Raw genomic sequence first — 144,179 nt, forward strand, 5'->3', positions numbered from 1 at the left:
TTTTTGTATTGTTTTTAGAAACAGCGTCTGAATTGTTACAGCCTCACTAAATTGCTGAGGCTGGCTTTGGACTCGAGATCCTCCTGCCTCAGCCCCCAGAGCAACTGGGATTACAGGTTTGTGTCACTGCGCCTGGCAGCTTCCTGCTTCTCAGGTTTTTGCCGGGAAATGGCTTCTCAATTTGGAAATCAGGGGAAATTGGGGAAGAAGGTCCCATTATGTATGTTTTAGTGACAACTAGCTTTTCTATTTCAAGAATATAAACATCTCAGGATTTGAATGGATATAAGGATATTTCTATCTACCTACCCACATTCCACATTCCCCTTTGCTACCTATAAATCACATAAATTCACCCTTCATAACTCTCTGGCTGCAGAAATAGAACCCCCAGTGGGGTCTAGGCTCAAGATTATTTGTGTACCAGAAACCAAGAATGAAGCACTCTAGTCAGGTTTCTTGAAATCTGAGCCCCAGGTAAATCAGAGAGGAGGGAGACATCTTTAGTATGGATGTGTAGGAGCAGTGAGGGACCTTTGTCAGCCTAAGAACAGAATAAAGGCAGAGGATGCTTGGGGGAAAGGAGAGGGAATTCCACTAAGACTAAGAATTCTTCAAAGGTACAGATTATGTCTTTTGTTTTTTAAATTTTCAGCATCTAGTACAGTTACTTGCATGCATATATTAAATACTTAATAAATGTAGTATTCCAATGTAAAATTCTAAAAAAAACTTATAAGCACTTGAAAAGAAATATCCTTTTGTTAATAGGAATCTTTTAAAATAATTCAGGCTACAAGAATGAAGTGAAAAATGCAGTATAGTGGTCCCATGGGGGAACAACTATGATTAAGAGATAGGAATACTGGTAATAGTGCTACAGAGTTCTAGATTTCAGCTCTAATTCTACCACTAACTAGCTCTATGCCTGTGAATGTCACTTGACTATTCTGAGCACCAGTTGCCTCACTGCAAAGAATAGTGGGTGGGAGGTTTCTCAAATGGTTTTATTCATATAAGTTTATTGTTTTATGCACATAATAAAATACTCAATATTTACTTAGTTTCTGTCAACCAAGATCCCTGTGTATCATCTCATTGAATTCTCCACAGTGTTGTGAAACACATATTTTTAGGTTAGTTTTACTGATGAAACCAAAGCTCTGTTTAAGGGAGGGATTTGTAGTACTGCTAAGTGAGTCTTTTGACTCAAATCTGGTTCTCAAAATCTGGTCCTCTTTCTAAATTGTAATTACCTGTGTGTAAATAATGCTTCCCAAGTGCTTGAAAACTCACTTGTTCCCTTAAGTCCTTAAACATCTCTCTTTCAATTGTATTTGATTGTTAATTTACTCAGCAAACTCCTTTCCAAATTTCAAGCCAGCTGAAGTTGACTTATTAGGAATTTCACATTCTTGAAGTCTTAATTAATGAGGCTTGCTTTTATTCTTCTGCAATGATCCTTGGTTTTTAGTGAAGGAAATACATATGCCCTACTGGAAGCTTATGAAGATTATGAGGGATTGTCCTTTTTAGCTTAGCTAGAAATGGAATGCGTTGTTAATCGAGCTTTCTCTATTTCAGCTAACAATAGAAAGTGCACCTGGCTTTGCTTTAATGCAGATTCATATACATTAGTGCAGATAAGTCATTATGAAGAAAGAAAGCTGCATATATACCCATTTAGAACATTTTGTCTTCTTTTTATAGAAAAGTGATTTACTACATCCAGTGACAAAATATCAAATCTACTACTGGACATTTTATCACCTGGCAAATTATATTCCCTTATCACTTTGCCCCCTTGGAAATGAGTCTTCAAATGTACCCTTTTTCCCCAGGGCATGACACACTGGCTACGTTTTCATAATTTGTAACAAAGTATGAAGGGACTTTGGCAGATATTACTGAACCTGTCAGATATAACTGCTTGTAAATTCAATTAGTTGGGGGGGTGGAAAACAGCTCTAGAGTATATATCAAAATTCAATTAGTCAGCAAATTGGGGTTGTTAGCCTACTCTTTGGGGTAATCTATCAAAAGGGAAAGGGCACTTGACACCTACGATCAACTAATTAAATGCATTAGGTCCTGATGGGATAGTTTTTAATATTCACAACCCCTTCAGTTCTATGTGGCCAGAAAACCTAGTGTGAAAGAGTTCCAGCAGTAGCCATTATATAAATAAGTGTATAGAATGACTAATTAAGGTACCAGTAAAAGGTGTTTCTTTGCCCTCTTCTTATGATTGATTAAAAGAGTGTGGCTCTAAATGTTGGATACATTTAATAACCTCTTTAGAAGTTGCTGGGATGATCATTTATTCTACACTAAATGTTTTTTGTTTTTATTAGTGCAGTATGATTATATATAATAGTAGGGTTCATTGTGACATATTCACATATGCACATAAAGTAATTTGCTCAAAGATATGAGTACTTTTTCATTATTAATAACTTTCCTATGTTCATATATGAATACACCACCAGTACAACCACAAGAATGGGACCCTAATTAAAATAAGTTTTACTTCATGTATGTATGCTATGTCAAAATACACTCTCCTATAATGTATATCTAAAAAGAACAAATAAAGTTAAAAAAATCTTATTAATCACAAATGAATCTACTTATATTTTTAACTGATTATATTGCCGATTATTAAGAATGGGTTTCTAGTATGATAATGATATTTCTTAAAGTTTTGAATGCTATTTAAAGGAACTATTATAATGGGAAATGACTAAATCAGGAACTGCAAACATTGATGAGGGTGTTCTTTCAAAGTAAATATGTTATTCCTTTGACTCATGACTAACTAGATTTGTCACAGACTTAATTTAACTGTTTCAAGGCTGCATTTTGTTTTATCTGGATTCCATTCTATAGTAGGGCAAATACTACCATTCTTGTTTTGATTTTTTCTCATCACCTGCTACCCTCCTCACTATGAATTCCATCAGGGAAGGACCACTGATGTCCTACCACAAGAACATCCTAAAAATCCAGTAACACCTCATAGCGAGCAGAAGGCCCATGGCATTTGGAAGTTGGGTCTGTGGTAGGGAATCAGAACACAGTATTTGTTTCAGCATCTAATTTGGGAGCTATGTATAGGTCCAGTACAGTCAAGATGCCCTGTGTCTATGTCGTTGGCAGTTCATTCAGGCCTCTAGATTACCCTTAATGAACTCTAAAGGTACTGCCTTTTCCGGAACCTTTCTCATATAACCGTAATGCAATCAGTGGTTTCTCTTATAGCAGGTTTCATTACCTAGTGTCTATGAACTTAGTTTGGAACAATTCCATCTTCATTTTCACTATCTTTTATGTGTTGTTATTCATGTCATCACACAATTATTTTTAACTTTCTTTGTCATTTTTCTATTTAGTTGTCCTTGGGTAACCTTAATCTTATAGTTCTTCTATACTTGGGACTGATTCACCTTATTTTTATCTCTTCGTGCCTTGTTTTTTTATCTCTTTATGTTTATACAGACAATTGAGCCACCTCCCTCCTTATTATTTGTGCTAGGGCCCTTTGTTTGATGGGCACTGCTCTCCAGCATCTATCTCTATAGTGGAGAGGCCTTTGTATCTGTCAAACGCCATAACTCACAAGGGAGAAAATAAATCAAGAGGGACATAGAAATAAAAACCTGTTTTACTTATCTGATTTTTGATTAGAACACGTAGCATCAAAGTTTGATCTGTGGGTGGTATATATATTTGCTAGATATTTCAGCAATTTTTCCCTGTATAACATAAGCTATTGGGCTGTAGAGTGACTGAGAGGTAGAGTGATATAGGAAGCAAGAAAAATGCTGTAGAACACAAAAAATAAGGAGTTGTTATCACCTAAGCAGGGGATTGGGGAGCATTAACCTTCAAGTTATAATCAGTTTCAATTATCCACTCTGTAGATTGTCTGCGGCAGGTTTTCAAACTCAAGTTAGTTTCTCTTTGGCTTCTAGCGCACTCCTGGGCTGTCTTCCCAATTGGTATATGCTTGGGGAATAGAAACTAATTTTAATACTAGTCTGCCAAATTTAATTGAGGAGGAATACCTGCTACTTAAAACTTTTAAAAATTAAAAGATCACTAATTGGTTTGGATAATCTGCCCGTTCAATTTAAATATATGCAGTGAACCTAAATGTTATAGGGAAGATTTATACAGCATAGTGATCAAGAGTACATCTCTGGGACTGGGGTTAGTGGTAGAGTACTTGCCTAGCATGCAAGAGGCACTGGGTTTGATTTCTCAGCACCACATATAAATAAATAAATAAATAAATAAATAAATAAATAAATAAATAAATAAAATGTCCATCAACAACTTACACACACACACACACACACACACACACACACAGACACACACACATCTCCATAGCGATAGATTTAATTTAAACCCCAGCTACATTACATTCTGGCTGTATGATCATAGGCAAGTTACCTGTTTATCTAAACCATGCTATCACAGCTCAGAAAGTAAAGTTTTCCATGGTGGGTTGCTGTTGCTGTCTCATTTATTTCAGTAAATACACACACATATGAATACAGATATACACAAGTGTATATATACATGTGTACCCATATGACTTAAAGCTACTTACATTAAGTTGTACTTTACCTTTATAGGACCCACACTAATGTTATTTTCTTTGCATATATGTATGTGTGTATATGTATGGAGGTTGTGAAGAAGCAGTTTGGTAGCATTTAATAAGGGGAAACCCATCTCTAAGGTACATTATGAAATCTAAGAAATACAGTCAAACAAAACCTATATATAGATCTACCAATATAAAAAAAGGTAAAATCACTACTGAATATTTGTATAAGAAAATAACAGTGCTCACTTTGGCAGCACATATACTAAAATTGGAACAATACAGAGATGATTAGCATGGCAAGGATGACACTCAAATTCAAGAAGCATTCCATATTTTTAACACCAAAGAAACAGATAATCCAGTCAATAAATGGACTAAGGAACTGAACAGACACTTCACAGAAGAAGATATACAATTGATCAAAACATATATGAAAAAAATGTTCAAATCTCTAGTAATTAGAGAAATGCAAATCAAAAGTACTCTAAGATATCATCTCAGTCTAGTCAGAATGATAATGTTTGAGAATACAAGCAAAAATCAATGTTGGTGAGGATGTGGGGAAAAAGGTTCACAGTTCACTCATACATTGCTGGTGGGACTGCAGATTAGTGCAATCCCTCTGAAAAACAGTACAGTGATCTCTTAGAAAACCTGGAATGGAACCACCATTTGACCCAGCTATCCCACTCCTTGGTCTGTAGCCAAAGGACTTAAAATCAGCATATTACAGTGATGCAGCCACATCAATGTTTATGGAAGCTGAAATATTGTGAAATAGCTAAGCTATGGAACAAACCTAGATGCTCTTCAATAGATGAATGGATCAAGAAACTGTGGCATATATACACAATTGAATATTACTCAGCCTTGAAGGTGAATAAAATTATATCATTTGCAGGTAAACAGAGTTGGAGAATATCATGGTAAGTGAAATAAGCCAATCCCCAAAACCCAAAGGCAGAATGTTTTCTCTGATAAGTGGATGCTGATTCTTAATGTGGTGGGGGGGATGAATGGAGGAACTTTGGATTGGGTAGAGGGGAGTAAGGGGAGGAAAGGGGGCAGGGGAGTGGAAAAGATGGTGGAATGAGATTGACATTATTACCCTGGGTACTTGTAAGATGGCACAAATGGTAGGACTCTACATCAGGTACAACCAAAGAAATGAATAAGTTGTGCTCCATTCGTGTACAATGAATTGAAATGCATTCTGCTGTCGTGTATAATGAATTAGAACAAATAAAAATAAAATAACAGAATTATGGAAAAAGTAAAATCAGTTCTAAGAATTCATCTCTGTGATGAGGAATGTGATAGAGGATAGTGTTCTGAGAAAAACAAAATGGAAATAACAGGAAATGGATAGGCAAGACAGACGGGCACTGACCTGGCCTATAAGGAGAAAAAGTTTTTTTTTTTTAACCTGAGTATTCTGCATTCTATATTTAGAAGAAATTTATGAGGTAAAGAAAGAGATGCCAGTGGTAGGGGGAGATTAAATGTGAGTATGTTTGTATTCAAATTAATCTCCAGAATAAACATAGTCATAGAATCTCTGGAATCCAAATTTATACTCTAGTATTGTGCAAAATATTTTCTGAGAAATGGAGGAAACCTACCAGATCCATCAGAAGGACCTGTTGGATTGGTGGATAAATAAGGGAGACCTTGCCAGCTTTTAATATCTAGTAGGCTTATTTACGAGACAAACCTGTGACATGACTGTTTTCATACCACAAAAATAGCTTGAATTTTGAAGAAGATTGTTTTTGAAGTTATAAATGATCACCTGCTGAAATGCTGGCTCATAAGACTAGATAGTGTGATCACAAATGAAGGGAGAAAGTTCCTCTTTTCTCCCTGAGTTGTCATTAACTGTTTGACTGTCATCAGTGGTATTATAAGTCTGCCTTTTCCCGAGCCTGCCATTTTTATGAAGTGAGAGTCAGTTTATTTGGGGTTTACTGAATAGATTGATAGGGTTGAGGGGCAAAGGCTTACCACAGAGAATAAATTGATGATTGATGTGTTTTTGCCTCCAAGCCTAGAAAAGGGACAAAATGGAGAGAAAAGAGTGAAGAATTAAGACTTGGATTTAAATGAAAGTTTATATGCCTCTTCAAATGATTCATTTTGGCTGGCTGCCATGTCTATAGGGACAAAATGGGAAAATGACGTGTGTGTGTGTGTGTGTGTGTGTGTGTGTGTGTGTATGTGTGTGTCCCTTTTAAGTTCTGTGCATGTTCTCCCTCCTTAAATAAATGTGCAGTCAAATTAAGGGAGAAAATATTACCATATAGACTCTACAAATAGGTGGTTGGAAGTAGATCAATATATTTTAAATCCATTCTCACTGAATGAATATTTAAAATACCAGTAATTTATTATATCATTAAGAGAATTAAGGTCATGTCATTCCCACGCTGGTATTATACACAACAAGATGTATAATTTATTCACAAAATTTTAGCTGACTAGGCTATGTAGTAGCACCTGATCCATAGGTATCTACAAATTCCTTTGACAACTGCTTCTGTATTCCATTGGGAATAGGCAAGGAGAGGTAGATACTGACTAAAACAAAGTGTTTGGTGAGGTTCTTGGTTCAAGAAATTTTATCGGGAGGAATATTTTTATTCAGGTTCATGGACAAAAGCTTCAGAACAGTTTGCTAATGGCAAATTAGGTATGTTTGGGTCAGTTCCTTAGTTTTCAACATTGGCGCTATAGAACACAAATGTCCTACTTTGCTACAGAATTAACCCTGGTGTTACTATTAGAAAGAAAATTATTGCTTGAATGAACCCAGGGAAATTTTAAATTAATTACAGAAGAAGGTTGGGAAATATGTCACCAATGTCCTCTTACCTTTCTGTTTAGGATGGTTCTAACCTGGTCTGGGTAAAGAATCATGTAGTGGGTGACCCTCCAAGGCAAAATCCATTTCAGTGATTCCATTACCTAACTTTCCTGATACTTCTCCACTTGTTTCTCCACACTCAAAATGAGGGAAATACAAAGCAATTAAAGGAATTTGTAATAAGCTTGCCTAAAAGGTGCTTGCAAATACAAAGGATACAAAGCTCAAAGTACATTACTTGTAAATGTTTAAACTGTAATCCTTCCCACATTACTCTTGATTATTAACCCTCAAAATTCAGAATTGGCAATTAATTTTGGAAACTCAGTGACTCTTGTATTTCTGTATTCATAAATATGCAACCAGAAGCAAAATGGAGTTTGTTATAATTAAAAATTTTTAAAAATCCATTCTTCCATATAGCATTATACCTTTTTATATGTATGGATATGCAGAGGTAGATGTGTAATAAATTATTTCAGTTGAGGTGTATTCATCAAGGTAGGTGAAACAATGCTGCAGTAACAAACAGTATTCACATTTTAGTGCTTTAACCCCAAAAGAAGTTGATTTAGCAGTCCTATAAACTACATCTATAAGTCTAGGTTCCTTTTTATGGTGCCTGTTTCCATACATTGCCTTAGTGATTCAGATTGCATTGACCTGGTAGTTTTAGCCTTGTATCTGGAATGACACATGTTCACTTACCCTCACAGACTATTAGTCAAAACTTACTACCTGACCCTGCCCAACATTATGGGGAGCAGAGAGGAGATGAGAAAGAGTCTTCCATGTTTCCAAAGGAGAATGCCATATAGGTGAAATAACTAGAAATGTATAAATAAGTTGTAGTAAGTAGGTCTGCGTAATAAAATTTTGACTTTGTTCATAGTATTGACCAATGGATTTGTACAAAAGAGGAAGGGTGGCCTATTCTTTATACAGGTTTTAAATGGAATTAAGCTGAGTTAGCTGGGGGTTTAAGGAAGCAGTACATTTGCTCAATCAATGAACACTCACTAAGTACCTGTGGTTTAGGCAGCCTTAATAGTTTTTAAAAGTATGTGCTGCAGGATTCTTTTAAGTCAAGAGTCAGAAAATATTTTCTGTGAAAGAAAGATAGTAAATACTTTTAGTTTTTAGACTGTATACTTAAGTCTGCTATTACAGTGTGAAAGCAGCCATTGACAATAAATGAATGAATAGATATGGCTATGTTTCAACAAAAATTTTTTTTATATATATATTTATTTTTTTTAATTGTATACAAATGGGATACATGTTGTTTCTCTATTTGTACATAGAGTCAAGGCATACCATTTGTGTAATCATACGTTTACATAGGGCAATGATGTTTATTTTTTTTTCCCTTCCCCCCCACCCCTCCCACCCCTCTTTTCCCTCTAAACAGTCCTTCTTTCCTTCATTCTTACCGCTCTCCTTATCCCTAACGCTAAACCTAACCCTAAACCTAATGCTAACCCCTCCCACCCCCCATTATATGTCCTCATCCGCTTATCAGCGAGATCATTCGTCCTTTAGTTTTTTGAGATTGGCTTATCTCACTTAGCATGATATTCTCCAATTTCGTCCATTTGCCTACAAATGCCATAATTTTATCATTCTTCATTGCGGAGTAATATTCCATTGTATAAATGTGCCACAGTTTCTTTATCCATTCATCAACTGAAGGGTATCTAGGTTGGTTCCACAATCTGGCTATGGTGAATTGAGCAGCAATGAACATTGATGTGGCTGTATCTCTGTAGTATGCTGATTTTAAGTCCTTTGGGTATAGGCCAAGGAGTGGGATAGCTGGGTCAAATGGTGTTTCCATTCCAAGCTTTCTGAGGAATCTCCACACTGCTTTCCAGAGTGGCTGCACTAATTTGCAACCCCACCAGCAATGTATGAGTGTTCCTTTTTCACCACATCCTCGCCAACACCTATTGTTGCTTGTATTCTTGATAATCACCATTCTAATTGGGGTGAGGTGAAATCTTAGGGTAGTTTTGATTTGCATTTCCCTTATTACTAGGGATGTTGAACATTTCTTCATATATCTGTTGATTACTTGTACATCTTCTTCTGTGAAGTGTCTGTTCATTTCCTTAGACCATTTGTCGATTGGATTATTTGTATTCTTCATGTAGAGTTTTTTGAGTTCTTTATAGATTCTGGAGATTAGTGCTCTATCTGAGGTATGGTTGGCAAAGATATTCTCCCACTCCGTAGGCTCTCTCTTCACATTTCTGATAGTTTCCTTTGCTGAGAGAAAGCTTTTTAGTTTGAATCTATCCCAGTTGTTGATTCTTGCTTTTATTTCTTGTGCTATGGGAGTCCTGTTAAGGAAGTCTGATCCTAAGCCAACAAGTTGAAGATTTGTACCTACTTTTTCTTCTATAAGATGCAGGGTCTCTGGTCTGATTCCGAGGTCCTTGATCCATTTTGAGTTGAGTTTTGTGTAGGGTGAGAGATAGGGGTTTAATTTCATTCTATTGCATATGGTTTTCCAGTTTTCCCAGCACCATTTGTTGAAGAGGCTATCTTTCCTCCATTGCATATTTTTGGAACCTTTGTCCAGTATGAGAAAATTGTATTTATTTGGGTTTGTGTCCATGTCCTCTATTCTGTACCATTGATCTACCTGTCTATTTTGGTACCAATACCATGCCGTTTTTGTTACTATTGCTTTGTAGTAGAGTTGAAGATCTGGTATTGCAATACCCCCTGCTTCGCTCTTGCTACTGAGGATTGCTTTAGCTATTCTAGGTTTTTATTCTTCCAGATGAATTTCATAATTGCTTGCTCTATTTCTGCAAGGTACATCATTGGGATTTTAATTGGAATTGCATTGAATCTGTATAGCACTTTAGGTAGTATAGCCATTTTGACAATATTAATTCTGCCTATCCAGGAACATGGGAGATCTTTCCATTTTCTAAGGTTTTCTTTAATTTCTTTCTTTAGTGTTCTGTAGTTCTTATTGTACAGGTCTTTCACCTCTTTTGTGAGATTGATTCCCAAGTATTTCTTTTTTTTGAGCCTATTGTGAATGGGGTAGTTTTCCTAATTTCTCTTTCTGAAGATTCATCACTTATGTATAAAAATGCATTGGATTTATGAGCATTGATCTTGTAACCTGCTACTTTACTGAATTCACTTATGAGTTCTAAAAGTTTTCTGGTGGAATTTCCAGGTTCCTCTAAATATAAAATCATGTCATCAGCAAACAGGGATAGTTTGAGTTCTTCTTTTCCTATTCGTATCCCTTTAATTTCTTTGGTTTGTCTGATTGCTCTGGCTAGAGTCTCAAGGACGATGTTGAATAGAAGCGGTGAAAGAGGGCATCCCTGCCTTGTTCCAGTTTTTAGGGGGAACGCTTTCAGTTTTTCACCATTTAGAATGATATTAGCCATGGGCTTAGCGTAGATTGCCTTTATAATGTTAAGGAATGTTCCCACTACCCCAATTTTTTCTAGTGTTTTGAGCATGAAGGGATGCTGTATTTTATCGAATGCTTTTTCTGCATCTATTGAAATAATCATGTGATTCTTAACTTTAAGTCTGTTGATACGGTGAATGACATTTATTGATTTCCGAATGTTGAACCAACCTTGCATCCCTGGGATAAAACCCACTTGATCGTGGTGCACTATCTTTTTAATATATATTTGTATGCGATTTGCTAAAATTTTGTTGAGAATTTTTGCGTCGATGTTCATTAAGGATATTGGTCTGAAATTTTCTTTCCTCGATGTGTCTCTGTCTGGTTTAGGTATCAGGGTGATATTGGCTTCATAGAACGAGTTTGGGAGGGTTCCCTCCTCTTCTATTTCATGGAATAGTTTGAGGAATATTGGAATGAGCTCTTCTTTAAAGGTTTTGTAGAACTCGGCTGAGAACCCATCTGGTCCTGGACTTTTCTTTGTTGGTAGGCTTTTGATGACCTCTTCTATTTCATTGCTTGAAATTGGTTTATTTAAGTTGTGTATGTCCTCCTCGTTCAGTTTAGGTAATTCATATGTCTCTAGAAATTTGTTGATGTCTTCGAGGTTTTCTGTTTTGTTGGAGTATAGATTTTCGAAATAGCTTCTAATTATGTTTTGTATTTCACTCGTGTCTGTTGTGATATTTCCTTGTTCATTCCGAATTTTAGTAATTTGAGTTTTCTCCCTCTTTCTCTTTGTTAGTGTGGCTAAGGGTTTATCAATTTTGTTTATTTTTTCAAAGAACCAACTATTTATTTTGTTAATTTTTCCAATTGTTTCTTTTGTTTCAATTTCGTTGATTTCGGCTCTGATTTTAACTATTTCCTGTCTTCTACTACTTTTGGTATTGGTCTGCTCTTCTTTTTCTAGCGCTTTGAGCTGTAGTGTTAAGTCGTTTATTTGTTGATTTCTACTTCTTTTTTTGAATGCACCCCATGAAATAAATCTTCCTCTAAGTATTGCTTTCATAGTGTCCCAGAGATTTTGATATGATGTGTCTTTGTTCTCATTTACTTCTAAGAATTTTTTTATTTCCCTCCTGATGTCTTCTGTTATCCATTCATCATATAATAGTGTATTATTTAATCTCCAGGTATTGGAGAAGTTTCTGTTTTTTATTCTGTCATTTATTTCTAATTTCAATCCATTATGATCTGATAGAGTACAAGGTAGTATCTCTATCTTCTTGTATTTGCTAACAGTAGCTTTGTGGCATAAAATATGGTCTATTTTAGAGAAGGATCCATGTGCTGCTGAGAAGAAAGTGTAATCGTTCTTTGTTGGATGGTATATTCTATATATGTCCGTTAAGTCTAAATTGTTGATTGTGTTGTTGAGATCTATAGTTTCTTTATTCAATTTTTGTTTGGACGATCTATCCAGTGGTGAGAGAGGTGTGTTAAAATCGCCTAGTATTATTGTGTTGTGGTCTATTTGATTTCTGGAATTGAGAAGTATTTGTTTGACGTACGTGGATGAGCCAATGTTTGGGGCATAGATATTTATGATTGTTAAGTCTTGCTGATTTATGCTTCCCTTAAGCAGCATGTAATGTCCTTCTTTATCCCTTCTGACTAGTTTTGGTTTGAAGTCCACATTATCTGAAATGAGGATGGATACTCCAGCTTTTTTGCTGCGTCCTTGTGCATGGTATGTTTTTCCCCATCCTTTCACCTTTAGTCTATGGGGGTGTCTTTCTATGAGATGAGCCTCTTGCAGGCAGCATATTGTTGGATTTTTCTTTTTAATCCAATCTGCCAGTCTGTGTCTTTTGATTGATGAATTCAGGCCATTGACATTCAGGGTTATTATTGTGATATGATTTGTATTCCCAGTCAATTGACTCATATTTGTTTTTGACATGATTTGGTTTCTCCTTTATTTGGCTATTCCTTTAGGCTAGCGCCTCCTGTTGCTGATTTGCATCGTTGTTTTTCATCTCTTCCTCATGGAATATTTTGCTGAGAATGTTCTGTAATGCTGGCTTTCTTTTTGTAAATTCCTTTAGCTTTTGTTTATCATGGAAGGATCTTATTTCATCGTCAAATTTGAAGGTAAGTTTTGTTGGGTATAAGATTCTTGGTTGGCATCCATTTTCTTTCAGGGCTTGGTATATGTTGTTCCAGGCCCTTCTAGCTTTTAGGGTCTGGATTGAAAAATCTGCTGATATTCTTATTGGTTTCCCTCTGAATGTAATTTGATTCTTTTCTCTCGCGGCCTTTAAAATTCTGTCTTTATTTTGTATGTTAGGTATTTTCATAATAATGTGCCTTGGTGTGGGTCTGTTGTAATTTTGTATGTTTGGAGTTCTATAAGCCTCTTTTACTTGGTTTTCCATTTCATTCTTCAGATTTGGGAAATTTTCTGTTATTATTTCATTGAATAGATTGTTCATTCCTTTGGTTTGTTTCTCTAAGCCTTCCTCAATCCCAATAATTCTTAAATTGGCCTTTTCATGATATCCCATAATTCTTGTAGGTTCTGTTCATGATTTCTTACCATCTTTTCTGTTTGGCCAACTTTGCTTTCAAGATTAAATAATTTGTCTTCAATGTCTGAGGTTCTGTCTTCCAGGTGTTCTATCCTATTGGTTATGCTTTCTATGGAGTTTATAACTTGGTTTATTGTTTCCTTCATTTCAAGTATTTCAGTTTGTTTTTTTTTTCAGTATCTCTAACTCTTTATTGAAATGATCTCTTGCTTCCCGTATTTGCTCTTTTAACTGTTGATTGGTGTGATCATTTAATGCCTGCATTTGCTCTTTCATCTCCTCCTTCAATGCCTGCATTTGTTCTTTCATCTCCTCATTAGCTTCCCTGATCGTTTTAATTATGTACTTTCTGAACTCCCTTTCTGACATTTCTTCTGCTGTGCTGTCATTGGGTTTTATTGATGTAGTATCTAGGTTTGCTTGGGACATTTTCTTCCCTTGTTTTCTCATATTGATCAGCTGTCAGTGGGACCCTGAGATATTGCAGTTTCCGCTATTGGCTTATAGTGTCCCGGTAGATTTCCAGTGTATCACCTCCCAGCCTTCAGTAGCCTGATGTCTTGGAGGAATCTGATAAAGCAGCGCATCCGAAGAAAACTGCCCCTAGCCCCCTACTGGTTCCACGGTTTGGAACTGGTTCTGTGCGGAAATGCTCTCACTGTGGGCCTGCACCGTGCAGCTGGCTGTGTGGGAGGAGCCCACTGCCGGAGTGTGGAAGGCTACCTTGGGAAGACTCTAGCTGCCCTGCCCGGCTCCGATAAGCCACCTTTATCTGGGCCTGCCACCCAGGCCGAGCTTTACCCAGTGGGCAGACTCACCTGTGGCTCTATTTCAGTCCGAGTCTCTCAGTGCCTCCCCTTCTTAACTCCTGGGTTCTGGAGCGACTGGGGGTGCAGTCTCCCTCTAGGCCGCCATCTTGGATCGCCCCGTGAAGAGAGCCTGCAGCCGGAGTGGGCAGAGCCGCCTGAAGAGGTCTCTGGCTGCCCTGCCCTGATCCCAGAGGCTGCTTGCAGATCGAAGCTCTCCGTTGGTTCGGGGACTTGTGGCTGGTTCTATGTAGAAAACCTCTCACTGGGCGGTCTGGTCTGAGAAGCTAGACTTGAAAGGCACCTCCCACCGCAGGGGTCCAGGCTACTTGGGGAGGTCTCTGGCTGGCCTATCCTGGTCCCTGAAGCTGCCTGTGTGCCGGAGTACGTTGCGCTGCAGTGGCTCCGGGACTCGGAGCTTGTTCTGGTCAGAAAGGCTCTCACTAGCGGGCCAGTTCCGTTCCGAGAACCTGGAGAAGCTGGCTGTGTGGGCGGGGCCCACCGCCGGAGTGCGCAGGGCTGCCTGTGGATGACTCTAGCTGCCCTGCCCGGCTCCGATAAGCCACCTCTATCTGGGCCAGCCACCCGGGCTGAGCTTTACCCAGTGGGCAGACTCACCTGTGGCTCTATTTCAGTCCGAGTCTCTCAGTGCCTCCCCTTCTTAACTCCTGGGTTCTGGCGCGACTGGGGGTGCAGTCTCCCTCTAGGCCGCCATCTTTCAACAAAATTTTATTTACAAAGGTTGGTGGACCATAATTTCCAACTTCATTAAATATTGAGACTCCTTTGTGAATAAGAAAGTGCAAAGACACTTTATTTAATCAAGTGTTGAGTAAGGACAAAGGCATTTGAAAACTCATTGATGGTCCATTAGAAAAAATATCATGTTACCACATTAACATAATTTTTGTTTTATGTACTAGTTAAGAATGTTTAATTTAAAAAAGGAACAAAAGCTGCTTTGAAATAGTAAGTCCATGGAAAAATAGTTTTTTATTGTATTTTATTTTTGTGGTGTTGGGAATTAAACCCAGGGCTTTGCACTTGCCAGGTGATTACTATTGAGCTACGTGCCCAGCCCTAAAAATGTTTAATTTATTTATCATTTTTCACAAGTTATTTATATTTTGTTTCAAGTTATATGTGAACCTGTCAGGATGGTTTTTGTCACAAGGAATAGAAGAAGTTCAAACTGGGTTTTGCATTTTAATTTTTTGATTCATTTAATGCAAAATTTCAAACGTAGTCTTGATATGTTGTTTCATCAGAGGTCATTCCTATTTTTCTTTCACTCTCTTAATTCTACCTTTTTGGTTATATTAGCTTTGTTTTCTGACTGGCCTACTCTCATGGTCACATGAGGGCTGCTAGCATGAATCAGGGTTACTTGCTTTCATATTCTCTTACCAGAATGGGAATGGATATTCTCTCCTTTAGTCATTGGATAAAACCAATGTCTGTTTCATCTACCTATAACCTATAATTTAAAGTGATCCAACATGGACTAAAATCTTGGAACTTTTCAGTCTGAACAAATAAAGATTGAATGAATGTCATTAAAGCCTGTAAATAAGCAGATGTTACCCACAAACACATTCACTAATCTCTAGCATATTAGAACCAAAGGACACACATTTAAACTCAAAATAATTATAAGGCAAATGAAAATACATGTGCCTTCATAAGATGAGAAATCAGTTCCTAGAAATCACGAGTACCTCCAGGAATTACTACTATTTGAGTAATACTTTCAAAAATCAAATTTATATTCGATTATGACTTATTCTTCCACAGTAAATGATGAGGAGAAATGAAGAAAATATTTTCTAGACATCCCTAAACTTGGCATTTATTAGCAATGAGAAAGATTTTGCTGTACATTTTATCATGTACCAAAACTTTTGCTTTCTTCTAAAAATCTACTTTATGTGCCTGCTATATCTGTTTATACCTAGTTTTCAAGCAGTTCAATTGTAGAACACTCCCACCCCTACTGCCTGATAGACGGGGGAGAATTTAAAAGCATGTATATAAATATAACTGAGTGGAGTACCTATACAAAGACATGATCAAAGAACTGCACAATTTTATAAATAACTTTCTTGAAGACTCCAAATCTCATTCCCAATACAAATAATCTAGAATGATTCTGCAATTGTCTAGATTTTCACATAAATAGGTTTTAAATTCAGACATATGCTTCAATAAGTGCAATTATGTGGGATTTGGGGTACACTCTCATATCTGGTTATTCTTTTTCCCCTCTGTGGACAGTATTCAAAACACTATGTCTTTAATAGCTATTTTCGACTGAATTTCTGGCCATAGCATTTTGTTGCTTTATTTAGTGCCCTGTCCAGCATTAATCCTACCTATTCCTAATCCTGGTAAAAAGGGTAATTGTTCATAGCAGGAGTCATAAATGCCAAATAGTAAATAGGTTTACAGATCATAGGTATATTAAAACTATTCAACTGTCATTGTAGCACTAAAGGAACCATGCATGATACAGAAACAAATGAGCTTGTTGTGTTCAAGTAAAATTTTATTTATGGACACAGAATTTTAAATTTTATATCATTTTCATATGTCAAGAGATATTTTCCTTATTATTGTTAAGGTAAATTCAAAATGGGAAAAAGTGTTCTTAGTTCATGGGCCATTTAAAACATGGGGTGGACTGGATTTGGCCTAGAGATGTATTTTGTGGACCCCTGGGTTATAGGAAAGATATCAAGAGGGAGAAAGGATCTACATTTTTGGCTTTGCTCCACTTCCTATACTTGTAATGCTCCTATATTTTGACTATTAGTCATGCTTTGTGCCAGTTTTGTTTTATTACCTGGGGTGGTAACTGTGTCCATGTTTCAAAATATAAGTGAATCTTAAATGAACTAGAACAAGCAGTTCCTTTGTCCCTGTGATTACTTTTCCACATAATATGTTTAGAAACTGTGTTGTAAAGCATATGAAATATTTTCCCCATGCATTCTTATATGATAAATGTCTACATATATCTCCATATAGTATATGAGTATGAGCAAAGAGTAACTCCTAAGTATATATATGCAGGATGTATACAGAAGTCAGCAGAATCTGACAAGTATGTTCTATAGTAAAAAGCTCATATCGTAATGTAAAGCATAGGATGAATTTTAATGACATTTTGTTGCTAAGAGGACTTATTATTTTTGATTTCAAAAAATATTTTAATGACCCATCCCTATATCCCAGAGATTTGGGAGGCTGAGGCAGAGTATTACAAGTTTGAGGCCAGGTTCAACACCTTAGTATGACCCTGTCTCATGATATAAAAAATAAATAAAAAGGACTGGAGATATATAGTTCAGTTTCCCTGTATTCATTCCATAGTACCAAATAAATAAATAATGTTGAATTTAGTGGTAAGAAAAATTAGGGAGAAACAAGAGCAAAGCCTCCAAGTATAGAGATTTCTTCTTTACCATGCTATGCAAACATAACTCTTTCCTTCTGAGGCTGATATTCAGCCAGTATGAACTGGTATGGGCATACCAATTACTTACAACAAAAAAACAAAAAAAGGACCTTTTTTCTTTTTATTATACACTTTATTGAAAAAAATTACATACAACAAAATGCAGAATATTCGAGTGAATATCTGATTAGTTTTGACAAATGTCATCACCAAATCAAGGTATAGGACATTTTCCTCAACCCCTCAAATTCTTTGTAGTTTTTATACCCTACTCCTGGGGCCAAGGTAACCACTCATCAGATTAGTTATTCTAGTTCTAAAATATGTTAATTGAGTCATAACTGAAATCTATTTTTGATTGAACCAGTATCTATTCCGTTGGGTGATGCCCATGATTCACCTTGTACATTTAACTGTGTGTTTATCAAAAAGCTACCAGATTGAGTCTTGATATGGGGCATAAAAAAGCTAAAGTATGCAGTATCATCACCAACTGTAGAAACAATAAAGTAAGTATGATTAACTTCCAAAAGCACAGGTGGTAAAAAACAAATATCATCAATGTTCACAACTGTTGTGGAGAAATATAAACATCTTATTACTTATCTCTAGAAACTCTGATAAAATATAGCATCTCACAATGAAGGAAGAAATTCCAACTTTCCGGAGGAAAAAAGAAGAGATAAGGTAACTGCCAGGGTTGGAGTACTGTATAGTCAAACTGTGAAAATTAGGAATGGGAGTTTTAATGGTCATGTAGCAAAGAAGACGAGGCCTCAGCCTTTGTGAGGTGAGGTTTTGGAATTATAGACTCTTGAGGATACCTGGTACCCTTGAATTTTTAGTCCTAAGTAAAAGGGTGAATAAAGAAAACAGAAGTCCTACCCACAGAGAAATGGCAAGGAACTTGACTTTTTGCCTGAGATACAGATGGAAATAAAACTCCCAAAAAATTTGTAACCATGTGCTTACAATTTATTTTTGTTTGAAATTTAATTTTGCACTGCAGTGAAACTTGGAAAGTAGCATAAAAATTGCTTGCAAGAAAGTAGGATAAAAAGTCAGATACTATAATACAATATGAAATGATGAATTATCCAGCTCCCCAGAGATTCTTGGCAGAAGCAAACTCAAAACAGCTCTTGAGGAACATACAATAAGGCTACAATATATTCTTACAGAAAAATTAGCCCTTCATAAGACAAATTCAAAATAAATTGTTATTAAACACATGAAAAAACAGAGTACTATGATGAAAGTCAGTAGAGACAACACATAATAGAATTATATCCCCAAGAACTGGAGAAAGTAAAATAAAGGTACAGTATACAGGAGAGAATTCAAAATTAATGTTCATAATAGTGATTTGAAATGGATTGAAACCCTAATAAATTGAATCGAAGAACATGAAAATAGAACTGGATGATTTATGAAAGAAGAAAAAACCTTTTAGAATGAAAACATCATTTGTGGGCTAATGATTAGATGATAGTCAAAGAAGATTAGTAAACATATCAATGGACTGAGGGAATCATGTAGAAAGCAGCAGAATGAGAGAAAGAAAGGGGTGGTTAAATGTGAGAGTTTAACAGATAATAAAAAGAATAATTCATGTGGAGGAGAAATAATATTCAAAGAGATAATGACTGATACTCAAAATTGATAAAAGTCTTGATGCAATTTAAGAAACTCAGCAAGCATCAAGCATAGTAATAACAAAGAAATCTGTGTGTAGACATGTCATAATGGAACTGGAAGAACCGAAAGTAAAAGAGAAAATGTTGTAAGTCAGCAAAAGGTCTTTTAATTTGATGCTGCCCTACTTACAGATTCCTGGTTTTATTTATTGAGCTTTGGGGGTCTTGTTAAGGACTGCCTACACCAGTATGTGGAGTGTTGACCCTATGTTTTCTTCTAGTATTGCAAAGTCTCTGGTCTAATTTCTAAGTCTTTGACCCATTTTGAGTTTACTTTTGTGCAGGAGGAGAGATAGGAATCTATTTTCATTCTTATACATAGGGATATCCAATTCTCTCAGCACTATTTGTTAAAAAGTCTGCCTTTTATCCAACATATGAGTTTGGCACCTGTGTCAAGCATCAGTGGCTATAAGTATGTGGGGTTGCCACTCTGCTTTCGATTCCATTAGTCTTCACGTCTATTTTGACGTCAATGCCATGGGGTTTTGCTACTATAGCTCTGTAGTATAATTTGAGATTGGATTGCTTTGCATAATATGGGTCTTTTACTCTTCCACATGAATTTTAGGACCACTTTTTCTAGTTCTAGGAGGAGTGCCATTGGTATTTTGATAGGATGGCATCAAATTAAAAAGCTCCCACACAGCAAAGGAAATAATTTAAAGCATCAAGAGTGGGCCTACAGAGTGGGATAAAATCTTTACCAGCTACTCCTCTCATAAAAGATTAATATCCATAATATATAAAGATCTCAAAAAAACTTTACACCCAAATAGGCCAGTCAATAAATGGGCAAATTACCTAAACAGATATTTCTTCTTCTTCTGAAAAGAAGAAGTAAATATGATCAACAAACATATGAAAAAAATGTTCACTATTCTTAACAACTAGGGAAATTCAAATTAAGACTACATGGAGATTTCATCTTACTCTAATTAGAAATGCAGTCATCGAGAATACAAATGATGGATGTAGGTACCTTCATACATTGTTGTTGGGATGGCAAATCAGTACAACCAATTTGGAAAGGAGTATGGATGTTTCTCAGAAGAATAGGTATGGGGGCTGGGATTTTGGCTCAGTGGTAGAGCACTTGCCTAGCATGTGTGAGGCACTGGGTTTGATTCTCAGTACCACATATAAATGACTAAAATAAAGGTCTATCAACATCTTAATTTTTTTAAAAGATTAGGGATGGAACCACCATATGACTCACCTATCTCACTCCTCAGTATTTATCCAAAAGAACTAAAATCAGCCTATAGATAATGCAGGGAAACAGGCATACCAATATTTATAGCAGCACAGTAGCCAAGTTATGGAGCCAGTCTAAGTGTCCATGAACAGAAGAATGGATCAAGAAAATGTGGTTGTATAAATACACAGTGGGGTTTTACTCAACCATAAAGAAGAACGAAATTATGACATTTGCTGGCAAATGGATGGAACTGGAGAATGCCATGCTAAGTGAAATAAGCCAGACTCAGAATGTCAAAGGTCATATGTTTTCTCTCATGTGGAAGGTAGAAAGAAGCAAGGAATTAAAAAAAGGAAACGGGATACCATAAAAAATGGAAGGGAGAACAGTGAAGTAGAGGAAGGGAATCAAGGAGGAGGGAGGAGGAATGGGAAAGGGGAGGAACTGTGGAATGAAATTGTGCTTTGTGCATGTACGAATACATCATAATGAATGCCACTTTTATGTATATCTATAATGAACCATTTTTAAAAAGCAATAAATAGAAGACAAGTATAGCAGAGAAAGGAGAGCAGGAAGAGGGAGGAAGGGAGGTAATGTGGAAGTACTGGTAAATGAAATGGAGCAAATTATATCATATGCATGTATGAATGTGAAGAAGATCCCCACTATTATATATAGAACATTTATTATGTAATAAAACATTTAAAAAGTCACCCAAAAGAAAAGATATATAATCTATAAAGAACAATGGATAGACCAACTAAAGACTTCATATCACAAATAATTGAGGGCAAAAGAGATAGGAACAGTATCTTTTAAGTGCTGAGAAAAATAATAATCTATAACATCTATACCTAGTAAGTATCATAAAAGAGTTTGAGAAAAAATATTTAAATTTATATGAACACTGAGAGAATTTACTCTTAGATACTTGGTGAAACAACTACAAAAATATATATGGTAGAAGAAGTGAAATTGAATAAAGGAAGAAGTGAGATGCTTGAAGTAATGGTGAACAGTGAAATTGGCAAATAGAGATAAATCTAAACAAAGTAACAATAATAACATTAATGATTAAATTACCAGTTATAAATATACTTTGAATTGTGTCCAATTTATATGTTGAAGTTCTAAGCCCCAGTGCCTTTGAATGTGACCTTACTTGAAAATAGATATGTTGCAGATATAATTAAATAAGATGAGGATATTTCAATCTGGATAGAGTGGACCCCTAATTCAATACAACTGGTGTCCTTATAAAAAGGAGAAATTTGGACACAAACACAAAAGGAGAATGCTATGCAAAGACTGTTATGCTGCCACATAACTTATTACAGTAACTATCACAAACTAGAAGGCCTGGTTGAGATTTTTCCCTAGAATCTGAAGAAAGATCATTCATTGCTCTGCATACACCTTCAGCTTCAGATTTTCAGCCTCTGAAACTGTGAGACAATAAACTTCTATTGTTTAAGCCTCTCTGTGGTACAGTGATATAACAGCTCTAGAAAACTAATATAAAGTATAAAATAGATTAAAATACTTGAAAACCATAATAGGCAATTATAATCAAGAGTTACATTTTCTCTAAGGCTCTTGTATTATGATCTAGGAGGGAAAAGTAGACTTGATCAACTTTAGACTTTGAGTCAAGGATGCATTTTAAAAATTAAAAAGTACTCAGCAAAATATTGTAAGTAAAATGTTTACATTCAAACCAGTAGAGGAGGACAAAGGTAATTTTAAAATCTTAACCAATTAAGCATCAAGTAGGATATGAGAAAAAAATGAATGAAAAGAATGATAAATAGAACAGAATAAAATGGGAGAAATAATTTCAAATATATAATTAAGTTCAAAATATAAAAATGTTTATTTTGGAAAGGCATTAAAACTGATGAAATTTAAAAAATTAAACATGTAATATTGGCAAGGAGTAAAGGTAAAACACAACACAAAACAATTAAATACATGATTAAAAAAGATGAGGCAAGGGTTGGGTTGTAGTTCAGTGGTAGAGCACTTGCCTAGCACCTGTGAGTTACTGGGTTCAATCCTCAGCACTGCATATAAATAAGTAAATACAAATAAAGGTTCATCTACAACTAAAAATATATATATTAAAAAAAGATGAGGCAAGCACTCAATCCAAGAAATCTTCCACTACGATGGTAAGGTAAGGAAAACTATTTAAAGGAAAATGCCTTCTAAGTGATGATGATAAAGGACAAAACTCACTTGGAAGACACATTTTTAAACAACTTTGCTTCAAATATATAAAGCAATATTTGAAAGGAAAACTAGATGACATCAATATATTCATACTCATGTTTGAAGATTTTTACATCTTTCAGTAATTGATGAAAAAACAGGAAAAACTATTACTGCAGATGTAGAACAAATTTGAGCTAATGGATGTATCATGTATAGAACTCTGGGTCCAGTGATTAGAGGAAATGCCTTTTTTTCATTTATACATAAAAATATTTCCCAAAATTCTGAACTAGATTATAAATCTCAAAAACTCCCCCCAACAACCTATATAAAAAACATTAACCACATAGCAGTAAAGATAAAAGCAGTTTTAAAGTGTCATAAAGTCTTTGTAAATTTTGAAATTGTTAAATACTCTAAGTCATTAAGAAAAAAATCTTATGGGAAATTAGAGATTATTTAAACAATGATCATGCTGTATTGGGAAACTTATGGTATGCTTCTAAGCAATATTTATAGAAAAAATTTGAGCCTCAAATGAATGTATAAGAAATGATGGAAAACTTACATTAATACTGTGTACACTTTAAGTAGTTAGAGAAGGAACAACAAAATTGGGCCTCCCCTAAACAAGGAAGGAAATAAAGCAGAAGTAGAAATGAATGAAATAAATAATGGCAAAGATCAACAAAACCAAAATCCAACTTTGAATATAATAAGAAACTGATAAAAACTTATAGTTTTAATCTCAAAAAGAGAATTGACACATTAACAGTATTAGAAACAAGGAGATACTACCATAGACACAGTTGAGTTTAGAATTATAATAATGATGCCTTGAATAACTCTTTGAATTAGACAAATGGACAGGGTAATAAAATTTATTAACACTATATCAAGGAAGATAGATGATCTGAATAAATCTATAATCATTAAAGAAATTTTCATTAGTCAAAAATCTACATACAAAAATTATCACCAGGGCTAGAGGAGTTCATAAATCAGTTTATCTAATTTTCAAAGAACAGATAATCCCTATTTTAAAATATAAATGTTCAGAGAATTAAAAAGAAACAACTAATTTTTAGAGTATAATATAATCAATCTTGTCATTGTATCTACCTACCTACCCACACAAACACTTTGAGAAAGATAAGTTACAAGATTACCTCACTTATATACATGGAAGCAAAAAAATCATAAATGTAATATTGGCAGATTAAATTAATTAATGAAATACTAACTCATGCAAATTTGGACCTAGACCGGAAATGTTTAAGAATGGCAATTTGGGTTTATACTGGAAGTATTTAAGAATGGTTTAACTTTAATAAAATTATTGATTTTTTAAATTAGACTTTTATAGTTATACATAGTAGTTGGGTCACCCTGACAAACTCATACATGCAAGGAAATCAATTTTAGTAACAATGACCCCCTTTCCCCTCCAGCTTCTTCCTACCATGCTCCCTCCCCTCTCCCATTCTCCTTCCTCCTCAAGACTTCATTTTACTCTTCCTTGAATCTGTATTTGATTGTTTCTTTATGTAATCTTATCCTTCCCTCCCCTTTTATTTTACTCTAGCTTCTACATATAAGAGAAAACATTCAACCTTAGAGTTTCTGAGTTTGGCTAATTTCACTTAGCATAATATTTAAAAACCCCAAAAAGTTAACCATAGGAAAAACAAGCAACTTAATTAGAAAGTTGGTAAAAGATTTGAATAGTCACTTTACCAAAGCAGGTCTACAAATGGCAAGTTAGTGCATGAAAACATGCTCAATATCATTAGGCAATAGGGAAATACAAATTAAAGCCATGATGAGATACTGCTACATATCTATCAGAATGGCTAAAATGAGAATTAAAATACAGTATCAGTACTTTGTGGACCCTGCTGTTGCCCAGAATTCCCTGCTGCCAGTTGTTGCCAACTATATGGTGGTGTTCTGCATTGCCCTCCAGGTTGAGCACTTGGGCCTTGTTTTCTTGGTATGGTTTACAGTCAAAGTTCCAAAGATATCAGAAAATAGATGACTGTTAAAAAGATATCAGAATTTTTTTATTCTCTGGCAAGTAGAATGAAAGAATTTGATTATAAGTGTCTCTGCTTTCCCAGAATTAGTCCAGGATTTATGTGCATGGTGTTGACTTCCCATGCCATGATGGCACTGTGACAAGTCCATCTATAGGAAGAAATTTGATGATAACTTCATCCTGAAGAAGATAGGTTTTGACATTATTTTTGTGGTGCTGAAGATAGAACCCAGGGCCTCATACATGCTAGGCAAACACTCTACCACTGAGCCATATCCCAAGCCTGGTCTGGACATCTTATCCATGACAAATTCTAGACCAAACACAAAGAATTCCCAATTTTTTATCTACACTGCCAAGTCTGAGTGGTTGGATGACAGGCATATGGTCATTAGAGAAAGTGAAAAAGAGTGTGGATATCATGGAAGCTATGGTATTCTCTGAGTATAGGAATACCAAGACCAGGAAGACAATCAGCATTGTCAACAGAGGGCAACTCTAATAATTTTGGCTTGTGTTTTATCTTAACCATGAAACCATTCCTTTTGTAACTCAGGAGAGCACTTCTCCACCCTATGTGTTTTCATTATTCTGTAATCTTTGTGCACTTGCTGTAGTTCTTTGAGTTTCACATTTCCTTAGTCTCCTCCAAGTTTTGCTGGATTGCTGAGTTAATTTTATGACTATGAAATAAAAACCAAATAACATGAATAAGTAAAAACATAACATCAGTGCTACAGAGCAAGAATACAGAGCAAGTGAAATTTGCAAACTTTGTCAGTGGGAATAAACAGCTATTCTGGAAAACAGTTTGGCAGTTTCTTATAAAACCAAACATGGTATTCCCATACAGCCCAGAAATTGCATTTCTGGGCATTTTTCCAAGAGAAATGAAAACTTATGTTTACACACAAACCTGTACACAAATGTGTATAGCAGCTTTTTAAAAAATTTATTTTGATTCATTGTAAACAAATGGGGAAAAATTTGTTTCTCTGGTTGTACATGGAGTAGAGTCATACCATTTGTGTAATTATACATCATACATGTACATAGGGTTGATATTTGTCTCAATCTGTTATTTTTCCATTCCCCCCACCCCTCCCATACCTTCCTCTATACAATCCATCCTTCCTCCATTCTTGCCTCTCTCACACCCCCCATTATGTATCTTCATCTGCTTATGAGAGAGATCATCTGACCTTTGGATTTTTAGGATTGAATTAGCTCACTTAGCATGATATTCTCCAACTTCATCCATTTGCCTACAAATGTCATAATTTTATTCTTCTTTATGGCTGAGTAATATTCCATTGTGTGTATATACCACAGTTTCTTTATCCATTCATCAATTGAAGGGCATCTAGGTTGGTTCCACAATCTGGCTATTGTGAACTGAGCAGCTATGAACATTGATGTAGCTGCATCACTGTAGTATGCTGATTTTAAGTCCTTTGGGTATAGGCCAAGGAGTAGGATAGCTGGGTCAAATGGTGTTTCCATTCCAAGTTTTCTAAGGAATCTCCACACTGCTTCCCAAAGTGACTGCATTAATTTACAACCCCACCAGCAATGTATGAGTGTACCTTTATCCCCACATCCTCGCCAACACCTATTGTTACTTGTATTCTTTATAATCACCATTCTAATTGGGGTGAGATGGAATCTTAGGGTAGTTTTGATTTGCATTTCTCTTATTACTAGAGATGTTGAACATTTTTTCATATATCTGTTGATTGCTTGTAGATCTTCTGTGAAGTGTTTGTTCATTTCCTTAGCCCATTTGTTGATTGGGTTATTTGTATTCTTGGTGTAGAGTTTTTTGAGTTCTTTATAGATTCTGGAGATTAGTGCTCTATCTGAAGTATGTGTGGCAAAGATTTTCTCCCACTCTGTAGGCTCTCTCTTCACATTTCTGATAGTTTCCTTTGCTGAGAGAAAGCTTTTTAGTTTGAATCTATCCCAATTATTGATTCTTGCTTTTATTTCTTGTGTTTTGGAAATCATGTTGAGGAAGTCTGATCCTAAGCCAACATGATGAAGATTTGGACCGACTTTTTCTTCTATAAGATGCAGGGTTTCTGTTCTGATTCTAGGGTCCTTGATCCATTTTGAGTTGAGTTTTGTGCAGGATGAGAGATAGGGGTTTAGTTTCATTCTGCTACATATGTATTTCCAGTTTTCCCAGCACCATTTATTGAAGAGGAAATCTTTTCTCCATTATATGTTTTTGGCACCTTTGTCTAGTATGAGAAAACTGTATTAATTTGGGTTTGTCTATGTGTCCTCTATTATAGCAGCTTTTCCCTAATAAACTCAAATTGAAATCAACCCAAATTTCTATCAATGGATGAATGGGAAAACATATTGTGGTGTATCCACATAATGGGATACTACTCAGAATCAGGAAAAAATTAAAATTTTAATTCACAATGTAACTTGCAAGAATCACAAATGCTGTATGCTCAGTGAAAGAAGCCAGTCTCAAAAGATTATTTATATGACATTCTCAAAAAGATAAAACAACAGTGACAGAGTGGTTGCTAGAATTCAAGAGAGAGTAAGTGACTATAAAGGGATAGCATGAGACTGTTAATGTGCTATTCCCAAATTTCCAAATAACTCGCTGGGTCCTTTGAAGGTGAAGACAAAAGCGTCATGTCTGGCCAGGGCCAAGTGTGCAGAGTATCAAGCAGTTCTGCAGCCTTGGACTATTATGGGCAGAAACATGCTTATAAGGCCTAAAACCATAAAGAAGTGGGGGCAGGAGAAGCAATCATAATTACCAGGTACTTTCATAAAGTGGGAAAGTACCAGATTACATTTTCTCAGAAACTACACTTTCAGAAGGGCAGAACTTACATTTTCAGAAAAACGATCTTGCATTAGTTTCATAGATCAAAGATATTGTGGTCGGGGAGCAAGTGGATTGGGGTGGAGGTGTTAGTTTCTATGCAAGTGGGATCATGTGGAAGGGGGACCAATTTCACACAGGGTGAGGTGTCTAAACAAAATGGAAAAGTCTGAGCTGATTTTCAAATCAGCCCAAAAAAAGGTCATGTTTGAGAATGACGGAACTATTCTATATCCTGATTTTGGTGGTGGATATGTGAATCTATACATGTATTAAAATTTATAGAATTATATAACAAATTCAGTTTTACCAAAAATTCCAAAATTTAAAAATTATGGTATAAAACAGAAGGTATGCAATGCTAGAATGATGATCATACATCTAAGTTTGCCTCAAACCACCTTTTTTTGCCTTTATCCAGGAAAAATTATTATAGGTGTCACTCTCAAAATGTCTGGTTTGAATGGTAAATTATATGCTCACCCTAAATAAGAAACCATTCATTTTCATTTCATTTTAAGGTATGCAAGCAAGACTAAGAAAGATATTCCTTTTGTTTATCACCATTCATTCATAGTAGGACAGAACTTGCAGAGTATACTCACTTTCCCCTGGGGAAAGGAGAAGAAATGGTGGTTTCAGCTCAAGGAAATATGACAGAATTAAAGATAAAATGCAAAAATAAATACAAGGTAGGTCTCTATGGAAAGAAAAGAAAGTGATTTTTGATTAACAGCTCATATCTGTGTTAAAACGTGAGCAGTTCTTGAGGCAAATAGGTGATTGAAAATGTTGGTGATCTTCCTGGGTTGCTAAAAAGTGAAGTGGTAGGCATTGATGTCACCTATCCTCTGACTATTCTTACTGAAGCATTCTTTGGTATTCATGAATGACTTTTGCTAAAGAAGTCTCTGCTTGGCTATTATATGAATAAGAGCCATCCTGAGGAAGGAAACCACTATTACTCTAATGCAGAGAGAGAAATTACAGACACAGTAGCCACACACAGACTAGACTATATTACTGCCGCCCACTTCATTAATGGGAAAAATAGAGCATGTCATTAGTGTCAAGTGTATCCCAGTGTAGGTTCTCTTTAGAAAAATGACTCAGTGCAAGAATGTAACGTGCTGGTTGTCTTTGGCTGGAAGAAGACAGAGTTTGATTAAATGGAATTCTTATGTTAAAACTTTAGGGACACAATTTATTCTAAAATCCATTTGCAGAACACCTTAAAGACATTTTCCCAGGACTGAGATTTGTTTTGAAAGTCCCCACTACCTTCAACACAATGCAAAGAAGACTCTTCCTTATGTAAGAAAGCCAGCATCAAGGCTGGGGATATAACCGAGTACTAGAGTGTTGGCCTGCATGTTCAAGGACCTGGGTTCAATCCCCAGCACTGCAAAAAAAAAAAAAAAAAAAAGAAAAGCCAGCATTCTACCCCAACTCCACCTCCTCTGAAAAAAGAGACACGATTCTCATTTTGGTTGTTACAATGATCTCTCACTTTTGTTTCTTATATTTGGATCTGTTTTTCTAAAAACACCTTTAGTAAGATATACTTTACATATCATATGATTTATTTACTTAAAATGTACAATTCAGTGCTTTTAGTTTATTCACATGTATGTGCAACCATGGCTACAGAATTTAGAATGTTTTAATCACCTTAAAAAGAAACCTTGTTTCTTTAAGTTATCACCACACTCTTCAATGCCCAGCCCCAAACAATTATTAATCTATTTTTGTCTCTATAGGTATCCCTATTTTATGTTTTCATATGAATGAGATCATTTAGTATGGAATTTTTTGTGTCTGGCTTCTTTCACTTAGCATAATGTTTTAAAGATTCATTCCTATTTTAATGTGTCATTTGATATCCCAGTATGTGAATATACTACATTTTATTTATCCATTCACTTCTTGTTGAACGTTTGGGTGATTTTTACCTCTTGGCAATAGTGAATAATGCCACTATCAATATTCATGTACAAGTTTCTGTATGGACATATATTTTTCATTAATTTTGTGTATATAACTAGGAATGGAATTATTGGGTCATATGATAACTTTTATTAATCACTTAAGGAGCTCTCAGACTATTTACCAAAGAACGTGCACCATTTTATATTTCTATCAGCTGTTTATGAGGTTTCTGATCCATCCATATCCTCCCCAGAACTTGATTGACTTTTTGATTGTAGCTATCCTATTGGGTATGAAGTTATATCTCATTGGATTTACATTTTCTTGATGAGTACTGATGTTGAGCATTTTCTGTGCATATTGGCCATCTGTATATCATTTTTGGAGAAATAGCTTTTCAGATCATTTACCCATTTTTAATTGGATAATTTGTCCTTTTGTTTTTGACTTTAATATTAGAGTTATTTTTATGTTTTAAGAGCAAGTTCTTTCTCAGATATATTATTTTCAAAAATGTTCTATTATGTGGGATGTATTCTCACTTTATTGATGGTGGCTTTAGGAGCATAAACTTTTAAATTTTGATTAAGTACAACTTTTTCTTTTGCTGCTCATCCTTTTTGTGTCATAGGTAAAGAAAGATACTTGTCAAAACAAGGTCATGAATATTTTACTTTTATATTGTCTTCCAAGAGTTTCATAGATTTTGTGCTTCCCTTTAAGTTTTGGGTCAAATTTGAGTTGATTTTGTATAGAGCATGATGTAAGGGTAAAAATTCATTTTTGTATATGTGGCTATATAGTTGTCCCAGCATCATTTGTAGAACAGATCACTTTAACTGGTTGAATGGTCTTGGCAACCTTTCCAAAGCTGATCATATAGAAGGTCTTAGATTTGCAATGGTTTGACATACATTTTCTTTTTAGTTTATAAAGGGTTTGTCTGCATGTAACCCCACTGCTACTTGAGGGACATCTGGGTTTATAAAATTTTGACTTATGATTTTTTAAAACTTTATAATAGGTTTCTTAGGTCATAACCCCATTGTTAGTTTAGGAGCTCTGTATATGTCTGGATTTTTTTCCTGCACTCCAGATTATATTCCTTTGATATATGTGTCTGTCTTTGTGCCAGTACCATACTGTCTTAACTGCCATTGTTTTATAATAATTTTTGAAAATGGGAAGTAATGAGTCCTCGTACTTTATTCTTTTCCCAGTATATTTTTGGCTGCTCCTAAAATTCCATATAAACTTTATAATAAACTTGTTCATTTCTACAAAGAAGCTAGCAGGGATTCTGATCTGGATTGTATTTAATCTGTAAATCAGTTCAAGGAATATTGTCATGTTAACAATGTTAAGTCTTTAGGGTATTTTTCCTTTTCTTTAGATCTTCTTTAATTTTTTTCTGTGATATTTTATAGTTTCAGTGTATAAATTTCAAACTTACTTTGTTAAATTAACATTTTATTATTTTTGTTATTATAAATGAAATTATTTTAATTTCATTTTGGACAGATCATCGATAGCATATCAAAATATAATTAACTTTCATATATTGATCTTGCAACCTGTACCCTTGCTTAACTTGATACTTCTAAAAGATTTCAGTAGATTACTTAATATTTCTGTCTACATTGTCATCATCTCTGAAGAGAGATAATAGAGTTTTACTTTCTCTTTCCAACCTAGGTGCTATTTTTTTCCTGTCTGATGGACCTGACTGGAACTTCCAGTAGAGTATTGAATAGAAATGATGAAAGCAGAAATCCTTGCCTTATTTCCAGTGTTAGGGGAAAAGCATCTAGTCTCTCACTGTTAAATACGATGTTAATGGTGCATTTTTGTAGATGTCCTTTATCAGATTGAAAACTTTCCTACTCTTCCTTGCTTTCTGAGGTGTTAAATTTTGTCAAATGCTTTTTCTAAGACTGTTGAGGTGATCATGTGATCTTGTTTTTATTTTACCAACATGAGGTACTGGAGTAACTGGTTTTCATATTAAGCAACCTTGTATCCCTGGCATAAATTCCACTGGGTCATAGTATATAATTCTTTTTATATCTTGCTGAATTTGGCTTGCTAGTATTTTGCTGAGATCATTTGGTACTCTGTGTCAATTCTATTCCCTCATATTGCTGAGAAACATTGCTATTATAACATACCATTTGTTTCTTTTTCTCATTATAATCTTGAATTAACAGGATATAATTCTCATTCCTGGGCCAGTGGGATAAATAAAATAATCCACTATTACCTCTGTTTCATTGTACTAGTCCATTTATTATCAAAATATAAAGGTGCTTTTACAATAAAGAATGGGGATATCTCTTCAAAATTTTTAAGTTTATTTTGTGAATTGAATTGTACCTCTTTTGCTTTTTTCCTACAAATTAATTTTTATTATTTTTCATATTTGATACAGAAGTGAAGTAGATGGTTATCCTTTGTAGTATTATTGTTGCAACAGTTAGAAGTAATGAAATTATTCAGTAACAATTTAAGTAAATTGGTCCTAGGTTCATGTATAAGGAGTTAAGGTGAGAGTCCATGTCCATGTTCAACTACCTGTGAATGCTAAATCAGATTTAATTATTTTCTGTTGCCTTAACATTGCTTTTGTTGTCCATTTATTGTTAAACATATTTTGCTTTGTGACACTTGACTGATTCATTTTTCCTCTCCAATTATATTTTCTGGGTAAGTATGTAGTGCAGCTTCATGGTTTGTGGTCACTTTTCACATGTTCTGACTTCTGGTGCCCAAAATGATAATTGTGCCAAAAGAATTGAACATAATTCAATGGCAGTCAGCAGGCAGGAGTGTATTGTTCAGGACTTTGAGTGTATTGTACCAGAACTTTGCGTAACTGGTACGTGTGGCATTTTTTCTCAGGCATTCCTAAAGTTGGTGACAGGATTTATAGCCTGGTATGCATATTGTGGACCACTCTGTCTAAACTCACTCACTACTGTTTTCCATGATATGCCATTTGCTGTACTTAGGCTGGCTTCCTCATTGTTCTAGAAATACACTCAGTTCTTCCTTCCCTCCACATATGCTATTTTCACTTAGAATTAATTCTCTATCCTCTTTTTCCATACTAATCTAAACCCTGCAAGGCTCAATCCAAACCACTCTGGTTCATCAAGTTCCCACAAATCTCCTCTGAACCCCAGTACTTATTATGATTGTGACTAGATTTGTAGTAAAGGCATTTTTCCATTGTTAGCTTTTGTTCTGTATCTGTTACTATTTTCTTCAGTAGATTCTACAGGCTATTGCTAGGGAAGTACTCATGTCTCATGCTTCCTTTGCACTCTTAGTAGTACAGGATAGGTGCTCAGTTAACATTTCTGATTGATTAGAATGTTCATTTGAAATTTTATTTCCATGCTTTGAACAACCCAGAAGCACCAAGAAAGAGACACTACCCAAATTATTTTCCCTTCTGTGACTTTCACTCTTCAGTTAATATAGTCAAGTGTTTCTTAGAGATATGAGACCCAAACAGTATATCCATCACATAGCTGTTATACAGGTCTAGGTCCCCATATGAATTTCCTGGTGCTGCTCTCTCTTATAAGAATACCAAAATGTCAAAAGCAAAGATGATTTCTTAAATTACTAAAAAATAGCTTTGTGCCCTCCAAGACAGTTTAACCTCTGTTCAAGATCAAGCAAATAACTTCAAAATTGTATCAATTTTTTCCCAAGAACCTTAAAGTTCCTTGGAGAATAGCATAATAATCATGCTGGCAGTTGTAGCAATTGCAATATTAGAAATCTTGACCTGAAAATATGTTACTCTACACAGAACATGGATCCCAAAGTGTACAAATGGTGAATGGTTATCAGTGGTAGAGGGAGGATAAGAGGTCCAGAAAGGGAATTAAAGTTTTGGTGAAACCCAGAGATCATGCAAAGTTTTGAGTCAGTACAGTCAAGGTTCAAGCAGTGGTTCAGGTATAATAGAAATCCTCAAAACAGCAAAAAGGAAGCCTTTAAATTAAGTCAATATTTGCTTCATTCAGACTATTTCATTTACTTCACATTTGATCAAAAGCCAATCTCAGTTCAAACCTGCTCAAGTCCATGTAAAGCCAAGGTAAGCACCCTAATCTGCTTTGAATAGGGGGTGAGAAACCACAGGAAAAAGATGATTCTTGCATTATAGCAAAAAAACCCATTCTGATAACAGAATAAGAAGAGACTGGTGCAAGCTATATGTATATATATGCACTACATAATGTAAATTGGAATGCAGAACTTCCGTTTTGTAGCAGACCCAATGACTATTGATTTTGATACTGCTGAAATAAGAAGTTATTCATGCATATAGGTTCTGACTGGTGCAATTTACATCCCAATTAACTTCTAATAAATCAGAAAAAAGAGGAGGAAGGCAAACTGATTTAAATAAACAAGAATCATTACAGCTTATTAAGATATTGTTTTGGCATGAGAACCTAATCTGTTTTAGTATGTCTTCCAGCATAGAAAAATGTACTATATGAGAGTAAAAGTCATGTTAGAAGGGGTGAATAGATGGCAGTTACTGGTAATACCTGGCAGGAAAGATATTTAAGACCCGTTAGTGACTTGACCTTTCAGCAAGTGAGATATCTATCAACATTTTCAATTAAGAGTGAAAAGTTTCTTATTGTGCTTGGATACCAGGCAAAGTCAGTATATTCTTGAATCCATTGGCGTGTGCTTTTTCTTGCTTTTCTTGCCAGCCTTCTTCTTACTCTTCTACAACTAGCATTGCTCATGTTGTTCTTCAGTCTCATTCCAAATACCTTTTTGCTACCTAACAATCCAAGCTTATTTCATCCTTCAAGGCTCAGGGCTCAGGACAATTCTGACTTTCTTACAAGTCACTGACGATTTCTGTGCACACTGAATTTTTCTTGTTCTGATCCTTTAGTTTTATTTGACAGTAAAAGATCATTTACATTCAGTCACTTGTTTTGTTCCTTGACTTATCTCAATTGGACTTCAAGTTGAATATTGAAATTTACTCATATTATTTTCTAATGCTTCCATAGTACCTAGTTCCACTACAACTACCCAGTGCTCTCTCGCTCTCTCTCTCTCTCTCTCTCTCTCTCTCTCTCTCTCTCTCTCTCACACACACACACACACACACACACACACACACACACAATTTGCTTCAGAATAGGATCATTGTAGAATGTTTATTAAAACCAGGATACCTTTATGAGTATAAGAGATGTCAATAGCAATTATAATGTACTTCATTGAAACATTTCCAAAAATAAGATGAACTGTTAGATGGATGGAGAGAGGATAGATGAATAGCTGTGTAACAAAGCAAGAGAAATAACATGCTAAAGGAAATTTTTTAGGTGTGTTCCCTGTAGAATGATTACAATTTTTTTGATGTTTGAAAAATTCAATGAACAAATATAATTATGCTTCTTCACACAAATGAAGATGTATGATCAACCCAGGCTTAGAGTTACTGTACAATCTCAGAAAGAAAAACATAAGTAGGTAAACAGAGAGGAAGGAATGAATAGAAAGCAATGTAGCTAGTGAGTGGGCATGGTATAAACAAATAGATCAATTTAAGACCTAGGATCGGAAATCTGGGTCTAACATCACAAGTGACATTTACTTCTTCTGAAACTGAGAGTTATATTGTTGGATTAAGAGTTTTAGTTCATTACATTTAGGATGAATTATAAGAGGAAGCAATAAACAAGGAGAAAAATCAGCAAGGAGGCTGCATTGTATTAGCCCCCATCCTCACATTATTTGTGTAGCACCAGACCTTGGTGAAGCACATGACCTCGGGGAGCAAACTTTTTGTTTGGTTGACTTCAGTAGCAGCAGTTGACTTATCAGGTGGTAAGAGTATAAACAGATCATTGACAATCACCAGGAAATCCTGGCTGTCTTTTTTCTTATTTTAATTTACATGGCATGTGTGTTTCTGAAAAGAAAAGGTGAAATTTAATTATTTTGAAAAATCAGTCTGTTAATTTCCAAAGATCTAAACAATTGATTCTCAAACAAGGCTTCACATTATGAACATCTGGATTGTTTGATAAAATGCTGCTCTCAGGGATCAACCCCCACAATCTCTGACTTAATTGGGTAAATGTGGCCTGGGCATCAGAATATTTTGAGTTTCCTTAAGTGATTCTGAAGTTTGAGAACCACTGATCTTCTTAGAGATGCTGATGAAACTTCAATTTGAAGGAGCTCTTGACAAGATCAATAGCTTCCAAATGAGACTGGGACATTTATATGGGGGAGAATGTTAGGTCTGTAGAGAGGGTATTCCTGCTTCTGGGAAAGAAAAACTAGGGAGAAATTATGGGTACATTTGCTCCATGCCAAAATTCAATTTCTTAGTGCTTCTAAGAAACACTTTATGTGTCTTTTTTCCTACCTCATAAGTTTATAAATAGTAAAAAGTAATTAAATTTAATCATTATATTATGATAATACACAACTAGTATAGTTATCTTGCATATTTGGATGTTTATTGGGTTTTCACAGATTGAGGCACACCTGTTGTTTTAGAGTGTCATACATCTAATTAGATGATGTAATGCAATACATCTGTCTCCTGTCATGACTAATGCTGAAACACGGCTTACTGAGGTGGTGAGTGATATTGTACTGGCCTGTTTCACCTTTTTGATGGAAGTATCTCAGGAAGTAGATAAAGTAGTATTTTATTAGAAACTATCAGCAGAAAGCAGATAGTAAACAGTCTGATTTAGGCACCTATATTTTCTCCTTCCTTAATCACTAAGACCAGTCAGTACTTATGTTATCTATTGCTTATCTATTATTGCTTGTAACAATGACATACACATCCTCTTTGAAGAGTCCTTGTATACGACTGCAGGTCATCATGGACCTGTGCCTTGAGTGGTTGGGTCACTTGTCACATACGGATGTCATTGGGTAGACAATGTATTTGATTTGCTCTGCAGGATATAGGGACTCTGGTTTCAAAAGTCATAACTTACTTGATGTGAAATATCCACTGGTGTTATAATGATTTTCAACTTTTTTGGGATCTCAATTTTAGACCGCAAAGATGCTGTTATATTAGTGTCCATTTTACATTATCTGTTATCTGCTTAAAAGTGTTTGATTTGTCTGTTCTAAATTCCAAAATAGTAACCTGAGTTTTAATGGAATTGGGATTTGTACTTGATAAATTAAAGTTTTGATATTATAAAAACCCATTAATTTTTCCTACATTTCCTCCTCCCCTTTTTCTTCTTGTGGCTTTGTTTAGAGATACTGCTCTAAACCCAGTCCATTATTTATTGGGAACACTCTACTTTTAATTGGCATTGACATTATTCAGTCTAACTATAATAATTTGATTTTATATAAAATATTCAATCATGCTTTACCATATGGTGTATATCATTTATACAAAAAAGCTACTTGCTGTTCTACCTTTGGAAATCATTAGAGAATCTCAGTAAGGGTTTTCTAGCCATCTGCTTCTCTTTCAAAACTTGTGTTAATGTAGACATCTGCAGTGGTGACTCTAGGGTTATTCAAGTGCAGTGTCCACTTAAATGCCCTTGTGCATAGCTCTCATGAAATCAGGCCTCCATGAAGATGTCTTGTGTATGGTTTTGATATCACTATGTTGCAAAGTGATTTTTTTTCAGTTTTACTGCATAGAAAGGGTACTTTTACCTATCTGACAAGCATCTCTCTTTTCAGTAGGGTATCTCTTCTTAAGAAAGTCATTAAAGATCCAAGCATAGGAAAAGGTAGGTCCTAGAGGGGTGAACCTGTAGTCTCAGCAACTCAGAAGGCTGAGGTAGGAGGATTGCTTGAGCCCAGCAGCTTAAGGACAGTCCTGGATCACATAGTGAGACCCCTTCTCAAAAAACAGATAAATGAACAAAAAGCAAACACACACACACACACACACACGAATCACACTGACCAAAATGATTAGTTATGGTGTAATTAATCACATTGCTAGTCTTCAGATTGTTGGAAATAATTTACCATGAAATTTCTTTCCACTGAAATTCTCCCAGTTCATTTATATATCTGTTTATAAATATGTATGTGACAGAAAATGGAGGTGTGAGAAAAATAAATGTCTATAAACTGCCGAAGTCCAGAAAAGGAAACAAATAATCTCTTATACTATATTATGAATCAATGGGGAAATGATTCAATTTAGAAAAATTCAGTTTAGACTCATTTTCTAGAACCCACGTGTTGCAGAGAGTGATGAATATTTGTATTTGGATAAATGATCCTCATTATTTTTTCCTCATTTTCATTGGTGCATTGTTATAAATAATGGTGGGATTTGTTGTTACATATTTGTACATGCATACAATATAACAGTATGATTTGACCAATATCACTTCCCAGCATTTCCTCCTCCCTCCCTGCCTCCCAGTCTTGGATCCCTTTCCTCTACTGATCTCCCTTTGATTTTCATGAGATCCACCTCATCTTTATTTTCCTTTATCCTCTCTAGCTTCTGCATGTGAGAGAAAACATAAAAGTCTTAAGTTTCTGAGTTTAACTTATTTGCTTAACACGATGGTCTTTACTTCCATCCATTTCCTTGCAAATGTCATAATTTCATTTTTCTTTATGGCTGAATAAAACTCCATTGTGTTTATATACACCACATTTTCTATATCAGTTCATCAGTTGATGGATACCTAGGCTGGTTCCATAGCTTGGCTATTGTGAATTGTGCTACTATGAACATAGGTATGCATGTGTCACTGTAGGAAGATGCCTTTAATTCTTCAGGGTTAAATACTGAAAAATGGTATAGTTGGGTCATATGATGGTTCCATGCCTAGTCTTCTGAGAAACCTCCATACCAATTTCCATAGCGTACTAATTTACAATCCCACCAAAAAAGTGTTCCTTTTCCTCCACATCCTCTCCAGCATTTATTATTGTTTGTATTCTAGATGACTGCCATTCTGGTTTATGTGAGATGAAATCTCAGTGTAGTTTTGATTTGAATTTCCCTAATTGTTAATGATATTGAACAACATTTTTTATTGTATTTTTTGGTCATTGGATTTATATTATCGAGAAGTGTCTGTTTAGTTCATTTGCCCATCCATTAATTGGGTAATTTGAATATTTAGTGTAAAGTTTTTTGAGCCCTTCAGTTTTTAACAAAAGATTACCTCCTATCTAACAATTTAAACTATTTCATTCAAAGGAAAATGTGTAATGAGATATGAAATGAACATATTGTCTCTAACCTTTATAGCATTTGTAATTGTATCTATACATTTTTATTTGTAACATTCATAAATGTTTTGTGTTTTAAAGGTAGTGTGGTGAAATGAGATGTCATCTGAGGAGTGAAGAAAAAACAAGGAGAATTTTTGTTTTTGTTGTTTCAGCACTGAGGATCAGTAAAATGACTTAACATCCACAAAATGAGGACTGATTATTCAGTTATGAGAGTAACCTTCAAGAGCTGTAGTTAGGAACATCAATTTTGAAATTCAATACAAGAAAAATTGCTTTCATATAATGAAATAATATTTCAGATAAATAATGAGATTCCTGTAAATCTGTAATTCATATAGCTTTGCACAGCTATTTTGATCCACTGAGTCAGTTGGTAAGATACAGTAAGTGGTAATTTTCTCATTTCATCCAGAGATTTTTTTCATTTTCTCTATCACTAAATACAGATCTTTGAACTGAATTACAGGCACAGGGTAATATTCAGGGTGGATAAGAAGACAAAGTGATTTAGTGACAGTTTTGTGTGATTAAAAAACTGACGCAAAACTCCTGAGCCTGATAACCACAAAATCTGTTTATTGCCAGCATAATCTTGGCAGTGAAGAGTTATGTTCATATTATTCGGTGAGACAAAAGAAGGGTCAACTTTTTTTCAAAAACATTTTTCTTGCTTTATAAGCATTTGAAAATGCTTACTGTTATTCCTCAGGGCTTTCATTGACCTCACATATGTAGTATATTCTGAAGTAAATAACTGTTGGAGGTTTTAGTGGCTGCAAAGGAAGTACCAGGCATCTTCACCAATCTTTGCACTTCACTAAAGGTTGAGTATGTTTGTACATATAGAACTTAATTATGTTTCCTTGGCTAATTGTAAATCCCAAGGGCAAGGATCTCCTTTATTTGGAATTTCACAGTAGTACTAGGTTAGTTTATAGTAGGTTCTCAGTAAATATTTATTTAATAACACTGAAAATGTATTCCTTAGTGTCAGTACAATGTGAAGTCCACAGTTAGAAAGCACTCAGTTGGTATTTTATAGTAAACCAAGTCATTCAGACCTTTAAGATTTTGATTGATGATAAATATTCCAAAGGCAACATACTCAGGTTAAGTGCTGACTATTTCAGAAGGTGCAGCCAACTTTTTGACCCTAAATTGTTGATGTTTGACTGTTTCTAACCCCCGAGGAAGATCTTTGACCCACAGAGATAGAGCCTTTCTAGAAGGAAGGAAAAACTGCTTTTGATATGGTTGAAGAATCTGGCAGCAAGTTTTCACTTTTAGATTTTCAAAGGCAAGTAGAGATTGTGGAAGTAACAGCTGAATTTCAAAAAACTGCGACTTTAGTTTAACACATTTCAATGACAATTCTAGTGTCTCCTCTGAATACAGCTGACCTGCTTGGAATAAGCCAGTTTAAATGATGCCTGCTATTCTGCTAATAATTTTTGTGGAAATCTAGATAAATAAATTACTCTCAGTTTAGAATTCTGCTTGAGACCAAGTCAAAAGGCTGAGCAGTAGCTGGCATGGTTCATTAGAGGATTTAATTGACCTTGAAATGCAATGAGATGTGTTTATTTACTCTCATTTTGAGGGACTATGTTTACTCTAGGTGCCTCTTTTCAGTGTTATTAACCATACATTAATATTTTTTCAAAGTTATTATTACTCTTATGATTCCTCTTTGAGGTCACTTGTTTGCCTCAGACTTTTTCTTTCTCTTCTGATTTTAGTTTCAAATCTTTTTTAAAACATTTTTATTATTCTCCTACGAAGGTAATTGAAATTGGTTTAGAGAGCCTTTTAAAGAACACTTTTCAAGCTCAGAGTTTACCTCCCTCTGGTTGAAAACCACAGTGGAGTAATGGAAGGAAAGTAAACACTTTGGCTTATATAGTAATAATTACCACTTTAAAATGTAAAAATTATCATTAATTCAAAGAAACTCCAAATGCTCTCTGGTCACAAAGCATAAAATTTTAGGACTGCAAGAGAGTTCCTGTGGTCATTTGGTACTTCTCTGAGCCTTCTGGAAACTTAATAGCCTCTGAGTTTTCCTTTAGCCTGAGGCGCAAAAGGATCCTGCTGCTTGCTTCATTGGGCTTGAAAATAGTGGGCAAAGAAAATCTTGTGCAAACACAGTATGCAAAGTCTTTCGTATACAGATAACTTTACAGACTTCCTTTCTATAGAAAATGCTTTTTCCAGTGCTCAGGTAAATCATAAGTCATGCTGAACCCATGGTACCCTTTTGTCAGCTTCCCCTAAGGACCCAGGACACATATTTGTAAGATGGCTAATAGTTTTGGAGATAGAGGTTTTGACTAGAGACCTGAGTGCAGGAATCTAAGCCTAAGTAGGAAGAAAGCAAGGAGCTTTGCTCTCATTAAAGTTTACCTGCAAGCAGATAACAATCTAAGGTAACCACGGCAGGTGCAAGGTTCCTGGGTTGGGATGTACTCTATTCTGAAGAACACCATGTAGGAAACTGAATGCATCAACATGTGTGTTGTACACAGGGATCTGTGACTGGGTAGAGATGGGTGGGGTCAGGAAGTAGGAGAGATAAGATATTGGTAAATATGGGTGGGGAAAATGAGACTGAATATATTTTGAGCAATCTTTATCATTTTGGGTAGAAAAAAAGAAAGAATGTCTATATTTACAAAATTATTTTCTTTAGGTTACTTTTAAAAATATTCTGGAAAGCAAGGAATATACTCAAATTATATTTTATTTTTGCCAATTTCTCTTGGAAGAGTTTGGTCATATAGGTAGCACTGAAAGACTTCTGAATGCATAGTGGATTAACCCACGAAACCTCAAGTTTTCAATTCTGTATTTCAATGAATTTACACGAGTGCATTAAAATGTGCTGGAAATCATAATCTAGAGCTTGTATATCCTTTATTATCATTAAGATTAAAAATACAGGGGTTGGGATTGTGGCTCAGTGGTAGAGTGCCCTCCTAGCATGCATGAGGCCCTGGGTTTGATCCTCAGCACCACATAAAATAAGGTATTGTGCCTACCTACAACTAAAACAAAATATTTAGAAAAGAATAAAAATACAGACTGACATATAACTAGGACATTGGGTGAATATGATATCTGGGATGTTGGCAAAATGGATCAATTCTTTTATGTGACCGTCGTTAAGTAACCTAATTTTAATATTTTCGACTGTAACTTACTTATTGCCCAGACTAGCTGTGAGACAAAATAGTATTTGCTGTTTGTTTATCCATTTGTTCTCTTATTAATTTACCAAAAATATTTACTGAGGACCCATTACACACATGGGGAACTTCACAGTATAATTTATTCATTCCATCAATACTTACTGAGTACTTCCTCTGTAGTGTTAAAAATAGTAATGTACATATAATTATAATATGAAGATCTCTTTTTCCAATCTCTCATATATCCATGCCTTTTAAAACTTTATTTTGTACTTATTTATGTAGATGCCATTATTAAGATTAATTTCAAAATCTCAGATTTTGACAAATTATGAATTATATGTAAATGAGTCAATATGTGGAATCAATTTAAAAAGTATAGAGCAATGTGTACATGTGCAGTGATGTTAATATTATTTGTGGTCACTTATCACCCTTGATGGGACAATGATAAATATCTCATGTAAAAGTGCATGGTAACCAGATCCCCACCTCCTCCCCTAGAAGGCTGTATGGAAAAAAAATGGATGGATCAAAAAGAATGTGATGAATGGGGGAAAAAAGTTTCCCTGCCCTCTGGTCTCTGATATCATTTTCTTAAAGCTGATCTACTTTGGGGCAGTGTGATTGTTAAGCCTCCCTGTGGTTTAGAAGTAGGCTTTTAACTGTGACTTTTGCTGCTGCTGCTATAGATCCCCCTCTGCCTTTCTGTTACCTGTTTTATTCTGAAAAGTGGTTTTTAAAATTTTTTTACAAAAAGAAGTTTCATCTCTAGTTCTCTTCCCCCGAATAGGGGAGATCCTATTGGTTTTTCAGGGCTGAGTTTTCACCGTACTTGAGTTGTACTGGAGGCAAATGCTTGCAGGGAGCCCCCACTGAATGGTAAATGCTTCAATCCCCAGAGTGTAGCTCAGGGCAACACTGCAAGCAGTCAGTCGTTTTTCATTAAGCAGTGATTTGATTAGATAAAAATAAAAGTTGCTTGAGCATTCATTTTTGCAGCAGTGCATAACAAATTTATGCAAATTCCTGTGCCACTCATCTGCATGAAAAATATAAAAGCATGATTACCAAGCCATGTGCACCTGTATTGAAGTTTAATCAGGTACAAATATTAATGAAAAGAATAAAGCTTTTAACAAAAGTCACAGCTGTTTGAGGTTTATAATATACTGCAATGAGAGTGTTAGCATATTAACAACAATTTTGGTATTTTCAGACTAAATAAAATCCTTTTTTAAAAGGAAATCTCAAGCAAGGCATTTCTTTAGTGGCACGTAGGGAAACAGAGAAACAAAAAATTGGACTAAATGACTTAGCTGATTTGATAACTGAGGTGTGACCAAAATGTTCAAATATATAAACTCAGGAGGAGGTCTTTATTAAGAATTTTATTGTATTCTCATGGACAGAATGGTTCTAGGCATAGAGTAGATATTTAATTCTTAGCGTGGTATCTAGCACATAGTAGATGCTCAAAAATGATTGCAAAATTATTTTCGTTCATGTTGATTACATTGTTTAAATATTATGAAAGGAATACTGTGCCAAATTTCAAGTCAATGAACGTTTGTGCTTTATATTTTACAGTGATAAAAAAAGAACAATCTTAATTGAGTCCTAGTAGCTGTGCTGGACATATTATATGCATTCTTTAGTTTGTTCTCCTAACAAATCATGAAACAATAGCTCACTTTAAGAAATGAAGAAACTGAACCTGAGATAAGTTTAACATATGGTCACATATTGCATAGCTAGTCTGATTCCAAAGTCCTGGTCTTTCCTCTATGTCATAGAATCCATATTATTCCATTTAGTATCACATAATGCATGGGCCCTTCTTGGAGGTCAATGGTGTATATTTTGATGACTAGTATCAAATTTATCTAAGAAGCTAAGACTTATAATTAGAACCCTACAAATACTTGGCACTAAAGTAGTATGGATTTCTTAAGTAGAGGAGACACAATCATGGAAGACTGACATCTGCCAATGTGTTCCTTTTATTGGTATAGTCTTTGTTTACATTTTCTGGTCTTCAGAATAGTGTTCTGAGTACCACTGGACAAGAGAGAGGCTAAAGAGTGATTTCTCAGCGCCTATATCTTAAAATTGTGGTTGTATGGAATGAGTCAGAACCTATTTTTTGAATCTTGTTCTATAAAATCGAATATGATCCTATCTTCATTTATGAAAGGACTGAAAATTAAAAGGTTGGTTTAATGCTAAAAATTTTTATTCCATCTTTATTCATTCCCAGGGTTAGAACAGAATGATAAATGGGGTAATTTGGGGACTTCGGTCAGATATGGATTTCATATCTTATAGGAGCAGTCCATTGGAGTGGAGAAAAAGTGGGAGAATGAGGATTAAATATTCTGTAGGTCAAAGTGATTTAGGGAATTTAGAAAACAAAATTTTCCTCTTCCTCATCTATGTCATTCTGTATGTCAAAATACAGGTCCTTATTTCTAACTCCTTATCCAGGCATGTGAAATGCAATTGTCTGACTTCAGTTTATCTTCTGAGGGATATTTCCAGAAAGTCTTAAGAAACAAACTAATTCTCTCTAACCTCAGTAGTATACTTAAATTCTCCTCTTTTGTTTACACCTTTCCCCCATTTTCTGAAATGTCCTCCCTCTATACCCCTTTGTCCCTCCCATACCTACATATGAATCTTTGCTTTCAAGATCCAGCTCAAATCTCATCTTCTCCATAGAGACTTCCTTGAAACTTCAACTCACAACAACCTTCCTTTGTATTCCTGAGACATCCTTTGGTTCATTGTATATAACTCCTCCCTCCTTCTCTTTCTCTTGCTCTTCCTTCTTTTGACAATTACATCTTGCTTGTTGGTTAAACAGTGCAATTTATATTTGCTGGGAATACAATAGTTTTCTCAAAAGGCCCTGCCCTTATGGAGGTCACACTAAATGCATCAGACAACTGTAGGTCAAAGAAACAACCAATAGCTTCTCTGAAGTAAAAAACAAGCAAACAAACATGATTCTAGGGACAAAGGGACTGCATAGGCTAAGGAATGTGGCTTGCAGTGGTTACGGAATGTAAACCAAAGAGGTGATAATTTAGCCGAGTTATCATTTAATATTAGCCAGTTTGAGTTATCATTAACATGTTTGGTGTCAATTTTTTAATTCTATGACTATTTCAATGTAATTGACACAGATGCATGAAAACAAGTTGGAAACGGTGACCTAGAACCTATACTTCATATATCTTTTCATATGTATGTGAAATAAATATACATATATTAATTATTTACCTATTATTTTTCTCAAAATAATAGATCTCTAAAAACATTTATTTCTAAAGTTACCATAAGTGGTATACTTGTTGTTGAAGTTAAGTTTTTTAGATGTCTCACTTCTGAGACATTTAAACTAAATGCATTAACAAGGCTTGGGGTAGACCTGTGAAAGGCAATGGAGAGGGCTGGGGATATAGTTCAAAGGTAACTTGCTTCCCTAGGATACTAAAGCTTGGGTTCAATTCCTAGCACCAAATGATGATGATGATAATGATGATGATGATAAAACTGGAGGCATGGAAATGACATATGGAAAGGTCTGTGACAAGAAGAAAAGTGAACTTATATGGCTCATTATTTTTTTTCTTCCTTCCTCCATTCTTGCCCCCCTCCCTAACTCTAACCCCTAACACTAACCCCTCCCACCCCCCATTATGTGTCCTCATCCACTTATTAGCGATATCATTCGTCTTTTGGTTTTTTGAGATTGGCTTATCTCACTTAGCATGATATTCTCCAATTTCATCCATTTGCCTGCAAATGCCATAATTTTATCATTCTTTATGGCTGAGTAATATTCCATTGTGTATATATACCACATTTTCTTTATCCATTCATCAATTGAAGGACATCTAGGTTGGTTCCACAATCTGGCTATTGTGAACTGAGCAGCTATGAACATTGATGTGGCTGTATCTCTGTAATATGCTGATTTTAAGTCCTTTGGGTATAGGCCAAGGAGTGGGATAGCTGGGTCAAATGGTGGTTCCATTCCAAGTTTTCTAAGGAGTCTCCACACTGCTTTCCAGAGTGGCTGCACTAATTTGCAACCCCACCAGCAATGTATGAGTGTACCTTTCTCCCCACATCCTCGCCAACACCTGTTGTTGCTTGTATTCTTGATAATCGCCATTCTAATTGGGGTGAGATGGAATCTTAGGGTGGTTTGATATGCATTTCTCTTATTACTAGAGATGTTGACAGTTTTTCCATATGTTTGTTGATTGCTTGTAAATCTTCTTCTGTGAAGTGTCCTATTCATTTCCTTAGGCCATTTGTCGATTGGATTATTTGCATTCTTGGTGTAGAGTTTCTTGAGTTCTTTATAGATTCTGGAGATTAGTGCTCTATCTGAAGTATGATTGGCAAAGATTTTCTCCCACTCTGTAGGCTTTTTCTTTGCATTGCTGATAGTTTCCTTTGCTGAGAGAAAGCTTTTTAGTTTGAATCTATCCCAGTTATTAATTCTTTGCTTTTATTTCTTGTGCTATGAGAGTCCTGTTGAGGAAGTCTGGTCCTAAGCCGACATGTTGAAGCTCTGGACCTACTTTTTCTTCTATAAGATGCATTATGTTGTTTTTTTTTTTGCTTACACACTCTTTTATGTACTATACAATATTTTTAGGTAGGAATGATTTGTTATTATTTTACATAATTCTTTTGAAAGACTTTAATGATCATTGAGCCCAAACTCCAGTATACTCTGAAGAGTTCAGTGGTTTGGTGAAGATATAGAGACATGGGTCTCCTGTACCCACTCAACTCTATGCCCAGTGTTCTTTCATTGAAATGACTCTTTATAACTTTGTAAATAGGGCATTTCTGGAATAAACCACAGCATGTGGAGATGGTTGAGAAATGCTTTCATTTACAGCTGGTGACTGATCATCTGTAGAATAGAGGAGAACATGAAGTTGTGGAATCAAAAGGTGATTCATTATGTGGAAAATTTAGTAGGGACAAAGAAGCACATGGTAGGGAGGAAATCTACATTTGTAAGGATCTTACTAACTAAGCTTTGGAATGCATAGGGCAAAGACTCAATCTTTGAAGAAAATCTATGTGAAATAAAAGATGAAGGACATTATAATGATTAGAATTCAGAGGGTCTTAGATTTAATTTTATTTCAAATTTATTGAGGCTGAAAGATAAAAAGATAATGATTTAGTAGTGACTCCATTGGTGTGATAATTTTAAAATATGGTCCTCAAATTCTTTGACATTCCAACAACCAAGAGGTATGGATTTATTTCCACTTGTATTTTTTTGACCAGTAGAATACAGGCAAAGTGACCCTGCCAGTTTCTGGGCCTAGCACTTAGAAAAAAATGGTACTTTCTCCTTCCTTTCCTTAGGAAGCTCACACTTAAAACCTAACAATCATGTTCTAGAAAGTCAAACAGCCCATGGAAAGAAAGACCCATATATGGAAGAACCATGGCCTCTGTCCCACATCTCTGGTGAACTTCCAGAACTGACTTATAAGCCATATGAATGGATCATTTCAAAGTAGAACCTACATTCCTTAATTCAGCCACTCCAGCTGATACTTTATAAGCTGAGACAAGTTGCTCCTGCCAACAACTGCCAGAAGTTGCAGCTTTATTGCAAAGTAAATGATCATTGTTGTTTGAAGCAACAAAGTAATGGGAGTGGTTTCTTTTGCTGGAAATCATAATACATTTGAGGAGATTGTTCAGATCTGCTGGGCAATGGAAAGTTAGAAAGTTCTTGGTTCTTATATAGGGCCCTTCATTTATTGAAGTGGAAGACTAATCGAGGAAGCCAAGAATAACGCAAAAAAATTGAAAGAACACCAAAATAAATCCATCAATCAAAGGGAGCAATTAGCGGGTCCTCAGGGAAATACGCAGAATTGATTTGATTTAGGATGAGTGGATGGGATACACAGAGAAACAAGAAAGCAATGTTGTGCTTCCAGGAGACTAAAGTTCGGAAATGATGAAAAGGTCTAATTTATTTAAGAATTTAGGAAAAATGGGATAGTGCCAAAGGCCAGGTCCCCAGCAGAGATTAAGTCCCAAGGTCCTTGAATATCTGGTTGCACCTGGTGGTGTCCTCTTCCTCAACCTGACTCTGGCTTGAAGTTAGACCCCTGCATGCCTAGCCCATCTGCTTCCCTATAGGGACTTGACACATATTATGCCAAGCACCTTGGGGGCACCAAGGATTTGGTTTGCACGATCTTGTTGAGATCCAATCTGAGCTCAAAATTTCCAAGAAGATGGTGAATATAGTCATATATTACAAAATTGCATATCATATATGAGATGAAAGTTGAAAAGTGGGGTTTACTTATACACACATACAATTCTCCTTAATTTACACATAAGGCCATTTTTTCCATGAACTGTTATGTGGTAAGGATGAATTGATGCAGTTTAGTGTCAGAATTGAGGACAAAACAGATCTAGAGAACAGTCTTTCTTAGCTTGGAAAAGGTGGAATATATGTTCCTCTGAGCTTTGGGTGAAATTGTCATGCCTAAAATCGTGAATTAAATAAGAAATTATACCCTGTACAACACCAAATATTCCTGCCTTTGATTTTAATTTTAATTTTAATAGGTGAATATACATAATTGACTTAGACAATTGAGGAATGAATAGTGTGTAAATGCATTACCATGAACAAAATGGTTTCATGTTTAATAACTAAGGTTTCATGTTTGATTAAGTTGGGCCTTCGGATACAAAAATCACTTCATTTTTCTTAGTTCAGGAAGTTTAGTGTTAACCTTATATGCAAAAGTATACTGGTTAGGAAAAAGGCAATGGAAGGTACAATTTTGAGAATATTTTGGAATAATTGATTCTTCTAAGAATTGAAAGATAGATAGGCTTTCTTTTTTGAGGCTTGCTGGGGCCAGTGTGGGTGCTATTCTAAATGCAGTACTTTACAGATTCCAGACATATGCCACATCATTTATTCAGATAATGAATAACTTACTGATAGTCCAGGCTTTGTACTATTGAGAATCTGGTTCTTTAATAGCCATTACGTCATTGAGATGACACTTACTTGTATAGATGTTATTAATGGGCACTATTAAGCTTTTCAGTTGCAATGAAGTCAAAGGGGAGTTTGGAGGGGGATGAGGTCAGTTTAGTCACTGATTCCTTGAAGTCATTTGTGTGTTCCCATTTGAGGATCCTGAGAAGAAACAGAAGCCAATTTGAGCCTACCACACTTTGGATGAGTTTCATTTGAGGAGCTCAAGAAACTCCCACAAGTCAGATTCAATCGAGTTTTCAGGAGATTGCCAAAGATTGTGCAGTGTGTCTGGCAAGAATGAAAACAACAGCAGATGTTTTATCAGAGTGGAGCCCATTCTGGGAAACTGTCCCTGGGCAGTCCAATGAGAGAGACTGGGAAGGAGGGTTAGTTTAGAACAAAGATAAAAGAACTGGACTTGGGCATGTACCTACCTAAAAATAGACATACAAATTTTAAAGTTCTAAGCCCCTATAGGAACTTCAGACATAGTTGCTAATTAATCTCTTGAACTTTGCATGGAAATCCTTGCCTGGCACTCTAATCTTGTGACAACTTGCTGTTACTGTGGTAATGGCTTGATTTAGTTTGGTTTTCTTCTTTTAAAACATACCTCTCTCTGTGCTTCACACAGTTTATGAAAATCCAAATAGTTAGAAATTCATAGCTGCTTTTATCACCAACAGATTACCTGATCTTTGATAAGCCCTTCATCTCTCTAGGTTTACTTTCCTCACATATAGAGGAATAAAGTAAACCAGAGGGCATTTAGATCTATTCCAACTTATTTGGACACAAGTTTAAAATCATGAGCTAAAGAAACAATATTTATAAATTGTCTCTCCATCTCTGCTTTCTTATAAATATATGAAAAACGTAAAGCTCCTCAACTGGCAGAATAATCACTTGAACATTAAGATCTCTGAGGCTATAATATGCATGTGTAACCACTTCTCAGAGACATATGTATTCAGTAAATATTCATTGAGCACAAACTGTATTCTAGGCACTGTGCTAGGTGCCAGAATTACCCCAGGGAGGAAGACATATGTGGTTCTGGCCCTCAGGGAGTTTAGTGTTGGGAAATCACAAATATTAAATACTGTAATTATGTAATACAAATATGATTAATTGCTGAGAAGGACAGGAAAAACTTGGGTTGGCCTATGGAGGATAGAGGTTAGAATGAAGTCATCAATGACTTCTCTGAAGAAAATGTATTCTCAAGCATTATAGGACCTAATAGAAAGAAATTCATGCTACAGATCTGATTATTGAACTGGTTGTTTTTGCTGCAATTCTATGGCTGTAACTTCAGGCTAACAGTTCTAAATCCTCACTGTTAGTCCCTTATAGATTTGAGATAAAACAAGGAACTGGCTCAGATAATGACACTGTGAATAGAAACAAATTCACAAAGACCACATTATGGCATAGCATGGAAGGATTTGCATGCAGGCGTTAATTGTGAATGTATACTTATTTTCATTTACCACAAAGAGTATTGGTGAACTACAATAAAATTTTATGGATGTTTTTGAATTGGGTCCAGAAGTCTGGAATAGTACATTGACTTAAAGAGTGGTCTTGAATAACACTATATGCAAAACTTGTGAAACCTTTTTGAGAAATGTGAGAAATAAATGAGGTTATCCATGTGAAAGGGTTTGGCAGTGTCTGATACCTCATAAAAGTCACTAACATTAGCTATTGTTGCTATTAGTATTTAGCAAAAACAATAATCACCTCCTCATTCCTTGCCTTTGTGAAAACAGTACATAAGAAATTTACCAAGTAACCATTCCTCCTTTTGCTTCCTGCCCTAAATAATGGGTGTCCACTTGACCAGAAAAAAGGAATAAAACTACTTGGGATTCCAGGAAATGGCAGTGGAGTAGGATCAATAACTGCTGTGGTTTTGTGTGGGAAGAGGCTGAAGTTATCTCAGAGTGGTGTTATAAATGCAAGTGTTATTTCTAGTTTGACCTTAAAAGCAGTTGAGTTGCGTATTATTTAAATAATGCATTAATTGGTGGTGGTGAGAATGTGTCTTTGAGTGTTAGATCTAGTTTACATTAAAAATTAAGATAATATATTGGATTATCATTTATGGGAGTTGCTTAAAGCAGGGTTCACTTATGACAGGGGGCCTGGTTTCTTTCCTTGAATTCATAGCTTTAATACTTGAATTTTGCATATATTACAATCTCAGTATATAATCACTCATAATGAGAATAATGATCTATTTGAGTCATGGCATATGGTTTAATGGTGATTGTTACTCTCCTAGAAATTTAGCACTTAGCTCAATATGATTCTTGCTAGGTACGCTGTGGGTCTTTGTAGGAATGCTTAATTGTGCTTTCTTCCTCAAAGGAAAGTGGGTGCATTTCTTGGAATTTGGTAGATCCATGATCAACCTTCATATCTGTAGCTTTGTTACCAAAATACTTCTTTTCAGTGCCTGATCAAACACGGTTCTGTATTCCACTCTGAAACACAGAGTAATCTTTCTTTTCGAAGTAGTATCCCAGCCCTTCAGATTGATGTCTCTTTTAAGTCAATACAGATCCTATGTTCTAGTCCTGGACATTCTACATGGATCATGGTCATTATCACTGTCATTCATAACTGTGTTCATGTGCCCTAAATACATGGAATTATTGCCAACCTCTTATAGCCTAGATACTTACATCCTTCATATAAGTCCTGCATAAAGTCCTCATCGAGTATTCGTGAGTCTCACTGGATTTTTCTATTAGATTATAAGTTTGGAAAAAATGAGGCTCCCTAACATTGATGTTTTTGGAGAACCCCCAGTCTCCAGTGCACAGCTGAGCTCCTCAAGATACCCATAAGTACATACTGACTTGAATTCTGTCTTCTGACTCAATTTTATGTTAGATACTCAATGAAAGATGAGAAGAAACAATATACACAGAGCATTTGTGTATCATTTCCTCACAATTTTAATAGTTTGCGAGAAGGTAAAGGGTACATTTCAAATACTTACCAGCCAGATCTACAGAGAACTTCCCCTTTCTTCTGGTCACCAAACCATGTGTGGGACCTCAACAGAACTGGGTTTAAGATGCTCTGTACTTATGGGGTCAGTGAAACACTATTTAGGGCATCTGAACGTTTTTCTTTGTTAATTATACCTCAGGACTTCAGGATAGCCCTAGGCATTGATGAATAGAAGGCCAGAAGTACTGATATGACATTGTCGTACAGTGAACTTGATTTTTGTGCATTACAGGCAGCAGCTTGGAGGGAAAGTTTTCCTGCAGACTTTATTCTTTGACCTAAAGTCTCAGGAGCATAAAAATGACACTGAATATGTGTTGTTTCGAGACCTTCAGAAATGGCTCTAATGTGTGAATAGAGTATAGTTTAATTTCCCTTTGTTAGGTAAGAGGCACTTGAAAATAAAACACATGCAGCTGTGAGATATTGAAATATTTCACACACACATGTATTTGCAGCCTGTTTCCTAGAGAATTTTACTTGTCAGCAATCTACCTAATTCTTTTTCAATTCTCTGACTTGACTTTACCTTTTCATGTTGTGATGGTTGTGACTCTTTCCTCAAATTGTAGTTTATTTTAACTTAAGGAATAAAGAAGTTGAGTTTTTTCAAAGCACTTTGTGGATGCCATTTGGTAGCAGTGGATAAATGGAAAGTTAAATGACTTGCTCCGGATCCAGAAGAAAGTCAGCAGTGGGAACAAAACAAGACTTTTGTCCTTTGGCCTATTGCTTCTCAGATTCACCCACTAGTGAACCTTTTGGCAATCAAGCAATCTCTTAGTTTTGACAGGAGACAGTTAATTAATCAAATAAAGAAATACTTATGGTGATTTAAAAAATGTTCATCTCCCACATTTTTCCCCAAAATGCATTTTGAGTGGTAAATCAGAGATGATTTTTTGTAATTTAAATCTGATTGGCACTACTGCCGTTAAATGAAAATGTTGCCACTGGGTATTGAAGTATAAATTTTAAAATTTGTATTCATAACTCTTGTTAGCATTAGTGCCCATTTCATAAGAAGCTCATAGTGCTTTTAAATTAACAGTGATTAAATGATGAACTAACTGTAGAGGGGATACTTATAAAATTGTGGATACAGAGTGGGTGCAGTTGTAACAATTCCTCTACCAGACTAGGAGGGTTCATTAATGGACCAAGAGGACTGGAGAATTCTTCCAGGGCAATATCACAGATGATTACTTCCATTACAATGAAATTGGTAGGTCCAGTGGATATTATTTATGGTATTTATAATTGTATGTGTTATATATTGAGGAGGTTAGAACTTTTTGCTATAAAAATAGTTTAGCAGTTATAATAGGTTCTTTTAACATGATTCCTGTGTGCAGTGGCATTTTATATGAATTGTAAATGTTAACCAGTAGAATGAGATAGACAAGGAATACAAAGGAGGCTTTCAAATAAAAAATTGTGTTGTGTCAAACATGAGCTCCATTAGCTAATTGGTAATGTTACACAATTGTTTCCTTTAAGTACTTGAGAACCAGACTGAAATGTAGAAATGCTTAGGGTTTATCCAGCATTGAGCCCACTACATTGTATAGTCTGAGTGATTACAAAGTTAGGATACCAAGACATAACCTATAGCCTGCAACAAATAATTTAAAGTAACATTGCTAAAACCTCACTTAAATGTTTGTTTTTTTTTCTTTTCCAAAATGTATGTGTTTATCCCAAAACTAACCAAATCTCTGAAATTATAGCATCATACTTGGGGTATTTTGTAAGAGACACAATAGTCTGGCAAGTGAGTATAGCAATAATTTCTTGTGTTTGGAATAGTAAGGGAAGTGACAAGGAAGTATTCTAAAGGTTGATCTTTTCATCAGTCTTATGGCAGCCCTGAATGAAGCAAGGGTTATTATCTCCATTTTGTAGGTTAGGACACTGAGGCTACAAGATTTTGTGGCAGTGACAAAATGTGAAGTTGAATTTTGTGTTCCCTAGTGCTCTATCTATAGTGCATGAATGACAAGGATCACAGAATTGTAGTTTAAAATCTCAAGTCAAATTTAAGTCAGGGCCTCCATTGAAATCTTTTTAGATTTCTGTTTTCAAATATCTTAAAGTGCATAGTTTAAAATATGGTGTCTGCTACCCTAAGTACTCTTTCTAGTTGGTAGGACTAAATGCAAGGTCAAACTACTAGATGAGATTTTACTAGATTACTTTGTATTAAAATCAGAGTAAGTAGTCCTTCATTTTAATAAATGCATTATAATAAAACCCAACTTGCAATCTAGAGAATACACCAAAGACTTGCTTTAAATAAGGAATTATACTTGTATGTTTAAATCAATTTTCAAAAATGGATTAGCCATTTCTAGAGAGTTTGAGGAAAACACTTGCTATTGTAAAACAATCACCTACACTATCCAGACGTCATGCAAAAGTGACAAATAAGTTGCTGTTCAAATTAAATCATAATTCCTGCTTGTGTGACTTTTTTTGTAAATTTATGGTAATAGAGAAATCTTCCCTAACATTCATCCACTGACATTTGACATGTAGATCATTATTGTGGGCATTTATATCAAAACATTATCAAACATATTTACTTGCATGAGTTTATATTGAGATATAGAAGGCAATGTATTGTTACAAGGCATGTAAGGTCCCAGGTCACAAAAAGAGATGCTTCCTAATTCTTTTCACCCAACTTATTCCTTGTGCAAAGCAACTTTCATATTACGTGGCCTCTAAATAAAACCTTGGATATCATAGAAAGGTCTCTCATGAGGAGGTTGGATTTTAGGTTGATTTGATTTGGTGTCAATTCATTCAGTAGCCATAGGAAGTTAAGCCTATTCTCAGAAAATGGCCAATTGATACTTTTTTTGAAGATGGAGTAAGTCTTATTCATTGTACAGATGTTTATTGAACACACCTCATATGTCAGGTACTTTTGAGGGATTGGACTTATGAAAGGTTTTCTTCTAAAATGGAAAAAAAAAACTGTGCTAGTGGAACTTACATTTCAGTGTGGGAGACAGACCTTACCAAGATAAATAAATAAAATATATATTACAGAGTGAGAATGCTAAAAAGAAAACACTCAAGGAAGGGCTGTGAAATGTCTGAGTGAATATTTAAAAGAAAAGGGCAAGGAAAGACCTCACTTCTTGAGAAGACTTGACATGAAGGCAGTTGAAGGATCAAGTCATGAGGATATCTTGGAGAAGAATATTGCAAGTAGAAGGAACATCAAGTACAAAGGCCTTGATGTGGACCATGTGTGCGGTATTTAAGGAACAGCAATGAGGCCAGTGTGTTCAGAGGGGAGGGACTGAGTATACATAAGGAATGATGAGGTCAGAGAGAGGACCAGCTAGGTCCTGATAAAAATCTTGAATCTTAAAAAGAAAGAGACAGGAGTGTGGAGGTCTAAATTAAATTTTAATAAAACACTTCATGTTGCAATGTTTGCAAATGACCAGAGAGAGTAAGGAAAGACACAGGGACCAGTTAGTAATCTTGGTGAGAGATGATGGTGTTTTCATGCAGTAATTAACTTAGAGATCTTGAGATTTTTCTGATGGACTGAGCATGGGATACGAGAGAACAAAGGAATCAGGGTACTTTGAGCTGTATGACTGAAAGTATGGTGTGTATGCATTAGTGAAATGGGAAAGGTCACAAGAGGAGCTTTGAGTTTGACAAACATTAGAACTCTGTTTTGAGCATGTTCAATTTGAAATGACTACTAAATATCTAAGATAAATGTGTATAGCCTCTGAATGTATGAGTTTGGATTGGAAAGCTATTCTAAATGTATATAATTGGAGATTCACAAACAAATAGATGGTATTTAAATTCATGAGATTGGGTGAGATCACCTAAGAAATGAGTATACAAAGAAAGAAGGAAGAGGTCTTGTGACATAGGAAAAGAAGTTGCAAAATAACAAGAATAGCTCATTTGTCCTTTCATTGATCATGGCTAAATGTTTTCTCTCGTTTGGAAGAAAGAAAAAAGAATAAAAAAATGGGACTCTCAAGAAATTAGAAGGAAAATCAGTAGGGTAGAGTAGAGGATCAAGGGGGAAGGAGGAAAGGAGGGAATGAGAAAGAAGAGTGGAATAAACTTGACCAAATGATGCTATATGCATGCATGAATATATCACAATGAATTTCAATTTTATGTAAAATTATAAGGCACCAATGGGGGAAATATATATTCATATTCATTCATTCAGGAAGACCAGAGGAATATAGAAAGGGGAACAGGTGGAGGAGAAGAAAGAAAAGGGAAGTGCCGGAGAATATATTGGAGCAAAATATGTTATGCACATATGAATATGTTGCAATGAATTCCTCTAGTATATATATTATAATGCACTAATAAAACATTAAAAATAACATTCATATAATTGTCTCTTTCTTGAGAAAAAAATTATTGAAAGAAGAATGGAAGTATGTATACCTGAATCATCTCTGCATACTAAAATTATTGGTGATTCTCATTTTATTCTTTTATGTTTTCCATATTTCCCACATTTTCTTTAATGAAAAATGGAGTACGTTCATAACTATAGAGCAGAATTAAACAATAAATACTACTAAGAAGACTTTATCTAGTCATTTTCTAATGTCTAAAATAAAATATTTATTTGCATATGTGCCCCCCTACACTCACATAAACAAATGCCCACAGAGGAAAAAGAACACAGAAAAACAAAAGGTTATTTGAATCAAATTATATACGACACCATTAGGGCTTGCCATCAAGGACTGATAATACAGATGTTTCTGTCCTTGCATTGAATTGAATTAATACAAACTATAATAAATTCATCTGGACAGTAAAGAATAGAAGGACCTGCGAACAGTTAAACCTAACAAAACTACATCCAACCAGAATAGATTGAAACCCTTAGGGCTTAGCCAAAATCACATCCTTTGGGAAAATAGAAGTAATTGAACTCTTGTTCTACTCTCTTGTGACATTCTTTTCCCTGGAGGCCTTTTTGCTTCTCCCTGTAGCAGCTTCCATTCGGGGAACAGGTATCTGCTAGTTCAGTGAGCTACTATTAAATGTTAATAACTTATTCTTGGCTAATTTTTCACACATAGGGAAGCATATCTCATCATTTTGAGTTTTGAGTTTTAAAGTTCAGATAATTCCTATTTTTGACACAGAAACTTGAAGTGTTATCTACATTCTCTCCCTCTCTCCATTTGATTATAGTAAGGATTTCCTTCCTCCCTTCCCTGGTGGTGACTCAGATATAGCTAAAGGGGACTTTTCTCCAACTTCTTTTGGAAAAGAGAAAAAGAGTCAGTGTTTGGCCCGAGGTCAAGAGAGAATATTTTAGCTAAGATACAGTGTGGTTGATGCAGTTATGAGTGACTGAAAATGGAATTGTAATGGAAAAGATATTTGCATTTTGAGCTGTAGCATTTGGTGCTCTGAATGTTAGCACTTTGTTAAAAGTGTGTATATGCATAGTCAGGTTTTAAAGAAGAAAGTTGGAAAATTGATACAGAAATTTATTTTTGCATATACCTGCCTTTCTTTAAGTAGTTAGTATAATCCTCTACCTGATGATAGAATGATTTATTTTACTTCTTCCTTTTCTTCCTGAGAGCATGCTGACTGACACAACCTCAAAACTTTCATCATAAAAATGAGAAATGTTAATCTGTCTTGTTGATTCCAAAGATCAGCATACTTCTGCCAATATTGTATTAATTTTGGTAATTTTCATCAGTCCAAATAACAGTAGTATTCACATTCACTCCCAGCCTCCTGCTCTGACATATATACCACACACACATGAGTAAACACACCCCTAGCACACACACATTAAAAGAAAGGAACTTTAAACTTTCTACTATTAATCAAGATACTGAGTTCCAAGAGGGCCAAAACTTAGTTATATGTGAATTTTGATCAGCAGTGTAATCAAAGGCTTCGGGTTATATTTGTTTAATTATAAATCTTTATGCATTTGTTCTGATGGTAACCAGTATGACAGACATTGAAATAAGATAGATCTTGACCCAAATTTACTACTTGGACAATTGGAGGTAAGTCATTTATTGCTTTAAAGTCTATTTCCTTGCTTATTGTGTTAGCATAATACCTTCTGTTTCAGGACTTTTGTGTGGATTAAAGAAGGAATTGTATATAATATGTCTAGGACTATTATTTGAGACATATGGCATATTAAATATGTTATCTCTTATTACTGGTGGTGTTATTATAACCCTATTTCTTTGTAGTGCAAATAATCTTTTGACTGAACTGAGACGTTAATAAGGTCAAACCAGCCCTACAACAGAGGAAAAAGAATTTCTAAGGCAAGCTACCAGTTGAACAACAGTTGTTGCTAAAACAAATGAACCAGAGGAATTTGAGAGAGAGCTAAAAGAATCTGTGTCATTTACTTAATAAGTTAAAAAAAGTTGGGAGTTTTTTGACTGAGATGTCACAGACATAAAGGTTATACTTTGCCACTGAGAGCATAAGAGTCAAACCTCAGCTAAAATTTGTCTTCAGACAAAAGGTGAGAATAAACCATTAATAACTTGGCCTGAACATTCCACATCCATTTCCTCATTTTTCTTCATTTAGGTATTATGACTGGGAGGAATAACATAGTAATTAAGAGCCTGAGCTTTAGAAAAAGATTGGGGTCAACGCCTAAATGCTACGTACTAACTACAGACTTTCAGATATCCATTTCATCTTTATATGTAATATAGTGATGATAATAATGTTGTCTGCCAAATAGAGTTGAAATAATTGAGTTGATTTTGGTAAAGTGTTTTGAGAAGTGTCTATTATTCAGTAATTACTATGCCAACATTTATTAAATAAGAACAATGAAAGGTACTTTGAAAATGAGTAATTTTTAGGCTTCACCTAATATCAAAGACATAGGATTATATTTCAGTGCTTCCCACACCATCAGCTCTTAGCAAATATCTTGCCTTTAAAGCTAATTAACAAATTTCTAGAAGCTTATATATTTACTAGATTGCAATTTGTGTGTGTGTGTGTGTGTGTGTGTGCCACATGCATGTGTATATATGTATGTGTGAAACTAGATTCCCCTCTTCTGTTTTTATTAGAAATGTACATAGGAAAATAGATGTGGTCTTTGAGTACACAAGGGAAAAATCCAAGAAAGGTTTCTTTTAATTTTCTGAATTGGTCTTGGATTTTATTTTTTATGATGATGATGATGAAGAAGAAGAGGAGGAGGAGAAGGAGAAGGAGGAGGTGGAGCCGCCACCTAGAATTGAACCCAGGAATGCTTAACCACTACGCTACATCCCAGCCCTTTATATATTTTTTATTTTGAGACAGGGTCTCACTAAATTGCTTTGAGCCTGATAACTTGTTGAGGCTGATCTTAAATTTGTGACCTTCCTAACTCAGTCTCCTCAGCTGCTGGGATTACAGGCATGTGCCATCACATCCAGCTGGTTTTGGACTACATAAGAAAAATCCTGCTGAGCTTTTGCCTATGGAATTATGAATACAGTAGTATTTTTTAAATTTTCTACTCTTTGCTTTCCTTTGTTTCAAGTGAAATTTATAGTGGTAAACACATGTAACTGAAGACTACCACCTCCTACTACATGTAATAGGATCACTGTGAATGGAGAAGTAGACCAACACTGAAAGACACATATTTTTGAATTATAGTCATATTACAGTTATAATTTAGAGTCATATTTTTATAACTTGTATTTTAGATTTAATTCTGATTTGTGTGGAAGAACCTCATGACTCTCCTATGAAAACCATTTTAGAAATGACCACTTACTGGTAATAGTGAGACTAAGAATACATACTTTCTTCTGTTGATCTTTGCAGCTGCAGTCAAACTAAAACTGTGGTAATGTCTTTTATAGAACTGGAAATTGAGAGTACTTGCATCAGTGGTATTGATCTTGGAGATCTACTCTCCCCATTCTTCCCTGAAATTATTTATCTTCTCTTTCTGAATGGCAGCCAGGGATATTCTCCATAAAGTGCTGCCCATTCAAGGCATATCATCTAGATGAATTATTTCAAAGCTCTATAAAACTGTTTTCCAAATATCTGGTGACTTATCAAGGCTATTCACATTCTGATTTTTAGCTAGGCCTTGTTCTTTTAATAGTTGGGATGAGTATGCAGTGAGACCTGACCTTCTGCATTGGCATGGTCATAGGGATCTTGGTGGCTCAGCACTTGTTGATTAAGTTAACTGGAAATCAACAAGTAAAATTCTTTAATCAGCATTTGTAGTAGCACTCATAAATATGTCGACATTTTATTAAAGAAAAGGGGTTAAATACCTGTCATCCCAGTGACTCAGGAGGCTGAGACAGGAGGATCAAAAGTTTGAGGCCAGTCTCAGCAACTTAGTGAGACCCTGTCTGAAAATAAAAAGGGCCACGGACTTAATTCAGTGGTAAAGCACCCCTGGATTCAATTCCCAGTACCAAAAAAGGGAGGGTTAGGGGAAAGACTGGACTCAATTTGCCCTACTGTGATAGGAAAAGCCTGGATATGGATTCTAAGCCCGTATTTCAAAACTTAAAGGATTTAAAGGAAAGAGTAGAAATAATATTTATTACCTCTTGTTTGAATATTCCTATCTGGCTGGCCTGCCTGCCTACCTGCTCCTCCCTCTTTCCCTCTCTCCCTCCCTTCCCCCTTCTCCCCTCTCCTCCCCTCTTTCTAGTTCCTATCAGATATGGAACAGATTCTATTTTCACTGATTTGGGGACATTTTCCACATAGCATAACATCATCATTATGACTAACATTTTGTTCACTTACTATATACTAGATATTGTTCTAGGTGCCTTGCATGTGGTGACTGATCTTTATAACTGAGGTAGTTACATTTATTATTGTCACTGAGGCACGGAGACATAATGTACCCATTGTCTCCCAACGAGTAAATGGTATAGCCAATACCCAAACCTAGAGGATCTGGCTCCACAATTGGTGATGTTAACTGATGTGCTACCAGTTATCAGCCTCAAAAGGCATATGTGAAAAGATGACACAAATAAATCATTATTCTCAGGCCAAGATTCATTTTTTCTTTTGTTTTTTAGTAGAGCACTGAACAATTGACAATCTCTCAGGTGACATGTGTGACCCATTTTATTTATTTAAAAGGTGACTGGCCAGTGCTTGGAATATAGTCTGTTGACTTATAACTAATGTGATTGGATGTCAAATGAGTGACCTTGGCATGTGGTATTCGAATTGAGAATATTTACGTGCCAGGTGTACCCTGTTTTTATTTTTCCTTTCCTTTTTTAAACTACCCAGGATTCATCTAGAAGTTTCTGTAATGTGAGGTGCATTTTGTATTTTTTCTGAATACCTAATACACTTCAGGAAGTTAGAAACAGTGAGTTTGTGGGGACCATTCATCAGCTGCAACATCAGATGCTGATTTTTCACTGACTGGCAGGCTCTTTGCTTTGCCATTTCAAAGCATAAGAGAACTCCAAACCATTTTTGTGGCTTGGAGTATCCCTGGAAGTTGATTCATATTCTCATTGCAATTTCTTTTACATTGCATTTTGGCATAATGCCTTTGACTAAAAGGGATATTTTTCTAATGTCTTTGATTTAATTTAGAAACAACGAAACTGATGTTTTCCAACTTATCTCCCAAACAGAAATACATGTAGTTAGGAAGACAGGGATTTATAATGAAAATGCTGACACAATCTCATTAATGCTAAGGTTTTGAACATCTTGTCATTCAGTAAAGTAGTATTTTTGTGTCCTATAAAATACCAAACATCTGCTTGCAATGAGCCTACTTAACACCTTTTGGGTTTCTATTCAGCTAAGCTGAATGCACCTGGGAATGAGCAAAACTTCAGACAACACAGGCAAAAAGTTTGAAACAAGGCATTTTTACTTGAAAACCATTTTCTAAGCATGTTGGAACCAGGGTGCAAATTACAAACACCATGCAAAAACATCATGGTGGCAGGATGCTTTTGAATGGTGCAAAACATGCTCACAGGTCTGAGAGCCAGCATTGGGACTGTAAGCTAAGACTGCTTAAAAATTAGGAGTCAAAACTTATATTCCAGTATTGAAAAATGCACGTGTTATTATAGCACCACCTAACTAGTCTCCCTGCATCAACCATTTCCCACCACCCTAATTATTTCCTACAATTGCTACCAGAATCCTTCTTGAAGATTGACTCAAATGCTGTCTCTCCCTGACTCAGAAACATTTTCTACACATTGTACCACATATTCTACTGAAAGGATTTGAACAGCTTTACAGATTTTCATGCAAATGGGTCCCCAAACTACTCTTAATAAGCTTGATCCCAGGGACACTTTACCACTGAGCTACATCCTCAGCTCTTTTATTTTTTTATTTTGAAAGAGGGTTTTGCTAAGTTTTTGAGGGTCTTGCTAAATGGCTGAGTCTGGTCTCAGCTTCCTGAGTCACTTGGATCACAGATGTGCATGATTGCACATGGATCCAAACTACTTTTTCAGTCTTCTTACATCTTGTACTATTTCCATCCCTATACATGCCATACCTAAATTGGAACTGGTGGCATTCGGAATTCTATTAGTGTGTTTTTGTTGTCAAAATGAGTAAAGGATGATATGGATATGTAATGGTTAATTTGAATTATCCACTTGACTGTGTTGAGATGCTGATGATTAAGAGGCTTTTGGGTGTGTCAATGAGGGCCTATATAGGAATGATTGGAATGTGGGATAGTGAAGTGAACTGGAGACCCTCTCAAACCATGAGCAGCACTTCCCAGTAGGATAGTGGCTTGGATGGAATAAAAGTTGGAAGAACAAGGAAGCAGCAGCAGATGCAAGCTGGACTCTTCTTGAATGCGTGCTTGATTGCTTCTTCGATAGATCAACCGAGGATAGCAGACTCTCGCTTCTTCACTTCCAAAGCAGACTGCCAGTGATTCTTCAGGGAGTTTCCAGAAGTCTTGGTCTTAGACTAGGGAAGCACTGCTGACCCTTCTTTTTCTGGGGCTCCTGCCTCTTAGACTGTGCAGCTGCTGGTTCTTCCAGCTCTCCAGCCTGCAGACGGTCATTATGGACTATCCAGCTTCTGGTCGTGTAAGCCAATCTAATAAATCTCCTTTTTATAATCATACTTCATGATTCTGTTCCTCTAGAGAACCCTGACTAATACAGTATGTTTAGTTATTTGGAGCAAGGATGTCCTTGAGTAAAACAGGACCCTAACCATTTCAGAATTATCTGACAAAAAAATGTGTATAGCACTCTTGGTAAGAAACCATAAGTTTCTAGCTAAACCGGTTTGTTTTGGGGTTTCCAGAAACCATGTATGCTTCTCTAATAAAATAACCCTTTGCTTCAATCTTCCTTCTCCTTGCTGTACTCGCCTCTTTATTCACTGCTGTCTCTCATATTCCCATCAGTCTTCAGAGTCTGGCATTTCTATTGCAGTGTTTCTTGAACTCTACTGAGAAGTTTGTTCTCCCTTTGTTCTGAATTAGATGTGGTGTCCCCCAAAAGCTCACATGTGAGACAATGCAAGAAGGTTTGGAGGAGAAATGATTATGTTATAGCCTTAACCTAATCAGGGAATTGATCCCTAATGGGATTAACTGAGTGGTAACTGAAGGCAGGTGGGGTGTGGCTGGAGGAAGTGGTTCATTGGGGGTGGGGATATGGGGTATGTATTTTGTATATGGAGAGTGGAGGCTTTCTACTTTCTGATCATCATGTGAGCTGCTTGCTTCTGCCACACTCTTGGGCCATGATATTCAGATTCACCTTGAGCTCTGAGGTATGGAGCTTGCTCTCTATGGATTGAGACCTCTGAAACTGTGAGCCCTCAAACTCTTCCTTCTTTAAAATTGTTGGGGTCAGGTCCTTTAGTCATAGCAGCTAAAAAGTCGACTAAAAAACCTACCAGAGTTGCTGAGCATACTATGCTGTAGAAGTACTAAAATGAAGATCAAGACCACATACAGTGTTACCACTAACTAAATGTCTGACATGGGGAAATTGTTTTATCTTCTCTGGGCCATAGTTTATTCATTTAAAAAATGATAGGATTGAACTAGAAATTCCCTAAGGTTCCTTCTTGCATTGCTAATTTGCTGTGAATACCTTTTCACACATCTCCTTTTATTTTCATCAGTCTAGGATTGTTAGATTGCTTTTTAAAAAAGTTTAAAAAAAATTTTTCCCCACATCCTCGCCAACACCTATTGTTGCTTGTATTGTTGATAATAGTCATTCTAATTTGAGTGAGATGAAATCTTAGGGTGGTTTTGATTTGCATTTCTCTAATTACTAGAGATGTTGAACATTTTTTCATATTTCTGTTGATTGCTTGTATATCTTCTTCTGTGTATTGCCTTCCTAGTTCCTTAGTCCATTTATTGATTGGGTTCTTTGTATTTTTTGTGTAGGTTTAGCATAGCAATTTATATATAATGTGCATCAAGAAGTTGTTGATCTGATCAGAAGTTTATATTCCTTGCCTGTTGTCAAATATGACACTGGCCATTGATTGTGCAACTTCATTATACTTAATCTAGTACCCATGTATGTATGTATGTATGGGCTATGAAAAGGGCAAGAACCATTTTGCTAAGGTCACTTAAATAAGAACCAATGATGAGCAATTAATGTTGGGGTGATTATTAGCATTCCCTAACATTTATAGAAAACATCACGCATTAAATAAATTCAAAAGAATGTAGTAGATTTTGGTTTTTTGCAATACGCAGAAAAACCTTCTCTGACAAAGAAGCAATAATTATAAAAGATATATCACGTAGGTTTATAATCCTATGATCTGAAACAGACTGTTTGTCTTAAAATTAGAAGTTTTGTAGGCTTCAAACGTGTTCAACTGGCACTTGCTTTGATATAATAGTTCCCTTAGAGATTGACTGGAATCACATCCATGTTGTCCAGATGTGCATTCACAGCTGTGATTCTGCATTATGATGTACAGGCACAATGCAAAGTATCTTATTTGCATAATCTTTCCCAGACACAGGGTTTTTCTTAAGCCTTCCTAAAGAGTTGTCACTAAACCTGAGCATCATGACTTGTCTTCTGTTTGAATCTCAGAACTACCTCAGCTGTTAAGTTGGTGAAACCAACCATGTTATCACTGATATTTCTCTAGTGTTTCCACTATCATTGAAAGATTTGGATACGTGCTGAGTCATTGGTTCATTGCTTTCCTATTTTTTTCTTTTAAAAGTCATACAAATGTATTATTTAATTCTTATGACACACAGGATTCCCCCCAAGGGCCAATCTGCTTTGAGGCAAAGAGGTGAGATTGGCTTTGGTGATTAAATTATCATAATTAGTGACCTTTCGGATCCGTAGGGCTCCTGTTTTTTTCTTTTGCAACTGCTCCCCAAGTAATCTAAGCCTTTTCTGCACATCATGGCCAATGTTTTAGAAAATTAATAATAGCACAAAAATTTCTGTTGCATTGTTAGAGACTATGTATATATTTACACACACACACACACGCGCGCGCGCGCGTGCACACGCACACATAAATCACCATTTTATAGCTGGAGAAATTTTGGCATGTAAAGATGAAATAAATTACCTAAGGTAAATGTCAAAGTTAGAATTCAAATCAAGGCAATTTTTCTCCAGAGTCTATGTATTTAACCACCAACCTACAATGGAATAATTGAGATTAAAAAGTGGGGGATACAGAACAGGTGACCAAGGATGCAAGACTCTGAGCCTCTCAATCCATTTCAGTCACAGCCATTCCACTTTTCACTCTTCTCTACATTGAATTGTAGTGTGAGCAATTGCTTAAAGAAAAGATTCCTTTGCTTAAAATGTGGAAAACTGGAAGTATAGTCTTTAGGAAGGCCTAAATGACTAGGTCTCCTGGGGTATGTGTGTTGAAAACTTGATTCTTAGAAATAAATCTTTAATTTATTCATCTATACAAGAAGCATGCAGGTATTTACTGAGTTGTTTCTCATTGTTTGCAAATTTATGGACTGGTAAGCAGGTATATAACTGTGGTCTCTAAAATTATTGGGAAGGGCCAAGGTGCTATTGAATATGGCAAAGGATGCTTTACATACAGGGATAAATTCATGGATTTTTCACTCATCAGTTGGTATCACTGATAGTGAAGTACTTTAAGAGGAATTGAAGATCAGGTAAGCTTACAAATCCAACTGGGTGTGGGAATGAATTTCTAACACTATGTGCCCATTATCTCTATATAGTAAATATTATTTGTCACCTGCATAGCATATAGTTTCCCTACTCATGCTGTGAATTTTTCTTTTCCCACTTCAAGAAGACATATGCAAAACCTGAAAATGTATATGATAAAAAGACACCTGAAATTCATAACATTGACTCCAGTGTCAAGGCCAAAAATAAAGATAGTTTCCAGTGGAGCCAAGGATTCCATGCAGCTTCATTGCAACTGGAGTCATATTCTAACCAGAAGAATTATCATTTAAATTCTGGTCTTTGGAATCAATAAAATTATCATATTTTATCCCAGAGTGTACAGTCCTCTGCAATTTCATACAAGTCAGTGGATCTAGTGTATAATATGGGTTGTTGTATTAATCATTTTCCTTGTTGTTATCATCAAGAACAAACAAAGTTGTTGTACCTTTTTTTTTAATTTTGAAGGGTAAGGTGTGTCTTGTACCATTAGCCATTGGGAGTTCAGCTAGTGCTATGGAAGATATGAAATGAAAGAGAACTGAATTTCATAACCATAGATGTGCAAAAACAATGTAAAGAAGTCATTTCTTTCAAGTTAGGAATCTAATTTGATTTTCTGTGTACAGGACACTAAATGCTATATTTAATCAGTAATAAGGAAATCTAAGTGAGAAAAACTATACACCTTAGTCATCCTATATTTTAGGTAGCCATTTAAATTTCCAAGAAGTTGATGCAGCATTAATGATCTTTACCACCACTTCCCCCACCATCATCATAGCAACTAGAATTTAGTATTTATTCTTTCTCTCATACCATTCATAATATCATTTAAAATGGTCAGTTTCAAAGCCAAAACATATGACCGAAGTACAAATACCTTAACTATTATGCTCTGCTACATTCTATTATGTAGAGGGGTTTATTGAGAAGATTCACCTTATTTATTACATACAAAGAAAATTAGACTTCTGAAATGCACAGATAACTTATTCACTAAAAATTCTAAGGCAAGTGCTCTATAGAGCATCATGTGTATTTTGAGCTTTTCTTTTTAACCTGGGGAGAAAACACAAGATCTCCATGATCCCTGTTTCTTTCTCCACTGTCTTTAGGTTTTTCCTTATTGAAAAAGCTGCATCCTTAAGGAACTCTGAGCTGTAGGACCTTCTAAATTTAACTTTTAAACTCAAGATGTAATCAGTGTAACTTTACTCTCACACACCTTTTATTTTATCAAATATAACTCCCATCCAGAAGAGTGTCAACAACGGAGATGTTGGGTAGAAGCCCAGTAGGGGGTGTCTGCAGTGTTATTTATCAGTTTATAGGCTGCAGAATAAAGTATATGTGATAATTGATTTACTCTTCATCAGCCTTTGAGACTGATAACTCAATTAGCATGTCACATACTGACTATATACCTCTTTCAAAAAATCCTCAAAGGTGATTTTTGTACTTTGTATTAGATAGGTGTGAGAGGTACTTTTTGTTGTTGCTTCTATTTTATAAAAGGTTCTTATTTCCTTTGACTATTCTCAATAGAGGGAGTCATGTTACCTTAATAGCTTGATTTCTTTCTTCTTTTTAATCTGTGTGTTTCAAGAAAGAATGATGATATTTTGAAGCAGGCAGATAAGGAAATAAGAATTTTAAAATCTTGGGTGAAATAATTTTGATTCCCTTTTCACCAGCTGAGAGAAAGCAAGAGAGTATGCATTCATCTGGTTTGCAGAGCTGCCTGTGCTCAGTAGCACAAATTGCTGGATTGGGGGAAGGGCCAGAGTGTTGATGAGGGAAAGTCTGATCCAGGCCTGAGTTATGACTTTAAGACAGTGGATTTTGATTGGGCATAATCATCAGAAAAATTTGAGCATACGTGCTTCTGCATACATATTATCTGCATAAGAAAACACACAAAAAATCATGGACATATAATATATTCTTCCTATACCCTGTGGATCACTTTTATAACTGCAGATTAAATGCAATGCACTTTGAAGACCACTGACCCAGGAGTTATATTTTGTGTGACCCTGGGCAAGTCCCTTAGATGATCAGAACCTCAATTTTCAATACATATGACAGATAGTCTAAAGTACATTTTCAGGATTCATTTTATGTTTATTATTTGAATGCCCTTTTCTTGGGGATTCTTATACACTTTAGCCATTATTTCAGGATAAGATTTTAGCTGCTGCTTGAGTGCCATTTTGAAATAGCTCATTCCTGAAGATTGAGAATACTGTTTGTTCCAATTAGATGCTATCCAACAGTATTTGCACACTTGTATTTATATGCCTGATTATTTTAATATGGATAAAATACAACTTACAAAATTAAGGTAGTGTCACAATTTGTTTCCCTTGTTTTTTGCTGTACTTCCACTAAATCTTTCTCGTGTCCTTTGTTAAACCACTTAGAGATATGCATTGATATAGTGGTTTTAACAATAGAAATGTATTTCATTCAGATCTAAAGTCCTTATACAAAATGTAGTACTGAAATTCAATAAATAAAGCTATCAGTTATTTGGTTAAGTGATTAGCGGATGAAGATCGATTCTGCCATGGTAAAGATAATCTGGGATTTAGCAGACCTGTTTGTGAGATCCATTTTTGCTACAGTTTCCAAGTTTAAAACACAGAGACACACACAAATCTTAGTTTGCCTATGAAATATGAAATCCTATGTACATATTAAATTTTCTTTCCTAAAATCCTATGAAAACAATGACCTCTGGACAGTAGAAAAAAGGGAAACTTTTGTGTATTTCAATATTTAAACCAAATTCCACTTGTTGTTGATTAAATCAATAGGTTACTTTTGTTTTGAGATGGTGAGACTAATCGTTACTCTTCATATGTCCATTATAAAGACATTATAGAGGAACTTCAGGGTGCCTATAGGAAATAAAATTTTCCAGTCTGAAAAGTGAAAAATGTTTGAGTCTATGAAATCAAGAAAACAACTTGATGTTTGTACCTATTCCTTCCCATATCCATATAATAATGTTGTTATAGTGTAGTTTCCTTCTGTAATTATATTTCCTAATCATGTCTCCTTTATGAATTTTAGGTAATTTTCATTTGTACATATTAATTGAGCATTGATTAGTTTACCACTCAGAACCCATTCACTTCTCTTTTGAAACCATATTTTTATTTTGGCCCAAATCTTAGCCCATGTGCTTATGGTAGAAACATGATCCAGTTCTAAGCCATTTATAGTCTTGTGTCTCAGTAGTCTTCAATGATTAGTTGAATGATGGGTCATATGAAACCAAGAAGAGCAAATGAGATTTTAGTGGACACATCTGATAAAGAGATTTGTACTCTTGTGAATGGACTTGAAGTTGTGTAAATGTAAATTTTGAAGTTGCTACAGCCATCTTGCAACTTTGTCAGACAAATTTGAAATGGATAAGAACAAAGGCTTAAGTTAAAGAATGAGGGATGTGTTCTTGGAAGAATTGCTTGAGTCATCAATACAGATCGATTTACATGGAATTATATGATAAAATTCTTTTTTGTTCAAGTCACTTAAGGATTTTATTTTCTGTCATTTGTAATGAAAACAATTTATTTTATTATTTCTGTCTAATCCCAGAATGAGACCCAGGCTTTATATAGTCACTCTCAATACCCAGTCTTGAACATGTGGGTATGGTAATGGAGGAAGGGAAGAAAGGAGCGAGGAAAATGGCACATGGTTAAACATTTTTGCCCTGATTAGAGAATGAGTGCAAATTAAGTATATTTCTTCCCTTTGGTAATTTATTTCACATTTACGGATGTACAATTTCAGGCACTGTAACTAGATACTGGATATTCAGAGTTGAAATTTAATACAACTCTGGAGTAAATTCCACTTGTCAGGGTAATGGGAGCGAGTCTAAAAGACATCTGACCAAGATATCGTAGCTATGTCATCATAGTTGAGATCTGAAACTTAAACTCCACTATATAGTGTGAATACTATGCAGCTAAGTGGAGAAGGCCATTGCAGGCAAGGAAAATAACATGAGGCATATTCAGGAGTTTCTGAACTGTGAGCATCCTAGGTAGCTATTGGCAGTGGTGATAAGGATTTATAGTAGAAGAAAGTTTTATGCATGAGTGACTAGCAGTCCTTGGATCACTAAGACAGTAATGACAGATACTCTTATTTAGAAAATATGTCAATGCTCAGAATGATAGAGTGTAAATTTAGTTTCTCCCTAAAATGTAAACCATATTATCTGATTGTGTGTTTGTGCCTCCAGTGGGTTACTAATGCAACACAAAGAGTATGCCATAGATGTGATCTCTATCCTCAAGAAGCGCGGCTCACTTTGGTAAGAGGCAAAGGAGTGAGAGTGAGGCAGCAAAATTGATATATTTCTTTGATATGTCACCAGATATATCTCATTTGCAAGTCGTGGGCAGGTGTGTTATATAGAATAAAAAACAAAGTATGTGATTCAAACAGGGAATGAGGAAAATTTCTGTAAGTTATTCAAGTGTATGGTGTAGTGATTTTCAATTCTAACAAAATGTGATGCTTTGGCCTTCTCCCTTATCATGCTCTATTATGTTCTTTTACTAGCCATGCTAGAAATCTTACACACTTTCACCACCTATCTGCCAGTCTTCCTAGTCCATCACTACCCTGCTAGTTAAATGACTTTTAATGTATACTGAGTGTCAGCAGACTCTAGGTGCCCTGAAGGAAGAAGACCTCTGCCTGGGCATTCATTCTAAATTAAGCATAAACATTAGTGCTCAATTGTGAAGATTTTCAAATCATATTTTCAAAATACCTTACCATCTTGTAGCTGATTTCCAAAGCTAAGTATTAACACTACCCAGATTCTCATTTACCTCAGTATAAACTATTTATAATCAGAGTCAATAGTACTTTAGAAACGAAAAACAGCTTATAGTTGTAGATGATCATATGATCAGTGGCTGTTAATACACACAGTGGAATTGTGTTTGGGGAATTTAAAAAATGTTTAAATCAAAGAGAACATAAAAACAGTAATAAGGAAATATAGCCTGTTATAGCTCACAGAAAATAGGTATATTTACATTTTGGAAAATTTCCCATTTACAAAACCCAAATTTAATAAGACATAAGGGCTAATTAGTTGCATTTCTGAAGGATCTAATTGAGGAAGATCAGTTAAAATAAGTAATGCATCTTCCACTTTTAAGTGTTGGCTTTAGTAGATTATAAACTCTCTGGTGAGATGGCTAGCAAGGAAACAAAGGTCAAGTATTAAACTAATGTCAAATGAAAAATGAAGATGAATCATCCCTGCAATTATAATGTGCTAATGGAGAAAAGGATTCAATTTGTGATCAGCAAAGCATCTGTATTCAAGAAAACACTTGTGTTTTGAAGGCTATAGAAGGGATTGTATGTGTCATAGCAAAATACATAACATGCTTGGGACTGGGGAAGTGGGGATGTGGGTCATTGGAAGAGCACTTGCCTAGCATGTCTAGTGCTTGCCTTGTTGCCCTGGGTTCAATCCATAACACCGTAAAAATGTGAAAAATTTAAAAGACATACTATGGTTAGCGGACCACTTAATTAGTTAAGCCATATTTTAAAAACTGCCATCAGTGAGTTTATGGAAAGAGAGAGGGATATCTCTTAGTAAATAATTTGGTAGATCACAGTAATGGGTATATAGGAGAGAGTTGTAATGCTGAGAGAATAGATTTGCCAACATATACCTTTGATTTGGGAGCAGGAATCACTCCACTGGGATCTACCTATGACCCTCTCCCATAGAAACACCTTCATTCTTGTATGTATTCCCTTATTTATTCAGTGTACATATATATTATTATCATTTATGATGTGTAGGCATACACATCATAATATAACAGGAAGAAGGGAGAATATTGGCAGAAAATTAAATGTCGGAATACAAAGTTGGAGGAGTCCTTGCAGCAGTGCATAGGAGAGAGTAAATGTCACTGTTTAGAAAGAGATACCTAAGTTCTGGTCACATTCTTGAAGTCTTGAAGACTTCCCATTGTACATTCTGAAAGGCTCATTGGAGAACAATACCTTTAGACACTAACCTAAGAAATAGGGAAAATAGGGTTACTCATCTAACACCAAGTTAGACGATTGACCTTGGGCCAACCTCTAACTTTCTGTGACTTGGTCTTTTTGTTGAGAAAAGAGAATTATTCTGTAATGCTGGTTGCCCTAGACTCACATGAGACATACTTAGGATTAATTATATTAAAGAAGTGATCAGTGGAACACATTAAAGTTCCTCAGAGGTGGGCACAAGTGATCAATATGAATAACAATTCAAATGTCAGATATAGGAGTGTAATGGAGTTCATTTTAAATGGATTACTTTTTGAAAACCTGGGAAAATTGTATTTTTTTAATAAACTGTATATTGTGCAGTAGTTTGTAATTTCCAGAATAATTAAGATAGTTCAGAGTTCACATATATCCCTCAGTTTCCCCTATTACATAAATATGGTTTATTTGTAGACTATATTGATGAACCAATATTTATGCATTATCATTAAGTAAAACTTGTGCATTATTTAGATTTTTTTTGGTCTTTATCTAATGCTTTTTTTCCTATTCCATGATTATAGCTAAGATATAACATTTCATTTTGTCATCCTATCTACTTAGGCATTTCTTGTGGTACTGGATTCTCAGATTTTCCTTAGTTTTGATGACCTTAACATTTTCTAAATAAGGTTAAAATACATGTAGCATTAACTCTACCATCTTAACAATTTTTTTGTGGAGGAGGGTACCAGGGATTGAACTCAGGGGCACTCCGTCAATTGACCACATCCCCAACCCTATTTTGTATTTTATTTAACTGTAAGGTATCACTGAGTTGCTAAGCACCTCTCTTTTGCTGAGACTGGCTTTGAAGTCACGATTTTCCTGCCTCAGCCTCCTTAGCAGATGGACTTACAGGAATGTGCCACCATTCCCCAGCTCCATCTTAACAATTTTTAAGTGCATAGTTTAGTGACATTATAATACATTCACATTGTTGCACAGCTATCACTAACAAAATGTTTTTCATTGGGAAACCAAAAACTGTACTTATTATAAAATAACTGCTTTTTCCCATCCCATAGTAACCACCATTCTTTCTGTCTCTATGAATTTGACTAATTGAAGTACCTCATATAAGTGGAATCAATTCATATTTGTCCTTTTGTACCTGGTATATTTCATATAAAATAATGTCTTTCAGTTTCATCCATGTGCTATGTGCTTAAATTCTCTTCCTTTTAAAACCTGAATAATATTCTATTACACACACACACACACACACACACACATTTTGCTTATCCATTCAGTTGTGGATGGATGCTTGAGTTGTTTCCACCTCTTTGTTATAGTTTGTGAACCTTGTTGCTATAAGTGTGGATTTGCATATATCTGTTTGAGTCAATTCATTCATTTCTTTTGAGTACATACCCAGAAGTGGAATTATTGGATCATATGGTAATTCTATTTAAAATTTTTTCAGAAACTATCATATAGTTTCACCAATTTGCATTCCCATTAACAGTGCACAAGAGTTCTAGTTTCTCCATATTCTTGCACCTTTTTCTTTACTTTTTTGAATGTAATGACCTTAATTAGTATGAAGTTGTATTTGATTTGCATTTCCCTAATGATTAGTGATGTTAAAAATCTTCACATATGCATGTTCGCCATTTTTACACCTTATTTGAATAAATTTCTATTCAAATCTTTGTTCTTTTCATACACAGATTTTTCTGCTTTTTGTTGTTGTTGAACTCTATGAGTTCTATCTATAGTCCAGGAATTAACCGCTTATCGGCTATATGATTTACAAATATGTTCTCCCATTCCATGGGTTACTGCGAATGCTAATTTTAGAGGCTTGAAAATGCTTTCAAAAGAAATACCAAACTAATTGAACATTTTCATTTTTAAGCAGATCTGTATTACAGCCCATCAACTTATTGTTAGTGCTTTTTCTCAATCCCGCATTCAACTTAAAATGACTTAGAGATATTTGATTCAGAAAAGACTTTCTATGCAATGAAAGGAGCAAAAAATGAAGAGTAGATGAAAATAAAATCATACTGTTCTCCATTGAATAGATCTCTGATCCATAAGAATTATCCCTAAGATATTTCTTGGAATTTATTTTTTTTCTTTGTAAAATATAACATTTTTTACTAGATAACTAAAATGAATTTTTATATACCGAGAAGATAGCAAGTTTTTACCTTTCCTAAGAATCATCTACCTCTCTATGAGCAAGAGCCACCAGATGTCTTCATATCAAGTTCAGATTTCCCAAATGTCTTCTCAGGAAAAAGAAATTTGCTTGAAGCAGGCAGGGAGCTCAGGGTACAGATGGTCACCACTGACCATCTCAAGAGATGATCATTATAGCACTTTACCAACCATTCTATCCTACCTCTTCAATTCCTCTCTGTTTTCTCTCAAACCAGTTACTTTACTAGTTTCCATTGATTTCTTCTCTTCCTTTTATAATAAAGGAAATCCACTAAATTATATATCTAGTGGCAGTGCTAGGATTAGACCTATGGCTTATCACTTGTCATTTTTGGATGGTATAATAGATAGAAATGTGCTTTTGGCAAAATTTGAAGATGATAATTATAGGGGAGCTTTCCAGTTTTCAAGGTCTCTTCTTGGAATCACTTGATGGTCTGAGCCCATGTGCTGGGAAGCACTAATAAAAACATTTGCACACTGTGTATGCTAATGGTATGTCACTTTCAGTGTATAATCACCATTCCCACCACTAAAAGGCACTATGAGATATAATTGGGTCTAGCAGGGCTAAGATCTAGAAAAGAAAAATGGATAGGAAAGATACAAAATATGAAAATATTGAAATTTTACCAATGATGGAATTGAAAGTTTGCACATTTTCCCGAGCACCCTGCTTACTTAGAATGTATAAGGAAAAGTGGAAAATTTATAATAATAAAGTCATACATATTGCATCCAATGTTTCGTCTAATACTCTCAACAATCTGATCAAGTAGATGTGACTATTATCACTGCATTTTATAAGAAAAGGAACTAGATACAGGAAAGATTATGTGGTTTGCCCAAGATTATATATGAAAGATTAGGAAACAGATCAGTCATGTCTGACTCTATAACTCTTGCTTCCAACCCAAATGATTCCAAATGCCAAATGATTCTTTTTTTTTTTTTTTTTGGTGGTGATGCTGGAGATCAAACAACACTCTACAAACTGAGCTATATCTCCAGCCCTCCAAATGATTCATTTTCCCCTTTACTGTAATTCTCTCTTAAGAGTAAGTGACTGGGGATAACAGGGTGATATCAGGAGGGAATGAGAAGTGTGGTTCCAGAAAAAAAAGTAGATTTGGTCTAGAGGGAGGAGAGTTAGAAGGCAGTTAAAGGGACACCTGAAAGAAAATGTTTGATACCTGGTTTCTCAGTAACTTCTATATCATTTTCAGTATGAAGAAAGAATAAGTGAAATTGATAAAAATGATTTTTCATTTCAAAATGAGAATAAGAAAGAATAAGAGACCCTGAATAGCCACAGCAATCCTGAGCAGGAAGAGTGAAGCAGGAAATATCAATATACCAGACCTTAAACTATACTGCAGAGCAATAGTAACAAAAATAGCATGGTATTGGCACCAAAATAGACAGGTAGACTAATGGTACAGAATAGAGGACACAGATACAAAACCTTGTAAATACAGTTATCTCAGAAAAGATACAATGGAGAAAAGATAGCCTCTTCAACAAATGGTGCTGAGAAAACTGGAAATACATGTGCAGCACAGTACAATGAAATTAAACCCCTATCTCTCACTCTGCACAAAACTCAAAATGGATCAAGGACCTAGTAATTAGACCTGAGACCCTGCACCAAATAGAAGAAAAAGTAGGCTCATGTTGGCTCATGTCAGACTTCTTAACAAGAATCCTAAAGCACAAGAAATAAAGGAAGAATCAATAAATGGGATGGATTCAAACTAAAAAGCTTTTTCTCAGCAAAGGAAACAATCAACAATGTGAAGAGAGAGCCTACAGAGTGGGAGAAAATCTTTACCACATGTACTTCAGATAGAGCACCAATCTCCAGAATTTATAAAGAACTGAATAATCTTTATACCAAAAATACAAATAATGGAATCAATCAATGGGCTAAGGAACTGAGCAGACACTTCACAGAAGATATGCAGGTGAACAACAGATATATGAAAAAAATGTTCAACATCTCTAGTAATTAGAGAAGTCCAAATCCAAACCACCCTAAGATTTCATCTTGCCCCAATTAGAATGGCCATTATCAACAATACAAGCAACAGTAGGTATTAGTGACGATGTGGGGAAAAAGGTATACTCGTATACTGCTGGTGGGGTTGCAAATTGGTGCAGTTACTCTGGAAAGCAGTATGGAGATTCCTCAGAACACTTAGAATGGACCCACAATTTGAACCAGCTATCCTGCTTGTTGGTTTATACCCAAAGGATTTAAAATCAGCATACTACAGTCACAGAGCCACATCAATATTCATAGCAGCTCAATTCACAATAGCTAGTTTGTGGAATCAGCCTAGATGCCCTTCAATTGATGAATGGATAAAGAAACTGTGGTATATATACACAATGGAATATTTGTCAGTCATAAAGAAGAATAAAATTATGGTACTTACAGGTAAATGGATGGAGTTAGAGAATATCATGGTAAGTGAAATAAGCCAATTACAAAAATAACCAAAGGCCAAATGTTTTCTCTGATAAGTGGATATTGATATATAATGGGGGTGGGAAGGGGGCGAGGGAAGAATGTAGGAACTTTGGATTGTGTAGAGGGAAATGAGGGATGGGGAGTGGGCAGGGGGAAGGAAGAATAATGGAATGAGATAGACATCATCACCCTATGTACATGTATGATTACACAAATGGTGTGACTCTATATTGTGTACAACTATAGAAATGAAAAATTGTACCCCATTTTTGTACAATGAATCAAAAACAATAAAAGAATTCATTACAAAAGAAAATGTGTTTTCCTTCTAATAAATATAGATTAGGTAGTTGTAAAGTATAGTCTACACACTAGAAAACAAAGGCAGTGATCTGTATGTGTATTTAAAGATACAAAAACACCAAAATATGAACATCAAATAAAAGTTATGGAAAACAATATTTGCATTTTGTAAGATTGCTTACCTTATGCTATTTCTGAGGATACCTAAAACATTTATCTGTTTATCCAGCTTTTTGACAACGGCCAGTGACAGCCTCTGTAATTGTGAAAAGTCACTGATACTTTGAGAAATTCAGAGATAATACATGTGTCTGTATAATCACAGGACAGAGCTCAAGTTAGTATTTTAACTCTAATATCTATCACCTAAACTTGGCCCTATATGCAGAGACAGAGTAAGCCACTTTTCAGAATGACTAGGAAGAGAATGCCTGTTTAAATCATGGTTTTCTGGTATTATTTAAGCTTTGTGGGCTGCCATGTTCTAACAGGTCTCATTGAGAAGTAGTTTAGTAATTTAATTATAGGGTTCCTTTTAATAATACTGCATTTCTAAGACCTGATATTCTTCCCTCTTGTCTAACTCTATGGAGCACCTTGGGACATTAGAAATTGGAAAATAATAATAATGATGCTGCCAACCCAGTTCTAGCTAAACAACATGTTGCTGTTTTCCAACTGCCATGAATTTTGCATTCTGACAAGGGCTTGACCTCTGGAGAAGCAGATTTCTCTTGAATTGTTCCTGTGTTACATTTTTATCTCCCAGGTGTTTCAGAAGCTATTTACCTGTGCTAATGACTTGCCATATAAACGGGTCAGTCCTTTGCTGACTTATTCTCATCTACATATTCTATGGAAGTCTATTTGATATGGACAGAATCATGCTTGTTTTTGGAGATTCTTTTCCTAGAAGATTTCTGTACTGCAGAATTTCCACACAATTTGCTGTGTGTCAAAATGAAATGGAGCCCCTTGAGAAGCTTCCTAGTAATGACATAGTAGGAAATCTCAAAGCAAAGTCTTTTCTACATTTCCTAGATTTTATTTTGTTAGTCAGAGACTCCAGTTTAATTTAACTGAAAATTTTATTCATTTTTCTACCTCACTGAGCCATGCCTCATAGATATAGGTAACAATAATTAGCACTTAATGTGAGACAGACATTGAATTTAGGTGTATTGTGTGTACTGTATTTATCATATCTCTAATGCATTATTAGCTCCACTTAACAGAGGAGGAAATTGAGGTTTAGTGTGCTTAAGAGACTCGTCCAAATGCTCGCACCTAGTAATATGGAAACTGAGAATTAAATCCAGTCTGTCTTACTCTAAATTAGACATTTTTTAAGCTCATTCCTTTAATATTAGTATGCAAATTAAGGTTTGATAATATAGAGATCCCAAAATATGGTGGTTTAAATAATCTAGATATTTCCTTCTAAATGGGGCAGCCCTGCTCCATGAAATCACTTAGGGACGCAAATCCCTTCCATCTTAGACCATATTGTGACCTAGGACTGTTCCTCATCTGTACATTCAAACCTGGATCACTATTACATTTGTATTCCAGTTCATGGGAAGGAATAAAGAAGACAAGAAATACAGAGAACAAGAATATTTTTTCTGAGGCTGTGAAACAGAAGATTCACATATCATTTCTATTTGTCTCCCTTTGGCTAGTCACATAGTCACACTTAGCTGAAAGGGAAACTGGGAAATGTAGTCTCCAAATAGGCAAACCTGTATCTAGCCAGAGTACTATGGTCTGAATAGTGGTGACTTATCTAATTCATTTGTTGGAACTAATACCCAAAGTGATAGTATTAAGAGGTAGTGCCTTTAGAAAGTGCTTAAAGCATGACCTTCAGGAATGGGATTAATGCTTTTATAAAAGAAGTTCAAGGAACTGGCTTGCCACTTCTGTCATGTGAGAATGTAGAGAGAAGACATCATCTTCAAAATATAGAATAAGCCCTCACCAGACATCAGACCTCCTGTCATCTTGACCTTGGACTTCCCAGACACTGGAATTGCAAGCAATAAATTCTCAGGTATATAAATGACCCAGTCTGTATTATTTTTTATAGCATCCTAAATGTATTAAGACATAGAACTTGGGAGATATTCTAGTACTGAAAGGAAGAATAGAAAAAGTTTCAAGGACAACTAGCACTCAGCCACACCATCATAATGCCTGGTGTCATTCATCCTTTTCCAACATATAATAAGATATAATGCAAGATTATTTTCTTTAGAAGACAAAAGAGCCTGAAGTCAGATATTGTGATTATCTTGGGTATAAAGTTTTACAAATACAGAAATTTATAGGGCACCCCATTGACTTAAATATTTATGCTAATATTTACTTAGTAGTATTATAGCCCTTCTTGAAAAGTTGGGTTCAGGGGGACTTTGATTATTTTTTGTTATTTTAACTTTTAATTAGAACATTTTAGTTATACGTAGTGGTTGTGTTCATTCTGATTCAATCATACAGACATGGAAATTGATTTCAGTCCCTGTTTTAACTATACTTCCCTCCCCTGCTCCCTCCCACTATTCTTCTTCCTTTGTTCTACTGATCTCTCTTTTACTCATTTATCTATTTAAATGTTGTTGTATTTTTATACCTTTATTTTATTTACTTATTTATTTATTTATTTATTTATTTATATGTGGTGCTGAGGATTGAACCCAGTGCCTCACACATGCTAGGCAAGCACTCAACCACTGAGCTACAACTCCAGCCTCTCATTTATTTATTTTTGATTGGTATGTTCTACATATACACAAAGGCAAAATTGATTATTTTAGTATTCATGTAGTAGTAAAGCTTTTGCTCCATCTATAGTCATTTTTTCAGTGGTTCTTCTCTCATAATATTGACAACCTGAACTATCTGTTAATCTATTTTTTAGACTACTATTCTTGTAAATATACCTTAACTCACATTTTCTTTGTTGGACATCTCACACAGTTGAAAAGGAGAACTTGGTTCTTGGAGTATTGAGAAAATTTGATATAGCCTTTGTTATGGTTTGAATGTGAGGTGTTCTCCAGAAGCTCACATATGAGACAATGCAAGAATGTTCAGAGGAAAAATGATTGGGTTGTGAGAGTCTTAATCCAATCAGTGAATTAATCCCCTTATAGGGATTAACTGAGTGATAACTGAAGTTGTTGGGTGTGATTGGAGGAGGTAGGAATTGGGGCATGGCTTTGGGCATATAGTTTGTTTCTAGAGAATGGAGATTCTCTTTCTCTGCTTCCTAATCATCATGATGTGAGCTGCTTCCCTCTGACATGCTCTTCCACCCTGATGTTCAGCCTCACCTTAAACCCCGAGGAATAGAGTCAACCTTCTATGGACTAAGACTTCTGAAACTGTGAGCCCTCAGATAAATCTTTTCTCCCCTACAATTTTTCTGGTTGGAACTTTTAGACACAGAAGTGAAAAAAGCTGACTAAAACAACACTATTCTTAGATTTCTCCATATCTTTGTCATAGTGTGTCTAAGTGTACAGATTGACTATTGCTGAGTTCAAGGGTTGGGAATAGGTTCCAAGGTTTACATCAAATCTATTTGAATCCCAAATATAAATGTTATGTAGACATTTTCCCATAGGAGCTGGAGAGACTGTGGATTGATGGAACAGAGTTCTTCACCTTATAGGAGAGTATATGGTCAAGAGGCTTCTAGAAGTATTAGTCTTTTCCAGACTTCCTTACCTCCTTCAGGAATTTTTTATCCTGGTAACTAGAAATGAAAAGTTCTTCCACAGCTTTGTTCAACTGCACATCCCATCCTTCTTCAAGAGAAATTTAAGTCTTCCAAGAAACTGAATTGAATAGGAGAATAGAGAAAATTAACTTACATACAGTAGAAAATGTTTCTCTGTGAGAGTTCTCATTTGAGTATGAATGTGTCAGGGTGGGCAGATAAATGTGTTATTTAATCTGAGATGAGGAGAACTGTCCTATAAAGTCCTCCAGAATTTTGGTAGGGTACATTAGTAATCCTCTTCCATGTTCATGAGAAGAATTTTTTCTAGAAAGAGATTCCTAAATGTGACCAGGCCTTAGATGGAGAAGCCAATCTGAATTGCCCAGGTTCATCTGTATGAAACCATAATCAACTATTTTCTCAACCCAATAAGACAAGAAGGTGTTATGCTTTTAGGCTTCCCCAATCCCAAGACAAATTTCAGAATTCATATTTATTTATTGTATTCAACTTAAATGTCAAGGCTGCCTTTTTAATTGGCAAGGATCCCTATTGAAGTTTTAAGTTATGCTGAAAATATGATTGCTGGTGGTTGTTTTTATGAGGTGTTTGGTGTTTTATTTTGGTTTAAATCTGTTTTTATTGCTCAAATATTATCAGAAGATGCATTATCTCTACCAGAATTTCTACTGCTCAATGTGCAGGTTATCTCCGCTATGACAGCTCTGTATCTTCAATGTCAGATACACTGCTCCCAAGTCATACTAGATTTACACATTCTATTATACTTCTATTGAACAGCTCTTAATCTGTTCAGAAGAAAACATGCTACAACCAGCACATTTTATCCCCTTGCATTTAATGGGAGCATTTCTTGGCAAGGATGGACAATTGTATTAGAAATGTTCCAACTAGATATGGCCATTTTTTTAAAAGATTTTGAAAGGTTAACCATATAAAAGCCAAATTCTGGTTAATGCTTTAATGTTACCATAAACCCAAGTTCTAAACCCATTCTATTTACTGACCCATCCCCTTTTATAACTGCCAATAATTCCATGAATTTTGCCTAATATAATCCCTGTTTTAGTCATTGGAAGACAGATTTTATTTATAATGGAATTTCATGCTGCAATTGGATGGTAAGACACACATGTACTTCCTGGGATAAATTTAATACATAATCTTATATTGATTATATTTCAAAGGATGCATTTTTACTTGTGGTGCTCTTGGATTCATGCAGTAGTAGGTTGTAGCATAATGACATTGTTCCGAATCTACTGAATAATTTTATCTTTAGACAGATATATTTGAATTTAAGAGGGAAGGAGGCAACATTTTTTTCTACAGCTTGCATTCTGAGGTAGGAAATGTCTGACATTCAGGCCAGTTCATTTTTTTTATTGCTTTTTTTCTCCTAAGGCAGTTTAATTGTGAAGTAACTAGAGATGCAAATACAGGGTATTCATTGCTCCTTGTTTTGTACAATGGGGATAGAATACCTTGCTGAGTTATGGTGATGATGAAATGAATACAGTTTGTCAAACATGTTCAATATATAGTTAAGGATGGTGATAACTTCTGAGTAGAAAGTAGACTGTAGAATTATCCAAAAATCAGCCTTTGTGTTTTTTCTCATCTTTTTCTCTTGCTCTCCTATTCTCCTTCTCTTTGTCTCTTCCTCTCCTTCCCTCTATTTTCTTTCTCTTTCCATCTTATCTGTTCTTTGACTTTTGCTTCCCTTTAAATACGATTGCTAGGGTGCTAAGACTTATCTTCTTTCTTTATTCTGGGTTATCCAGTACTTCTTTTTATGTCTTCATTGACATCTTTAGTGGATATCTGTAAACATCTGTAATTATAATCAGGAAGGAAAAGGACAGAGAATAGAATGAATAGAACATAACTTTCCTATGTACCTACATGAATATACCATAGTGAATCTCACCATCATGTACATCCACAAGAAATTAATTTAAAGAATAACTATGGTAAATGACAGAAAGATAAGTAGAGTAGAAGGAAGGGAGCAGGGGTTGGGGGAAGAAGAGGGGAAGGAGAGGTACTGGGAACTGAATTAGAATAAGATATATTCCATGCTTTCGTAATTATGTCAAAATGGATTCTACTGTCATGCATAACTAAAGAGAACCAGTAAAAAAGAAACCTCTTTTCCCTGAAGATTGTCAGAAGGACAAAGCAGTAATCAGAGCAGAGGCAGAGGAAGAAATTGTGGGGAAGTGGAAGAGGACAAAAAATGGAAACTCAAATTTTATGTTGACAAGACAGCTTATTTATTGAGCTTCTCTTTTATGTTCAGTGCTATGCTACAAATGAAAGAGGTACTGTGAACTTCAAGGATTCTCACTCATGAAGTGTTAAGTATTTGAGACTTGAAAAATCAGATAATAGATATTGGGTAATATAAAACAAATCTTAAGATGTTATAATTGGCAGGTATGATATCCTTATAGTAATTTAATGTGTTGGTTTTTCTCTGGCATGGGAAGATTATTTCAATTACTATCTGATAGCTTGACTTTGAATAAAAGCACTCTCTCTCTTTTCTCTCCTTATTCAGATTATTCTTCCTTCTGCCCTCATTGCTCTGACCTTGCTCTCACAAATCTCCCTTTTTCTTACTCTAGCCATCCCCACCATTATCATTTAAAATGCCATTGAATTTACAAAGTACTCCATTCCTGTAGCTCAGCATTTCTACCTTGTTTCAGCTGCTATAGCCCTTACCTCTTATCTGTATCAAAAGGAAGACTGAACCTAAGAAGTGACTGTGGAAAAGCTGGTTTGATGTTATCTCTGAGGGAGTTTGCTTAGTTTGCAGAAACGAATGTCATGCATGCCTCCATGTTGCTTAGTATGATTTGTCACTTGGGATTCTCAAGCATTTGATATGAGACTCTGCCTGGCTCAGCTCCTCATCGGAATGCACTACAATTTGTTCACTTCAAACCTACCAGGAACAGAGGGCATTCACTTTGACATCTGCTATTTGGAAGGAGCCCATTAATATTGCACTTGATGTGTCAGGTTCTTAATGAAAGACTTTTTCTTAGTTCTTTTATCCACAATCATATGGCCTGGTTCAAGGTCAGTACCAACCCTAGGCTATTTTTCTTTTTGCTTTTCCTTTTTGACAGTCACCATATGCCCTGCCTATTTCTAATCCCCACAGCCTCTCTGCTCAGGCAGCAGTTAAGTGTGGAGCAAAGATTGGGGTGCAGCCAGTCCTACTGCTATCCTAGGACTTCAGAAACTCTCAGAGGTGACTCAATAAGCTACTCAGTGATATCAAGTCCTCTGTTCTTCCCCAGATTCTCCAAAATGCTTCATTTCTACTGATGTAAATGGCTTCTGATATAAAAACTGTTGTAGAATTATAAATTATATGACAGATGCCAAATCAAATAGTGTGCATATATTGTTATGTACATACATTATCTCATTTAATCTCTATATAACCTCTGGAAAGAGTGGAAACTGAGGCTCCAAAATGCCTGTTCAGGGTCACATGGCAAGGCAATGCAGAAACTAGCTGCTAGTAACTTAAAATGTAACCCCTTCTAGACTACCACAATTTAAAAAGTTATTTTTTCAGGTAACAAACATCTATTGAGCACTATTTCATAACTGCAGCTATGCTAGACATTGGGATATAGACATTAGTCCCCCACTTATTAGTAGGTGATATATTGCCAGAATCCTAATGGATGCTGAAAACCACATGTAGTACTAAAGTCTATGCTACTGTTTTTCATATATGTATATACCTATGATAAAATTTAATTTACAAATTACACACATTAAGAGATTAACAGTGGTAATTAAAAATAAAATGGAACAATCATACCAATATATTGTTATTAAAATCTATGTGAATGTAGTCTTTCTCAAAATATTGTACTTTGATCTTTTCACTAAAGGGAAATACTTTCTCATTTCTCTTTGGCTTATCTAAATCATCAGCATTGCTACTTATGTGCTTTGGTATCATTGTTAAGCAAATTCAGGGTTACTTTAACAAGAGCACTACAGTACCATGATAGTCAATCCCATAACCAAGATTGCTACCAAGTGACAACTGGACAGTTGGTATATGCAGCATGGATATATTGGACAAAGTGATGATTCACAACCCAGGCAAGATGGAGTGGAACAATGTGAGATTTCATCAGGCTTTTCAGAATGATACACAATTTAAAAATTGTGAATTGTTTATTTCTTGAATTTTCCATTTAATACTTTTGTAACACAGTTGACCACAGCTAACTGAAATCATGGAAATTAAAAGTGTGAATAAGGGAGGGTCTACCGTACCTAGTCTTTTAGATATCAAACATGCTGGGGGAGGAAGACAGACAGATAAATGTCATAAAAATGTAAGATTAGAGACATACTAATTGTGGTAAGAAAATCCAGATGGGGTGCTTAACTCAAACCAGGGAAGATTATTTAACCTATGTTGTCTCATAGAATGAAGAACAACTTTCTTTTTCTCCCCCTTCTTTCTCCTCCTCCCCCAGCAAAAGCACACATTCTTATATCCTTAGGTTGACAGGTCTTCCTCCTTCGTATTCCTTTGCCTATCTCTATCATAGCACTTATTCATTTTTCATTACTTAATAACAGTTTATTGAGTACCCACTCTGTGCCAGGCACTGTTTTAGGCACTAAGAAGAGAGCAGTGAGAAAATAAGTCCTGTCCCTAGGTTTTTATTTCCTACTATGGAGATAGACAAGAAATCAATAACTAAATGGACATGGAATAAAATAACAGATTGTGAAAAGAGATGTAAAAAAAAAGAATGAGGAGTTGGAGAGTGATGGAGGGTTCTGTCTTATAGGAAAGACCTTCATGAGAGGTGACCCATCTCATGCAGTACTGTGATTTTGTGTTTACATTTATGGTTCTCCCTTGATACTATGTTCTTCTGGAGATAATAGACCATGTCTTACTTTTCTTGTATCCCCAGACAGGGAAACCCAAGAGGTTGGGGGTATTGGCCAAAGCATTGTTGAAGTGATGAATCAATGAGTCTGTAGATGTCAAGAATGAAGGTCAGGCAATGGGGGAAAGGAAGGGAGTGAAGAGCTAGAAAACTAGGAGATTGTTAGAAAATAGGAGATTGACTCTTCAGATTTAAAAGTCTGAGCAATTCCTGATGATTCTGTGGAACACTTACATGTGGGAGTGACTGGGTGGAATAGAGGGGGAAGGTCACTGAGTTGAGTAACTCAAGAACCTGTGACGCTAGGACAGTTGCTGTTGAACTTGGGTGTACATCATAATTAGAGAGGATTTAACAATGAGCATGGAATCTTACTCTAGAACATTCTGATTCAGGAGCTCTGAGTAGATTTCAGAAAAGTGATCATTTTTAATATGCTCCACAGTGATTTAGATGCACAGAGCCAAAGGTAGTAATCATCACACTAGGATAATAGAAATTCAATTCATTTGGATTTTGCAAAATTATGTCAGTATTGAATGGAAAGGATTCTCATGAACCAGGTACAATGGTCCTGAGCGAATTTCAGAAGTAACTGGATATCAGTAGATGACTGTGATGAAGAGGGGAAGAATATGCTGGAACAGAGGGGATAATTTTGGGAAAAGAAGAGTTTTACACAATGATGAAGGAATGAGCAAATCCTTCCACCTAATCAGGATCTGTGTAGAATTTTAGGCATTAGCTTATAGTTTGGAATGCTTTGTTTGAAAGGAAATCCCAGGCATCATAGATTTCTTAGTAGATTTGAAATCATGACAGGCCTCATCTGTTCCACCTAGATGTGCAATCAACCTCGGCCTTAGGATACAAAGTCCTCAGCTACATTTCTGAATTCCAGAGAGAGATCTTTGGAAAATAGCTTTAGGAAACCACTCTAAGATAAACCTAACTTTGGGAAAGAAGATGTGGATAAAGCCTAGAGTATTTTTCTGAGGGTTTTGGAACAACAAATGAAAGTCACTGATTCAACAATTATATGCAAAGTGTTCCTGTCTTACCTACTTAGAAAGAAAAGTTTCTCCTGAAAACAGATTGTGGTTTTGAAAACATAGAAGTTATTGGATAATACAGTTTCACTGGGTTCTGAATATTTGAGGTTTGTGGTATATTGATTCATCATGTTTTTGAGGTAAAGATTACCTCAAAAGTTTTCAATGAGCTTCTCATTTTTCTGTAGGTAGCTGAAACCCCCAAACATAATAGCTTTTTCTTAAGCAATGGAAGAGATTTTTGTATGGGCCAGTTATTTTAATTATATCATCATCATAATCATTTATAAGATTTTGAATGTTAGACAAGTTTATGTTTGATTTCTGACTGAGCCTTGGTAGGGTTGTGCTTCAATAGGCAAAGCACATGACTCTTCTGCTTTCAGTTCCCTCCTCTGTACAATAATTGTCTCTTAGCACTATCATTGGTATTAAATTAGATGATGGATGTAAATGCACACAGCACATAGTAGGTGGGTCAATAAAAATTGACTCCAGTCCCAGCTCTTCTTTGGATTTCCTTCCCAATATCTCTGTAGCAAGTGGAAATTATTTAAATTATAACTATAAATACAACTCTATTTACTGTGTTTCCAAATTGCCATCCCTGTCCATGGGACAATGTTAGTTTCTAGCTTATATTATGGATTTGTTACTTTGACAACTGTAGAAAGTACTTGAAAGGGGAACACTGATTAATAGTCAGAACATTGATTTCCAGAATGAAACATGAGGAAATACAACCACTCAAGCTTCATTCTTCTGTTATTTGCTAAATATCTAACTGGGGACTATAGGGGATAAATATGCCTTGTGAATTGCAGTGTGATTTTGGCATATGACTCTGGTAATAAAATTTTCAAAACCTGCATGTAAATTTCAGATCAGAAAGTTACTACTTCTAGTTTCAGTTAACAATAAACAAACAGAGCTGAGATATCTAAAATGTTTTGGCTGTAAGCTTATCTTTAAATCACTATATGGCAAAGGGGGCTTATGTTTGCAAAGCTATCCCCTTAAGAGCTGAGTTAAACAAGTGAGTGGCATGAGCTATAAATGAATTGAAAATTGCCTTCTGTTCCAGCCCACTGCAATGGTTCCTGTTTTGTAATGAGCCCTAGTTGGCGAGGTAACTCATGTCACCAGGAGGAGCTCTCCACAGACTGCTCCATTTGTCATTGCTGTCTGAAGGACACAACTGACTGGGGAGGCTAGCACTTTACAGAATTTTTATGGTGTTGTATGCATGTGGTGGTCTCTCTTATCAAACTGTAACTCAATAATAAATACAAAAACCCCTATATTTAAATAATTCCATAGTTGTGACAACCTGGCCAAAGCTGGGAGAGTTAATGCTGACACTGGGATATTAACTTACCTACAGAGCAGGTTGGGTGAGGGGAAGAAAAGGATGGATGCTGGGAGAGAGTCTCTATTCATGATGGAGTGTTCATCTGCATGGTCATTTGTCTGGAATGCTTTCGTCTGTGCTGTGTGGCTCAATGTAGTGATTTTTCAACTTGGTGTCTTTTTATTCTCCATGTCCTCACTTACCTTTTTAAAGAGAGACCAAGAATCATAAAGGGTGACCAGAATCATTAGAAGAATTTTGTCTCAGTAAGCAGGAGTGAACCTTATGGAGTGAGTTTAGCTATTTGCTCTCAGAATGGTGAATGGTTACAAGAAAATGACTGGAACAGAGATCACTTGAGGAATGGATCGGTAAATTAAATATTTTTTTCACAAGGAAAACTGCTTTATTGTTTTATGTTATAAAAGTAACATGTACTCATTCTAGAAATGTCAAACAGTACAAAAATGTATAAAGAAACTAAAAATCATGTATTATAATTCCCTTCCTCTCACATCAGAGATAGCATTTGTTAACATTTTGGTATATCTCCTTCTTTTTCTGTAATCTTTGCACAATGGTTTATTTATTTTCACCAAAAGAAATTTCTGGAAGTGTAATTCACATTTTAGGAATTTGTGATTCTTATGTAAAAATGACCCTTCACAAGGCATTGCTAATTTCCACTCCAGCACCAGCACATGAAAGTGCAGAAGGAAGCCAGTGGTCACTATTTATTGCATAATGGCCACATGCCAAGCACTGCCCTAAGTACTTTGCATGAATTGACTCATCTAATCTGCACAGCAACCCTATGAGGCGGTTTCTACTAATGTTATTGTTTAATAGTTGGGAACGCTGAGGTTTAAAATGGTTACAAGAACTATCATGACGTTGAACCAGAATGTTGATCAGGCCTTACCATAGGAGAAAGAAATAGCTTCTTTTTGCTCTGTCTCTATCTCAGCTGAGTTCAGTTAAAAACAACAGCAAAGGACAAAGTAAGATCCTAGTGGATAGTAAAAGAGCTAGGTGAGTCCCAAGCAGCTGTGTCTTCAAATTTAGGAACTCTAGGCAATGATCTCTTTGCATTTTGTTCATCACAAAATAAACAAAACAGAACTTCCTCTGCAGTGCTGGGTTTTGTGAGCTGAATATGAACCAAAAGAGAGGAGAAAGAGAGACAGATGTAGATAACACTTATGTACTGTGTACATATACACCTGGAAAGAAGTTCTCTCTCCCTGCTTCTGATTCCTTCTCACTCTTTTTCCTCACTCAGACCAGAATACCAGGTGCTCCTGCAAATGGGAACAGTTAGGCAAATGAGGTGCTCCTGCAATTTTGCGGTGTTAAACTGGAGTGGGTGTATAAATGTTCATAAATACAGTGCTGGATAGAGAATTGAAGATCTTTCATTATAGTGTAACACTTTTTATGAGGAACCAGAACATGTGAATGACTTTCTGTGTGACCTTAGGTCAGTCCCTTCTCCTTTCTGACTCTCGGTTTCCTTCCATCTAAAGGAGGGCAGAGGGACTAAATCTAATCTAAAAGACTTTTGAGCTATTAAGAGCCCTATTTCTACTTTTGAGCAGTTCCTAAATGCTCAAACTTTGAATTTTCCTCTTGAACTTCTCTCATTTTTAATTTTCCATGCCCTCTCAAGACTGATGAATCTAATACTGATCTACTGTTTCTGGAAATTGTCATGTGGATGATAAAAAAGGTGAGTCACTTCATGTAGTCTATCAAAATGGGAACAGTTAGTCAAGTCCTTCTGGTTTCAGATGAGAGTATATTTTCGAATTTTCGGTATATCAAAGGACCTTCAGTATGATTACTCAAGTTTCTCATTTTTATAAGACTGGTTGGAACAGAGAGAGATTAATTGATTTCTGCCCCTGCTCCCAAAGTCACATAACTGATTAGTAGCAGGAATAGGTTAAAGACCATACCTCTTAAAACTTTATCTAGAGTAGGGTTTCCTAAAGTCTGTTCTATTCAATGCAAGTCTATTAATATACTATAGGTGGAAATAGGGGCATGGGAAGGATGATTCTGAGGTCAAATAAGTTTGGGAAATGCAGCCCTGTTTAGGGAAGTCATGATGCACTCTAAAGACTCTTAAGTATTTCTGCAATACTTCTGAATTTTGTTTTCCCTAAATTTCTCAAATACATTGAATAATTCTAAAGAGAATGATAGCAATATTAGTAGTTTCCATTTATTGAATTCTCCTTTGTGTGTAAGGCACTGTTTCAAGTCCTCATATTACATTGATACATTTATTCTTCATAACATTCCTCTAAGAGTTATTATCATCCCATTTTTTTTCTTTTTTTTGGGGGGATACATGTTGTTTCTCTGTTTCTACATATAGTAAAGGCATACCATTTGTATAATCATACATTTACATAGGGTGATGTTGGTTGATTCATTCTGTTACTTTTTCCCCTTCCCCCCACCCCTCCCATCCCATCCCTCTTTTCCTTCTATACAGTCCTTCCTTCCCCCATTCTTGCCCCCCTCCCTAACCCTCACTCTAACCCTAAGACTAACCCCTCCCATGCCCCATTATGTATCATCATCCATTTATCAGCGAGATCATTCTTCCTTTGGTTTTTTGAGATTGGCTTATCTCACTTAGCATGATATTCTCCAATTTCATCCATTTGCTTGCAAATGCCATAATTTTATCATTCTTTATGGCTGAATAATATTCCATTGTATATATATGCCACAGTTTCTTTATCCATTCATCAACTGAAGGGCATCTAGGTTGGTTCCACAATCTGGTTATGGTGAATTGAGCAGCAATGAACATTGATGTGGCTGTATCTCTGTAGTATGCTGATTTTAAGTCCTTTGGGTATAGGCCAAGGAGTGGGATAGCTGGGTCAAATGGTAGTTCCATTCCAAGTTTTCTAAGGAATCTCCATACTGCCTTCCAGAGTGGCTGCACTAATTTGCAACCCCACCAGCAATGTATGAGTGTACCTTTCTCCCCACATCCTCGCCAACACCTGTTGTTGCTTGTGTTCTTGATAATCGCCATTCTGATTGGGGTGAGATGGAATCTTAGGGTGGTTTTGATTTGCATTTCTCTTATTACTAGAGATGTTGAACATTTTTCCATATGTTTGTTGATTGTTTGTAGGTCTTCTTCTGTGAAGTATCTGTTCATTTCCTTAGCCCATTTGTCGATTGGGTTATTTGTAGACTTGGTGTTGAGTTTTTTGAGTTCTTTATAGATTCTGGAGATTAGTGCTCTATCTGAAGTATGATTGGCAAAGATTTTCTCCCACTCTGTAGGCTCTTTCTTCACATTGCTAATAGTTTCCTTTGCTGAGAGAAAGCTTTTTAGTTTGAATCTATCCCAGTTGTTGATTCTTGCTTTTATTTATTGTGCTATGGGAGTCCTGTTGAGAAAGTCTGGTCCTAAGCCGACATGTTGAAGATCTGGACCTACTTTTTCTTCTATAAGATGCAGGGTCTCTGGTCTGATTCCGAGGTCCTTAATCCATTTTGAGTTTAGTTTTGTGCACGGTGAGAGATATGGGTTTATTTTCATTTTGTTGCATATGGATTTCCAATTTTCCCAGCACCATTTATTGAAGAGGCTATCTTTTCTCCATTGCATATTTTTGGCCCCTTTGTCTAGTATGAGGAAATTGTATTTATTTGGGTTTGTGTCCATGTCCTCTATTCTGTACCATTGATCTACCTGGTACCAATACCATTTTTTTTTTCTGAAGAGAAAACCAAGGCACTGAGAGAGAAGCTAATTTGTTGAAGATTACACAGCTAATATGGTACCAAGCTGACATTTCAGTCAAAGCAGTTTGGTTCCAGAACCATTATGCTCAGCTTACTACAGCACCTTTTTTCCATGTCATGGCAGTGGAACCAAGGTTTTATGAAAGCATGCTGGGAAATACTCTTCTGCAATTATTTCCAGTATGCATAATAAAATGGAATTAGATAAAATACAACAGAGTTCTAGAACACTAGAATTAGAATGGACATTAGAGACCAATTCTGCAAAGGAGGAGTCTAAGATCAAAGGAAGTGTTTGACTCTAAATGTATGGCATCTGAAAGTGGGAACCAAAAGCATTGATTGCTAAATTGATGATCCTTATTTACTAGAAGTCTTTGAAAAATAGAATGATAAGAAATCTTAGGTTTGTTCACTGTAAAGAGTATTGGGCGTAAAAGGTCAAATGCATCCTCTCTTCCCCTCCCCTAGTTCATAGAAGGTGACAAAATACAGGTGATGCAGAGGAACAAGTGGGTCCATAGGAGGGAAAGGCAGCCATTTGTGCAAGGTGATGGGAGGACCTTATTTTTAATGTCTCCAGCATAGATTGAGCACATTTTTGTTGAATAAGAGAACAAACATACTACTAAAATGCTTGAGTATTTAATGGCTTTCAGAACATTTTCATAGCCATTTCTATTGATGTGGTAGGAGAGACAAAGCAAAGATACTAGAAAGGGAAGTGTAGCTATAAAAACAAAGAGTGGATGATAGTTGTAGATTTTAAGAGAACAGTCCTAGTTTTATTAGAATGAAATTGGTGATTTGGGGCCTGGCCACAGTACTCAGATTGCTTAATTTTTATTTTATTTTAATTTATTTAAAGGATCCCTCCCAACTCCTGCAAAGAGAAAATTCTTGAGTGATATTTTAAACTATTGGGAGCTTTTATAATTGATTTCCATCCTTTGATGGAGAATTTGCTTTAATAAATACACAAAAGAGGCAAGACCATAAAATAACTGTCACTAAATCAGTCTTGTATCATTTCTCTTGGTCAAAATTCATTAAAAATCTGAAATTTCATTGCCCTGTTCACTGGTGGGGTTATGGAGACCTCAGTTCTTTCCCCAGGCCACAGTGGGAATGAACACTGATTAGTTCTGTTGATCCAGCCAAGAAGGACACATGTGGACTTCTTAAATGTTTCAGGTGGTGGGCCTCTCTTATTTTCATATTTAGATTAGCTCTTTATTGTTCATAATTGAGTTTGGGAGTCAGCTAAGTCCTGTGTTTTCTCTGAAAGGCAGAGAATCTGATTGTGTGCCTCTAGATTCTAAGTTCATGGGGATAGGGGCAAGGTACATATTAGTCTTTACCATTATATCATCAGTGTGAAGCACAAGACCCAGAACACAATATGTGTTTAGGAAATAATTGTCAAGTAAGCATTCTGTACAGAAATGAAAGTGAGTTATAGGCAGAAATTGTGTACCTCTTTGTAGATAACTCAAGGTAATAATTGATATTTGTTGGTAATGCATTTTGTCATTATAATTGGTTCATGTTTGTAAGACCTAACCCACAGAAACTAATTAGTTGCTGTTTATGTTCTATAACTGTTATTCCGGCAGGTGTCATAGTTGCATGGTATAAATTAAATTTTTCTACAGAATCTCTTAGTGAGAGTACATATTAGATCAGTGACTGTCCATTGAATTCGAGTAGATGGAATGTAATAGCCTATATTTGGATTTTCAAAACAGCAGGTATTAATCATCTACCACCATTATACACATGAGGAAAAACAGGGCCAGTGGCTTACCCTGATCACCTGAGTGGTTAAAGGTGCTTCTGTAACGCTGAGAAAAATCTTTTGTTTCCTACATTAGTGTTTTCTGACCCCCTCCTGTAGCACTAATCAAGAGCATGAAGATGTGCCTTGGAGCTGCAACTCAATTTCTGTGCAGCAACGTATCTCAAGGACTCTTTGTAAAATCCTTGATGGGCCATTGACTAAATTATATGTATGCCAGGGTCCACTGTGTTTCAGGAAGTCCTACCAAGGATGAATGAGTTGACTTCTCTCTAAGCTCAAGAAGTATTAGAAGAGGAATTTGGTATTACCAGGTGTTTCCTGTCAACTTCTCAAGTAGCATAGATGATGCTTTCCAGGAGTTGGCAATTCCATATAGTAGATATCATTAAAGTTTCTGACGCCTTCAGAGAACAACACATTCTAATACAGTAAAGTTGGAATTGTGGCACATGTTCACACGTGTAGAAATGGTGCTGTAATTCAAAGAGGGAAGAATTGCTAAGTTAATATGTGATGACAGGGTAGTAACGTTTGAGAGTAGACTTCAGATTCTCTTCTTGCTGCAACTTTTCCCTTTCCATTCACACCTCTTTTCAACAAGTTCTGTGCCTAATTAGATAAGCAGTGCTCCTATCTTTACTCCTAACACATTTTGTTGATTTCCTACCAATCAGGGACTCCTCAGGGAGAAATATGGGTAATGGGGTTCATAATATGCTAAATATTTGGATGCCTACACCTTGGGTCTAGAGATTTTGGTACATTATATTATGGAAATATGCATGCTTACTTTGAGAAGACCTTTTTGAAAAGACAAGTTATGTTTTGATATATGTGGAGGGGTTTATGCTGTCCTTGATATCAAAATTTTATGTTTTTGTAAATATGTGTCTATTTGTACATAATATTTACATAAGGGAATAGGTGAATGGAAGTGTTTCAGTGCTAAAGATTTCCCTAGTGATAAGAGTTAATGCATATTTTCCCTTTAAGCTCAAAACAGGCAGTGCAGTGAAGTGAGATTTATTTTTTTTTAAATCTTGAGTTATAGAGTAGCTTCTTCTGGTCATGTTCCCTTTCTTTTTTTCTCTATTTGGATTATTTGACATATATCTATTGTAGGCCTTTCTGGCTCTGCTGGGGGGGCATTTATTTGTGAGACTCCAGATGTTGCTGGATGTGGAATAGTTCAGGGACTTGATAAATATAAGTCCTTTATTATTCACACTAGTATTTGCAAATGAACTTGCTTTATAGGAAAGCATAAGATAGTTTGTGAAAAGGGATTGGATACGAGATTCCCATCTTTGGAGTCTAATGTTTCAGTTTTATGGTCTAGAACATGGTAAGTAGAGGAAAATATGCCTCTTAGTGCCTTTGTGCCCTTTCAGACTGGTTACATCAGGGCTGCATGCCACAGATTCTGAGGTGATGTCACTGGATAAAAATTGATTTGTTTTGATCCCAGAACTAGATTTTGGAGCAAGGCAACTCCGAGGAAAGAGCCAGTTTCAGCAACCTCATTGCTGAGCAGAGCTGAGAAGAAATCATTTGTTTTTATGAAGGAAAAAAAAAATATTTGAAGCAGGACCTCTCTACAACCCAACTTTTTTGAGTGCACAGCTGCATTTTCCTAGCCTGTAAATCTCAATTCTTCAAAATCTGAGGCTATTATTGTGTATATCTTTTTTTCTTTCACAATGTACAAATCTTAGCAATAAAAAGTGATGGATTGGGTTATTAGAAAAGAGAGCTATTGTGGTCTTTTAGGGCCCCACCTTGAGGAACTGTTCTGTTATTTGGATCTCTCCAAGAGTGTAAATTCCCTCCTTGTGAACCATTAGGTGATTGGGTATGTATGAGTTTGTCTGCTGTAAAATTACTCTAGTTACATTGGGGACTCAGGCCTACTTCTGCTCCTGCTGCTGGGACTTAGTCTGTATGAATAATTTGTGTAAACAAATTGCTCCTGTTTGTGAGGGACCTGTTAAACTTGTCCTTCCTAACTTGAGGAGGCTGTCATCTTCAGGATCTTCTCTGACTTAAATGGGGAAAATGTATTAAAACAGATGACAACCTGAAGTTCCTAGAACAGGTTTCAAAATCCAGGCAGATATTCCTAACAAAAACTAATGAAGAAGTCTCCCCTGCATGAGAACCATTCTAGGGAAGGCATTGGACTGAATTCCTACTTTTCTCTGACCTTAGCTTTGAATCTCACTTCCACTAGAACAAGGTTGGTCTTGTGACATTTGTAGGGAGAACAGTAGACTGGGAATTAGGAGACAAGGGTTCTAATTTCATCCTTGTCATTAGCTGGCTGACTAACCCAGAGAAACTTATTTTTAATTTTTTTGTTTTACCTGTTTATGAAATGAAGGATACAATACCTGGCCCAAGCTATTTGACAGGAGCATTGTAAAAATGCAGTGAAGAAACAAGTGCTCTAAAACCCTTTAAAATATGCAAACAAAAATGATATTCAAACTAAAGGTATTGTGAACATATTATTATTATTATTATTATTATTGGAGCTCCTTAGGAATAAGCTCTGCCATCTTTTCCTGAGAAAGGAGAAAGTCATTATTGATGTGACCTTCTCTGAGAGTAGTTATGATGAATAATAGGTAGGTAATAATACAAAAGAGGGGAAGGGAATTAGAGAAACACTGGATCTTTTTGGAGTGCCTTGAGCAACTGAAGAGAACAGGAACATTTATGGGCTGGTCCAAGGTTTAAAGAGAGCTATTAGAGCCCTGATGTACTACATACTGTGCAAAGATGAGAAGGAAGGTACTCCCATGCTTGCTTTCAGTGAAAAGAATGTTTCAAAACCCAGTAGTGATGACTTCTTCCTGAGTCCTAGATTTGCATTAGTTTGTGGAAGGTGACAGCAGGGGAAGAAATCCTCGCAAAGGATGCCAATGTTTCAGATAAAGATAGGAATGCAAAAGCTTTTGAGAAGAGCAGAATTCTTTTCATTTTTTTCTCTCTCTCACAGATACTTAAAATCCCTTATCTCTCCATCATGACCAAATATCATTTAGTAAATCTGGCTACCTAAGTTATAATGATTTCATCAACCCCCAAAGTAGCGTTTGCTACAACAGAAGACAGTAGTTCCAGAGGAGTTTGTACTTCTTTGTGATTTGGTATAAGGCAATTTAACCTATGTGACAAAAGTGGGATATCTGACTTGTGAGAGCTCTGCCTTCTTTAATTCCCTGCTGTGCTGCTGAAGGAAAGGTTGGAGTGACAAGAACAGTATTTTCCAAAGTGTGTTCTGTGTAATACTAATCCACAGGTAGTTTTTTGTTTGTTTTCAGAAAAAGAAAAATAAATTAGGAAATCCCTCATATTATGTTTCCCTTTTGGAAATATGCCCTGTATCATAGGATAATGAAAACTTTAAACAATTTAATGGTAAAGAAGTCTGTTTAATTTTGATTATCCCAGGATTTTGTAAATGCATTTCCTTTTGGAAGGCCCCTTTTCATATAATACTAATCAGTATTTGTCTTGTTCAATGGAAGGCCTTTAATAGGTAGATTGATTTTCTAATATACCCATGATTAAGGTGGTTACAACAGATAGCAAAGCTTCAGGTTTTTAAGAGTTAGTATTGCTGGTTTCTCCAGAGTTTAAATCTTTGCAATAAGACAAAGATACAATCAGGTCAGTGATGTTTTCTGTCTTAATAAGTTACTAAAATAATAGGATAATTTCAAACTTCTCTATTATGAGGTAGCCAAACAATGAAAATACCTAACACTTCTTGCATATTCACTGTGAGCCACCATGCTAAGTGTTTTTGTTAATTCCAAACCTGCAAGACAGATTAAATGACTCCCCAATTTAGAACTCAGGGAACTGAGGGCAAGAGGTTATATAAATTACCCAATGAACAGAACTAATAAGAGGCAAATTTGGGACATGAATTCAGATCTGTTTAACTCCAGAGTTCATGATTTAGATTTAAAACATTTAAAATCAGATTCAGTTTTCTAAGTAGAAAATGGCATTTCAAAAATCTTAAAATTTGGGGGCTGGGGAGATAGCTCAGTTGGTAAAGTGCTTGCCTTACAAACATAGGCCCCTGGGTTCAATCCCCAGCATCGCCAAAAAAAAATCTTAAAATTCTATATCTGAATAATATATCTGTTAAAATGCTATGGCTTAGCCAGAAGTGGTGGCACACACCTGTAATTCCAGTGGTTTGGGAGGCTGAGGAAGGAAGATCCCGAGTTCACAGCCAGTCTCAGCAAAAGCAAGGCACTGAGCAACCCAGTGAGAACCTGTCTCTAAATAAAATGCAAAATAGGGCTGGGAATGTGGCTCAGTGGTCAAGTGCCCCTGAGTTCAATTCCTGATACAAAAATAAATGAATAAATACATAACACAAAGAAAAAAAAGAAAAAATGCTAAGGCTTTAAGAAGTCTTAGTTAACAGAGATTGGGGGGGTGTCCATCTGTATCACCAGAGTCAGTATATGCCCTATTATAGGTGTTACTGACATAGAGAACAGCTTGTCAGAATAGCTTAGTGCACTAAGGGTCACATGCATATACTGATATTTAGATTTGTTACATATTTTTGCCCACTTACTAAGTTCCAAGTGCATTTTTAGCATTTCTAGCTTTTTTCCCCACTGCTGTTGCTAGAGGCGATTTCTTTAAGACCCATGCTTGGGGATTTAAAATACAGTGTCCCCGAAATGGGTAACTTTGTTTGTGTGTCTCCTTAGTATCATTAGAACCCTATCTATTCCTTTGTCATTTCTCTGGAGAGATATCTATAAAGGCCCCTTTTGTGGAAAAAAATGGAAATGCCTCTATGTACCTCTAGACCAAACTGGTCCAACTGAAGAAAGATGATATCCATCTAATTATAGTTTGCCATTTTTACACATTAATCATATATCAGGCCTGTTCTAAGGTCATGACATGTTTTAATTCTTTTAAACCTCACACCAATTCTATGGAGGTGCTCTTCTCACAGGTGAGAGTACAGAGATTCATGATAGTTTGTTACTTATATAAAATTATACAACCAGTAAGCTATGTCCCAAACCCAGGTCTGTGAGACTCTAGATCATACACTATTAATCTATTATTATGTCAGGCTTGATACACTTGGAAAAATCCCCCAAGCAAAATCTTGCCTTTGTTGTTAGAAATCTCACAGCTACCTTCCAGCTCCACTGTTCTGCTCAATCACTATCAAGTTTGATGGTTCTCCAAATTGCCTAAGTGTGCATCAGAATTAACTAGAGAACTAGTGAAAATGTGGACTGCTGGGGCTCTAGGACACTATTCCTAGAACTTCTCATTTAGGAGGTCTCAGCTTGTGATGGACGGGATCTGAGAATTTGTATACTTGACAAATTCCTGGGTCCAGAGAACACACTTTGAGAACCACTTACCTACTGCAATCAACTCTTCTATATAAGCTCATTTTCTCTTGAGTTACATTGTGATTCACTGTTCATTAAAACAAAACTAAATTTTTATATTTTGACCCATTTAAAACATTACCTAAACAAAGGCATCTCCAAGTGATTTTAAAAAACTAATTTCATAGTATTTTATTGAGCACTAGTAGATTGGCACACAAGTGTGACTTCAAGAATTTACCTCCAATTAATTCCCTTAATGGTTATAGTCCTTCCATATTCACAGCATTCCTTAAAGACTTTATGAGCTATTTAACATGATTAAAGAAACAGTAAGTTGAAGCCTATTAACTGCAAAAATACTTGAATATAGGCAGTATGTAGACATTGTAGTGTACATCTTTAATCTGAGCAGCTCAGGAGGCTGAGGCAGGAGGATCACAATTTTGAGGCCAGCTTTACAGCAATTTAGTGAGGCCCTAAGCAACTTAGCAAGACCCTGTCTCAAAATAAATAAGAAAATAAAATGGGTGGGGATTGTGGATCAGTGGTTAAATACCCTGGGATCAAACTATGGTACAAAAAAAAAATTGTTAGGCAGTATGGCTTGGGGATTGAGTGCATGCACTTTGTAATAAGATATACCTCAGTTTAAATCTTAATCTTGCAAAATAACTGTATAACTGTGATCAAGCAGGGTAACTTGTCTGAGCTCTATTTCTTACCTGTACAATAGGGGATGATAATATTAACCTCATGTGCCTATAAATAAAATTATTCATATATATTTCATAGCCTAACATGCCAATTATTACAAAAATAAACTAAATAAAAAGTAGCTAGTTCATATTAATAGCTGCTGAATTTTAATCTTTACACACGGTACACCAAAAAGTTGTTCCAAGGAATCCATGACCCTGTGTGTCCAATGTCTTCAGATAGAATCATTAAGAAGTAGTGTGTGCATGTGTGCCATTCATTTTCAACCTATATAGGTATTGATCTAATTAGTAAAATATAAATTCACTGACAGATACCACTTGTAATAGCTTTCTGCCATTAAGTAGTATTTCTGCTTTCATCAATGGATATTAAAATATTAGCTTTTTGACATTTAAGAAGGATCTTGACAGTTTAACAACTTGGGAAGCACTAATTTATCCAAATAATGTGTTAGTCCACTACCCCATAGCAAAGAACAGACCCCTGAAGGAGGGATCTCAGATCAGTTTTTATGAACAGATATAAAGGGAGTTCTAGAGCATAGGATTTTGCTTAAGGAGGGCATAATCTATAGGGCTATTATACAAGGAGTAATATGAGAAACCAAGGACCTGTGTTAGGACATCATTGGATGGAAGAAAAGCAAAAAGAGCCATTGCCCAAAAATGTCCAGAGAAATTATTGGCCAGCTTATCTGTTCTTAGGTGACTGAGGGTTTCAGGAGAACAACTAACATGAACAGTGTATACAGCCTTCCAGAAGGACTATGGGAATTCACTGGGATAGCAGAGCCTGTTTCTCTGTGGGAATCAGGTCCCTAGTGCAGGAAACGCACTGTTGCTTTATTCTGATTACATTATCCAGTCAAATAATTTCAGAATGACCAGCAAACGGCCCCTGAAATAGGAAAGAATTGGTGGCAAGAGTGAAATTTAGAGTCACTCTGATAGAGCAATTATCTTAAGGGATTTAGGCTCTGATCGCTACTTATACTGTGTGAAAATATTGCTGAATAAGATGCTGAGCAAATGCAAGTTGTCATTAAGAGGACTGTGGTTGGTTTCATTAAATTATATCCATTATTCAGATAAATACTCCATGCATTCTTACTAGTGCGCTTTCTTTCAACTTGAGCATTCAGTTAAGGTTTTTTTTTTTTATGTAAGAGGAAGAAGGCAGATGGTCTTCATCTTGCTGGAATTTGATAGATGCCATAAATATTTGTAAATAGACATAGAATTACATATATTTTCCTAGTCTAGAAGTGCCTGTTTAAGTTTGCATTTATAATTTGGCACAGTTTAGTTATAGTAATAGTATATGATTTGGTACCAGTTTGAGGTTGATTCAAAGTGAAAAGGAACAATTCTCTTTTATGTTTTTATTTCTAGGAATAGCTGACTTTAGTTTCATGTAATTGGTACTCAAAACACAGTTATCCAACCCTTTCTTTATAGTTTCCATTCCATATTTCCATTTTCATTTTACCCACTCTCATATAGACAATTTTAAAAATATATCTCTGTAACCACTTAAAATGGTCTACAATTTTTCCCCAATGGATTTTACAATGAATATTTAATCTCAAACTATCTTCCTCTTGAAACCCAGAGCCCAGCTAATTATTTTGTACTCATACCTACCCTTCTTACCATCCCTTAATAAGAGCTCAACAAATACATACTCATTAGCATCAGCCTAAGGTAAGCTGCATTAGAAAAATCAGTCCACTTCCTGAGAAAAATTGTCATTTCATGCATTGTAAAGCTGAATAGAACTGATTTGCACTTTGTATGTTTTAAAAAATACTTGTTTACATAATTTAAAAAATTTATGACTATCATCTACTTTCCTAACATAATTATTTTCATTGTGGTGGAGGCCCATACAGTTTTAAATCATTTCAGTTGGTGTATACATATAGTTTCATTTGTTTTCTCAATTAACACATCAATATTTCCATGTTTGTCCATAATGCTCATGAGTCTAATTTCTAATGGATGATATTCCATCTTGTTGTTCTAGTATAAGTTAACTTAGTAATTCCCTTTATCTTTTGTGTTTTGATTATCTGCAGTATTATTTGTTCATTTTCTATTACAGTAACTGAAAATGTTTGACTTTTTAATCACTGTCCTCTAGAATACCCATCTTTAGGTATCTCTACTCAGTTGTCCCATTTTTCTTATTTCTACCGGGATTGGGCTGAACTCTGCCATTTAAGAATGACCACAAGGTGAAAGATTTTTACACATGAAGTATAAGGTTGCTAGGGACTACCAGCACTCTTAGGATATTGCTAGACAGTGGTCCCATTGTTTATCTATATTTTTTCTGATTTCATCAGAGTGCATGATACTTGTTTGAAAACTTTGCACTGATTGGTTTGGGTTTGTTGTAATCAGCAGTTTTCAACAATGATTACCCAGACCTAACTTTGAGTTCCATGTTGATCTGGTCAGTAAAAACAGAACAGTGTTGGAAATATGCAAAAAGATGTTATCGTGTTGGACATATTCTTCACTGAAGTGGGCAAACAGAAGGAACCAGAAGACTCATCTTGATGGCCATCATGAAAATACTCAAGTGTAGTGAACAAACTATACTTCATAGGAGACTTTGATGTTGAATGGTAAATTTAAGATATGTTTACAATATTTAGCTCTGATCCCTTTACATCTTCAAGTCAGCAAATATTTAGTAATTAGACATTCTTAGACCATGTGCAAAGCACTATGGGAGATATGGTGATCTATTAAACTGGTTGTTATTCCTTCAAGCTTATATTCTAGTATGGTGACAAGACATGAAAAATTAGATAACACAGGAGATAAATGGTTTACTACAATAATAGAAGATGTGTCATGAGAAGAAACATTATTATTTGACAAATGAATGGTACAGACAAGTGTTCTATGAGTTGAAAGAAGATAGAGTTGAGAAGCATGCTGATTACAACACCTTTTTTCCCATTGTTCTCTCTGCCTGAAATGTCCATTTCACATCTCTCCCTAACTGTAAAATTCCCATTTACCTTTTGAAATACAGTTGAGTCATTACCTGTATAGTGCAGTCTTCATTAACATACACAGATTTAATCACTATCTTTCATGAGCCCATACAATTTGAAACTCACAAAGTATTTACAAAAGCACACAAGTTCATTGTCTTAATTATTTTGTATGCATTGGACTTCCTCAAAGATTATCAGTGGTAGAGGCAAGTTAATATTAATTTATCTGCTTGTCCCAAGAATCTAACTTACAGTTGGACACATGGTGTTCAATACATTTATTTAAATGAAATAAAATGAGTGTATAGGAAAGAGCACTGAACATGGAATCTGAAAAATAATGATAAAAATAAATATTATTAATATTATTAATAATTATTATAATTACAGTGCTGGTATTTAATCCAGGGCCTTGCACATGCTATACAAGTGCTTTAACACTGAGCTATACCCCCAGTCTGTAAAACTCTACCTGGCTTAGTAAGTATTATTTGTTTTTTCTGAAATAAGTGCCATTAAACCTCTTTTTCACTGAATAAAATGGTCTCTAAAGTTCTGTGTAGTGCTGAAAAATGTGCAGTCATACTGGGAATGGTCATCATAGATTTCATGTAACTGCTACTCATAATAAATAAAAATAGCTAACCTTTATTCTATATCCACTATGTTCTAGGCATATAATGTGAGTGAGTGATTCCTTCAATCCTTAAAATAACCCTGTGTGGTAAATGGTATAATTACACTCATTTTCCAGATGAAGTAAGTGAGAATCTAAGAAGTTTAGTAATTTGCTCAAGTTCACATATCTAGAGTGTTGAGATGGGGACTCTAGTTCAAATCTTTTTGAACATAGAGACTTGGGTTCTTAATACCCATTCACAGCCCAGGCAACAAATGAAAATCTCCAGGGAGTTTTTTTTTTTTTTTTTTTAAGAAATTGTGATGTCTAGGCCCAACTCTCTGGAGATTCCTATTCAGTTCGTCTGGGGCAGGGATTGAGCACTGACTGCATTTATAAGCTCCTCAGGTGATTCTAATGTGTCACCAGAACTGCTTTATATTCTGCAACCTTTGAGACCACAGCTGGACCATGTGAAGTGGGAGGATTTAGATGGGAAAGAGAAAAGACATTCTGGATAGTAATTATCTTTTCAGCATTAAGGTGATCACAAATATCTGAAAGTGTCTTATTTTTCTGAGGCAGGGAGCTCTTTGTTACATCAAAGCTACTTGGAGCTGAGTGCATATGCCAGATTTTACCATGATGCAATTGCTTTTGGAAATAGTTTCAACATAATTTCAGGAGATGGCTTCTGTACTGGCTGGTACTGGGTCTTTTGCCACCACATTTCTGCCAGAGGTCAATGGAACAAACTATTTTCTTTTCTAGGGACAGCAGGTTCTCTTTGTCCCATACATTGGTCTGCAAACCTGTCAGTTTTTAAACGACAGTTTAAATCTAGAATTAATGAATCAGATTATCTGGTTGAGAAAGCTGGAATAAAAACAATTCTGAAAAAGGCATGGAATGGCCTTCCCTTATTTTGTGGTATAACACTTATCATGGGGCTGGCTTTACAGTGCTATTGAAAACATTCTTCTCTGGTCAGTGCACTAAAACAAACAGTTTATTGGGGTTTTGGCAGCTGCTGTTGTTGATGGTGGGGGTAGCTTCCCAAGGACAGTATCTCTGAAGGTATATAGAACTGGAAAGGAATTGGTAGGAAAACAACCACTGAATAACTCCTGTGCATTCTGAAGGACTCGTTGCAGTGGAATTTTTAGGAAAGGGGCATCTTGATTAGGAACATTTGAGTCCTCAAATGATTTGCCTTTTGTTAGCATATCACTTAAATTCAACTGGCAATATAATTTTTACAGACAATCTATTTGCTGGATTATCTATTGACTTAAAAACACAATTATCCAGTTGGAAGGGCCATTTGGGAGGTTTTGGAAATGGGCTAGCAAGGAGGACATGAAGCTGTGGGTCTCAATAAGTTGATGAGCAACATCTTGGCATGGTTGCCTCTAACTGGCTTAATTGCAGAGGCTTATGGTTTTATATCTGAAAGAAGATCACTTTGGGTCAAACACAGACTCAAAACTCAATTCATTCCCCTTTTATTTTGACTGCTTGCTCACATACAAATAAACTGTGGTAAATGGTATTTGGATTTGGTAATTCTTTATAACTTGCTAGTATCTATCCTGAAAGATTTGCCCCCAGTTTCTCTGCAGGACCCACACCATGGATAATTAGGTATTTGACAAAAAAACAGGGAAGACTCTGTTGAAAAAAATAAAAAGTGGTAGGGTCTGTTTCTGAGAAACAAAACATTAATACCCTTATCAACTACTCATCAGACCTGTCCTGTGTAATGAAAAGAGAGATGGTCCAGATACTCTTAAGATGCTGGCTCTTAGGGAACCATGATAATTTTGACAGGCAAAATATCATCAAAGAGCAGGAAGGGTCCCTGAAATTAGGCAAATTCAGAGTTTGAATCCTGGCTTTACCACTTGCTTATACAGATGAAACATACTAACTCTCTGAACAGGTTCCTCCCTGAATATATTGGTAGAATTTAATGAGTTAATGCATATGATGTATTTTTTAGGCAACAAACACCCAACATATACTAGCTAATATTACTGGACTATGATTTTATCATTTTCATTGCTTCCACATTTTTGTCACCTTCATTACAGATGCTCAGTGTCACCCCAGACTCCATAACTTTCCACCCAAGCCCCAGTGCAGTGTCCTGCTTATCCTGAAGAGCAAGTCCCATGATCTGGACCTCTCTATCCTAAACCAAACCTAATTTTGACTTCAATTCCTTTGGACAATATTCCCTATTACAGGGCATTTGACTCCACTGTTCACCAATGAGGTAAAATCTTGTGAGCCTAATTTCTTCAACTACAAAATTAAAATGATGACATTATCTTTTTATGTGGTTGTTGAGAGGATTATCTAAGATTATCTATGTAAAGGGATTAAAACAGTACTTTCTCATGTTTGTCAGTGTTGGCTGTTTATATTTCTGTGTATTTGTCAAAAGAGAATAGTGATAAACTTGCCAGCAAGAGGTCAATAGAAACAGGTTAATGTGAAGTTCCTTTCATGGTAAAAGATCTAGAAACTAGACATAGTTATGTATAGCAGTAGATAGCATTTAGTCATTATTCTGTTTTCTTTTAATTCTCTCTTATTCCTTCTTATCTGTTCCAAAGATTCTTCCTACAAATCTACGTACCCACCAAGGGCAAATAAATGATCACAAGTCCTTCACATTCCTAAGTATTTATGAGAATACTAGGTGAAGAGAAGGTCACTTTCCTGGAAACATCATAGTGAGACAAGACTATAGGCCTGTTGGAGGACTACTTCTTCAAGGCTCTGGTGATGCTTTGGAATAGAGTTTATTGTGAAGTAGTAAGACCTTGGCTACAGTTTAGAACAAAATATCTCTCATATGGGAGAGTTTTTTCCCTTGAAAATGCTCAATATAAAGTAATATGAACTTATAGAAAATTGATTGGTATAGCAGAGAATAAGAAGTGAAAATCTCTGTTCCTTCATTTACAGGCCCACCCAACTTATCCCAACTCCACAGATAATCACTGTTAGCTATTTGTTGTGTATCCTAGATTTCCCCCATCTATTTATAAATTCAAATATGTACAAAACAGAAGTCTATAAGTATTATGGTATCTGCTTTACCTCTCATATAACGGTAAGCTTTGAAAATTTATCCATGCTTACACAGTCAAATCTATCTTTTCTAACAATTATGTAATACAGATGGGCTTTTGGTTTCCATCCATTTAAAATTTTTTATGCACAAAACATTTTAAATGATAATGATACTTATAAGTTAATTAAGATGTATAATAAGTTCATGTAGTTAATAGGTGGGAGAATCAAGATTTAGACCAATGTTTGCTGGCTCCAGAACCCATGGTATTAATTTCTACATACTACTTTTTTTCCAAAATTTATTTTTATTCTAATTTCCTAAGTAGGCAGTAGTTGCAAGGTAACAATAAAATTTCAAAGTTGAAAGAGGCCTTTGAGAGAGGTTATTTATTCCAATCTCTGAGCTACAAATAATCAGAAGTTTCTTCATTAGTAATTATCATTCCCACAACATTATTTTGATTTTATAAGTTAATGTATTTGCACTTGCAGCAATAGAAGCTCTGGGTTGCTTAAACAATAGTTTCTTGTTTCATTCTTTGTATTTCACCATTTTCTCTTATGAGGCTCATTACCCTATATAGTGATGAGACTTTACTCTGAAGATAGGGAAAAAATTACTGAAGGCTTTTGAGCAGGAGTGAAGTCATAGGGTTTAGGTAGATGGGGGTGATTAAGTGGTAACATCATAACTGTAAAGCCAGGTCAGTCATTCAAGCATGAGTAGATAAAAAGCATGGATAATCCTGATGACTGCCAAGCTATAAAGGTGAGGATGGGTACAAGAAATAATCAGGAAGACAATATTGCTAGAGATTGGTGACTAGGTGAAAATGGGGGACTGCAGAAAGCAAAAGAGATAAAGATGACTCCAAAGATATTGACTGGATTGGTTTGAAAATGAAACCATTTACAAATAAGAAAATCAGTGTTGGAGGGAAGAGTAGTTTGGATCAGTTATTGCATGCTAATGGTCAGATATCTAATTATAAATGCACAGCAATATTTAGAAACTCTAGCACTGTCATGTGGGTTAGAGTAGTTCTGGAGTTCAGTATCAACAGTCTTAGAGCTGTTCACATACTCACCATAGTTTGTCTATAAAGGGCCCTTATAAGTCATCTACATTGGATTATTCATTTTACAAGTAAAACCACTGCGTGAAGGAAAGTGCCCAGGGCCCCACATTCCTGAATAGTGATGACAAATTAGATCCCCTGAGTCTTAGTCCCTTGCTCTCTCCTGTACAGTAGAAGTTACGAACTGTTAATGAACCACTGGTAGTTTTGCCAGTATGTTTGATTGTATTGTTTACAAATACTCGTTACCTTTCTCTGGAAGAAGATTATACTTCTCCTTCCAATTTACATCAGCCTTGACCACATGACTTACTTTGACTAACGAAATGTGAGAAGAAGTGATATTCAATATTTCTGAGAGAAATCTTAAGACATAATTTAAGTGTACAGTTTAAGTACACAATTCCCCAGACTTTCATTTCCTCCTGCTGTAAGTTCACCAACATTCTAGAGGAAGTAATTTTTTCACCCTGAGTTCCAGACTGAATATGATGTAGAACAGAGACATATCTGACCTGTGATGGGACTGTAATGTGGATAAGGGACAAACTTTGTTGTAAGCTTTTAGGGTCATGTGTCAATCCAGTATAAACTTACTCGTCCCACCTGAAACAGCCTATACTACACTGAAAAATTGATTCAGTGAAAAACATTTAAAAATTTGGAGGTTAACAGAAAAAAATCAAGACATCATATTTCTGATGAAAAAATAGGAAGAGCTGGCAGCATTTGTTCTACATATATGCACAGAATGAATTGACTGGGGCTGAATAACAGTTCTCCCCTTGGAATCGTGAGCCAAATCTGTACTTTATAATCCATATGCACTATTCCTGAATTGTACCTCATGACCACCCATCTTTTTCTTTACTTATTTATATTACCTGTCTGTCCCCAAAGGCATTTTAATTTTCAATTATGTCCTTATATTTTCTCATTTCTCAGGGAGAAAATGCTAGAGACAAAAAAGAACAGAACCAAAGACAGAAATTTAGGTAATACCCACTTGCAAGGGTGAGAAAAATAATCAGTGAGGAGAGAAGATAACTGCTTAGAAAAGTCAGAAAAAAAGCAGAATTAGATAGTGATCAAAACAAACGCAAATAAGGAAGAAAGGAGGAAGGAAGGATGATTAGTATGAAATAAAACTACAGAGTTCAAGAATAAAGACAGTGGAAAAAAGCAGGTAACAGACAACAATTGTAGTGCTTTGGTGATTGTTGAATACAAAGGATAAAAAATTAAGGATAAAAGAGCTCATAAAACGGAGGTGTTGAGATAATTTTTTCACAAGTTTGTCATTGAATGGAAGGAACAAAGTAATTGATCTCTAAAATGGCAGCAAAATCAAGTCAAAGATTTTTTCTTCCTATTTTTAGGGGGAGGGAGGAACAAGTTTTTACAAGGTAGAGTAGGCAAGTGGTCAGGAAATTGAGGGGATTATTTCTGGAAGTTGTCTGGGAGGTATGAATGGGGAATATACCTGAAGCATTTAGTTTTGGAAATAAGGAATAGTGGACTTTGATTCATGTCTTGTAACATGGACTATGATGTCTTAGTTTGTCATCAACAGTGACTCAGAAGAAAGAAGCATCTGGATCCCATGGTGGTGTGGCTAAGGGGAAAACAATGATCTTGTGTAGACATTTATAGAAAGTCTATTGTCTCTGATTAGTCTTGAATGAGGAGCAGACAGGCAGTGAGGGATCTGATAATGGAGACTGAGTGCTGTTTGTAGCAGGAACCTGAGCCCTCTGCTGCTCAGATGCAATCTTGGTGACATTCTGGCCCCATTCTTTGTCATTTCTACAATTGCACTAATAAGAAATGTCTCTTAGCTTCCATAGGTTAATGAGTTTGGGGAGCGAAATTGCAGAGTTTACTATGATGGCAGGAAGGGCAATGCAAATGGCCCACTGAGAAACTTGAAATGCACCTAAGGGCTTTGAATTTCATTTCATGAGGCAAACATACTGCTCATCAAATAGCATCTTCTGAAGAAGGAATGACAAAATATGCTAAATTCAATAATTCTCAGGCTATGATCCTAGACCCCTGGAGGTCCTTCTGGGGTTATACATTGTGGGCCCTTAAACTGTCAGTGTTTACAATATGACAGTGTTTATATTTGTCACTGACATGAAATATGGACTTATTCATACCATATTAGCAACTCGCTATCATGCTTGAGTTTGGGTAATAAATGGCAACTGATATATAGACCTTCATTGTCAATAACGAAAAGAGAGAGCTGCTATACTTCATGATGCTCATAGAGACCATGCTCTCATTACTACTATGACCACAATGAGAGTATTGCCAGGGATTTTTCAATGGGATTTTAGTGGAGAATGAAGACAAGATGGTACAATTTTTATCTTAAAAGCAGCAGCTTTTATCTCAGCATGCCCAATAAAATATGTTTGTGAAGGCATGCAATGAGGAAGGGACTTGGAGATAAAATCTGATAGTATTTGACTCATAGGATAATTTGCCTATGGAAGGAGCTGCAGGACAGGAATGGAATTATAATCACTGTCCAAGGATTTAGTTTTCAGTCCCTTTAGTGGGTTCACTTTTCTGAGTGTTGAATGTGGCTAGAATATAAACGAAGTTGTTAATGTGGGTGGAAAGTGTTCTAATGCGGAGTTGGGGAGGAACTGATTCTTGGACTACAGAGAATGATTAGTTCTTAGCTCTATTTAACTTATCTTCTTTATTTCAAACATCTTTATTGTTTTTTTTTCTCAGTAGACTACACTATGCACAGAAATTAAAAGCTGTAGTGGAAAAGGACCATTTTCTGTTCAGCTTATTTTTCTGAAAATGGCAGTGACACCTGAGGACACAGTATTTCAGAACTAGTTTATTTCACATGATATCAGCTGTTTTCCTTTATTACATGAATGTTATAAATGACATACTGGTTCATACTTTTATAGCTAGCTTCATAGAAGGCTAATAAAATGCTGTCTGAGGAAGTAATGTTTGTACAAGGAACTCAAGGAGATGATTAGTGGTGGTAGAGTGGGGCAGGGTAGTAGAAAGGATTGCATGAGGAAATAGCATATACAGTTGCCCTGGGATGGGAAGTAACAAGAATAGATGGAAATTTGGAGGAAGATCAGTGGACCATAGTGAGCAAGTGGGAGAGTGGGATTAGGTTGCATTGAAGAGTTATACAAGGACCAGAAGCATAAAGATAAACTTTGTGGGATGGAGAGTTTTGACTGTAGGCAAGTTCGTGAGTAATGTTACAGATATAGTATTAAATCTCCCTATTTTCAGGTTGTGTCTACTTCATAGTCACTCATTTAATCATTTATTCAATGAGTATATTTTAAACATCTATATCCTGGGTATTTTGTGCCTCTGAGATATGTACCTCTGAGATCTATGGAAATCATGTGTTGTTACCTATAATGTGGTCACTTTGTTAGCCATTGCTTATAATAGTCAGGTTTGGCTTCTTTTTATTATTATCATCTTATATTGCTGGTTTGGAGAACAGGGCCTACTGTCGGCAACTTTTGCTTCTAGAAATTCTGAAAATATTTTCCAAGGGTGTCCTTAAACTCCTGGTGGGAAAGAGCAGAAGAGATATAATAACTGAAGCTGTGTCTTCATGTCAATGAAGCAGCATTTGGGGAGCCATTAGGTTTAGTTATACAGATGTTTTCTCCTTAGCTAGGAGGTTTGATGAAGAGTCTGTAATTGTCATTCTGAAGGTTGGTGGATGCCACTTTCTCTTCTTTCTTTCTAACCTTCATTTATTTGGATCATGCATTCCCCTCTACTATTTCCTTTCAATTTTTCCATTTCTTTTTTTTATTGTAAACAAATGGGATACATGTTGTTTCTCTGTTTGTACATGGAGTAAAGGCATACCATTTGTGTAATCATAAATTTACATAGGGTAATGTTGTTTGATTCATTCTGTTATTTTTTTCCTTCCCCCCACCCCTCCCACCCCTCTTTTCCCTCTATATGGTCCTTCCTTCCTCCATTCTTGCCTTTTATTGACATATCTCAGCTATCTCTCTGAGTATGGGTACTAAGAATAAAAACCTTTATAGGGAAAGCAGATTGGTGTTCAGGTGAGCTAGCCCTGACCTGGGAATGAACCTCTGCAGGCATCTTTATTTTGGTTCACAAATAGTTTTATTGATGGAGGAATTAAGTCAATATCAAAGAAAAAATGCTTTCTAATTTGGATACCTACTTAAGAACCCTTCTCCACCTACTCTGGTCTTCACTGATCTCAGCTTTCTCTGAACTATACAGAGAAACTGTGCATACTATGCATAAAAACTACATAGTTTGCCTGTTGGCCATTGATTACATTAGTTTCAGTTTCATTTGCCAGGATTGATTTTGTTTCCATAGCTTGATTTCAGACTCCCTCAGGGAAGGGACCCTGATCCTTCTTAAATTCTATCACCCTTAGAGATGGGCAAAATGGTAGGCATACAGTTTAACCATTCAATGAATATTGATTAATTTCATGCCACCTTATTGTACAAAGCAGCCTAACATGAAGGAAGCCCTTAGGAGTCCTACCAGACTTTCATTGATTATTAGAAGGCAATAAAATTTTTTTGCAATAATTCTATGGTCACTCTTTTTCAGTTGTCTTTCTACTTTTAAACTGTTTGAATTTACATGAAAAACTACTTCAAATTCTTCTTTGTGTGACAGTCCATATTATGTAAGGTTGTTTTTGACTTGTCTCTGCATTAGGGAAAATGAGATCCAAGAAAAGTTTCAATGAGTGGCTGTATCCCTTTTGGATTTTTACATCTTCTGAAGTAGCCTGGGAAGAAGGGAAGACAATATCAGAGGACAACAATTTAGGGAAATAGGAATATGGTATAAATGAAAGGGACAGATGTCACGTGAGACGACAAATAAACTCCATCAGATCTTTAAATCATTGTCAGTAAATGGCATGTGCTGAGTAGGGAGCAGTGTGCAAGTATGAAGATATCACTTGGTATTGGCGGCGGCCCATTCTTGGGAAGCTGAGAGGACAGATGACAGATTGAGTTGCTGATGTTCTCTGTCAAAAATTTGCATGAAGTTAGTTGTGGAAAAGGAGAAAGAAGTAGGAAATGGGATTTCTTAGTTTCCTATTGCTATTGTAACAAATTGCAACAATGTTTGTGGCTTAAAACACTACACATTTATTATCCTACAGGACTGGAAGCCAGAAGTCCAAAATGAGTCACTGGAAAAAAAGCAATGTGTGGACAGGGCTTCATTGTTTTCTGAAAACTGTAGGAGATGATTTGTTTCTTAACCTTTTCTAGCTTCTAGAGGCTACCTACCTTCCTTGACTTGTTGTCCCTTTTCATCTCCAAGGAACCAACTAACAATATGTGGATAAGCTCTGGTAAAAGTATACAGCTGACAAAGGAGATATGAGTCACAACACTGAATGAGAGCAAAGGCCCTTCTTAGGCTGTGAAATAATTTTTAAATTTTATAAGAAATAGATGCTTAAGAGCATAGTCATGCAATTTTAAAAATAATTTTTAAATTTCTAATGCATATTAACATATTAACACATATAATGTGTTTGTGGTGGAGTGAAATTTACTAGTGCTGTGTTATGTGACTACTGATATAGTATGAGATAAAATCCATGAAAGCAATATCATGACTGTCATTACATTTATACTGCTACTCCCTTGCAAATATAATCATCTAATGCCTGTTTCATCTTCTACTTTGTATACAGCTATTTCATTCTGGGATAACTCCCAGATACAGTAAGAGATTAACAACAATAACTAAAACTTAAATAGAAAAGTTTAAAAAAATATACTGTAATAAAAGTCATTTAAAACTTATAAGGGATGAGGGTATAGCTTAGTGGTAGAGTGCTTGCCTAATACCACGTGAGGCCCTAGGTTCAATACCTAGCATTGCAAAAAATTATGAATTGTTTATTCTGGAGTTTTTCATTTGACATTTTAGGACTGTGGTTGACTAAAGGTAACTGAAATAGCAGAAAGCAAAATTCTGGATAAGCAAGGATTACTATATATGTAAAATAGCACATACTAAGTATCCAAGAAGAGCTCTCTTTTATTGTTATTGATAATAATTTTGTTAATACTAACATTAATAAGTAAAAGATGATACGTGTTAAGATTGAGATAAAGGGAGGGATCAAGGATGACGTGTGTCTAGTTTTAACAATGAGTTCTATGGTGGCACTGCTTATTGAAACGGAGAGAACTCGGGGAGGAACAGATTCACGCATGGGCCTGGGAATGATTTTTGTATTGCTGTGTGAGATACCTGTGGAATATAAACATAAAACTTTCAAGATTGACAGTTTTCTATGAATGTGGAGTTCACAGAATTATGGACCAAGGATATGCATTTGACAGTAGTTAATATACTGATTTTTAAGATTGTGGAATTAGATAAGGCACCAAGAGAGATTCAGAATCAAAAGGGAAAGAGGCTCAAAATCAATTCCTGTGACATAAAGGATAAGGAACCACAAAATGAACTAAGAGGTATAGCAAAAAGGTAGGAAGCAAACCTACCTTTCATGGTAGTTGAGATAGAAGGGTGTTTCAAAAAGGAGGGAGTAATTGACAAAGAAATATCCATTGAATTTGATCCTTGGAAGAAGTTTGGTTATGAAGATGCATAGAGAAATGGTATGGTACCTGGATCAATCATCAAGAAAGGATCTTTTGTATATAACTTGGTAAACTTTGGTGCATGTTTGTATGCCAGTAAAGATGATCCATTAGAGAAGGAGAAATCAAGGAAAACATGAGGAAATGAGACTCAAAGAACTAACAAGGGTTGACCTTTGACAGAGGCAGGGACACTTTATTTCTATGAGATAAAGTGTATAGCACAAAATGCCTTACCATTTGTTGCTGCTAACTCAAGAGCCCTGCTGGTTTGCATATAGAAAAGACAGTTTCAGCATTCTCAGAGGCCAGAGCCTTATTGGAATGACTTTAGTGAGAAAGTGGCATTGAGACTGCCCCATACTAAACAAAGGCATAAATATATAATTTCAAGATATAAAATTATTTGCTTAGTTTGACCCACCTATCCTAAGCAAACATTTTGTTTCACGGAAGGATGGGAGGCATCTTTGATTATAATGTGGATAAAACAAGGTACTTTTATTTTTGCAAGTGTACTTCAATGAAGAGGCTCTGAAAAATGGGTAGATCTAGTTCCATGGAAATTCATTGACTAGCACATCACTGATTTGGTAGCCAAAACTCTCCCAATACATGTTGTCCTATAACATATATACTTAAAGGAGAGAATGAAGTGTGCTTCATTATATTTACCTCAAAAATGTGCTTCTGCATAATGACAATAAGCAAGTGCTTTGTTATTTATGCTTTTTTATGATGCCATTGTCTGTGCTCTCAATACAGTGAGCTGAAGGATTTAGGGATAATTCCTTTAAAAACAAGTCTTTGTTTCCCCCCAGCATCTGAAATGCTTTCTTGCCTATTCATCTCTGAATATAAATGTGAGCTTTGTTAATTTTCAAAATGCTTCAAAATTTCACATAAACATTTGTATATTTTTAATTCTTTCCCCAACTGGTCTTTATGCAACCAGTAGAAATCTTAAATAGTTGATCAGCATTTCACCCTAGGTATTCTGGATTTTTAAAAATTTGGTAGGTATTAGATGTGAAAGATGGAATATATTGTAAAATCTTCAAACTCTTGTTTGAGATCAATGTTACAGAAAGATATACCTTTTAGGCTCTTTCCATAGCTCTCCTAGCCTGGTTAAAATTTATAGGAAGTTACCTGTCCAGGAAATAGTCTGCATTGGTTTTTAAAATGTCTTGTTATTGAAACCATATAGTTGTTCTTCTGACTACTGAGCCCAGGCCTCTTATTTCTATGAATATTCAGATTGCTGGATACTTTCCTGATTTTCTCAGAGTTAGCCTTTTTTGGTTCCCCATCTTTCCTTTGTTTGGTCTGTCATGCTCTGTCCTTTCAGACTTGTGTGTGCTTGCCTGATTTAATTCATGATCTTGTCTCAAATGAGGAAACAGGTGTGTCTTTTGCATTTGTGGCCTGGACTGATGCTCATCCTAGAGCACTTGCTTACTACCCGTACCATGTTACACTGTGATCCCAGCATTGAGAGCTGGTTAGACTCAGTATAGTGATTCTAATTTTCATTGCATCTGTGGTAGAACAGAAAGAATGCTGTGCTTGATTTTTGAATCTCTGAGTTTAAATTCTGTCCCTACCAGAAACTCACAAAATGAGCCAAATGCCATAGCTTCTCTTAATTTCAGTTTCTAACTTTGTAAAATAGGAATAATAGTTATTTCATTCATTTTCATGAGGATTAAGTATAATATAATATGTAAAATGCCTAACATGAGCGTTGTTAAAATTTAATTTCATATTTGGACCCTCTGATATTCTCTTAGAAATTTGTCTCTTTTTATGAACAAGTGCTTAATTTATTTCCATAACAAACAATAGCCCATAAGTAAAATGTATCAGTGACAAAAGTTTCCCAGGCAAAAATCAAAATTAAATTATAACACAAACTCATTTTAACAAGGTCCCAAGTTTCCCAATTAATTTGTCTTCAATTCTTATATGTATTCTGATCACCAAGTGCATTATATTTCTTCTGAAACCCATTAATATGACAACTTGTAAATTTCTTGTAAAGAAACTGAATACTTAGAAGTGAGCAAAAATATGGTGATTTTAAGAATGAAAACATGATTATTTCACTGTAAAATTTCGTATTATCAAATAAATAATTTTATTCAGTATTTTGTTCATTTATATGACTTTTTTCTTTTGTTCAATGTGCCATTAAAAGGAATAGCATCATATCATTGCATTTCAATGTATATTTTTTTGGGTAAGCAAGAAGCGAACTCATACTCTTGAAATATTTTTCTATATGATTCAAATGACATGCTGTCACATGTCTAATCATAAAGAAGATGAGAAACGGAATTGGCCATTGATAAGTGTTTAGTGCATGGACATATACTTTATATATAACTTTTTGTTCAATGCTCAGGACACTCCTGTGAAAAAAATGCCCTGATTTATAGATGTGAAAACTGAAATTCAGAGAGTTTAATGACCTGCCTGTCGTCATGAAGCTGGTTTAGAGTGGAGCTGGGCTTCAAACTCTGGTCTTCCTTAGCCTTGTTCCCTGCACTCTTTTCATTATAGGAAGTAAACTAGTCCTGTCTCCTGATACCAGAAGAACACAGGAGACTCTATTTAGAGGCCATTCAGTTGCTAATCCAACTCCTTTCTATGAAGAGATGTGACTGAATGCAAAAGGACAGGGTGATGATGGTACTCAGAATAGGCAAAGGCTGAATAGGTCATATTCAGATGTACACTTTAATAAAATGAAGGAGATTGAGGAGGAAGAAAAAGGGATGGGAAAAGGGAAGAACAGGGAATGAATCAGACTGAACTTTGATATGTGCATGCATGGATGTGGCACAGTGGGTCCTAGCTTGGATGTATCCACAGGATGCTAATTAAAAAAAAAAGTAAACTGTAAATGGATTGAAGAAGGATTAATGGAGTGGAGAGTGGGGAGTGGGAGCAGGTGGGAAGTACTGGTGACTGAATCAGAGCAGGTTAAATCCTATGCTTTTGTGATTACATCAAGGTGCATCCTGGTGTTGTATCATAACTAAAAAAGAAAAAAATTCGTGGACATAGCATGTTAGAACTGTGGGTAAGTACAACTCATTTGCCACTATCTGCCTTCATCCAAAAAGAGAGAAAAGGGAAAGATCATTGTTCAGGAAATATATCACTATGGTATATGGAATGGTGTTATAGTTTAGATGGGAGGTGTTCCCCAAAAGCTCAAGTGAGAGACAATGCAAGAAGATTCAGAGGAGAAATGATTACATTATGAGAGCCTTAACCCATTCAGTGAATTAATCCCCTGATGGGATTAATTTGAGTGGTAACTGAAGGCAGGTGCGGTGTGTCTAGAGGAGGTGGGAATTGGAGGAGTGCCTTTGGGGTATTTATTTGTTGTATCTGGAGAGTAGAGATCTCTCTCTCTGCTGTCTGATCATCATGTGAGTTGCTTCCCTTGGCCACACTCTTCTCACAATGATGTTCTGCCTCATCTCAAGTCCTGAGGAATGGAGTACAGTGTCTGGACTGAGACTTCTGAAATCATGAGCCCCCAAATAAACTTTTCCTCTTTAAAATTGTTCTTGTCAGATCTTTTAGTCACAACAGTGAAAAAGTTGACTAAAAGTTAATCATTTTGATGTCTTTTTACCCCTGCCTCATAGGAGAGAGCAGCAGTGTTTCTAGTTGAGGTGTATATGTGTGGTTTTGTTTTCATTTGGAAATAGATAATTAATGATTTAATGATATGCTCCAAAGGGAATTGTATGGGGCTTTAATACACATATCGTCATCCTATACATAACTTTGTCAGGAAAATTTAACCATCAGTTTCCACCATTTTGTTAGTACATAAAAAATCCATAATGTTATAGAGTCAGACTCTTCCATTTATTATTTAGCTATGGTCAATTTACTTAGTCTGAGTTTCAATCCCTTCCATCAAATGGGTCTAAGATTGTCTTATAGGTCTGCTATGAAGAAGTGAGGAAAAATATATTTATAGTTTCTCTTATATATTGTTACAATGCCACATAGCAATGAGTGGAAGTTAGGTCCATTATGAATAATTACAACACTCCTGTATTAAGTTTCATTAACTCTGTACTGCTCAGATACAGTTTTGCATGGCAGCTATCATTGTGTATGTGTTCATGTATTATATTTCCAAATCTAGACCAGTTATCTCTCAAGAACAGGGAGAGAGTGTCTAATAACTATTTTTGTGTTCTAGGGCCTTTAATGGATGATTATTTTATAATGGTTACTCTTAATGATTATAAGATTTGCCTAGTAAAATGATTCATTCAGAATTCAGATGGCCTTATACTTGTTATATGTTATAATCCATAGACTGCAAAAACTCATGAAGACATTGGAGGAGTAAATCAATTTCTTTTGGCCTTCCCATTTCTTTACTTACTAGCATAACTACTTGCAATGACTATCCTAAGAAAGTTATGAAGGTCTTTGAGTTGATTTTGAATATAATTCTAAAGGATTCTACCCATGTTTCATTTTACATATTCTGTTTACAATTAGTGAAAATTATAGATGAAAATCTCCCTTTCATTATGCCATGTAGTTTGACTGATAGTATTTTTCTGTAAAAGTAGTTTGGCAAAGATGTAGTTCTTCAAATGTGGGAATATTTTGCTTGGGATTGAACCCAGGATCTCATGTTTCCTAGGTTTTCCCACTGTGCTATACCCCCAGCCCAATAAATAAATTCAGATACTTCTGGGAAGCATACTATTTTTAACCTAACTAGCTAACAGGTACTGAGTGTTAATTATGTATAGGATTTTATTTTAAGTCATTTGCACTTTTAAAATAATTCTTATGACTATGAGATAGAACATCATTATGATTCCCATTTTATAGATTAAATCACTAAGGCATAGGGAGGATAGGTAACTTACCCGAGATGACACAGCTAACATGTAGGGGAGAAAGGATTCACACAGAGATAATCCAACTCTCGAATCTGTTCATAATTTCAATATTATGCTGCCTCTGACTCTATCTTGGTGCTAGGTTTTTTTAATAAAACAAACTGTAGTTTGTTGTCATTATCACTGATTCTTAAATATTGCACATTTATTCTGATCCTTTATCTGATTCATAGACCTTAATTAGAATTTTTCCTTAGTAATTCATCCTGCTTCTCTTAGCTGGGAATTCATACATTTTTTACCAACTTTGCATCAAATGCCATTGCAGGTAGCTCTCTTCATATGCCATCTAATTAAAGTATCCCTCTTTGTTCTTGCACTTAAAATGACTATCTCTTCTTACTCTTCTACTTATGTATAACTGAAGCTCCCAGAAATCTATTGGTCTCACATAAACATACTATTGGCTTGTATTTGGATATGCAGTCAAAAGAGAGCAACTATTAAAATTATTTTTGAGATTATTTTACTTCCTCTGTCTGCTTAAATAGGAATTCATCTGCTTTTTAGTGTTATTTGAAATTTCTATGTACAGAAATTCATTAGCAACTGAACCTCAGCTTTTATAATCCTGGCTACATACTGCTTTGCAAATGTACTAATCATATGGGTTTAAAAATAAACATAGGTATTCCTCCAGTTTTGAGGACAAAATGTGTTTCCACCATAACCATTTAAAATGATACCTTTGGTTTCTAGAAACAAAAACACTACACACATCTGTTGAACTGCATTTGCCTCATTAAATATTGTACTTTGTTCTACTCCTATTTTAACAAATACTTGTGTATAATTATGGGGTCCATGGAGATTATGATGTTTGCAAAATATTTTTAAATGTCTCTAATATCTGATATGTCAAAATCCAGTTGTTCATTGTGCAGTATTTTATCTACATTCACGCTGTTTTTTTTTTTCACCCTATATTTGAGGCTGTTCTTGGTATGACCTCCTGAGCAGAAAGATTGAATAAAATGGAAGGATTTTTCGAGAAGGTGGCAGTTTCTTTTGAGAATATGATGTATAGGATTGACAGTTCCCTTTTCTCTACCTTTATAGAAATTTTCATGAAGCAAATTGCTTCTTTCATATGAATAGGATAGAACTCCTGTTTCTTAGTTGTTCTGATTATACCACAATCCAAACTGCAACATTTGAGTTTGACATAAATTCTCATGGAAGAATTTTTTCTTGAGGTTCACTCGAAGTACTTACTTTCCCTTTTCTTTAAATACACAGAAGAAGTGCATTTCTGCCTCAATCTTATTACTAACTTGATTCAGACATGAATTTCATTGTTTATACATTGGCTCAACATCAGGTTAAAAAAAGTTGATTTTGTCTTCCCTGACACTTTCATTTTACTGTTTTTTTTCTTCTGATTTCAAAGAAAATATTATATTTAGGAAACATTAAGATATGAAATGAGAATAAGAATGGTAACTTGTATAGAGAATATGCACCAGATATTCTTTTTTTTAATTTTATTGTAAACAAACGGGATACATGTTGTTTCTCTGTTTGTACATGGCATAAAGGCATACCATCTGTGTAATCATAAATTTACATAGGGTAATGTTGTTTGATTCATTCTGTTATTTTTTCCCCTTCCCTCCCACCCCTCCCACCCCTCTTTTCCCTCTATACAGTCCTTCCTTCCCCCATTCTTGCCCCCCTCCCTAACCCTAACTCTAACCCTAACACTAACCCCTCCCACCCCCCATTATGTGTCATCATCCACTTATTAGCGATATCATTCATCCTTTGTTTTTTTGAGATTGGCTTATCTCACTTAGCATGATATTCTCCAATTTCATCCATTTGCCTGCAAATGCCATAATTTTATCATTCTTTATGGCTGAGTACTACTCCATTGTATATATATACCACAGTTTCTTTATCCATTCATCAATTGAAGGACATCTAGGTTGGTTCCACAATCTGGCTATTGTGAACTGAGCAGCTATGAACATTGATGTGGCTGTATCTCTGTAATATGCTGATTTTAAGTCCTTTGGGTATAGGCCAAGGAGTGGGATAGCTGGGTCAAATGGTGGTTCCATTCCAAGTTTTCTAAGGAATCTCCACACTGCTTTCCAGAGTGGTTGCACTAATTTGCAGCCCCACCAGCAATGTATGAGTGTACCTTTTTCCCCACATCCTCGCCAACACCTGTTGTTGCTTGTATTCTTGATAATCGCCATTCTAATTGGGGTGAGATGGAATTTTAGGGTGGTTTTGATTTGCATTTCTCTTATTACTAGAGATGTTGAACATTTTTCCATATGTTTGTTGATTGCTTGTAGATCTTCTTCTGTGAAGTGTCTATTCATTTCCTTAGCCAATTTGTCGATTGGATTATTTGCATTCTTGGTGTAGAGTTTTTTGAGTTCTTTATAGATTCTGGAGATTAGTGCTCTATCTGAAGTATGATTGGCAAAGATATTCTCCCACGCTGTAGGCTCTTTCTTCGCATTGCTGATAGTTTCCTTTGCTGAGTGAAAGCTTTTTAGTTTGAATCTATCCCAGTTATTGATTCTTGCTTTTATTTCTTGTGCTATGGGAGTCCTGTTGAGGAAGTCTGGTCCTAAGCCGACATGTTGAAGCTCTGGACCTACTTTTTCTTCTATAAGATACACGGTCTCTGGTCTGATTCCTAGGTCCTTAATCCATTTTGAGTTCATTTTCGTGCATGGTGAGAGATATGGGTTTAGTTTCATTCTGTTGCATATGGATTTCCAATTCTCCCAGCACCATATGTTGAAGAGGCTATCTTTTCTCCATTGCATACTTTTGGCCCCTTTGTCTAGTATGAGAAAATTATATTTATTTGGGTTTGTGTCCGTGTCCTCTATTCTGTACCATTGATCCACCTTTCTATTTTGGTACCAATACCATGCCGTTTTTGTTACTATTGCTTTGTAGTAGAGTTGAAGATCTGGTATTGCGATACCCCCTGCTTCACTCTTTCTACTGAGGATTGCTTTAGCTATTCTAGGTTTTTTATTCTTCCAGATGAATTTCATAATTTCTTGCTCTATTTCTGTAAAGTACATCATTGGGATTTTAATTGGAATTGCATTGAATCTGTATAGCACTTTTGGTAGTATGGCCATTTTGACAATATTAATTCTTCCTATCCAAGAACATGGAAGATCTTTCCATCTTCTAAGGTTTTCTTTAATTTCTTTCTTTAGTGTTCTGTAGTTCTCATTGTAGAGGTCTTTCACCTCTTTTGTGAGATTGATTCCCAAGTATTTTATTTTTTTCAAGGCTATTATGAATGGGGTAGTTTTCCTAATTTCTCTTTCTGAAGATTCACTTATGTATAAAAATGCCTTAGATTTATGTGCATTGATCGTATATCCCGCTACTTTACTGAATTCACTTATGAGATCTAAAACTTTTCTGGGGGAATTTCCTGGTTCCTCTAAGTATATGATCATACCATTAGCAAATAGGGATAGTTTGAGTTATTCTTTTCCTAATTGTATCCCTTTAATTTCTTTGGTCTGTCTAATTGTTCTGGCTAGAGTTTCAAGGACGATATTGAAAAGAAGTGGTGAAAGAGGGCATCCCTGCCTTGTTCCAGTTTTTAGGGGAAATGCTTTCAGTTTTTCACCATTTAGAATGATATTACCCATGGGCTTAGCATAGATGGCTTTTACAATGTTAAGGAATGTTCCCACTATGCCTATTTTTTCTAGTGTTTTGAGCATGAAGGGGTGCTGTATTTTATCAAATGCTTTTTCTGCATCTATTGAAATACTCATGTGATTCTTGACTTTAAGTCTATTGATATGGTGAATTACATTTATTGATTTCCTGATGTTGAACCAACCTTGCATCCCTGGGATGAAACCCACTTGATCATGGTGCACTATCTTTTTAATATGTTTTTGTATACGATTCGCTAAAATTTTGTTGAGAATTTTTGCGTCGATGTTCATTAAGGATATTGGACTGAAACTTTCTTTCCTCGATGTGTCTCTGTCTGGTTTAGGTATCAGGGTGATATTGGCTTCATAGAATGAGTTTGGGAGGGTTCCCTCCTCTTCTATTTTATGGAATACTTTGAGAAGTATTGGAATGAGCTCTTCTTTAAAGGTTTTGTAGAACTCGGCTGAGAACCCATCTGGTCCTGGACTTTTCTTTCTTGGTAGGCTTTTGATGACTTCATCTATTTCATTACTTGAAATTGGTCTATTTAAATTTTGTATGTCCTGCTCGTTCAGTTTAGGCAATTCATATGTCTCTAGAAACCTGTTGATGTCTTCGAAATTTTCTATTTTGTGGGAGTATAGATTTTCAAAATAGCTTCTAATTATGTTTTGTATTTCAGTCGTGTCTGTTGTGATATTTCCTTGTTCATTCCGAATTTTAGTGATTTGGGTTTTCTCTCGTCTTCTCTTTGTTAGTGTGGCTAAAGGTTTATCAATTTTGTTTATTTTTTCAAAGAACCAACTATTTATTTTGTCAATTTTTTGTATTGTTTCTTTTGTTTCAATTTCGTTGATTTCAGCTCTGAGTTTAACTATTTCCTGTCTTCTACTACTTTTGGTGTTGGTCTGTTCTTCTTTTTCTAGGGCTTTGAGCTGTAGTGTTAGGTCGTTTATTTTTTGAGTTTTACTTCTTTTATTAAATGCGCTCCATGAAATAAATTTTCCTCTAAGTACTGCTTTCATAGTGTCCCAGAGATTTTGATATGATGTTTCTTTGTTCTCATTTTCCTCTAAGAATTTTTTAATTTCATTCCTAATATCTTCTGTTATCCATTCATCATATAATAGCATATTGTTTAATCTCCAGGTGTTGGAGTAGTTTCTGTTTTTTACTCTTTTATTTATTTCTAACTTCAATCCATTATGATCTGATAGAATACAAGGTAGTGTCTCTATCTTCTTGTATTTGCTAACAGTAGCTTTGTGGCATAATATATGGTCTACTTTAGAGAAGGATCCATGTGCTGCTGAGAAGAAAGTGTATTTGCTCTTGGTTGGATGGTATATTCTATAAATGTCTGTTAAGTCTAAATTATTGATTGTGTTATTGAGATCTATGATTTCTTTGTTCAATTTTTGTTTGGAAGATTTGTCCAGTGGTGAGAGACGCGTGTTAAAATCACCTAGTATTATTGTGTTATGGTCTATTTGGTTTCTAAAATTGAGAAGGATTTTTTTTACATACATGGATGAGCCACTGTTTGGGGCATAGATATTTATCATTGTTATATCTTGCTGATTTATGCTTCCCTTAAGCAGTATGAAATGTCCTTCTTTATCCCTTCTGACTAACTTTGCCTTGAAGTCCACATTATCTGAAATAAGGATGGATACTCCAGCTTTTTTGCTGAGTCCATGTGCATGGTATGTTTTTCCCCATCCTTTCACCTTTAGTCTATGGGTATCTCTTTCTATGAGGTGAGTCTCTTGCAGGCAACATATTGTTGGATCTTTCTTTTTAATCCAATCTGCCAGTCTATCTCTTTTGATTGATGAATTCAGGCCATTAACATTCGGGGTTATTATTGAGATATGATTTGTATTCCCGGTCATTTGGTTCATTTATTAAATTTTATTTATTTATTTATTTTTTTGAAACAACTTGGTTCCTCCTTTATTTGACAGTTCCTTGAGGATAATTCCTCCCTTTGCTGATTTGCTTCTTTGTTTTTTATGTCTTCCTCATGGAATATTTTGCTGAGAATGTTCTGTAATGCTGGCTTTCTTTTTGTAAATTCTTTTAGCTTTTGTTTATCATGGAATGATTTTATTTCATCATCAAATTTGAAGGTAAGTTTTGCTGGGTATAAGATTCTTGGTTGGCATCCATTTTCTTTCAGAGCTTGTAAAATGTTGTTCCAGGCCCTTCTAGCTTTTAGAGTCTGGATTGAAAAATCTGCTGATATCCATATTGGTTTCCCCCTGAATGTAATTTGGTTCTTTTCTCTCACGTCTTTAAAATTCTGTCTTTATTTTGTATGTTAGGTATTTTCATTATAATGTGCCTTGATATGGGTCTGTTGTAATTTTGTGTATTTGGAGTCCTATAAGCCTCTTGAACTTGATTTTCCATTTCATTCTTCAGATTTGGGAAATTTTGTGATATTTTTTTTTTTTTTTTTTTTTTTTTTTTTTTTTTTTGCGGTGCTGGGGATCGAACCCAGGGATCTGTGCTTGCAAGGCAAGCACTTTACCAACTGAGCTATCTCCCCAGCCCTGTGATATTATTTCATTGAATAGATTGTTCATTCCTTTGGTTTGTTTCTCTAAGCCTTCCTCAATCCCAATAATTCTTAAATTTGGTCTTTTCATGATATCCCATAGTTCTTGCAGATTCTGTTCATGATTTCTTACCATCTTCTCTGTTTGTTCAACTTTATTTTCAAGGTTAAATATTTTGTCTTCAATATCTGAGGTTCTGTCTTCCAGGTGTTTTATCCTATTGGTTATGCTTTCTATGGAGTTCTTAATTTGGTTTATTGTTTCCTTCAGTTAAAGGAGTTCTGTTTGGTTTTTTTTCAATATCTCTAACACTTTATTGAAATGATCTTTTGCTTCCTGTATTTTCTCTTTTAACTGTCGATTGGTGCTATCATCCAATGCCTGCATTTGCTCTTTCATTTTATCATTCAATGCCTGCATTTGCTCTTTCATCTCATAATTCAATGCCTGCATTTGCTCTTTCATCTCATCGTTTGCTTCCCTGATCATTTTAATTATGTACATTCTGAACTCCCTTTCTATCATTTCTTCTGCCATGCTGTCATTGGATTTTATTGATGTAACATCTAGATTTGTTTGGGGCATTTTCTTCCCTTGTTTTCTCATATTGTTCAGGAATCAGTGGGTCATTAAGATATTGCAGATTTCCTCTATCAACTTATAATGTCCCTGAAGATTTCTAGTATATCCCCTCTTATCCTTCAGTATCCTGAAGTCTTGGAGGAAGTTTATAATGTGGTGCTCCACAAGGAAGCTGCCTCTCTAGGGTTGGTTACCCTCAGGTGGGGTATATTCCCTGATAGTGGGCAGAGGTGCCTCCACTTGTTGACCAATGGTCATCCAAAGGGGAACTAGGCTGCGGGCTGAGGCATGGCCTGTTTGTTCCTGTGTCTCTGGTTTTACCAACCTTGTGGGAAAACCTCACCCGGCGGGGAAGACTCACCCGGTGAGGAGGTCTCGCTGGTCAGTTCCCCTCCTAGAGTTTCCCCTCAATCTACAACTACCGCCTGGGCTGGGCTGTCTTCCTCTGTAACGTTCCCAGGGGCCCGGACCTACCTCCTGGGCCTGGGAGCCTCACCCTTCGCAGGCGAGTCTCCTTAGGCTGCCTCTCCTCAGAGTATCTGCCCGCAGTCCTGGAAACTTCGCTCCGCCCCTAGATGTGTCTCGGTGCGGCTCTTCCAGCAAGAAGCCGCCTATGTCCTGGGACCCTGCTCTGCACCTAATCGCCTGGCTATGCGGCCCCTCCTCTGAGCCGCCACCTGGTGTCCTGTACAACAGCTCTGAGACCCAGAGACCCACCACACACCTCCTCCTCTGAACAGCCGCCCAGTTTGTGACACAGTCACTAGGAGTTCAAGCAACTCACTTCGTTTCTCCTCCTCCTGCCAACCGCCCATAGTCCTAGGCAGTCACTCCAAGTCCAAGTGACCCACCCTGTTCCTCTTCCTCCTCGGGGTAGCCCCCCGGGTGTTTAGGAGCGGTTGCTGGGAGACCAAGGGACCCACCGCGCTCCTCCTCCAGGCAGGCCACCGGTGTTCAGGAGTGGTCGCTTTGAGTCCAAACAACTCACCACTCACCTCCTCTGGCAACCGCCTGTGGCTCTGATGCAGTCACTCCTAGACCAAGTGACCCACCACGTTCCTCCTCTTCCTCCGGGCAGCCCCCCCGGTGTTCAGAAGTGGTCGTTCTGAGTCCAAACAGCTCGCCACGCAGCTCCTCCTCTGGCAACCGCCTGTGGCTCTGATGCAGTCACTCCTAGACCAAGCGACCCGCCTTGCTTCTCCTCTTCCTCTGGGCAGCCCCTTGGTGTTCAGAAGTGATCGTTCTGAGTCCAAACAGCTTGCCACGCTGCTCCTCCTCAGGCAGCCGCCCGGAGCCCCAGTGGTTGCTCCGAGTCCAAGCGCTGTGCTGAGCAGCCACCTCTACGATGATCCCAGTAGTCCGTGTTTACTGCTCCAGTGGGGGGAGGGGCTTCTCGCCAGGCACCTCTACTTCACAAAGTTCCCTGCGTTCCGGGGCTACCGCCCCATCCGGGATGCCTCCCCAATGGGAGAGACTCACCCGGTGGCTTTGAGTTGGTCCCAAGTCTCTCACTCTCTCCTCTTTGAATCCTGCGTCCTGGAGCAACATGAAATGCAGCTGCCCTCTAGTCCGCCTTCTTGAAACTCCCCAGATATTCTTTTAAAAATGTTTTTTTTAAATTATATTTTTAATTTTTACAAACTGCATTTTGATTCATTGTATACAAATGGGACACATCATTTCATTTCTATAATTGTATATGATGTAGATTCATACCATTCATGTAATCATACATCTACATAGGGTAATGATGTCTGTCTCATTCTGCCATTTTTCATACCTGCACTCCCTCTCATTTCCTTCTACATAATCTAAAGTTCCTTCATTCTTCTCTCACTCCCCACCCCACCACCCCCATTATATATCATCATCCACTTATCAGGAAAAACATTTGACCTTTGGTTTTTTGGGATTGACTTATTTCACTTAGCATGATAGACTGGCAGATTGGATTAAAAAGAAAGACCCCACAATATGCTGCCTTCAAGAGGCTCATCTCATAGAAAAAGACATCCACAAACTAAAGGTGAAAGGATGGGGAAAAACATACCATGCACATGGACTCAGTAAGAAAGCATGGGTCTCCATCCTGATACCAGATAAAGTGGAATTCAAACCTAAGTTAGTCAGAAGGGATAAAGAAGGACATTTCATATTGCTTAAGGGAAGCATAAAACAGCAAGATATAACAATTTTAAATACTTATGCCCCAAACAGTGGAGCATCTATGTACATCAAACAAACCCTTCTTGATTTTAAGAATCAATAGACCAAAACACAATAATAATGGGGGACTTTAAAAATGCTTTTATTAGTGCATTGTTGTTACAAATAATTTTAGGTTTCATTTTTTTCTCCATCTCCCACTACTTCCTCTTTCCCTTTCCACCTCCCATATCCTGCCTGGCTTCCCTTCTTCTACTCTACTGGTTTTCTTTCTATTTATTTGTAGTTTTTTATATTGGTGAAAAATAAATAATACAAAAATGTGGAATTCACCGTGGTATACACACATATATAGGTAGTGTAATTTGTATAATTTGATTAATTTCATGCCATAGTTCCTCACTTTTCCCTTCCTTCTTCCTTCCCCTCTATCACCTTTCTCTACTCCACTGATTTCCCTTCTGTTTTCATGGGATTCCCTGTTTTCCCCTTACTTTGCTCTAGCTTCAGCATATGAAAAAAAAAAAACATTAAATCCCTGACTTTCTGAGTATGGCTTATTTCACTTAGCATGATGTTTTTCAGTTCCATCCATTTACCAGAAAATGCCATTATTTCATTCTTCTTTATAGTTGTTAATAGATCTATTGTGTGTATGTATGTATGTATATATATATATATATATATATATATATATATATATATATCACATTTTCTTTATTTATTCATCTGTTGACAGGAATCTGGGCTGGTCCCATAACTTGGCTGTTGTGAATGCTGCTGCTACAAATGAGCAAAAGAATTAAGCACATACTTCTCAAAAGAAGAATACAAATGGTCATGATAATAATGTGGGGAAAAAGATACACATACATTTTTGGTGGGACCAAAAATTAGTACAGTGATTCTACAAAGCATTTTGGGGATTATTCAAAAGGCTAGGAATGAACCTACCATATGACTCAGTTATCTCACTCCACAGTATTTACCTAAAAGAACTAAAATCAGCAGATATCAGATACTTTTGATTAATACAAGATTTTTCCTGCATTTTTTCTATCATTTCAGTTAATTGTTCCTTGCCATCTGACTTTTTCCCACTCACGCATTTTAATATGTAATGTAAGTGCTGTTCATTTCTGAATTGTGAATCTAATTTTCACTGGGGTCACAAAGAAATCTTTCATGTATGCATTATTATCATTTTATGAAATTGTTTAACTTTATTAATTCTAAATTGTGTGGTGTAAAATCATTTGGTTCTTTAAATGAAAGCCAGCTCTCTGAGTCATCCACTTAGAGACAGACCAGCTGGGTTAATTAGAAAAAGTCACAATTCATATGGTACCACAGGAAGCCACTAGTACAGGCTAAAGAGGCCCATTAGAGAGGTTTGCCCTAGGAAAGACTTGGGCAGAATCTGCTCATGCTAAGAGTAAAACAAGAATTCCTTGAGGATAATTTAGAGAAGTAAGTTGGAGTAGAGAGTTTTCTGTTGGAAAAAAAGATGGTTAAATAAGAGTGTTTTATTTCCATGGTACTGAGGACTGAACCCAGATGTATTTTGTTACTGAACTACACCTCCAACCCTTTTTATTTTGAGACAGGGTCTCACTAAGTTGTTTAGGTACTCACTCAGTTGCTGAGGCTGGCATCAACCTTGCCATCCTCCTGCCTCAGACTCCTGAATTGCAGGGATTACAGGTATATACTACCATGTCCAGCTTAAGTTATGTTTTTAAGTACTGAGATTTGGCTTGTCTCATGAAAACAAACTCATATTGGGAGTGCCAAATCAATGTAGAAGAGGGAAGATATCTATGAAATTAAGGAACGACATTGTCATGTTTTCTTTGCAAATGTTCTCCCTTTTGTTCTCTTTAGTATTATGAGTATACTCATTGTTTTTTCCTTGGTTGGTTGGTTTTGGTAATCTATTGAATTTTCTTTATTCATAAACTACAACTGTTATTTGAACTTCTGAGTTTACTTTGCTGCCACACACAAAGGAACTATGAATCTTTCAGTGACAGTGACTGAAGCAAAGACTTTATCTCTGTAAGTAAATAATTCATTTAGACTGCATCCTAACTGCTCCCTGATGCCAAGCCCAACTCTTAAGTGGTTACTGAAGGGTTCATTGAGAAATGTTCTGATCCTTTCTTTTGCATAAACGTTACCATTTATTTCTTTCTGCTTATCTGTCATGACACTCTTCTGTGTTATTCAGTAAATTGCTGCAAACCACTTCTCTACAATCTTCCTGATTTGGTTGAATGAGAGACAGAACACCCATGGTTACTTAGGCCCTTCCCTATTCTATTTGGAATCCTCCCTCCTTTTTCTGGTCATTTCTCTGAGATGGTTTTAAGATTCTGTTGTGTAACTTGTCCGTTAACTCCTTATATATATTGTTAATGAATTTCTAAAGTTTTTATATGTTAAAAGTGCCTATGGTTTTGTTTAGTTATCTCTTAACTACTCATAGTGATGAATCACCTAAAGTCACAACTGAAAAATAGCTTCTCTTAGGTTTTGGGGAATTTTTTTATAATTCATAATGATATTAAAGTCAATTTGCATTCCCTCAACACCCACCAATAAACTTCACAGATAAAAGGCTCTAAAACTGTGTAGGGAAGACAGGAGGAAATCATTTATAAATCCTTTTATATATTATCAAATAATTCACTTATAGTTACTGAGAGTTGTTATTCTCATTCATAGATGCAGATATAAACAAACACTTCACAGTGATTTGTTGATGAATAAAAATATAAAGAACCCAAAGAATTCGCAGAATTTCACCTTGATTAGTAACAGTTTTTATCTTGTCTCTACAACATATAGTCATTCAACATGGACTCTTACTGTTCAACAGTAAGTAACTATAACAGTAACATATATTCATGTGCTAAGTCAAGTTTGTAATGAAGCTTGAGTGCTCCAAAGTAGTTTTTGCTGTCATGTCCCACCCTGATCCCTGCCCTTCAACCAAGATTCTTTGGGTATTTCCTTCCCTCTTCCCTCCCTCCCCTTCCTCCTCCCCCTTCTTCCTTCTCCTCCTCTTCTTCTTCTTTATTCCTTCCTTCTTCTTCTTCCTTGTTCTTTCTTATTTCTTCTTTTTTCAGTGCTGGGGATCAAACCCAAGGACTTATGCATGCTAAACATTCACTTTATCAGTGAGTTATAATACCCTGACCTGTTTTCTCAAACATTTATTCCATAAATTCTTACCTGTTTTCAGTCTTATTGTGACAGGGCCCTACTTATTTGTTGCTGAAAATGGGAAATTAAGTAAAAAATTCATCTGTATCAATTCTTATTTTCTCCTTTAAAAATGAAGAAAATCATATTATTAGATTGATCATAGATCACATTAACCCTTTCAGTTCATGAATGTACTTCCCCCCAAAACTAAAAATCACATTTTGATACATCTACTGATTTTCATTACTGATACATTAAATTATTACATGACTTTGGATTTTGTTTAAATACTCTCAAAACTTATGTAAAAACTACTAAATCTGAGACTCAGAGAAACTAAGTGATTTCCTCCAAGGTATTTAGGAGTTTTATGAAAACAATGTTTGAAGATTGTGATTCTCCTTGTAAAAAATCTTTCAGGTTAAATGGGTGGATTCTATAAACTTGTCTAATTGACTGAGAAGTTAAACCTTGTTGTTCGAGTTTCTATAACATGCCTCACACTACATGGTCAACTTTATCTCTTCAGTATCCCATATGTTTCATATTTGTTACTTTCTAGTTGTTCGATGTGTTTTTGTAATTACATTCCAGTTAGACTTGAAATTTGTTCAAAATGTCCTATGTATTTTAATACTCTCAGTTCCTAACTATCCAGGGCTAAGCACACTAAAAATAATCAAATGGAAAAAATTCAGTATCTCCCACTTGTATGGAGTAGATATTTATGCCACTAATACTGGAACAATTGATACAAAGTCATTATTAAAACAGTTGTTTTTTCTTCTCTTCTTCACCTGTCCTAGTTGAAGTCTTACCTGAAATGCTAAGACTGCATTAGAAAAAGTCTGTCTGTGTGTCACATCCTTAGCCAAAGTTTCAAAACAAAAGAACTTGCCTTAAGTTCTACTGACTTCATTCTCATTTCCTATAGCCAGATATAACTTTATATTAGCAGTTATGCTTGGTTTCCTTTGGTAGTGGTTAAATTGAGAGAATGTTTCTATTTTCAAGCATGTGACATTAAGGGTTTAACTGAAAAAGGCTCATTGGATGATCTATTCTGTTTGATAGTATTTATTAAACACATCAAGAAATAACCACATTGACCTATGTGCTGTGTTTAAAAATGAATAAGGCATCTTCTATATGGGCTACTAATTTTAATATTATTTATATACGAGTAAAAGAAAACTTTTGAATTATAGCTATTTCTTATTTTGTTCTCTCTGAGGAAATGTGTGGGATGTAATACCTCCATGTAAATTTAATGTCACCCTTTTCTCTGCTTAGATTCTTTGAGCTATAATCTGACTTTGTGTAGTGTTAAGCAATATTTCCATATACTTTTTATTCTTAAGATTTTAACTTGTAATGACCTAGTAATTAGGAGATTTCTATGGTTTCCCAAGTATTGGTGTATTTTTGATGATTAATGTCAAGTGAATGGTTATCTTCTATGATCCTTTCTATTCCTTCTTAACTTCTTTTCTGGGAGATAAAACTGATGTGCTAAATCAAGTTATCCTTACTTTAAACATTAATAATAGAAGAATTTTATTAAGTGGTAGGGATACACTTTCACAATACCAAGCCAAAATTTAGGATATCAATTAGTCTAACTTTTTCTATATGAGTACCATGGTCGCTAGTTCTGAAGGATATTGGTTAATAGGTACTATGGGAAAAGTGAAACTATCAGTGATTAAGTTTTGGGAAAACTGTTATATATATATATATATATATATATAATAGATAGCATATATATATATATATATATATATTTGGTATTAGGGCTTGAACCCAGGGGTACTTAACCACTGAGTCACATCCCCAGCCCTGTTTTATTTTTATTTTGAGACAGGGTCTCACTAAGTGCTTAGAGCCTCCCTAAGTTACTGAGCCTGGCTTTGAACTTGCAATCTTCTGCTTCAGCCTCTCAAGCTGCTGGGATTACAGACATGCACCACTATGCCTGACTGGTAATTGATATTATAATGCATGCCATCTCAGAGCCTTTAATATTCTATTGTCCCTTGTGAATTTTCAGGAAATGGATGTATAATAGACAGTATTTGGAACTTTTTTCATGTAGAGTATCTCCTAGAGCTAGTGACTAGTGTTCCACAAGGCATATTTTTGGAAATACTACATTAGATTAAATACCACACTAGATATGTATACTCAGAATCTGGTTCATCCTTTTCCAAAGATTAGTTCTCTGACCTTGAAGAAATTGCCTTTATGAAATTACCTTTATGCCTCTTGTGTTTCCTCATTGTAATATATATATATATATATATATATATATACACACACACACACACACTCACACACACACACACACACACACACACATACACATGCACACAAACATAAACATATATATATATACATATGGGTATATATATACATATATATGCATACATATATATGAGGCTTAACTAGATCAGATTCAGTGGTTGGGGATCATTTGTCTGAATCAAATATGAGGTTTCCCAGCCCTTCCAACCAAGGTTTAACCTACTCATCTAACCTCCTTGAAGTTCGAAATTATTTTTTCTTGGGAGTAGCATGTTCCTTATCTGTGTTGTGATGGAGAGTGGGGACCACTGGACTGGATCCTCTTTAAGTTCACTTCCATCTCACACATAGAATGTGTATTACTGATAGCCAGTCACCCCTAAATTTTGTATGGCTGTCTGAAAGGATATCATCATTTTTTGTTGATGTTATATTCCCTGATAGCAAAATTCGTCAAAAAATTTCTGCAACTTAGAAGCAGTTATAAATATTTGCCATTGATTATCCATCTTAGGAATGCTTTTGTCTTAAATAGTGTTCAAGAAACTGAGACTAGGGTTCTTGTGTAAATGACTTATTGAGATAATAATCTCAAGAAAAATTTAAGTTAAACAGAATAGGGCAAGAGAAGCAGCTATGTGAGGGCATGACATCGGGAGAAGCATAGCTAATTCCACTGTTAGTGAACTGTACAAAACTAGGTACAATAGAGACAATTAAGATAATATTGTTTACTCTTAAAAAGCTTACACTTTGTTGGTATGATGAATAATATGTTCATGATATTGTAAAACATCACAAATGAGGATATGATCATGTTGTATACTACCAATGATATCAAAGGCAGCATCCTTCAGTGATCAAAGTAGGTGAATTTTGGTAAAGATTCAATGTCCTGGTCAATCTTCTAATAGTTGGACAATGGGTCATTAATGGTGTGCAAAGATATGAATAAATATCATGGAAGAGAGTGGGACTTGAATTTAGCCCACGAGGACTAGTGAAAACAAATGTGGCAAGTATACAGTAGGGGAGGAGTTTATAGGGTGAAAAATTGAAGGGAAATTTCTAGGGCATTATATACTACATGAAGAGCATGGCTTAGCTGGATCAGGTGATTTGTGTTTCAGGGTAGTGGAAAGAGCATAGCAGCATAGGAAGGCAGTGGAATTGAAAGAAGTACACAACCAGGCAGAGGAAACTGAATTCACATCTTAGGCAATGGTGAGTTACTGCAAGTCTTGGAGCATGAGAATGATCTGACTAAATGGTGTTTTAAGAGGGATGATCTAGGCAATATGAGGAAGTTGTTGGAGCTGTCTTGATTTGCAATTTCTAAATTGGTGAATAGAAGTCACTCTCAGGAACTAGTTTATTTAAATTCTTCATATTAGTGGCTTTATTTGGAATGTGGTTACCTAACTCAGGTCTTGTGCTTGATTATATTCAGATTTTCAGAAACAGCTGTGTAGGTCATTGGGCAGACTTGATTATTTTTTTAAAATGTGTCATTAAGTAATGGAAAAGAAAAGACTCATTCAAAACTTTCATTTTGCTTTTCAATATAAATCCCAGGGATAAATATTCATAATCATCCCTAAGTCTGAAGTGTGACATTGTTCCATGAGTCACCATCTAGGTTTTAACTACACACGTACAAAAAAAGCACATTGTACTTCCATATAGGTTATTTGCAAAAGCATTCAGAGAAATTTTATGCCTTTTTCTGTTGACTTCCTGTGTGTAAATCTGAAATTCTAACAGCCCAAGGACACTCTCCAGTAATAGTACATTCAAATAAACAGCATGTGTGGAGCACCCACTGTATGCAGAAAAGCTGGAGGGTGGGGACTGGTTACAAAATAAAATGTTTTTGCCTTTGGGGATGTTGTGGTATTAATAAAACAGAATATTTGAAAATATGTTTGAAAAGTGTATGAAAACGTTTGTAAAGCAATTTCTAAAGGGGACAAACAAGATATATACCGAGAATCAATGCCAAAGGCTAGGAAGAATCACAAAATAGGATCATGGCATGAGAAGCCAAAAAACTCTAATTTTCTGACTGGGCTATTTTATATCTCACATTGGTGTGGGATAATAAGAGAAGGCAATACTGTGTTTTTCTTTCTAGTCAGTAAATCCAAATGCTGAAGATTATAGTATCAGATTTGAAAATATCCATTCTATGATTGTAGCTCCTCAATATTAAATCATCACATTTCTCTAAAAGAGCCCAACTCTTTGGTGAACAATTTATGTTCTCTGGCAAACTTTTCTGACTCTAGAAACATGGAGTGAGCCTCTCTCCTTCATGACAGCAATTCTATTCACTCTGGGTTATCAAGGGGACTGACCTCTGCCCTGGACCATAAAGAAAATACCCATCTTCTTAACTCACAAATGGAGGTTCTTAGATTGAGGTTCAGACACAGGTCCAGAAAATATAATGAGAGCTAAGATACTGGGGTGGTGGTTGAGATGACAGAGCTTGAAGCTACCAGTTAGACTAATTACCCTTAGCTGAAATTGTAACTACTAACTCAAATAGGTTAGAGATTAAGAAAATGAAATTGATGGGAAGGAATGGGGTAAAGCGATAGCGATATGTACCAGAGTGATCTAAAGTCCAAGGCTACACAGTGAGAAGATTATGGTTCAAGGTGGGAAGAGATAAAAGGTCAGTATAGCAAAGGTTAAGCCAAGGCTAAAGGCAACAGTTCAGAGTCCAGATTTCTCATAGAAAAGTGTCAACAGATTGAGAGGGTCTGTACCCTTGAGCACATAGTTAAGGACACAGGTTCAGGAATCAGAAAGTTTGAGTAAAAATCTAACTCTACGAACTACCAGCTGTGGTATTCTGAATACACTCCTTAACTGTGCTAAGGCTCTGTTACTGATGAGGAGATCTAAAGCATTTTATCACATGGATTTGTGGTGAGTTAAGTGAGGTAATATGTTAAATATCTGATCCAGCTCATGGCATGTAATAAACACTCAATGTAAGATAGCTCTGATTACTATTACTATTGTTGCTGTTTCTTTTCCTCTAGCACAAGGTCATTAACATGATTTGGAACAGCAAAACAACAGAATGGTATTCTAAGAAGAATGAACAAAGTAATTTTGGATAATATTTTTTGAGAATGTTCTCCAAAATAAAGATTGTAAAATATTTGAGATAGAAATTTCAGTTACCTGGTATTCAAATATTTATTATCTCAAAGTCTAAAACCTTTAAGTTGCAGAAACTCATATGTGTGTATGATACATCAATAAGACAGTATTCATTTTCACAACAGAGAAAAAAATGCAGGACAAATTCTGCAGAAGCTTGCATGAAAAATGGGTGACAGAAATTAGTCTCTAACCAAAAGGGAATGGCTTGATATGGAATTTTTTTTCCACATGACCTTGAAAGGCCATAAATGGTTAAAATGACTATAAATGTCTACATTCATTTTTGTGAATTCTTGCAAGTCAAATATATGCACTCTAATTTGGAATAATTCCTTATACCTCTTTAAGCTTCCCCCACTCCTGCCATGCTTAGGACTAGTAGTGTCTTACACACAATGGTAATGTGCACTCATGTACTGATTGATTCAACTCAGAATAGGATTTTTGTGGATTTTGCAAAATTTAACTTCAAAAATTAAATTAATATATGCATTTTGTAGCTTAGCAAGAATAAAAGATTTTAGTAGCTTTGATTCATTGATAGATAAAATTTATAGAGGAAATTATTTCTGCAATACTCTATAAAGACTTATAATCTGTGGTTTAATTTATTCTAACCAGAAAGCAAGATTTCATTGTGTGTGTGTGTTTGTGTGTGTATGTATATATAAGTATATGTATATATATATGTATATGTTTATGCTTTTAACTATTTCAGTGACTTGAAAATAATTCTGTCAGTTTATCATCTTTACCCTCAAACTTTGCTTTCTCTATTTGAGTGAAGTTGGTTACCTTTTACTGTTATAAGGCAGTCTGAGAACATTCTCACATTGTTTTATTACTTTTTAGAATTTCTATATGTGACAAACCATTCTTTAACTCTCCTCAGAATTTATAAAAATCAAAAAACAAAAAACACAAGTTATCTTACAGGTCACTGAATGAACACTTTAGTCTCTGAAGGCTAGAAACCCCACTGGCAAACTGACTCCTGAATACTTGACAGGTCATTTTGTTATGGAATGGATGAAAGGTCATTGGTCTCTTTAGTGGTAACTGAAAGATAGCTTGGGGCTTATAGGTTTAGGACTTAAGATGTTAGACCCGTAGATGGCAGGGTGTTGAAAAATGACATTATCCTCTCCCTGTGTAAATTTCTTTTTATTGTTGTTTTGTCTGCTATTTTTGGTACTCCAAGAACTGGAGGGTGAAACATTAAAAGATACAGTAGATCCCAGCAGGTTAGCAATTCTCAAACATTTTTCAGTTCACAGATGCAGCAAATCATCTCCTATACATTTTACTATCCTCAAATCTGACCCTCTACAAAGATATCCTTCCCCAGAATTAATGGGGAGATTGGAACTACTTTTATGAGATTGCAATAAAGAACTGTTTCTTTATTAAAAGTTGCTAGCACATTTTCTTGCTTGAAACGGATACTGTATAGTCATGATATGAACATAAAAATTAGAAACTTACCTGTGGAGGGTTCTTGCAAGATGTGTACCAAGAGCCCCTAGGATATATTTTTGAGAACTGAGAATCAATGGAGAATGGATGGCTCGTAGAGCACTTACTGCCTGCATTGTAGCTCCTAAAGTCCTCCCACAACTCAGATTAATCAGGGCTGCCATATGGAATGTCATTGATTTCCTTTTCCCCAACCTATATTTTTTGTCCCTAGAGTACCTGCTGCCAGTAGTAGTCACAGAGTCATACATACTCAAGAAATCTCTATTCTTTTAGGTAATTGGTAGAATCCTGCAGTTTTAAGGCAAAACCAGCAGCACTATATTTAGAATACTCTCATGTCAATATTGCAGGAAGCAATATTCTCAAATTTTTTTTTAGTCACTAGTACCTATAGCCTCCCCTCATTTGGGTCCTAAGACTTAAGGAAGACTCTAGACTATTAATATGGTTAATATGATTAGTAATAAGGCAGACAGTAGTATGATGATGAAAATATAAATCAAAATGCTCATTGGCTTAAATGATCAATATTACAGTGTCAAAGTTTGAGATTCCTTTGTTCCCTGGAGGTAGGCACTGTTACTTGGTACCCCTAATGTCTAGAAGAAAGTTTTGAACACAGTGGATGCTCAGAGGAAATAGAAAAATGATTGTAACTCACATCAAGTAAACATTTTTGGGGTACTTATTGAATAGGCTTTATAGGGTTTGCAGCAGTGTAATAGGAACTTGACCTCAACTGCAGATATCTTTTTGGTACGAATGTCACAAATTTCCTAATTCAGACCCAAATATTAATTTTATCATTGAACCATAAACCAAGCCAAAGTTAAACAATAACTTGTGAAGTAAGTTCAAAACAAAATCCAATTTCTGTATTTCATTAAAACTAGTAACTACAAAAACCTGAATTGCATTTGCCCAAAGCTTTAATAACATGTACCTCTTCAAAAAATGTCAATTTAAAATATTTAGTAAATATTTTAAATCACTGTACATTCACTTTACTCTTCTATTTGGTCTTGGTTTAGTATGAAGCATGTCTTCGATCTAAAAAACGTATTGCATTTGAAAAATAATAGCTTAGAAGGAAAAGCTCAAATGAGAATGATATAAACATAGTGGCTTTACATATAGAGACAAGAGCAAAAGCCAAGTTTTCCCCCAAAGGATCTGAAAATATCGTCAAGAGTCAATGACCTTTCATTTAACCTTTGAATAGGAAAAGCCATTCTTTAGCTAGACAGCTGGCTAGAAATAAATAAAAATGGGATTGCAAGGAAGACCAGAGATTAATCTCTTTTGCACATTGCTGAGACTCCAAAACAGTAATATGGTACTAAATTTATACAGATATAATGGCTTGATTGACCTACCCTATTCAATTCTTCTCCCATTGAGGTTTTGTTCAAATGGCTTTTAAATTTATTTCTAATGAGGCTACTAGGGTGCATGCTATATACTTAATATGCTTTCCTTTTCACCTGGAATACTGTGTCAACCTTTGAGAATTCTTTATTTCTAGCTGTTCCCCTGAAATATTCATGGGTGCCTCTACTCACAGCCATTTGTTTACCTGTGAATCCTGTGGGGGCAGGAAGGCCAAGAGTGAAGAGACAGGATAAAGGGCTTTTAGTTTGCTGAATGAAACGTGAAACAACCTGAAAGTGACATAAAATACCTCTAATCAAGTGCTAAGTTATGTGTTAAGGCAAGGTCAGAGTGGGACAGCCAAGGATAGTGGAAAGAGCACAGACTTTGGAATCTTATTGACCTGTATTCAAACTTAGTCCCACCACATAATGTCTCTGAGCCTCAGACTCTTACCTCAGAAAGTGCTTATATAATGAGAATTTCCTCACAGGATTTACATGTGAATCAAATGTGTTAAGGTGCCTAGCACAATCCCTAGATCCCAATTAATGGTAGGTACTGTGATTATCGCCAACAGTATGGAGGAAGCAGGCCAGAGATCTATAATTTTGGGGAAAAATCAAGTTATTTGATCTGGATGAGAAGGGAATTTCTTCTAACTGGTATAAAGATAGCTAACTTCTATATAATGAACATAATGGGCCTCAGAAAATCATACCCTGCCTGCTCGGTACAACATATATAATATAGTTTAATGACTGTAACTTCAGGCATCAGCCTAAAACTACTTGGAGGTAATATTGCTTTGCGTTGCAATTTCAGTGAAGTAGACAGGCAGAATAGAGTTCAATTTTACACTCTGACCTCTTGGTCATTACTTAAAGCCACAGAGTCATTTTTAATCTTTGCATTTTCCTCTTTGCAAGTTGTTTCTAAGACAGCATGTCATATGCTAACTAAATTTCAGATTTTAAAAAGACATTTAGCTCTAGAACTCCAGATGATAAAAATCTATTTAATGGAGAATGTTCTTTTGCTGCTGGCTTGATCAATAAATTACATAGATTGATTAAGTCGGGCTGTCAGGACCAAGGACTCTCACAAACGTTAGCCAATGGAGCTAACCCATTTATCAGAGAGTGAAGCTGGAAAAAGGCAGTCTTTGTCCTGTAATTCCATAATGAATATGAACAAATCACTCATCGTGACAAAACTCTATCTACCTCCTGGATCAATTTCAAGGCAAAGTAGATATGGTGGGAAGAAATCCCACCATGTTATTGTCACATGCTTAGTTGACTAATGTTCTTCTATTTTTTCTCTATGTTTATCTGTAGCTACCTTTGTCTTTCACATGACACATGATGTTCCTTTTTAATTCAAACACACTAACAACTATTTACTTTGCATCCGAGTTGGTGGTGTGTGTGACATAGGTGACACAGTAGCACACAACAAGGATGTTAAACATGATCTTGCCTTCATGAACATCACAAAAATATGATGGGAAAATAAAAAAGGACCTGCATAGTAGGAGGAAGTTAATTAAATTGGAATCCTGGATCAAAATGAAATGACAACACTACCAACTCCAGTCAAGTACTTAAGACTCCTGCTATTCTTTCCAGATGCCTGCTTCTAAGACTCTAGTTATTTTGCTCCTTCCTGTTCTTTCCCTCCACATAGACTTTGACCTTGATGCACATGGTGTTGCACTAAGATTAATCTCTGTACCTTTACTTCTGCCTAGTATTTTCTACCTTTACTTCCAGGCCTTGGTTTTGACTGTAATACCTGTATTCCTTGATAGCTTTCAGTGATTTCAGGAAAAAAAAGTATTGAGATCTCTTCCCTTGACCAAATGTCAGTGCAGGTCACCTCAGTGGTCTGTAGGTCTACAATTGTAACTGACAAAGTTTTTAAACATACTTTATGGAAAGGCACTTCAGTTCACTTCTTAGCATTTAATCTGATAAGGTTAATGGTGAACCCTAAAAAGTCTTTTTAAAATTTTTTGGGGGGGTAAAAGGGATTGAACTCAAGGACAATTGACCACTGAGCCACATCCCAGCCCTACTTTGTATTTTATTTAGAGTCTGGGTCTCACTGAGTTGCTTAGCACCTTGCTTTTGCTGAGCCTGGTTTGAACTCATGATCCTCCTGCCTCAGCTTCCCAAGCAGCTGGGATTATAGGTATGCACCACCATGCCAGAACCCCTAAAAAGTCTTTTTAACAATTACTTATGTGTTTACTAACCAATGTTTGAGTGTCATGGTCATGTGAGTACTTGGGACAGAAGTAAAATAAAATCATATATATATCATATACATGTAATCATATGTATATCATATGTATAAACACACATGTATCTACATGCATACTCATATACTTATAGGTATTTGTTGAAGTGGTAAAGTATAATTTGAAAGTAGTTTGAAGAGGCTGAAATGTAACTCAAGAAGAAGTGAAAGCTGTTTCTAGAAAGGCTGATGTAGACTTGAGCATGAGGGCCCTTTTATGCCATGTTAAAGACCAGGACTTTATCTTTGGGTATATTGATGAGCTGCAATTTATGAGTTTCTTGTCCTGAAAAAGGTATTGGTTACCATTATGGACTGAATTGTGCCTATTCCAATTCATATATGGAAGTGCTAACTCCCAGTTTTTAGAATGTGACTTTATTTGGAGATAGGAACTTTAAAGGGATATTTAAGGTAAAATGAAGTATTTAGTGTAGCCTCAAATCCAATCTGCCTGATGTACTTATAAGAAAAGGAGATTAGGACACAGACACTGGAGGAAGACTAAAGGAAAAAAAAGGAAGAAGATGGACATCTATAAGTGAAGGAGAGAAGCCATTAGAAAAAGCAATTCCTACCAACTCAAGACTTCTTTATTGCAGAGCTGTGAGACAATAATTTATTGTTGCTTAAGTCTCTGACACATTATTATGACAATCCTAACAAACGAATGTCATTATTAATAATATAGTTCCAACTTAGTTACTTTTTAAAGTAAATTAAAACACATTTGAGTTTATTCCTATAGTAATGATGTGATTCTCATTCACTTAAAGTTTAATATGCTTTCTTGAGTGCAAGAGAAATTAGTTAAGACCTCTTGATTTTTTGAAGAAGGCAAAGGCAGATGTATGTTAGGACAATTATTCAAGGAGTAGTGTGGAGGGAGGATCAGAGGACCCAGTTAGTAGAAACAGGAAGATCAGTTGGGAAAGTGTTGGAGGTCTTTATGGAGACTAATGAACACCACAGCTCCCTCTTTCATGCCTGAGTTCTAAGCCAATTGAGAAATAAAATGAAGTTGGGAGATAGACATGGCAATAATACCTTTAGTACTACAAAGGCTAGTTAGTTGGAAGATGTGGCTGATCATGCAGACCAAATAGAATTCTTCAGTCTCTGCATCCCATATTGGAACTTGGAATAGCCCAGTCATGAGAAATTTGAATCTGTGAACAGAGCATACTTACTTAGATCACTGCCATCCACTGATCTGGGTAGATTACATTCTACTAAAGAGACTAAAGCCCTGCTCTGCCCAGTTCAGAAATGTGAACTATTTAACTACCCATGAATATATATGCAAGCCCTTTTTCTTTTGGTAGAGGGTAAAGAGGGATATTGACATTCAGATTTAGTACAGTATCCTGAGGAATGAAAAATTTCAATATGTTGTTACATAAGATAGGGTTTCTGAAATGAGATGCTAAACTAGAACCTCCTCTCAATTTACTTTCTGTGTATCTCCACCTCAAAAACATCCAGTGACAGATTATAGAGCTAAATCATGGGAGTATGTTAAGAACCAGGGTAAACTATTCTGAGGACACAATGGCCTCATGCTCTGTGAAAATATTTCATTGTCTCCCAACAGTTGTGCTGTGGTCAAATGCTCATGGAACATTTGTTAATTCCCAGTGTACCTTCTGCACTGCAAAGAATAGTTGCTTTTTGCTACCTGGACCAGAT

At 35.7% G+C, this 144,179-nt stretch overlaps 1 pseudogene; it reads left to right on the forward strand.

Annotated features, from left to right (window-relative positions):
* Positions 1-4,856: 4,856 nt before the first annotated feature.
* Positions 4,857-4,955, forward strand: LOC124972807 (uncharacterized; annotated as a pseudogene).
* The last annotated feature ends 139,224 nt before the right edge of the window (positions 4,956-144,179 follow it).

The sequence above is a fragment of the Sciurus carolinensis genome, chromosome X (genome assembly GCF_902686445.1).
Source record: "Sciurus carolinensis chromosome X, mSciCar1.2, whole genome shotgun sequence".
In the NCBI taxonomy this organism is placed as follows: Eukaryota; Metazoa; Chordata; class Mammalia; order Rodentia; family Sciuridae; genus Sciurus; species Sciurus carolinensis.